The 133285-nt window shown below is 40.0% G+C and overlaps 3 protein-coding genes and 1 pseudogene across 13 annotated transcripts; 2 read left to right on the top strand and 2 right to left on the bottom strand.

Annotated features, from left to right (window-relative positions):
- Positions 1-1273: 1273 nt before the first annotated feature.
- Positions 1274-17518, bottom strand: LOC119902958 (sodium- and chloride-dependent GABA transporter 3-like). Its single transcript, XM_038719359.1, has 13 exons — positions 17362-17518; positions 17076-17210; positions 16756-16893; positions 16570-16669; positions 9127-9259; positions 8903-9037; positions 7969-8072; positions 7670-7794; positions 7466-7578; positions 7042-7144; positions 6686-6786; positions 2184-2354; positions 1274-1749 (listed from the first exon to the last, which is right to left on the bottom strand). Exons 1-13 carry the CDS (start codon positions 17516-17518, stop codon positions 1642-1644), a joined length of 1623 nt encoding a protein of 540 aa, XP_038575287.1. The 3' UTR covers positions 1274-1641.
- Positions 17519-26147: 8629 nt separating this feature from the next.
- Positions 26148-28008, bottom strand: LOC119902957 (annotated as a pseudogene).
- A 5138-nt stretch (positions 28009-33146) lies between these two features.
- Positions 33147-54865, top strand: LOC119901720 (kinesin-1 heavy chain). The gene is made up of 26 exons (XM_038717338.1): positions 33147-33509; positions 39766-39853; positions 39999-40072; positions 40178-40282; positions 40971-41019; positions 41546-41601; positions 41695-41782; positions 41904-42028; positions 42218-42322; positions 43904-44049; positions 44276-44424; positions 44783-44970; positions 45674-45742; positions 46629-46835; positions 47359-47502; positions 47761-47952; positions 48060-48177; positions 48695-48750; positions 49071-49180; positions 49286-49387; positions 49569-49629; positions 50059-50130; positions 50351-50455; positions 50714-50930; positions 51217-51352; positions 51956-54865. Exons 1-26 carry the CDS (start codon positions 33384-33386, stop codon positions 51957-51959), a joined length of 2892 nt encoding a protein of 963 aa, XP_038573266.1. The 5' UTR covers positions 33147-33383; the 3' UTR covers positions 51960-54865.
- A 1266-nt stretch (positions 54866-56131) lies between these two features.
- Positions 56132-119947, top strand: LOC119901719 (rho GTPase-activating protein 12-like). Of its 11 annotated transcripts, none has more exons than XM_038717329.1 (20): positions 56132-56333; positions 64948-65701; positions 103932-104201; positions 105363-105407; positions 107455-107595; positions 107959-108039; positions 108718-108846; positions 109131-109193; positions 109706-109780; positions 110520-110581; positions 111441-111522; positions 112985-113086; positions 113428-113526; positions 114437-114539; positions 114906-115025; positions 115583-115681; positions 115862-115939; positions 116100-116234; positions 117453-117558; positions 118441-119947. In XM_038717329.1, the coding sequence occupies exons 2-20, from the start codon at positions 65021-65023 to the stop codon at positions 118613-118615; spliced, it is 2646 nt and encodes an 881-aa protein (XP_038573257.1). In that variant the 5' UTR covers positions 56132-56333; positions 64948-65020; the 3' UTR covers positions 118616-119947. The 11 variants fall into 11 exon arrangements, with proteins under 11 accessions (XP_038573257.1, XP_038573254.1, XP_038573260.1 ...); XM_038717326.1 differs by having other exon boundaries at positions 107389-107595; XM_038717332.1 differs by lacking the exon at positions 105363-105407.
- The last annotated feature ends 13338 nt before the right edge of the window (positions 119948-133285 follow it).

The raw sequence follows: 133285 nt of genomic DNA, 5'->3' as shown, positions 1-133285 counted from the left end.
ATGATTTACTCTGAAAGAATAAATGAAAAACAAGTTGGTGAGTTGGCTGGTCCTCAGTTGTTTTACTTTTTTTCTTGTGTTAATGCCAAATGAACTTAGTTGGAACAATACGAAAGACAATAGAAACAATAACTATTGTAAAAAAAAATCAAAGTTTGATCTTAAAATCTCAATATATCAAAATACAGTAATAACCATTTCCATTTAAAATCATAAGATAACAGATAAACATAGCATAGGCTGTTATGTACAAAAGTAAACTAAGTGAGTTGGCTGGTCCTCAGTTGTTTTACTTTTTTCTTGTGTTAACTGCCAAATGAAGAACGCAGCACAAGCCCACAGCTTATATACCCACAGTGATCTCATTTCTTTTAACTAGTCTGTTAATACTATAAAACATAAAATAACACACTAGTAAGTGGGCAATTATCTATACATGTCATATGTGCCACACATTTACACTGAAAATATTTAGCAATTAGGTGGTTGGTTCCAGTAATTTGTAATAATAAATAATAAAAATAATTTGCCTATTCTGTTCAGGAATAAGTTGTGTGCAGTTTTCACTAGATCTAAGGCAAAAGAGTCCATATCCCCAACAGTGTTTGAAGAGCCAGGGTTAGTTCATTCTGTTATGTTACGTACTAGGTCTCTTTTATCAACCAGTCACCACCATTGCAGCATTATGCTATTCTATGATGAACAGGTATAATGTGTCAGTCTGAAGGCGGTAAACAGCTTGTTCTCCCTGAATTATCAAGGGCTGAGGTGATGAAGTATTCTAATGCTGTTAATAAAATAGGCGTCACATTTGCTACAGCCTATAAGATATTTGGGTTATATGACTGTCTGTCTGTTTACGCCGTGGGTCATTCAGGTATATTCAGAGTCTTAAATGGCTTCTTGTTTACTTAGCTACAGTATTACTCACTATGTTATTTTCAAGGGACCAAAACATTAACCAGTTGTAGTATTTTCTATATTAAATTGTTTGTGTTCATTTTCCATGTTCCTTATTATTTAGCATTGAAAATTAGATAAGCTTAACTGTTTGATGATGAGCTAAATACTTTGGTGTCGTCTGTAGTTGGTGTGGTGTCCTTTTTTTTAAGTTGTCATATATAACGAAAGACATGTAAGGACTTTGCAGTATTGTGTAGCCTTGGAGAGAACATGTTAGAAAAGCATTAAATGCATTTCCAGACAGCATGTTTCTCCTGTAGTTCTTGGGAACCTCAGGGACTTTAAAAGGCATTAAAATATTTAGTCAGAGTCGGAACAACCCAGAACAACTGTAAGAAGTTTATTTGCATTATACAGTATATAAAATAGAGTGACATGGGAAAGTAATGCAAGGATTGTTCTTTGATTGATCTCACCAATACGTTGTCTTATTTAGTCAAGACACTGATGATTAAAATCAAATGGTGGGAGAGCTAATGAGTCATAACTGATTGAACCAACTTAAACTATGATAGCAAATAGATACATACAAATTACACAGTAATACTTATACCTTTGATAGTTTAGGGATGCTACTGCTAGGAGGTTAGAATTATACCCAAGATAACCCGTGTTTTTACTAATTCTATAAATGACATAATTATAAGTGTCTAATTAATGTGACTTTGCAGGTCAGGTCTAAATTGTCACTGCAGATGTCGTCAGTTCAACAGAGGTTCCTTCCTCTCCCATTTCTCTCCTCCGCCAGGACGGATCTTCAGCAGGACGACAAAGGATGGACAAACGCTGGCACACAGAACAGGAACAAGATTAGTACATTTAAATCTTATTTTTACATTTTGGACATTTTGGCCCCCATACCTGAAAATGTAGGGCAGCCATCTTCCACAGACCACACTAGAGGATTTGGAGGAGGTATCATGCAGTCCACCAGGCCTAACTACCCACACCACTAAATATAACTGCTTTGCCTTCAATCCCATTTAACACAATGTAAAAGCAATCTGTACTTCACACAATTTGAAAACTAAACACCAAAACCAGACGAGTGTCCCCATTAGATCCATCAGGTGCAAATGCACAATGCTGAGTGATCTTTCAGAGCACTTAATTGTGGTTGGTCATAAATTATAAAATTAAATAATTAATTACAGTATATCTTTAGAAAGCGATATCGCCTTTTCTGGCATCCAGGATTGTAGACATCTTTGAACACTCACATGTCTGAAGGTTCCTGCTGTTAAAAACATCTTTCCAGCTGCCCACAGTGGCACCATGAGAATATAGGAAAGGGTCATGGTCCATCCTAGTGCGTACGCCCAGTCAGGGTAACTGTACCAGTCGTTAATCTTGAGGTGTGTATAATCAACCAGGTACAGGATCAAAGAAATCTGTAAAGGTTTGAGTTTTGGGGGGTTGGCAAGGAACAGAATAAAGAGTTTAGCTTAAAAAAAATAGTACAGAGACCTTTTCAAGTAGCCTTAGTTATTCTGCATAAATGTCCTGAATTATTGCTGAAAGAACAGCCAAACTGGAGAAAAGCAAGACTACTTGACCGTGAGGATTTAGGTTCTACAGAATGCATTTTATGTCAGTTGCTAGCAGCATCTCTAGAAATGCAAAGTCGGTCAGTCAGTCCACCACTGAAATATCTGAAAGATTTGGATGGATTAACATGAAAGTGTGTACAGTCACTTATGGTACCCAGAGGATGAACTATACTGGCTTTTCTCAAGTGCCATCATCAGCTGGACATCTTTATCATCCTCAGCTGCCATTAGCTAATGTTAGCATGATAACATGCTAAATTATAATGTGTTTAGCTCCCAGCACTGCTGTGCCCATGTACAGTCTAACAGAGCTGCTAGTACAGTTGTAGACCCTTGGGCTACGTTCAAACTGCACAACAAAGTACTTGTGTTTATTTTAGTTTAATAAATTATACTTGTTTTGACTAAGTACCTTGTGTGGACTCCTTCTTTGTCACATTCCCTGAGCCAGTTTGTGACAAATGGGGGCTTACCTGGGATCCAAACCCGTTTGATAAGGTTAAACCTAGCCTACTGTAGCAAATTAATTGTTGATTAGTATGTTGGTGACCAATTTGGTTGTGACTCTTGTGGTCTGTGAATACTAAAATGAGTTTAGGTGCTTTTAAGCAGTGTCGATAAAGTGCCTTTGGTATTTAGTATTTTGCATTGTAGATAAGATTTTGGGGAGTATCACACAAGGTTGTTTGTTCTGTTGTTCGGATTGGTTACTTTTTGTGGAGTTTGTTTTTGGTGGATGTTGAAGGGAGCTGCATTTGTCCCCAATTTGTATAGTTGCAAACCTGTTTTGACATGCAACATGTTTTGGGTGAGTATAGTCACATTGGTTTGTAGGAGCCACGCATACCTTTGTAGGCTGAAGTAGTTTGTAGTAGTAGGTTGTTCTCAATAGGAGATAGGAGATCAACCAGTTTGTTTTCACTAAAGTGTGGCAGAGAACATGGTTGAAGACTACGTCTTGGTAGCATTTCCCTGGTTGCCAGTTTCTGGTTGCTTTTCGGTACTGTAGTGGAATCAGTGCATGAGTACCCACCACCAGTATCCATCTGAAGATTTGGGTGGCACTAGTTAGATACCAAATGGAATAAGTAAGATTAGAGCTGGGGAGCTTTGGCTCTTTTGTGACTATGACTTTCCCATTGTACATGTTTGTGTATTAGGATTGTAGTCTTTGAGTTTCTAATCTTAGAAATACTATGGTTGAAACTGTAAAAACAATGCTTTGATCTGGAGGTGATGTACTTCTAAATTGCTTTCAAACCTGGTATTTCTTGAAATGTTTGGTTAATGTTTATGATAGAGTTTGGTCTGGTTGATGAGGAACTATAATATTGGCAGTGGGGAAGTGTTATCCATCTGGGTTAGCTTGGTGGGTTGGCCAGCTAGCTTTGGTACATACATTATGCGCTATAGCTCATGCTTTGTTTGGATAGTATGAGTTTTGTTGTAGCTTTGTTTTCTTTTGTTGTGCGTCTTGGGATGACTTGGTTGGCTAGTGAGCCTTTGTTTGGAGGAACTTTGGTGTGCTACTTATTTTAGCGCTTACATGGTAATTCCAGTTTTACGTGCATTTGGTTGGTGGAATTTTGGTATGTTATGTCTAGCAGAAGGCCAACTGGTTCATTTGAGATGAGCTTCGGATGTTCATTTTGATGTGAAAGAGTCAGGGCTTCGTCCTCAACTTCTCATTTGTCAGTATTCCTCACTTTTCTGTATTCATGCAAAACCATCTGCAATTTGAGGTGTGTACAATCTTTACACTCTTTATGCACTGATAAGCACCAGTTTTGTCATGCGACTATTTACTTGCCGATTCCCCAGTTTGTTATCCTTATATTGCTTTCCTGGATTCAAGGTTGCTGGGTGGGGGATTGGATATGGTAAGATAAAAGTGAAAAGGTTAGGTCACTTATGGCAGCATGTCTGTGTTTATAGCCATTCTAATGATGGGGACCTTATCAATGGCCACAGTTAAAATTTAAAGATGTGGCATTATGCTTTTTTATGCTTGAAAACAGCTCGCTTGTAGTCCAGTCATTCACTTCCGTGCACCAGACAGAGGCCAGCAACAGAAAGTTTTATATTTTGATGTGAGGAATCAGCTGTGTAGATTTCAAATACACAGTTTTACGAGAAGTGATGACGGAACAAAAATGTGCTTGAATATTTTCGGAGTTGAGGAGCTCCGCAAGTGGCTGTGGGGGAAGCCTGCGCCAACCCGCGGGAGCAGCGTGTGAGGCCGGCCAGCCGCCCGCTCACAGAGCCCTCTGCTCCCGCCGTCACACAGACCACTGCAGCAACAACGGCAGAGGAAAACACAGCTGGAAGGTTTTCATACCGCTTATCTGTCTTTACATTCTGAGGAATGTTGAAACGTTTTAACTTAAAAAAGAGAAAGCTGTGTGGATCGCTGGTGTGTGTGTCGCATTGAACATTACGTCGCGGCAGTTGTGTGTGGCGTCGCTATGACAAAACGGAGCAGGGCCGAGTAGAGTCGAGTCTATCGATTTGCGCTATGGTAGCATATTTTGGCAAGGCAGCATAGATCGTCAGAACACCGGTAACAGTTCAACGTTTAGTCCTAAAAGACGATGCAACTCCGACTCTGTTTGGGCCTGAAAATTTACAATCACAACCTGTAAGTATGCTTTATTGGTTGTGAATTATATTTAAAATAAACACGGCAATGTAACTTCACAGACTATTCAAGTGCGGAGCTGTTGTAAACGTTGGCTATCACAGCTAAAGTTATAACTATTATGCTAACGTTACAGCTGATGTGAAAGCTACTGAGCAAACGTTCAAATTGTTTGGCCAATTTTTATGTAAAATTGAGTTGAAATATGGTGATTTTTGTAGTGGTTTATGGTAAGATGTGGAACAATGATGTTGTGTGGTTGTGGACTTGTGAGTAACTTATACCATCTGCTAGGTTACGGTCGCAGTCTGAAGCGGCTTTGATTTGGATCACACTACCTTGTTTCTTACGACCCGCCCTTCTCTGCTTCTGATTGGCTAGTAGTCCTTACCTGGGAACTGCGCATGTGCAACTCCCAACGAAGACTTTGTACAAGTAAGATGCATCACTCTGTAGCTCAAGAGTGGAGCGTACAACACATGTGCAGTATGAGGAAAATATGGTGTTTTTTGAAAATTAAACTATGTAAACCTGTTCTGGTACAACCCCTAATTAAGATTTGCTACCTGAAAATGAGCATAATACCATCTCTTTAATGTAAATGTGTTTTGCCTTTGGTATCTTCTGAGTTCAGATGTACAGTTTGTACTTAAGATGGGGGGTGTGACGCCCCTCCTACTGTTTGGAGGTTGTCCTGCCAACCTCAGCAGACAATTGGCTGAATTGGGTGGGTCATCAGCTGATTGCTCTCACCTGGACCCAGGGGCTATAAAAGCTGGCCCATGTATTTAGTTCACTCTCTCCCTTCTAGCAGGTTCCATGCATTCTGTGGCATCTTTTTTTGAGTCTGGACACTCAGATCGGAACTGATGCAACTTTGATTAACGAAAAAGCTCCACAAAGGCCATCATCATACATGTGGCTCTCTTCCTCCTCTACTGTTACCTTGCTATCATCTGCTCACAAAGTCCCTTTCTTACACCTGAAATCCACCGGGTCATGAGCTCTCTTTTGAGTTACAAGTGCATGCTACTTATCTGAGCGGACGTAGTAGAGCGAGAGAGAGTTGTGGGGCAGATGCGTTGTACAGCGGCAGAAAAATTAATAAATGTCATGGAAAGGACAGAAAGTTGTGAACATTTGTCATAATTCGGGAGAGATGTGACTCCGGGACTAAACCGAGGGAGGGCAATGAAATACAGGAGTCTCCCATGAAATTCGGGAGGGTTAGCAAGTATGAGCTAACCGTGGCTAACCTCTGTGGCTTACTTACATCTGTGTCACAGCATGCTGCTGCGTGAGACGTTGTTTTATTCTTCTGCACATGCGGTTCACTTTCAGGCCGTTGAGAGTACACACTGGAGTCTGATATGGGCCACATTTAAACAATAATGTGAATTGTCAAACAAAAAAGATCGGATCTGGGGAAAGAATCGCTATTGAGCATTAAGACATGCAGTCTTAACATAGCCTTAGTCTTGTTATTAGAGCAATGGAACTACATTTTGTTGCTGTTCAAACCTTCCTGACTCACCAGTGACAGCAGAGGAATGATGTATTTCCAGCACAGTTTGAAGAAAACACAGGGTCTCTGTCCTGTCATGTCCTCAATGACGTTAATAACACGGTCAGCACCTGATGGAAATTTATAGTGTGGATTAGACCAGTTTTAAAGTATTTTTATTAGTATTGTGGAGTGTTATAGCTAAAATAAGACTGTGATCGAGGAGGAAGGATAAACAATCTCTTTAAAATATTTGGTTGTATTCAAGCATTCTGACTCGGGATAGTTTTAAATATAAAGCATAACCTCATAAGTGATTATTGAATAATAACACATGTATACGAATGGTTAGAAAGTGGATATAATATAAATGCTTTCATGCTTACCAAAACCCCAGGCCAGAGCTAGACACTCAGATAAAGCCATGAAATAATGAAAAGCTCTGGTAGTGCCATAATAATCAATAAGCTGAAATATGTAAATCCCTCCCTACAGCAGGAAGAGACAAGATGTTAATGTGACAAATAGCTTTAAAAACATTTTATGAAAATAGTAGTTGTGATGTATTTTCATGGAAATATTTTATTTGCCTCAGTGACCAACATCAGATGTATGAGGAAGAAGGAGGAACAGATGAAAAGGACGTGCATCTCATGTCTGCCAGGTTTACGAAACAGCTTTGGAAACAAGTCGCTTATTGAGGTGATATAACTTTCAACTGTCACAAACTGGGGAGAAAATAAAATGGTTTTCTCGTTTTTCAATTTTTTACTGCCTGCAATGTATCAGTTATTAATGAAAACATCTTACATGTGTGTCAACACTGAGAAAAATGAGCATAAGGAAGAAGCAGACAGTCCAGAACTGCGGCAAAGGCATCATAGCTGTTGCCTGAGGGTAAGCAATGAAGGCCAAACCTGGACCTGTGAATGGGAATTAAAAAAAATTATTTGGATCGGGACTTAATATAGAATTTCAACAGCACATCATATCAAATCTTAAAGTAGATCATACCTGACTCAACCACATTGTCCACTGTAACACCCTGTTTCTGAGCCATGAATCCAAGTACTGAGAAGACGACAAATCCAGCAACAAAACTGGTCCCACTGTTCAGCAGACAGAGCCAAAAGCAGTCTCTAGAGGTCACAGAAAGACAGTAGACCCTAGTCAAAAAGGGGACATTCCTAAAGATTTCTTTTTAATATATTGCATGTAATCTGTATCTGTAATTCATCAAAATCTTCTAAAGCCTCTAAAACGAACATAGTAGCCTACAATACCAAAGTTGTTGTGATCTGACTTACACCTACTTGTAACAGTTGTTGTTGTATTCATTATAGCTGCCCAGGACATTTAGAGTCCCAGCAGTCAGGCTGTAGGAGAAACAGACTTGAGATCCGGCTTCTATCCAGACCTGTAACGTAAGAAAACATACTGAAGTAGGAATTCTTATTTAATTTTCAGTGCGATTCCTAGCAGTAATTTTGAGATGCCTGATAAACAAGACCTTTAATCAGGAGGAGATTCAGAATGGATGACCGCTTAATGAAAGGATTATGTTGTAAAGATCCCACAACAGAAGACTGACGTGTTAGGGACACGCATCATGTTACCTAATTCAGCTGAAGCATTACACACACACCTTTAAGGTTCAGCGTGTACGTTTTAGTGGCATCTTGTGGCAAGGGTTGTGAATTGCAACCAACAGCTCTCTCACTGCTCACCTCTCCCTTTGCCAGAGCGCAGGAGAAGCTATGGTGGCCGACATGCTCTGTCAGTTCTTCACCTAAATAATACATGTATTCCACCAAATTTTATTTCTCTTCTTACTTCTAACAAACCAGATGACTACTACTACTTTCTCTTCTTCTTCTACTTCTTGTTCTTCTTTGTGCGTATTCAAAGTATTGACGAGACGTTCTCTCTACAGCAGTTTGTCCATTTGGGCTACTATAAAAACATGGCAGCTTAAATGGCAACATCCATGTAAGAGGACCCGCGGAGTATGTAGATAGAAATGGCTCATTTTAAGGTACTTAAAACATAAGAGTTCATTATGTAAGGTCTTCATACACCACTGAAAACAGTTATGTATATTATATTGCATTTTGTCAATAGATCCTTCTAAATAATACACACTAAACCTATAAGAAAAAAAATGAAAACATTTTACACATTATAAATTCTCTTCCTCTTTAGAGATGTCCATGTAATTGTAAAGTTGGGATCAAATAAACAAGCCACCTCAAGGTTAGCCAGGCGGTTCAGATCTGGATACAGGTAGTAGTAGATCCCTTCCCAAGCTCCAGGTAGAGTCAGGCCTCTGATGAGTAGGATCAGGAGCATTACGTAGGGGAACGTGGCTGTGAAATACGCTACCTAAAATGAAAAGGAAATTGTTAAAGAAAACATAATGACTGTAAGTTGATGATTATACGCACCAAAGATTTAAAATGTTCCCCCAGGACCTTTCCAGAAGATCTAACACCTTTCCAGGTACTGAAGTAGCAGAACACCCAGCAGGCCAGAAGACACAAAGCCAGATCCCACCTCACACTGCCCAGCTCCTCAATGCCTCCAGACATGGCCAGCACCCGCCGTCTGAGGAGGGGGGAAATTAAACAGGTATACATGATATGTGATATACATATATTATGAAAGTTTACTAAATTACTCCACTATTATTAAGCAGACTCCTGGCCAGTGAACATGGTGCACTCCAAAGCCTATGCAGGAAACTTGATCTAACATGAATTCATTTTGCCGGTGTATTATATAATATTATCAGCTGAAAAGTGGAAACCCAACTTGAATTGTGGTTCACAAGGAGTTTAAGCAATTGTATTGCTATAACATTCATTAAATGGGATTATGTTTAATTGTTCATTTATTGTGACCTTTGAAGAATGATTGTGATTGATTGTTAAATTCAGAATAAAAGCGTGGTGTGGACCTTGCCACACAACATTGTTCCAGCAAATCAGCAAGATTGATAGCGTTAGTGCTCATGCACAGGAGTGATGGGGGAGGTGGGGAGGGTGAGAGAGTCAAGACAAGTCACCTTCAGTGGAATGAAAAAGTGTTTGCCCCCTTCCTGATTGTTTTTTTTTTTTTGCATGTTTGTCACACTGAAATGTTTAAGATCATCAAACAAATTGAAACATTAGACAAAGATAACACAAGTAAACACAAAATGCAGTTTTTAAATGAAGGTTTTTATGATTAAGGGACAAACACAGGACCATGTAGGTCAACATAAATCAACTGTGGTTTATCACATCTTTGGAAACCTGAGGTCAATTTTTCTTGCCACACCCAGGCGTGATTACTGCCACACCTGTTCTCAATCAAGAAATCATCAAAAGTTTTTTTACAACCGCTAACATAATTTTGTCCAATCGGTAGTCACATTAGCCCCACATTGGCCTGTTCATACCTTATAATTAACACAATTCATGTTGTTTACACAGAATATGCAGTCATTAAACCCATTTTCTCTTTACGTAGACACTTACCCAATACCAAAACTATTGATGTTTTTTGTGTTATTTTCACTTGATTGCGCGCAACATGTCAGAAATGAAGATATAATTTTTAAAACTTTAAATAATGTATAAAGCCTCTATTTCTGCTACAATTGCAGCTCAAAATATACATTGAAATAGCTCATTTATTGTAATTTAGGTAAAATAGGTCAACCACAGTTAAATCCAATCTCAACCAGAGACAGGTGTTGAAGTTCTTTGAATTACATACACAATGTAGTAAAAAGAGGACTTTCATTTGAGGAACAACATAGAAGCATCAATGCAGTAAGAGATCTACAAGTGACAATAAATACTAGTAAGAGCTATTAGCACCTACAGTATCAATAGGGTAAATACATAGAGAAAGAAGTAAGAGTAAACAAACAATTGTGCAATCAATTGTCTTTACACCGCTCCGAAGCCGCTGGTGACGTTTGGACAATCTCACCGCTGATAGGCTTTCGCAGGAATTCGCGTCTTTGCATTGACTTTGGCCAAAACGCTGGATTCACATAGTCGAATCAGAAATGTCAAGTCCTGCCTATAGTCAACTGACTATTGTCGACACAGTCAACATGGTGGCTCCGCTTTAATCTTGAGAAGCTGCAGAGCTGCAGTCGCTATTCATTCAACTTACACTGCAAATTTTCAGCTAGACTGAGCCTTATTGTTGTTTATTTTCTCTCTCTCGCCTGCCATTCACCGGTCTTGTGCAAAGTTTTGCGTGCATGCCGTGCTGCCAACAACTGCATGCATGTTGCAGTTCCTCGCGGGTCTATTTCAAGTAGCCGGCTATTTAAAAACAATATAATATTCTTTGTGTGATTAATCAACAGCGATAAATTATCCGAATAAGTTAGAATAAGTTATTTTCGTCTAATCAAATTCTGAAAACCCCATCATAGAAACAGCTGGTTAATGCTGCGCTCAACATTCGCACCATGCCAGGATGACGCCAACTGTTTAGACATCTTTTGATAAGCAGGCTGCCATATCATAAGCTGGATAGATAGATAGATAGATAGATAGATAGATAGATAGATAGATAGATAGATAGATAGATAGATAGATAGATAGAGGGAAGAGCAAGGCAGAGTTGCAGAATTGACCATAGACTGTACAAAAAAAGTGGACGTAGTGATCATGACGTCACCCGTTGGTTTGTGGACTGGCGTTTTGAAGTCTCGCGTTTGGCTGATAGGGCGCCGCTATGTTGATTATTCGCAACCAGGAAGTGCAGTGGAGCTAACGGCCATGTGTGGAGCTTGCTAGCTTTTTTAACAGGGCTGACAATTTTGTCTAGCGAACAACAAGCTTAAAACTAAATATACTCACCAGAGAAAGTAAACAGCCAACTTCTAATAAGCTTTTTCAACAGCGCTGATAAAATTTATACAGTGCCGTGGGTAGGAGTCACTCTAGCCTGATTGACAGGTCACCACCATGGTAACGACTTGTCAATCACAGCTAATCCCGGCCTGAAGCATACTCTGCCCCTGCTGGCCGTTCAATCAAACACTGTTCCTGTTCCTGTTGCTACCCAGATAGGTTGAACGGAGACGTACAAATTATTCCCTTTCCAAAACCTAAAACAAATCCAGAAAAATGTAGGGTATCGATTGCTTCTAATGTGATATTAGTTAGCTAATGCTAGCTACTACTCAAGTTCAAGTTTAAGTTCAAGTTACTACTGAATGTAACATTATGAGGCCCTACTCTTTTTACTTTTCAATAATTATAATAGTTTATAGCGACCTGCCCAGTTTTATAGGAACACCGTTAATCCTTAATATCGTTGTCCTCTGTCGCAATCGTCAGGTGATGTGGTGGTTCACTATTACTCTGTGATCGGTAGGCTTGAGCTTCTGTCTTTATATTTTTGACGTCAGTTTGACAGCCTGAATATAACCTTCAATTGCAGAATGCAACTGCAAAACTGTCTGCTTCATTTTGAGAATATTTCTCCAGCGAGTGCATATAGACAGTGATAAAAGTGATAAAAGTCTGACAGGTCCAACAGTTTGCCGGACTTAGCAACAGTAACTTAGGGGGGAGTGGCTTAGCAAAGGGACAATTGGGTTGGTGGCTGCTGTGCAGTTAAATAATGAAATTGAACATCAGCAAGCAGTATAGCTACCGTGCCTGAGACAGGACAAACATGTCATCTATGAGATGAAAGAGATTGCCAGTCAAGAAATGAGTTTTTTTAGATATATATATTAAGGAATTATATAAATTATGTAACTGGCGACCTGTCCAGGGCCCCCTGCGACCCTTTACGAAGGATAAGCAGTTGACTATGGATGGTTAAATTATGTAAAACCATTATTGTTACTTTTTCATTAACAGCCACATGAAGAAACGAAGTGCTACATGATGTCTTATACTCCTGTAATACATTATTTTACATCTTGGGAGGGTTGGCTCATCTGGACTAACATAGAAGAAAATGAAGAAGAAGAAAATCTCAAGAACTATCACATCTAGTGCATCCAGTATGACCACTGACAGATGACAGGACAATGTAAGCCTCACTGTTTCTACACCACAGCCCATTATAAACCACATAATACATGACGTTTACAAATGCATTGGCTGGGGAGGATCAAGGCTCCTCTCACTTTGCTTAATTAGATAAGCATGCAAATATTACCAAAATGTCTTTTTGAATTTTTTGAAATACAGCAGACACACAAAGTAGTACTGACAGCCATAATTTTCCACCAGGTAGGTAAAATGTGAAGTTTATCTGCTGATCTGAGCTTCTCTGCTGTTACTGTTTCATTGTCAATAATATTCATCAGCCGTTTGTCTCAGGAAGGTAACGGCATGTAACAAAGCCATAACAGAGCGCTGGAGAAGAACTACATGAAGTTACAATCCAACAAGATATTTTTTCTACCAGCGCAGTAAAAGTTTAGCTGGCTGATCTGAGCTTCGATGCTGGAAGCTGTATTTTTTTATTGCCAATTAGCGATCAGCTGATTCTCACAAACATAACAAAACCAAAACAGAGTGCTGGAGAGAGAGTCACTACATGAAATTAATACAACTAACATAACACCACAAGCCAAAGCACAGCGCTGGAGAATAAACCAACTAACAATAAATGTTTTTCTACCAGTCGTTAAAAGTTTAGCTGGCTGATGCTTCCATGCTCTAAGCTAACGTTAAGGTTTTATTGCCAATTAACGTTACTGATCAGCTGATTGTCTCGCTAACGTAACCGTAACCATTAAAGCCAAACCACAGGCTGGAGAATAAGTAGGCGCCATGAAATTAATCCATATTTCACACCACTGACAGGGGAAACATGTCAAGTCTCTCGTGATTATGGTCAGCTAATAGCTAAAGCTATCAAACAACAGTTTGCATTTGCATCGCTTAAGTCTGACAAACAGTTAATAACCTGTCCATCAGAAAACAAACAACTTCAGCTCCGCTTTGAAAACATCTGTCCCACATTAACATTATAGCCTTCCATCTAGGAAAATCCACAAAATCCGTTATTTCTGGCTCAGCTGTCTGTCTCGACTCCGTCTGGCTGTCGGCTCTCGTGCTAAATGACACGTGTGCTCCTTCAGTTGTCCAAATGTCACTTCTCTTCTTACTTCTCATAATCCAGAAGACTACTCAGAGACTGTATTACTATTATTATTAGTCCCTCTTTTTCTTTGTACGTATTCAATGTAGAGACGGACATCTACACTACCGGAATTACACAAGCAGAAGATGAACGCCATGATGACGAAACACGCTCTGTAGCGCTGTTTGTTCATTGACGGCTACGGTAGAAACATGACGACAAAATACCATGACCTCCGCAGCAGGGGGTGCCCGCAGTTATGTAGATATAAATGGCTGCGGTCGAAAAGTAAAAAGAAATCTCATTTCCTAACCACCTTTCCTTGACCTCGATGGAAAACATCATGAGGTCGAGGAAAAATGTAAAGGAGAATCCATAAGGACTTAGGAAAAGAGGACCGTGGGGCGCAGAGAATCCGACTGCTCTTTTGTAAGGGATGTAACGTTAATTATGCACGGCGGATGTTACGGACATGTCTTGCCGTGACAAAACTACAATGTTCTGAAGATGGACTACAGAAAGCTTATCTTTGACACTACGCTCCCTGTTGTTGTTATGCAGGCCATCTAAAGGTGGACAACACAGTGGACTATATTAGGGGAGAGCGGGGTAAGTTGTCTCATGTGTAAGTTACAGAGTATATACGGTCTTATACCATAGGCATGTAGTATGTTAGTAGATACAAACACACACTACATGATCCAGTTATTAATTTAGTTTGGCGACAAGGGTAGCAGACAAATAAGCTTGTAATTAATTTCTAATTGCAAGGAGGAAAGTGTTTTTGAAGGAAGGAAGAAAATTTTCAACAGAAGACAGAGAATGACTAGGAAATGACACCGCCTGACATAATGTTAAAAGCAGTCAGGCAGGTGAAGTTGAAGAACAAATCAATCAGAAGTACAGCTAAGAATTTTGACATAAGCCGCCGACATCTCTTTTGGCCTCATGGATGTGGAGCCATTTTCATACAGTATTCGAAAGAAGTTAAGAAGTTATACATTTAAGCAAGTTATCTGCAGCATTACATTCAATAACCATAGATCTATTTGCACTCCAGAGAATGTGTGATTTCAAAGTTCAAAGAAAGACGTTGTCCCACTTAATGTGTGTGCTCTGCCAACATTTTTGTTTTGAATTAAATTATTTATTTTCCAAATTCTCTAGGCTTGATTGTTGATTGATTTTACTTTTGGTTCTGGTTACAATTTGAAATTGAAATCAATATTCACAATGAAGTGTTCTAACTGTTTGATAATCCAGTGTGACAACTTACCCTATGCAGTGTGACAACTTACCTGCCAATGGGGCAAATTGTCACAAGTGCACACTCTCTATTCAACAGTTCCATAATGAGATAAGATATGAAGATGTGATCAAGACAAAACTTCTGCCCAAGATTTCATTCTTTCATTTGGTATGACATTTGTACCATTGTGATGTACGGTGCTCAGTAAATATTAGATGGTGTGAAAAGTGTGACAACATACCCCGCTCTCCCCTACTTAATAACCAAGATAGCAAAAAGGCAGATAAGGTAGCCTACTAGTCACTAAATAATGGACAGGGTTGTCACATTGAGAATGCTTGCTCACACTCACCCTCCTGCCCACCCATAGGCCTATTTATCAACATGAATCCCAATTGTATGGAAATACAGTGTTTCCCACAGAATGACAGCCGAGAGAGAAAATGTAAATAAATGTGCCGAGAGAGAGAGAGAGGAGATGCTGAGAGAATATGTGCGCTGCGCAGAACTCTGTCATAAAATACTATTTTACCCATTTTGAATAGTAACAAAATCAATAAAAAATCAGCATTGACAATGTGGCAGGCCGCCACAGATAAATCAGTGTGTGGGAAACGCCTACTGTAGAGGTTATCCAGGTGGATCTTTGCCTTTATTAAGGCGAGGGTGTCAGCATCTGTGACTGAAGTATTAATTTGCTGAAGGCTGCAGTACATAACCTGAGGCTCCACGCTGCAATATTATCCTCACTTTGATCACGTTACAAGACTAGTAACAGCTCGCATGGGTCTCAGTTATTGTTGACAGTTTAAGATATATGCATATTAGCAAGTTATGGCATAAGAGAGAAAAGGGTTAATAGCCAATGGTAACTTACATGGTAATCAACCTCCTTTATCCATTATGGTTGGTTTATTTATTTTTTTATTGTATAAAACACTTTATGGCTTATTTCAACAACCCGAAACATAAAACGGTGTTGAAACAGTATTAGATTACAAAAAAGTCAAAAGAAAACAAACCAAAAGAAAGAAGGTAATTGTGTGTCTTATTAAAGAAAAATAATGTGCGTCTGTATTGCAAGGATCTTGCTAAATGTCGTTGATGGATGCATCTTGCATTTCTGTGTCAGAGAATATTATTAAATATATTGAGCCTCAGAAATATTACACACTGGACCTTTAAAAAGGTTCTTCAGAGAGTGGGTGCTGTCAGACGTAACTGGTATTTGAAAATGATAAAATAAATTGTACTGTAGAGGAAGCATGTATAGAAAAGTTCTATACACCGGCACAGATGTTCTGGACTCCAGGTACTGTAAAGAAAGAGATGGACAGCCAAAGAGAAAAATGTTTGAATATTATAAACATTGAAGAAAGTTTTATGAGCTGGCAAGGGCAAAGGCTTTTCAACACTGGAGTTTCAGAGATTTGAAATTTAGGGGGGGGTTATTTGTTTGAGTTCATATATCAACTGTCTTTCTGCAGAATCACTTATTTTCCATTTAATGAAAATATTGGTCATTAAAAGAAAATTTATTTAAACTTACTCCCAGAACTCAGTAGCAGCAGAGGTGGTTTTATTCAGCGTTGTTTGATTTGTCGAATTTGTTGAGGGAGAATCCGAAATCTGGAGTGCCACACAGTTAGCTGGTTTAAAAACAAACAAAGGATAATAGTGAATGTGAGGAGTTAATCTTACACACATAAAATAAAACTCCATAGTCTAATCTTACCTGTATTCCAGGTGTTCTCACAGCTAGCCCAGGGGAGCTGGGATCTGAATGAGAACACCAGGTAGAAGAGAGCCCAAACTTGGATTAAAATGTAGCTGAAGTCATACAGTTTCATTATAATATTTCCATATCCAATTCCTAAAAAACAAATAAAAAACATAGTTTACCTTTTTGCAGGATTAAATATTTTCAAATCTCTGGAGATGGTTTTAAAATTTTTCTGTGAACCACATTGTCAGAGCTAGTGGAGCTATCTTTGGACAAGAAATGATTTTATTTATTAAAGCTGAGGTTAAAGTATCGTGTACAAATCAACTCACCTTCTGCCAGTGGACACAACTTCCTCCAGCAGGTGATGAAACCTTCCTGGGTGTACTGACCAGCTGAGGTCTCCAGTAGGAACAGAGGTATCCCACATACTACAACTAACAGACCATATGGCACCAGAAAGGCACCTATACAGTAAATACAGAGACATGTATGCTAATAGAAATTCCAAATGAATGAAGTAATATCTTTTCCCACACCAATCATCAATATTAACATTATTTCATTTCACTACAGTCAGAATAATGCAGCTGTATTAAAACAGCTTGTTGGATTCACCTCCACCGTTCTTGTAGCAGAGGTAAGGAAATCTCCACACGTTGCCCAGGCCGACCACATTTCCTGCAACAACCAGAATATATTCTGTTTTACTGGCCCACTGTCCTCTCTCTCCAGCCCTCTTCTCATTTTCTGTTTTTCTTCTTTGTCTGTTCATCTCAACATCAAGAACTTGATCCGTTGTGTGTTTCAGTTAGATTTCAAAAGTACTGCAAACTGATGCTGTATTTATTTTTCTTAATTTGACTATTTTCTGCCCTCAATCCACAAAACAAAACTGTTTCCAGTGTGGCAAGCCCTACCTTGCTGTTTAACCAGAGCCAGGGGGAATTCTGAAAGAGACCAATCCACACTTAGTGTGAAAGCATGCATTTAAACGTGTGCAAACTGATCTCTGTTGGTTTTATTATATGATTTATTATGTAATAGCACTGTACTATATAACTATCTCTGTTCTGTATTTCAAGAACACTGCTGCTAATTTATTTACATTATTAAGTTATTTTTAAATGTATACTGTAGTTAACCAGCCAGTGATCATTTAATTATTTTATGCCAAAAAGGAAGAATCCAGAATATTTCTCTTTATCTCTCCCTGAGAGAAGGGGGGTAAGATATCTGACTCCAGGCCCTAAATACCTCAAAGGAAGGGTGTGAAAGGTTTGCTCCACACCAAGTTCTGTTTGGGAAGTTTCAACCATAAAACCCACCATCTCCGGTGAAGTTGAGATAACGGACTCATGACTGTTAAAACAACAATATTAACCTTGTTCAGAGACTAATCTCGTCCTCGTCTCGGCCTTTTTGCACAGAGGTTGTGAAACTCTAAACTGCCCCCACACACACACATGGGCTGTGTTCGAAACGGGCCAAACTGCTGTCTCAGAAGGTGTCTAACAGGACAGCGAGGCATCGAGTGCTGTTTGAACGAACTCTTCCTTTCTCCTGAGATGCTTTCAACAGCCAGTTTTGAAGGCAGCATCGATGCTTTCGAAAACTGATCAAGATGGCAAACAAATAATAAATAATAATAATGGGGAAGCACTTATCAACAGTCATACAGCCACTAGTCATAATGCAAAAAAGAGCCATGAGAATCATTCACAACGTCAGATTTCGGGATCATACAAATTCATTATTTCTACAGTCTAAATTGCTAAAATACCACGATCTAATTGAATATCAAACTGCAGTATTCATGTTCAATGCAAGAAATAACCTACTACCTGGGAATATACAAAAGATGTTCTCTGAGGTACGATTTAAGGGGAAGGGGAAATTTTAAGACTAATAGATTTAGAACAACAAGGAAAAGATTATGTTTATCAATTTGCGAAGTTAAATTGTGGAACAAACTAAATGAGAACCTAAAGCAATGCCCAAACATATTCCTTTTCAAAAAAATGTACAAAGAAATTATTTTCAGGAGGTATCGAGAAGCACTGTAGTAAAAGTAGAAGTGCTCCTTTGTTTATGTTTGCTGTTTAGTTTTGTTTTTTTGTTGTTGCTGTTTGAATAAGTACATAATCGAGGTTAGATAAATAAATACTTGTCAGTGGTCACTTTAATATTGTGTATATGAAAAAAAAGTATATATATGTGTGTGTGTGTGTGTGTGTGTGTGTGTGTGTGTGTGTGTGTACGTATTTATATAACAACATAATAATAACAATATTGTAAATTGAAGGAATGTTTCGTACATGTGATAGAAGTATGTTAACACAGGAAAGAAGGGTACTTTGTTTGCTGCTCATCTGTTGTTGTTTTTAAACATTGTTTTATTTTATTTTATTATTTAAAACTTTTTAGTATTTTTCTCGCTTCGATTTTTGAAAAGCTAGCGAGAACTAAACACTGAACTATCATATAAGCCCATGACTGTAACCAACCAAGTTCAGTATGATTTCTGACTGACTGTCTGTTAGCTGTTTGGCTTTCCAGTAGCTAGTTAGCTGATGCTAAGGCTAGCGTCTCTTCTGACAGCCAGAAGAGACGCAAGACAGTGTGCTGACGTCACACGTTGCCGTAAGTGCTGCCCTAGAAGGCTGTTCGAAACTAATGGGAACAGAGCTGCTTTCACTTGAAAGTGATGCCTTCTGAGGTCTATTAAGGTATCGAGGCAGCGAGGCAACTCTTAACATGCCCTCTCTCTTTTCACACCGATGTGCCAAACTGATAAAACTTCAGAGAAACAACAGACCCAAATTCCTTTGTGTGGAAAAAGAATGTCTTCTCATTATAAACCGACCTTATTACCCTGTTTGAGCTAAATAATCTTACAGTTTATTAGTAGTTCTCCTTGCTTCAATTTGAGTAGTTTTATTACCATGTTATTCTTGTTAGAAACTATGTTGAAAAGAAGGAACCATAAAGAAGTTCATTTGCAATGCTCACTTACATTCCTGCATGTATTTTATGTATTAACTAATGCTTTGTTCCAAGCACCACTATATATTTTCTTAGAAATTATATGGTACAGACGTATTATCATGTGTTAAATAATCAATTTTCCGTGCTCCTGAGCCAAGAATAGATTTGAAAGTTAAATAACCATTTCTTCAGTAGTCAGAGTGATTTCCAGGTCCTCTCTTGAAACCAGTAGTTTTCCTTTCTTTTTGCTTAAAATGCATAAAACTAAGAACTGTATAACTGTTTATGACATTTAAGAGTTGACACGCGCAAATAAGCTTTAAGACCATATTAAAAATTAAGACACAGAAACCTCATGGTGCTTTCAGACCAAACGCGAATTTAATCCTTGCGACCCTTTCCATGCGTGAGTACATTCGCTGGAAGTGTTCACACACAACGCAAGAAGGCAATTAGAACCCACGAAAATTGCTTTTGGTCTGAAAGCACAGTCAAAGGGACCAAGCCCTCCTCCTGGAGACACGCCCCAGGCAACAAAAACACAGCGACGTTAAACTAACCTAATAAATAATGTATTCATGGTAGTTTTAGAGTCTATTATGGTGAATTTCTAATTAATTGTTCCAGTTTTCATCTGACATATCTTTAGCTTTCAGCCACAGGTATCCAGAGCCACTTACATACAGTATATGTGCATGAGGAGGTGTCAGGTTGCAGGTCAGGTCTAAATTGTCCCTGCAGATGTCGTCAGTTCAACAGAGGTTCCTTCCTCTCCCATTTCTCTCCTCTGCCAGGACGGATCTTCAGCAGGATGAAAAAGAATGGACAAACGCTGGCACACAGAAAAGGAACAAGATTAGTACATTTAAATCTTACTTTTATAATTATGACACTGAGGACATTTTGGACCCCAAATCTGAAAGTGTAGGACAGCCATCTTCCTCAGACCACAGCAGAGGATTTGGAGGTATCATGCATCCACCAGGCCTAACTACCCACACCACTAAATATAACTGCATGATCTTAATTCCCATCAAACACAATGTAGAAGCAATCTGTGCGTAGAAACTTTTACACAATTTGAAAACTAAACACCAAAACCAGACAAGTACCCCCATTAGATTCATCAAGTGCGGATGCACAATGCTGAGTGATCTTTCAGAGCACTCACTGATGGGTGGTCATAAATTATAAAATGAAATTGTTAATTAGATTTTTCTTTAATCCAGAGTTGGAGATAAATCCTCTTTGAACATTCATCTGTCTGAAGGTTCCTGCTGTCAAAAACATATTTCCAGCTGCCCACAGTGGCACCATGAGAATATAGGAAAGGGTCATGGTCCATCCTAGTGCGTACGCCCAGTCAGGGTAACTGTACCAGTCGTTAATCTTGAGGTGTGTATAATCAGGCAGGTACAGGATAAATGTAAAGGGTTTAGTTTTGGGGGGTGGCAAGGAACAGAATAAAGAGTTTAGCTTAAAAAATTAGTGCAGAGACCTTTCAAATAGCCTTAGTTATTCTGCATAAATGTCCTGAATTATTTCTGAAAGTTGTACGGCAACAGCATGGCTCTAGGTATGCAATGTCAGTCCACCACTTTGTCTCAAACTGAAATATCTGAAAGATTTGGATAGATTAACGTGAAACTGCGTGCAGTCATTTATGGTACCCAGGGCCGTTAAATAAGAGAGTTACGACACTCCCATTGACTTCTGTTGGAACTGTGGAATGCAGAAGTAATGTGCGTCATGGGGCAGCCGTCCAAAATCAACTATATGTGTGTGTTGTTGTTTTGTTTGTTTTCAGCAGGACTAATTTTGAGCAGAGAGTGGAGCGATGACCAGGCTGATGGAGCTTGCAGAAATGTCTGTCCACCAACCAGGGCACTCTTTGGCACTTTTTCATGCCAGATTGGGACATCTGGCATGAAATATAGCCTCCTGTCTGGTCTTGCAGGATGTAAGAATTAAAAAAGTGTTTCTTTGAAGACATAACATTCAAGGAAAACTTACCTATCCTCACTGGATATAAAATATAATAAAATGTACTGTTGAATATAATTGGTTGCCTTGTATATTTTGCACTGTTTACCAAAACTTCTTTCTTGACTTAAACTAAACAGCTTCTGGCATTCATTTATATTTACTTGTTGTGTATGTGAATGTGTCTTAACATAACATGAGAATGTCAATAATTATGACAATAGAAGCATGAGAAATATATCCATACTGTAATGTATTATACCTTATGGGAGCAAAGCCTCCAATATTAAACAAAAAAATGTAATTAAATTTAAAGGGCTTTATTGGCATGAAGGTTTCAAGAACAGTGTTTTCAAAGCATCAAAATACAATTTGTCAATACACACAGTATACAGTAAGTTAAAAGTGGACATGGTATTGGTTATAAAACAAAATACAAACTGAATGGACAGAAGAAAATTAAAGTTTGGTGGAACTTGTGGATTTTGTAAGGCATATCATCAGGTGATAAAACAAACAAAACAGGTGCTAATGACCATATATTCAATATGTAGGTGGAAACAGGATGATTGAGTGAAACAGCCTAACTCAGTTAACAAGGTAAGAGAATCATACTGATACACCGTGGCAAGAGAAAGCACAGCAGCCAGACACAAGGTAGAGCTACTGCATCAGCAAGGTCTCTCCCAGGCAGCAGGCGTTGTGGACTGATCAGTCAAAGGAACCATCTCTAGTTACATTTCAACAGACCACACTGTGAATGCTGTCTGTCCATCACTCCCAGGATAGAATACACTAACTATAATATAATATAATAGTATGAAATATACACATTATGCATTAATATTTACCGAAAACTGCTGCAAATTAAGTTGCTGCTGTAAATGTGTAACGTTACATTATGGGAACAGCCCATTTTCCTTCCAAAAACGTTAGAATTAAACACAAAAACTGATGTAAATCTGTGTCTATGTATGTAATGTAAGTGTCAACTCAGAAATCAGTGTCATATTATGTTAATATTTATCGATAATTGTTGTAAAATATAGCTGCATCTGGTGTCCGTCCCGCCTAAACCCATTCAAACTGGTTGACAGCGCCGAGTCGTTTGGAACTATGGAGAGCTACATGAACCTCGTGACTGCATAGCGGCGAGATCAAAGAGTGTCGTAACTCTCTGATTTAACGGCCCTGATGGTACCCAGAGAATGAACTATACTGGCTTTTTGTCACGATCGTGGTGTGGAGGCAGGTTGGAGGACCCAAACGCAGGACACAGAGCGGAGCAGGTATAGTTCAACGAAAGGGTTTTAATATAACCAAAAGGGAGCACACTTACAGGTGAGTGGCTGAATAACAGAAATCCAAAAGTACAGGGAGACAAGACAAGCAAGGCTGGTTACAGGCAGGCAGACAGTACACGCACAACAGACTGGGGGGTAACATGAACAATGACCAGACAAAGACAAGACAGAAACACCAGGTTTATATACACACGGACTAACAAGCAGGGCGGGAGCAACACAGGTGAAAGACATGAGGCTAACGAGGCACAGGTAGGGAGAGAGAGAGAGAGAGAGAGAGCAGGGGAAAACAGAGACAGACATGCAGAGGGATCACTGGGGTAACAGACATAACAAGGGTTACCGAACACTAGACGACAGACAAGACAGACCCCGGAAAACCCAACAGACCAAAATAACACTAACTAAACACAAAAGTGCAACACCAAGGATGGCCAACCGGCAGAGCGTGACACTTTTCCTCTAGTGCCATCGTCAGTCTGTGTCTTTTGTTGCTAAAAACATCTGCTTTAATAGCTCTGGCTTTGTTTGAGGGTGAGAGGTGAACAAACACGCAAGAGACAGGGAAACGGTGTGGGTAGGCTACGTGAGACCCTCAGAAAGGGGAGACACCGCTGGTAGTACGACCAGCTGGTCCAGTAGCTTTGTCTTAATGATGGTTTGTTCAAGGCTTATTTGGAGACAGACATTGCAGTCTCCGGACAATTCAAGCAACTATAAACTTCAACAGAAGGCCCGTCTCGCCATTCATTTGATTGGACAATGGAAAAAAATGTGAATGACGTCAGGCGCTTTTCCGATGTAGCAGACAGTCCAGAACTGCGCCAAAGGCATCATAGCTGTTACCTGAGGGTAAGCAATGAAGGCCAAATCTGGACTTGTGAACGGTAAAGTTATTTGGATCGGGACTTAATATCAAATCTTAAAGTAGAGCATACCTGACTCAACCACATTGTCCACTGTAACACCCTGTTTCTGAGCCATGAATCCAAGTACTGAGAAGACGACAAATCCAGCAACAAAACTGGTCCCACTGTTCAGCAGACAGAGCCAAAAGCAGTCCCTATGAGTCACAGAAAGACAGTAGACCCTAGTCAAAAAGGGGACATTCCTAAAGATTTCTTTTTAGTATATTGCATGTAATCTGTATCTGTAATTCATCAAAATCTTCTAAAGCCTCTAAAACGAACATAGTAGCCTACAATACCAAAGTTGTTGTGATCTGACTTACACCTACTTGTAACAGTTGTTGTGTTCATTATAGCTGCCCAGGAAATTTATTGATTACTTCAAAAGCTCTTCATGGCCTCTCTCCTTGTTACAGTATGTCTCTGATCTCAAGGTACGTACACCAGCACCTCGAGCAGAGGTCTTTTGTCTGTTCCAGAGTCTCAACTGAAAACTAAAGAGGACACAGCCTTAACCCTTAGGGCCCCGAGGCTCATGGTTAAGGATGTGAGAACACACTATTTTTCTGAACTAATTTCTACACATCAACATAATCCTACATTTCTATTTAAGACTGTGGATCAGCTGTAAATCCAGCCCCTCCTCAGCTGAAAGCAATGGTGATTGTGAATTGTTTTTATCTTATTTTACTGATAAGGTGATGTCAATTACTATTGACATAAAGTCTCTATTACCCCCTTTGCCTCTTACTCAGAGGTCCCTTACCAGCAACAATTTAGTTTTACCCATAATGTCTGCTGATGATGGTATGTGCTCAATCCAAGTACTCCTGGACCTTAACGCTGCATTTGACCACTGACCACAACATCATGTCGGACAGACTGCGGCACTGGTTGGGGATCTCTGGTACAGCTTTGGAAAGGTTTTCATCCTACCTGTCCAATAGGAGGTTCCATGTCTATGAATAACTATGTCTATTTATTTTGGTTGTGTTATACTGCATATATATAATATGGCGTGTCTCAGGGGTCGGTCTTATGACCCATTTTACTTTCCTTGTATATGCTTCCTCTTGGACACATTATCCAGAAACATGGTGTCTCTTTTCATGTTTACGCTGATGACACGCAGATCTACTTGCCGGTCAGATCCACAGACCCTGGAACACTGATCACTTACTGACTGCCTCTGTGTCAGAAATTAAATGTCAAATAATTTCCTCCAGCTGAACTCAGACAAAACAGAGATCCTGGTCATTGGGTCCCAGCAGATGGCAATGCAAATATTGCCATCTGTTGGTTTCCTGGTGAATCATATCAGGCCTGTTGCAAAGAATCTTGGCATCTGGTTCCACAGTTATTTAAGTTTCAAGCAGCACACTACTAAGCTTTTGAAATCATTTTTTTACCAGCTTAGAAATATATCAAAAATACGATCAATGTTAATGTTTAAGGACACCGAGACCATCTTACACACCTTTATCTCATCATACCTGGATAACTGCAACAGCCTTTTCACTTGCTTAACCGAATCCAGATTGTCCAGAACTCAGCTGCCATGCTTTTGACCAGAACAAAGAAATATGACCACATCACCCCTATTTTAGCTTCATTACACTGGCTCCCAGTATATTTTCGAATAGACCATAAAAATTTATTGAGTACTTCAAAAGCTCTTCATGGCCTCTCTCCTTGTTTAAGTATGTCTCTGATCTTAAGGTACGTGCACCAGCACCTCGGGCAGAGGTCTTTTGTCTGCTCAACTGAAAACTAAAGAGGACAGAGCATTTGCAGTCAGGGCCCCGAGGCTCTGGAACAGACTGCTTGAGGAAATCGGGGCCGCTGAGTCAGTGAACTCTTTTAAGTCCCTTCTTAAACATTCTTATAACAAAGAGCCTTTCCTGATTTTAGTTGATTTTAATTCACTATTTTTAACTGTACTTTTAACTGTATTTTAATTTCTTTCTTCCGGCTGTTACCGTGTATCTTATTTTGTGTTTTATTTTCATTGCTCTCAGCTGAAGCATTACAAACACCTTTAAGGTTTTAGTGGCATCTAGTAGTAAGGTTTGTGAATTGCAACCAACAGCTCTCTCACTGCTCACCTCTCCCTTTACAAGAGCGTAGGAGAAGCTATGGTGGCCGACATGCTCTGTCAGTTCTTCAGCTAAATAATACATGTGGTTTGAGCGGTTGATGTGGCTTGATTTGAGCTACCCATTTATAATATATTGCATTTTGTCAGTAGATCCGTGTAAATATTACACACTAAAACTTTAAGAAGGTGAGCCAGGAGGTTCAATACTGGATACAGGTAGTAGTAGATCCCTTCCCAAGTTCCAGGTAGAGTCAGGCCTCTGATGAGTAGGATCAGGAGCATTACGTAGGGGAACGTGGCTGTGAAATACGCTACCTAAAATGAAAAGGAAATTGTTAAAGAAAACATAATGTGACATGCAAATTATTAGATTAAACTGTTTTAAGTACCTTTCCAGATACTGAAGCAGCAGAACACCCAGCAGGCCAGAAGACACAAAGCCAGATCCCATCTGACACTGCCCAGCTCCTCAATGCCTCCAGACATGGCCAGCACCTGCCGTCTGAGGAGGGGGGAAATTTAACAGGTATACATGATATGTGTAAAATTGTGTTGATATATAGTAACTGTTTCCAGGTCCTTGTGAGATAAAATTTAATTTGGCTATGGTTCTAATAATAAAAGATACCCACAACACTACTGACTTTGTTTCAGTAAATTTAAAGAAGTGTGCAAGAAAACGAAAGATTTTTAAATACATAATGAAATTTTATAGACAGGGGACCTAGTGCATTGACAGAGCTATGGACAGAGCTTGGAGGGCCAGATAAAATTACTTAGGTTTTGTTTTCATCAAGTTGGAGGATGTTCCTCACCATCCATGGACTGCAGGCACTGTGAGAAACAGCCAAAGAGGAAAATGTTTGAAGATTATAAACAGAGAAGAAAGTTTTATGACCAGGCAAGGGCAAAGGCTTTTCAACACAGGAGAGTTTCAGAGATTTGAAATTTAGGGGCGGAGCTTCTGAAGAATCACCGAAAGGAGGAGTTTATTTGTCTTTCTGCAGAACCACTTATTTTCCATTTAATGAAAATATTGGTCATTAAAAGAAAATTAATTTAAACTTACTCCCAGAACTCAGTAGCAGCAGAGGTGGTTTTACTCAGCGTTGTTTGATTTGTCAAATTTGTTGAGGGAGAATCCCAAATCTGGAGTGCCACACAGTTAGCTGGTTTAACAACAAACAAAGGATAATAGTGAATGTGAGGAGTTAATCTTACACACATAAAATAAAACTCCATAGTCTAATCTTACCTGTATTCCAGGTGTTCTCACAGCTAGCCCAGGGGAGCTGGGATCTGAATGAGAACACCAGGTAGAAGAGAGCCCAAACTTGGATTAAAATGTAGCTGAAGTCATACATTTTAAGTATATTTCCATATTATTCCCATAAAACAAATAAAAAAACATATTTTACCATTTACATTTTCAAAGGAGATGGTTTAAAACACATTGTCAGAGCTAGTGGAGCTATCTTTGGACAAGAAATGATTTTATTTATTAAAGCTGAGGTTAAAGTATCGTGTACAAATCAACTCACCTTCTGCCAGTGGACACAACTTCCTCCAGCAGGTGATGAAACCTTCCTGGGTGTACTGACCAGCTGAGGTCTCCAGTAGGAACAGAGGTATCCCACATACTACAACTAACAGACCATATGACACCAGAAAGGCACCTATACAGTAAATACAGAGACATGTATGCTAATAGAAATTCCAAATGAATGAAGTAATATCTTTTCACACACCAATCATCAATATTAACATTATTTCATTTCACTACAGTCAGAATAATGCATCTCTTCTAAAACAGGTTATAGGATTCACCTCCACCGTTCTTGTAGCAGAGGTAAGGAAATCTCCACACGTTGCCCAGGCCGACCACATTTCCTGCAACAACCAGAATATATTCTGTTTTACTGGCCCACTGTCCTCTCTCTCCAGCCCTCTTCTCATTTTCTTCTTTGTCCGTTGATCTCAACATTAAGATCTTCATATGTTTTGTCTTTCAGTTATATTTCAAAAATATCGCAAACTGATCTTTGCTGCTTTTACTGTCTTTTCTTTGACTATAAGCTTCCCTAAACCAATGAAATGAAACCAGTTCCAATGCATACCGTGTTGTTTTGCAAGAGCCAGGGGGCCTTACCTCTGTTAACCTCCAGTTTAAATTTATATTTTTAACTTTAATAATTATAAAATGTGCATACAGTTAAACTAATAAATAATGTATTCATTGTAGTTTTACGGTCTACTATGGTGAATTTGTAGTTAATTTTCATATGACATATCTTTAGCCACAGTTATCCAGGGCCATTTACATATGTGCATGAGGAGGTGATTTTAGCATCATGCCTGACAGGAAACATTGCCTGTGATGAGAGGACAATTTGTCTACCCATGAGGCCATGATGCAGCTGAATTTGTTGATTATGGTTCCATAAACTAAAATGTCATCATAAGTGCTCAAATGCTTTGAGTTACATGTTACACATCTCTGGGCAGTCTATATTACTCTTCTAATAGTAGAAATCTTATATTTAAATTTCTACTTCAGTCAAAGTACAAAAGCACCTGCTTTTAAAAATACTTAAAGGTTGTGTGTAGTATTTAGGACGAAAAATGCAATATAATAACTATGTTTTCTGTGATGTATAAAGATATTAGGCTACATAATGAATCCTTATGTTTTATTATCTTAAAATGAGCCATTTCTATCTACATACACCGCGGGTCCTCTTACATAGACGTCGCCATGTTGGGCCGCCGTGTTTCTACAGTAGCCCCAACAGACAAACAGCTCTACAGAAGGCGTTTCGTCACTACGTTAAGTATGTACAAAGAAGAAGATATAGAAGAACAAGTAACATTAGTAGTAGTACTAGTAGTACTAGTCGACTGGTTTATTAGAATTAAGAAAAGAAGAGAAATTTGGACAAATGAAGGCCCACACGTATTATTTAGCACGAGCCGACAGAGCATGTCGGCCACCGTAGCTTCTCCTGCGGCTTGGAAAAGGAGGGGGGAGAACTGACTGATGGTGCATTCATGTGGTGTCGGAATAATCAGAATCTTTTTTCCTCCTTTAATCTTTATTGCAAAAATAGAAATAAAGTGTACATGGGACATAAAGAAGCATATAGAACTTTGATTTGTGCAAAATCACGTATGGCATATAGATAATCTGTAATCTTGAATATCTTTATGACGGTTATTTTGCTGTCCATGTAGAGGGAACTAGATGTCTGCAAGTTGTTTGTGTGCTCCGATAATACTAATCAAACAATTCTTTGTTGTAGTGCCCATGTTGATTCCACATTTCAACTTAAGAATACATGATCACACAGTGAATTCGGAAGAACAAATTCAGAACTCGGGAAAGGGACCGTCTGAGTCCCTGGTTGCAATTCGCAACCCTCATCACTAGATGCCACTAAAACATAGACACTGAATATCAAACGTAAAATGTACTAATAGTATCATTCTGTTTGACAGGCGACGCATGAACCCAGGTTCAAAAAATAATGTTTTATCTTATATTGGCATGCAGGCCCTCAGTTCGGCCTCTGAAACAAGCTGTAGATGCTCATGTCCCTGTAAAGTAACTAGTAATTAAAGCTGTCAGATAAATTAAATTAAAATTAATTACATTAAATTAAAAAGTACAATATCTCCCTCTGAGATGAAGTAGAAAGTTGTATGAAAAGAAATTCAAATTTGTACTTAAGTACAGTACTTGAGTTAATGTTCTTAATTACTGTCCACCACTGGTGTTAAAGTGCCAAACCAGTGTTTTTACATGTTTTTACTATGAATCATGTATACTTTGCATCAACACAAATCAGTTTGCAAACTATGCTACTGTGCTACTGTTTTTGAAATTTGCATGTGCTTTTGTACTGTTCCAGGCCTCCACTCATTTCCATACAGTAGGAACATCAATTAGCATTAGATTTAGATCAGGTGGCATTAATATTTTACATTATTGTTGTTAGGTAAGGCAGTACAAACTTTTGAAATTAATCAGCTCCTAAACATCATTGCAGATTTTTATTTTATTTTATTTTATTTTTTCTCACATCTTAACCTCATATGTTGCCTTTTTTGATCCCTTCAGGGATAGTATGATCCTTTAAGATCACTCTTCATTGTGAGTACTAATGTTTCAGCTGTAATATTAGAAAGGCACCTGTCTTGCTGAAATAGCTGAAACACTGAATCTCTGCTCAATAAATAAAGCTTTATTCTTCAACTTTCCTGAGGACTTTTTGTATATTTTACATAATGAATGACTGAACATTTTTCTTCCTAAAATTAATGGACTGGAAATAAAATGATCATATCCTCATTTGTACACACTAATCAAGCATCCCAGACAATGCAGATTAATGCATATATCATTTTATTCCCAAACACATGTATGCCTGCAGTCTAACACATTACCAGTGAAAGTAAATCTACATGCTACAAGACTATAATAACCAAGACACAGCTGTCAACTAATAGGCTTAGTTGGACTGGTACACAGGGTGGTGTGGGGGGGTCTCAAATAAATATGTACGTTACTCAGCATTATAAATTAACACCTGAGCCTGCTGTCTCCCTCTAAAGCAAAGTATCAGAATGCGTAAAGAAAAAACACAAAAGCAGCTCATATTACTGAACAACCCTTCCATTCCCACAGAGGATGAACAGCACACAATGTGGTCTTTGGGGACTTGTGGCTCAGTGACAACTAGACTACCCTGTTAGCTAACGCAGAAGCACCACACCCTTTCACTCCCTCTGTGAACACACAAGTGGGCCAGTAGAACTGGTATTTGGATTAGCTAAGCACTCATGCAGCTGAAAAAGGATATCCTTACTGTTTCGGGGAGTGGCCAGAAAATGCGTTCAGCCACTAGTGGTTTGCCATGGCTTTTTGCTCCATTATGGCATCTGTTGAGTGAGGTCAGACATGATGCATTTTTATTTAGGAGGGGGTCTCACAGCTGCGGCTCTCACAGCATACAGTCTTTAAGACAGCTGAGTCACAGGCTACAGTAATATCCTCTTTGGGGTATAACACTAGCCCCAGTGTTCTTAATATTTTCCTTATTTTCCTTTTCCATAACACCATAGAGCTGTTTGTAGGTCCATTAATACTTAAGTGTTATATAAGGTCTATGGTTAAAACCCATAAATCTAATTTCTATTCAAGATCCCAGGATTACATGTGTTACATTGCATTATAGGGACATGTGTTTGAAATGAAACAAGAAATGAAAATTATTTTCCATTTGATGTGCAGCTATAAAAGTCTGCTTCTTAAATTTGAATGTTTTACTAAATATAACTGACATGACAAATGATTACAAGCATTTCCAACATTTTCCCCCTAAACTGAACCACTCTTTTATTCTATTCTTCTTTCTAGTCTACCGACCACTCAAAGCGCTTGTACACTACATTACATTCACCCATATTCATACACTGAGCCTAAGTGCTCAAACAGAAACTAACTCACACACATTAATACATGGAACAGCCATCAGGGACAATTTATGGAAGATTTTTCTTGGACTTTAATATTTGTAACCCACAGAAAACAATCCACAAATGTGAACTTTGATGCGCAAATATTTCACTATCTACAAATATGTATTTTTACATTTGTGATGTGTAAAATCATATCCACAAAAATACAGAGTGATTTCTACACACAAAACAGTTTTTGCGCATTTGCAGACATGACCTCATGACATCATTTGTAAAATTTGTAACTTCCTTTTTATTCATTTGTGGAATTTTGTCTAATGTGTACTGTGGAGATCTGTAAAAAAAAAAAAAAAAAAAACCAAACCATACATATACACACATATCTCACTACCCAAAACATGTATTTTTACATTTGTGTTGTGAAAAATCATAGCCACAAAAATACAGTACAATTTGCAAATATGTACAATTTCCTCTGTACACACATATTTTAATGTCACATACAAAGTGTGTGTCACTGTGGAACCTGATCCTGAAACACGAGCGTTGAGGCTATCATCCTTTACCTTGTTGTCTCTGTGGATTGTTTTTTGTGGGTTACAACTATTAAAGTCCAACAAAATCTTCCATAGCAATTTGGGGTTCAGTATCTTGCCCAAGGACGCTTCGACATATCGGGGATTGAACCACCGCTCTTCCAGTTAGCGGGAAATATGCTCTACCTCCAGAGCCATAACTACTACTACTACTACTACAGGTACTACAGGATTGTGATGTCTCTGCTGTACTGCAGTTCTTATAATGGGGTTCAGACTATGGAGAGTTGGGCTGCTGTATTTTGATCCAAGAGTAGGATAACTTTACCTGCCATATTATGTCCAGTAATGGAATGATACTATACATTTACTTAAGTATTGTACTGAAGAAAAATGTGTAGGTCCTTTTCTTAACTTCTTTCATTTTTTGCTACTTTATGCATCTACTCCCCTACATTTCAAAGGCCAACATTGTTTTGTTTTTCTCCACTACAGTAGAGCTAGTTACTAATTACTTTTCAGATTAAGATTTTCCAAACAAAACCTACATTGAGCTTATAAAATATGTAACATTTTAGGTAAAACTATTCAACAGTATGTGGTTACGATAACTCCAACATGACCAGCTAAAACATCAGAACGCTTCTACTACATTAATACAAAAATAATAATAATTCAATGTTATATTATATAATAATAACAGTGACGGGCTACTCATCTAGTATAAGGAATACTTTTACTTTTTATTTGATTGTAATTTTTCTGATGATATCTTTTAACTTTTACATAAGTAACATTTTCAAGGCAGGACTTTTTCTGGATTAGCCCATTGTGACATTGCTACTTTTATATTCACATGGATGAAGCATTCTGATCCCTTAATGAAACATAGCAGTTAAATCCACCACTGTCCTATTTAGAAAATAACTAGCAAATGTCTATGAGTAAATTACGAGTGTATACCATTGTGTCAAATTGTTGATATTTCCCGTTTCTTTCAGGTGCTGCTAGATGTTTTTGTTGCTGTCCACTGATTATTGAGTGTCTGTAACGCAGTGAGGAGGGGAGCGCCGAGGTGACGTCATGGTGAACCACATCCACAGCAGCAGGAGGGGTGAGGTGGCCAGCCGCTGATCCACCGGTATCATGGCTTCCTAACAGGAGGGGGAAGTGATTGAGAGCAAAACAAGGATCTTTGTTGAATGCCCGACATATAATCGCCCTTTCCCGAACCTGAGCTTGGGACAGAGGGGCTGGGCCTCCCTTTTCGCCCCCCACGGCCGCTCCTGGGATCCAGGACATACTTTAATTTTATTTGTGAATTTCCATTCGTAAACCGTGGAAGATGGCCGACCCGGCGGAGTGCACCATCAAAGTGATGTGCCGTTTTAGGCCCCTGAACAGCTCAGAGGTGACCAGAGGCGACAAATACATACCCAAGTTTCAAGGGGAAGAGACCGTTGTAATCGGGGTGAGTTTTTTGGGTTGCTACCTATTCGACAACCCTCTGTCAGCAGTACGCCATTTTTTGATTGTCTTGTAGCTACGGTACTTAGCACTTAAACGCTAGCGTGTTAGCTAGCGTTAGCAAGGGTTGACCTGTTCACCGTTGCGTTGTTCCACTGGCCCTTACTTGCAGCCAACTTCTGGCGCCACCTAAACATTCAGTTACATGTAACTCGTGAGTTATTCGCTCTCCGGTTCGTTGACAGTCCACAGCAGCATTCAGTTTTACATTAAAAAAAAAACAGTCTTATTGCTGTTCTCCTAAAATGCCTCTACTCGCAGTTGCCCTGTCACGGCTAGCGAGCTGTCATTCAACAAAGCCACAAACACATTGGCTGGCACTGGTTAAAATGTCGCCAGCGTTCGCCTGCCAATCCTGCACGCTATTCACCACATTATTACCACTCCATTAATTAATACGTAGCTGTGCATCTGTAACGATAAAGCTATTAATTATGAACAGTTTGCGTCAGCATAAAGCGTAAGCCAGCTTTGATTTAGAAGTGGCTAACAGACTGTGGGCTAGCAGGCTAGGCCAGCTGGTAGTTGACAGATTAGCCGGCCTTGGCTAGCTGGCTAGTTTTAATACCATTGCTTAATTAAAGCTAACATTAGCTAGCTGACCAGCTGCCTACACAACCAACCCTTTAGTAGAGAGGTTTGAAATTACTCAAAGGATTGAATATAGCATAGAATGAAAACATGCTTGTTGGGCATAGGAAACAGACAATGGTAACGTCAAAATAATGTCAGTGGATATGTCAAATTAAATGCGGGTCAGTGGTATTCTCTTGGCCCTCAGTGACTGAATACTTTACAGTTAATAACCCAACAGGTTCAAATGCATATTCAACGTTTAGCGAAAATACTTAATCTGTTTTCTTTTAATATGCATGGTCAGTTTGGGATCAAACCAAAGTTTGTTGTCTTTGGTGTAATTAACCTCTAGTGATACAGACCCCTCCTGCACTTGATAAGGATAATGACATGGACATAGTTTCCACTATGACAAACGAAGGAAATGCCTTTACTAATGCTCTGCCATGTTACGGTACTAAATCAACAAATAATTTGTCCTGACATCAGTTAGAAAATGCTGTGCACTTGATGCTCTGTCATCTCACGATTAGACGTGTCTTAAAAAGACACTTTTTGTAAAAACAGGGTTTGTGCCATTGCGTGCCTGTATATGCACTTAAAATCATGCACTAAAAGAAACAGCGTGGTCTTTTCATGTTCCTCCATGACTGTAGTAATTAGGAAGCATAACAACGGCATTTAAGCCTGGCTGACATCACAAGTTTGTACATGCTAACTGTGCAAAAGCCAATGGGCTATCATTTGAAAACAATCCTGGTTAAACATTAGGTTTCCTTGGCGACCAACTTCTATTTTCTTTGTGGACTTTGGTGTCTTTGCTCACCTGAGAGAGCTTACAAGGCAATAGAAACTGATCTTGAATTCCTTTTATGAAGTTTCAAGATTTGGCTGAGTGGATATGAATCACATCCTTAGGTGGTGAATTTAGAATACAACTAGACTATTCATTTCCTGTCATGCAAAACAGAGAAGACCGTTGAATCTGTGGTGACTTCTTGAATACTTTTGCTTACGCTGACTTCAGGCCTTTAACTAATCGCATTGTACGGTCTGTGCCCGTCAGGCATGGTGGGGCCCAGCCCAGTTCAGAGTGCCAGTCATAGTGCCAAAATACCAGTGCACATTGTGAAGGACGCAAGTGTTGCAGGCCAGTCACCTCTGCTGATGTATCTGCTTCGAGAAGTACAACACGTACAGTGCTCTTAAGCAGCAGCACGGGCCTCCTGGGTATAATCCCCTTGTGTTTTCTCTCCTGGTAACCAGCTGTTCGACCAATCAGAGCAGACAGTTGGTCGTGCGCTGGGCAATCTCTCCGGGTGGGGAGGGTAATTATTATGGTGATGTACTTTGTTTTGCAGATGCTCCATCCATGGTGACTGACTCACTTAGCTCATATTTTTATCCAATTTGAAACAATCTAGGGCGTGGACCCTGTATAAGGGTAGCCTCAACAGCTGTGCTTGGCCAGTGGTGAAGCTGACCACGCTGCATGTTGTAAATAAGTCTTCACCATGGCAGGCCTTGGTGAAGCTGCCTTAATACTCACATATATTCATTGAGGGTCGCATATTCCTGCAGTACGCTCTTACTCAGCTGTGGCTCACTTTAAAGTCCTGCCAGACTTCTGCAGAAAAGGGAGGGAGATGTAGTTTCCAGATGAGGTAGTATGGGTGTTGTAATTAGCTCGGTTTGCCAGTGCCAGCAGGTGAATTATTTATGCATCTGCTACTTCCCACACAGTTTAGCATATAAAAGTTCAGGTCATTACACCATGCTTTGCAGTCACATGTGCTATTTGCATACAGTAGAGACGCCCGGCAATAACACGACTGAGCTACTTTTAGACCGCTTGGCGGTGGAGGTGCGTGAGAGATAATAGGAAAGAAAAGGATTAGAGCGGTAAATAAGTGTTTCTATTTACCTGTTTTCCCTAGCAGCACAAATCCAATTACATTTCATGCATCATACAACATGTATCATGTGGAAGCTGCAGAATAACTTTGGACTGTGTGTTACCATTTCTCCTGAATAACTTAGCCTGGGTGAGTATTATAACAAAGTCATCAGAAAGCAGGAACATGACAGAGCACTTATTAATGCTCTAACAATGCTTTTTACTGTAATTACATTTTCAGCAAGCAATCCCATTAGTCTGAGGTGTAGCTAACGAGGCCAGGAGCAGCAGTAACGATGAGGACTTTAAACTCGGGCTGTGCTATTGTTTGCTGACATTGTCTGGCAGCTTTGATAGTGGCTCAGCGCTCATGATCTGGGCAGGGTTAATTGCCAGCGTGTAGCTTGCCGGAGTGAATCATCAATGTCTTGGGATGCTGCTGGTCTGCGTTGCACAGAGGTGTGCTTTAGATGTGACCGTCTCTCGGGGGGGGGGGGGATTATGAGCCAGAGTGAAAATTTAGGACATTTCATCTGTTAGTATTCTGAATAATTCTTGTACTGTAATGCCAGGCAGTAATATATTTATGGTTTCACCATGAGTTATGAATGTGTTTATGGTCCTAAATGAGAAAGCTGTTATCGATGTCCTCTCCAAGGTGACACCAGCTGCTTAACAACGTTCTCAGCCTTCTCCTGCTCTTACAGGTGTCAACACCTAAATCTGACAATAACTAATCTATTTGCATTAACTAAGGCATGTATAAGTTTTGCAAAATGTGGTTTTACTTAAACTCTTGAAACAACATGCCACCCTCCCATCAGCCTGCGAAGAGATGAGTCAACTGGGACTTCAAACCTCCAAAGACAGTGTGCCATCCCAGATGAACCTCAGAATTGCTTGTAGCATCAGTTTTATTACCCTGCGGTTGCTTCTTAAATCCAGCTATTGATTGCTGTCTCTCTGGAGTTGTGCTTTAAAATTTTGACTGGCCCATGGGATATCACAATCAGCTACACTCTGGCTTTTCAGCCAGTGGTAAAAGCTCAGCATGTAGTTTAGTTAATTATGTGCTGAGATTGTTGGAGGGGAGTTCAAATGTGATGAGATAAGCTGTTATCAGGAGAGCTAACTTTCATAGGTTAACTAGAATGCAGGGTGCACTCTGGGTGAGGTATATTTCTATTACTAGTAGGTTATTTCTTTCTCTACTTTATTTTCCACCTTATTTTAGTGCATACTCACCAATGTGCTGCGTGTGCATGTGTGTGTGCGTGGAAAAGAGAAATGGAACGTCAGTTCTCTTTTCCCCACACTGTGTCTGCTCTGCTGACTTTCTCCATCGGCAGTACATTTTATAATGTCACAGAAAAGACACAGAACTCTTCTTTTGGATTTTTCCAGCCGCGATTCTGTTTTCACAGCAGCAGGTGCACCACATGTTGAAGAGGCTCATTAATGACGCAGCCTATCGAAACAATCAAAACCAACGTGGTACTGAATGACATCTGCACCAGTGTGTGTTCACTGTTGCTTTACCTGGTCCGTGCTTGTAAATATCACTGTTGTCCGTGTCTTGTAACGTAATACCAGATAAATGCTAAAAACGGGTCGCCAAATATACTATGGCGACCGTTAATATACCTGGGCAGTAGGGCTGCACAATTTGGAGAAAAGGCCATATTGCGATTATTGTGGACAATATTGCGATTCGATATTGATGGAACAAATGGTACTACGAGTCTACTAGCTTGAAAATGCACAAAGTACTGAGATTTTGAAATGTGTATTTCTCCACTTGAACAAAGTTAAACTATATTTATAACAATAACTAGTAAAACAGAACTAGAGGATATTGGCACACTGGCATCGTGATCTGGCTAAATCTGCATCTGTCCACTGCAGAGACACTATCCACAACCTGGAGGAGGAACTAGTATACATGACTAAATTAGTATATAACATTATAATATTAAATAAAGAGTGTAATGTTCAGTTAAAAGTATACTCTTAGTAGCCTATTCCAATAATGTATTAATCACTATTTTTATTGTAATTTCATATAATAGATTACTATTTTACCACTAGTTGAATATGAAATCCAGATACAGTAATTTAATTTACGTGGGTTGTTTTTATTTATTTAATCCTTGTGCAAGAAAAAATATATTGGTCTCTAATTTGTTAATGCTACGTACTAACTTGTCAATAATCATATTGTATAACATTTGAAAGTTTGCTGTAGCACAATAAACCTTTTTTTAATGTCCCGCCCCATTCAGGCTGTGGTTGGTCAGCTTTATGAAAAGTTAAAAATGTTGAACAACAAAAGGCACCAATACAGCTAATGCGAGCTAAACCCAAAACCTTATCTTTTCTTCTGTCTTACGGCTTCATCTGCCGACGACACGTAGGACTAACTGTGTCTGTCACAGAGCGACTGGAGCTCCGGCATTTCTCTCGGTGCTCCGGTGGCGAGTCCGATTTATGTTTTGAACGATTAGTGGCGGGGCGGGGGAGGATGTTATGGTAGGTTGTTGTCTTAAAATATACTGGCATACTGCTTATGAATAATTTTTCTGATTGCACGTAGGCCTATCTGTTTTTAGAGGCACATGTGAGAGCCCGGTGTGGATAATGAACAAACTGCAGTGCACAGAGAAGAGAGTGTGACCCTCACTTTGTGTTTTATTAAATTGCACCCATTTTGCGGTTATGTAATCGCACATTAGGGCTGCACGATATTGGAAAAAACTCACATTGCAATATTTTTCTTTTCTGCGATATATATATATATTGCGATATGAAAAAATACAGGAATTTTCATCAGATTACTTCAGTTGCTGTATTTGAAAATAATTAAGCACAAATTTGGACTTAATATTTTATTAAGATGTTTATTTGTTGAGGAAAAAGGACTGAAAAAAGTTTTTTACTTATTTTTACGTGTGCATATTTGTTGACAAAGTTTTATCATAATTGTTTTCAATGTTCTACCTCAGATTTGTGAAGTGATTCACTGTTTGTGTTGACCATAAAGAAAAGTTTAAACCCCAATTACTCATCAGGTTTCTTCAGCTTTCACTAAGGGGCAAAAATCTGCCTTTAAACTCGAAAGAAATAACGATTTGATACGTATCGTGATAATTATCAATATTGAAAGATATGAAACCTTTTTATCGTGATAACATTTTTGGCCATATCATCCAGCCCTACTGTGCATGCAGAGCCTGCTCGTCTCTCACTAGTTACAAACTGTGTTGTCAGTTGTATTATTTTTCTCTGTTCTTCTGTTATTCTTATATAACTTGCATATTTATATATTTCTACATCTTGCGATGATGATGCTCTGGCGATATAGTTTGCAGCCCTATCGGACATGACGAAATCGCGACTGCCATTGCGATTAGATTAATCATGCAGCCCTACTGGCCAGCCCGCCCATGTGACCTCTATATGTGGGAAACACTTCCATTGGTCATGAAGAATGCATAACATCCTGTCTGCTAAAGAATTTTTCTAGGGGAACACTATCTATTCCATGCTTGGTGGTGAACTAATGTTGAATGGCTTTTGTGTTTGTCACTTGGTGAAAGAAAGTAGTACACACAGATCGGTTTACAAAACGTGTCACAGATTATTATCGTGAATGAGGTTACACAATAATGGGGTTTGTTTCTATAGCTGTTACTCACTCACTCACTGACTCTTCTTCTCTTAATTCTAGGGCAAACCGTACATGTTCGACAGAGTGTTTCAGTCAAATACAACACAGGAACAAGTATACAATGCCTGCGCCCAGAAGATTGTTAAAGGTGAGGATTCACTTACTGACAGACTTATTATTTAGTGGCTTGTACAAAATGAAACCAGCCCAACCTTTTTTTTTTAAATCTTGACTTAAATACAAAAATACCCTTTGAAACCTTGCTTCAACAAGTTCTGTGCGGTGTCTTGTAGATGTCCTGGATGGATACAATGGAACAATCTTTGCATACGGGCAGACATCATCTGGCAAAACGCACACCATGGAGGTGAGGACAACTTGTTTATTCATTTATCTTCGAATGAAGTGCATTTTGTTTTCGAATCGAAACCTTCACATCATTACATTGAATTTATTTGCTCTCTGTTTGCAGGGGAATCTCCATGACACAGATGCAATGGGTATCATCCCCAGGATAGTGCAAGATATCTTCAACTACATCTATTCCATGGATGAAAACCTGGAGTTTCATATTAAAGTAAGCAGTCAGAGGGTGCAAGCTGTGCCGCCACCACCAGCGGAGTAGCAGAATGCTGCAGCAGTTAGACAGCAATGTCTCTCTGCAAAAATAAAATAAAAAATTGAATCCAACACTTCAAACTCCACTTTCAGATGATAAAATCCGAAATTTATGGCTGACCAACACAATAAAAACAGAAGTTGTGGGTGCAAGCGACAAGCTTCGTATTTCCTGTGTAGCAGTCTGCCATTACTAAGCATTTTTCTCGTGATGGAGGAGGCTGAGGTGTAACATGATGTGCTGCATCATATTTCCTGACTGGCTCTCCAACATGTCTGTTGATCTCTACTCTTGCATTACAACACATGGCCAAAGTTTAACTCTGAATATCTGCAAGGCAAGAAATAAATTCAATTATTGAAGGAAAGTAAAATAAATAAATAAATTAGTAAACATGCTCAAAACACCTCCCCACATAGTTTTTTCCCCCTCTGCCTCTTGGGTTTTTCCTTATTTGTAATAATTAAAAATGAATGATATATTTGTCTTTTGTGTATTAAAAAAAGTAAAACAAAATGTCTTAATCTTACTGTGTTGCTGTTTTTTCCTATGCAGTGAAGAAGGCAACCTCTGATTTGTATTTTGATTCTATAATTTGATCTCTTAGCTAGATTGCTAAATAATGAGGTTCTTTCTCTGTTCACAGGTTTCATATTTTGAAATTTACTTAGACAAGATCCGGGACCTTTTGGATGGTAAGTGGCTACTGTGGTGCAGTGAACGCTGTACTCCTCGTCTCTCCTAGTTGTAACCGACACCGATAACAGACAGAACGAGCTGCTAAACGCCTGTGAAACATCAAGACAATTAAGAGCATCTGTGTGCTGAACATGATGGAGGGGCGTGTTAGCTATAAACGCACTGACTTACTGATTTTCTTAACTGTCTGTCTGATGGGTGTCAAATTGAGCTACAGAAAATGAAAACTTCTATAATAAATACTAACTTCTAAATATCTGTTATATTGTACCTTAAAGATCCCATTTTACCCAGTTCATATGATGTTGCTGTTTGCAGGTAAATTTAGTTCAATAAAAGGAAAGTTATTAAATTAATTTCAAGATTGTCCCCCACAAATACTTGTTGTACTTGTTATATAAACCTGCTAAGTGGAAGTCTTCCTGTCTATATACATTTTTAAATGTCAACTGTGTGAGGCAGTAAAAGATTTGTACAGTACCCCACGTGTTTCCCTGACACCTTCTTTCCTCTCATCTCCAGTGTCCAAGACCAATCTGTCAGTGCATGAAGACAAAAACAGAGTACCCTACGTCAAGGTGAGACCTAACCTCCTGTCACATGTCAAGTATCCGGTAAAACTTGTTTATGAAGGCCAATAATCTCACCTCACATTCTACTGTTCTGTAAAGGGCTGCACTGAGAGATTTGTCTGCAGCCCAGAGGAGGTCATGGATACAATTGATGAAGGCAAATCAAACAGACATGTAGCCGTTACAAGTAAGATACCACCCTGTTGTTTTACAGCAAAATGTCTAACAAATCTATTGACCATTAAATGTAGATTTTGCATTTTTGAGGCTGATACATTTAGACTACGTGGGTTTCATTTCTCTTTTAGACATGAACGAGCACAGCTCCAGGAGTCACAGTATTTTCCTGATAAACGTCAAACAGGAGAACACCCAGACAGAGCAGAAGCTCAGCGGCAAACTTTACCTGGTGGATCTGGCTGGCAGTGAAAAGGTACAGAGAATCAAAGGAAAGCTTAAACCATCAGATGTCTTTGATTTGGCATAGTCATTATTTTGTGATTTAAGTTTTTGGTAAACCCATTTCCCCTGTATTGTCTTACCTGGGTTGGGTTCAGAGTTTGTTCTTTGCCTTAAACACTGCGCAGCACCTTGTTGAGGTTATTGTCTGTGTCATTTTCAGGTCAGTAAAACAGGAGCAGAGGGAGCTGTGCTGGATGAAGCCAAAAACATCAACAAGTCTCTGTCGTCTCTGGGAAATGTCATCTCTGCTCTGGCTGAAGGAACGGTCAGTAACTCTGCTTCAACTCTCTTTCCTTGTAAAGGCTTTGGTATTGTTTCTTATTGTTTTCTCTGGGTTGTTTCCCCCCTTGGTGGGATTCGTTTGGGCAGGCGTGAAAAAAGTAATCACACTCCAGTGCAGACCAAAACATCCGCACCAAGACCCTTGAGAGGAGGAGGTCTCGGTCCGGTCCCAAATGAACTCTGGAGTGATGGGAACGTGATCCGACCCTACTAACATAAACTACCCGTCAACACATCACATTTAGCGAACACGTCTTCGGTTTAACATGTTGACAGTTAGCATGTCTCAATATTAGCTTCCTTGTTCTGCTCAGTTGGCTGAAGGCAGCTCGTCGTCTTTGGGGAAGTGTGAAGTAGTATTTTCAAGACGTTACATTGAAGTGCTTTTGGCATTCTGCTGGTATCGTCTTTCCTGGTATATTTGGTTTTGGTTATTTGTGTGCATAAAGAAACTGAACCAGCAATAGGTGTGAAAACACCATTAAATCTGTGCGGGGAGTTATGGCGATCCATTTGTTGAATATGTGTTCTGTGGGTTTTGGTCTATTCATTTTTACTGTGTGTACAAGTGAATAATCTGGTGAGATAATTGAGTCCTAATTGAGGTTACTGTGACAGCTAATCTGCCAGGCCAGTTAAGCTTTAATCTTTACATTAGAACATAATAATGTTGCTACAACCTTGTGATGTTTTTATCGCATTTTGAAATTACAGACATTACTGTTAATGTAGCAGACATAAGGGATGTCTACTGTTTAGCAGCTGCACAGCCCAGAGCTAGGTGTCCATCTGGAAAACCAGCAGCTTTGTCAGTTATTTTAATGTGAATGGGCCATTTTCAGCCATCTACAGGTCCTTTGTGCTGCAGAAATAACTTGAGCAGATAAAAAACTTTCCTCCAAGCAGTGTTTTGTTTTAGCCGCTTCATAGTGATTTCACACTTTTCACTTTAATCAACAATTGGTTAGTTCTAAGGTCCCTTCGCTCTGTAAACAACCTAGGGCGGACAGCTGCTGATATAATTGTGATGGTCTGAAACAAATGAGCTATTGTACTGAGTTGTCTCACTCCCGACTGTGCATAGTGGTGCCTAAAGATTTAAAGCAGACTGCTGCTGCTGCTTGGCTGTATTTATCAATACCCGCAATATATCAAGTTTTCGTTTAGCTGCTGTCTAGTTTTGCTAAACTCATGAGAACTGTAACTGAAGCCATAACATCCTGTTGGCTCAGTGCTGGTGAAAGCACAGGCCTCTCCTTAGGTTTCAGGGCAGCAGCAGCATGTTTAAGTGTTTGTTCCTAGCTTAGAGACTACCATACTTTTATTTTGTATAGTTTTCCTCTGGGGACTGCCACAAAGGGTATTATTGTAAAATAGTTCATATGAGTGTATTTATCCTTGTGATGCTATCAGAGGTGTGGGGAACCGTGATTTGCTTTGTAAGAGGTGTTTTATGTCTTTGGCCAATTGATGAGATTTTCTCCGACTCTGTAGGGTCCACTAGATTCAGCTCATTTGAGGTCTGCTCATTAAGTTTTCCGCTATGTATTTTTGTGTACCCTAGGCCTACATCCCTTACCGAGACAGCAAGATGACCCGTATCCTGCAGGACTCACTAGGTGGTAATTGTCGAACCACTATAGTGATCTGCTGCTCGCCTTCCTCCTACAATGAGGCTGAAACCAAATCCACCCTCATGTTCGGACAAAGGTTGGTAGGCGCAAACAAGCCACACTGCTCTATTCAATTACTTCAGTTTGACATAGAAATACTATTTAATTGTGATCCCCATTTTTTCATTAATAATTTTAAAAAAGAGTGTAGAAAGGGTTCGGAAAGCCATATGTGTAGTAATCATTGTCACAGTTGGTCAGTGATGGTTCAAGCTTTCATCCTTTCATGGAGTGGAATAAAATCTGTTCTTTTCTACATCCAGAGCAAAGACCATCAAGAACACTGTCGTTGTGAACATCGAGCTGACGGCAGAGCAATGGAAGCAGAAGTATGAGCGGGAGAAGGAGAAGAATAAGACCCTGAGGAACACCGTCACCTGGCTGGAGAACGAGCTCAACCGCTGGAGGAATGGTGAGGACATGGACTCCACCTTATTCCTTATTCCACCTTATTCGTTTTGATTCTGTCTGTTGCAGTTGTGGTTCCAGTGCATGCTGCAATGCCAGAAGCAGATTTTGCATTACTTTCCTACTTTAGGAAGCATCAGTACACTTGTTTGTATGGGTGTAATGCATTAACACCCAGATGTGATGTTACTTGTCTCTTTGTGGTCACAGACTGCGAACTACACATAATTTGAAAGGCCAGTTTTGGCAAAGAGTGTATTGGGGACAACTTAGTGGGGTTTTGTGTGTTTTGTTTGGGTAGTACAAATACATTTTTTTCACACCATCTGCTCATACTTAACGTGTGTGTGCTCCCGCCTCAGGTGAGAGCGTGCCAGTGGAGGAGCAGTTTGACAAGGAGAAGGCCAACGCCGAGGTGCAGGCCCTGGACAACATACTGAACGACAAGCCGGCCTCCACGCCAAACGTGCCGGGTGTTCGCCTCACCGACGTGGAGAAGGACAAGTGTGAGGCTGAGCTGGCCAAGCTTTACAAACAGCTGGATGATAAGGTGAGGGAGAGAGTTTGTCATAAAATATCAAAATGACACATGTAGGTTATTTGGAGGGAAATGGATCCAATCTGTAGAAAAAAGAACTAACATGAAGATTAGCTAAAGACTGATTGAGTCCTTCAGACGTCCCTCTTCTGCCTCAAGCTTCCCATTGAAATGAGATTAGGGAGAATCAAGGCAACTGTTCGATTCCTACGTCTTTCTGCTGTTCTTCGTGTCGTAGGCCGCCAGAGAGATTCTCATATGTAAATGTTAATCCATAATATGTCACGTACTGTTAGATGTTCCGTTGGCTGGTCTGACAAAATGCATGGATGCTACACCCTGAAGAACGAGACCACTTTGAGAATTTACATTTCGTAGTTGGTGGATGTCTTTGAGCCTGATTTGACTGCCAGTCTTACAGTCGAATCTTCGCAGAGAATTTCTTAGTTGGAGGACACCCCTTGTATATATTTACTTTACAGAGGTTCATCAAGTCAGATAATGCTGAACTCCTGCTGATTTTCAGATTCAAAGAATAGTGTTCCTTATTTTGTTTATTTATTTACCTAAGAGGGAAGAAATTCTCATTCACAGCACTGTACATCTGCAATGCTTTCTTTAACAGTTGTCTGTCACCTTGGATCTAGTGTCTCCAGTGATGCCTACACTTCCTGGTGTGAATACTAATGTTGCTTTGTGTCTCTGTACTTTACAGGATGAGGAAATCAATCAGCAGAGCCAGCTGGCTGAGAAGCTGAAGCAGCAGATGCTGGACCAGGATGAGGTGAGTGCTGGAGGTCCAACAGGTGGAGGGAAGGAGCAGGTGCAGAGTCAACTCTTGATCTTTGTAGTTTCAGAGGTGTGAGGTAATACATAAGTAGGGATGCACCGATGTTCGTGTTCGGCCTAATGAGTTAAAAGACCGAATAAATTTTACTGAACATTATTGTTATGTTGACATGTCGGCATTGTGGAAGCATTTTAAAGTGTCTGAGAAAGACACAAAAATGGCCGTTTGCAGACACTGTTCTGCTGAATTGTCTTGTAGCACATCTACTCCATCTGTGGCTGACTTCTGAGAGAAGGCAACAAACGGTCTGACCCGCTTTGAGTGTTTCTGTCACTCTTTTGTGAGAAGGCATCTGGTTTTCAAAATAAGGTGTCTAAACATTATGGAAATAAGATTTCATTATATTTACAGAAAGTGTAAAACATATTACATCTGTCCATTTAACGTAAATGGACAGATGGACCCAGCCACCATAGTCTCTCCAAATCCTGGGAAACACTGAGTAAAAAGCACGTTTTGATTATTTAATTTATGCAATGGTAAAAAAAAAAAGTCAAAGTACTTGTACAGTATTCAGCAAATATTTTCATTATATTCGGTTTTGGCTTCGGCCAAGAATTTTCATTTCGGTGCATCCCTATACATTAGGCTTTCAGAGCTTGCACACTTTATTCATCAAAACATTATGAGTTCCTGTTTACCTGAAGTGAACGGCTGCGTGCATCTATCATCTTTTAAATACGAAAAAAGTCAGGATGATGGGATGTGTGTATGATGTAAAGTTTTTATTTATCCATATTGTAACAAAAAGAATAATGTCTGTATCCCTTATGCATTTGAAAACAAATAACATTGTTGCGCCTCTCTCTCACATTTGCAGCTTCTAGCCTCTTCCCGCCGCGATCATGAGAACCTCCAGGCAGAGCTGAACCGCCTGCAGGCAGAGAACGAGGCCTCCAAGGACGAAGTGAAGGAGGTGCTACAGGCTCTGGAGGAGCTGGCCGTCAACTATGACCAAAAGAGCCAGGAGGTGGAGGATAAAACCAAGGAGTTTGAGGCCATTAGCGAGGAGCTTAGCCAGAAATCGGTGAGCTGGAGAGAGATATCAGCATGCGTGTGCCTTTTATCTGTCCTGTGTTTTATGCAACATGCAGCACTGTAATTCTACTATAGAGGGATAAAAAGAACTACAGACACGCTTGCAGACTTGAATGCACATACTTACTGCTGCTACAGCAGAGCTGAGTATATTTCAGTCTCAGGATGTGCCTTATGTACAATATGTTAGATTTGTACCGGACAAAATAGTGGCACTTAAAATAAGTATCTTGCCATTGGGGGATTATGTAAAGCTGCACCGTTGACTAATAAATCCTTGTTAATTAGTAGAAATTAGTCCTTGTTAGTTAGTAGAAATGACAAGAAAAAGAGGAGAAAATAGCGTTGTGGTGTTTTGAAAACGATAAACGAGTGACAAAAAGTAGAATCCACACACTTTTCCCACATTGTTTTTTTTATTTTCTGTTACTTTTTTCCTCCATTGAAAACGATAGAACACACTGAAATAAAGAATGAATGTTCTCTCTCTCTCTCTCCCTCTCCCCCTGCAGTCCATCCTGTCGTCTCTGGACTCTGAGCTGCAGAAGCTGAAGGAGATGTCCAACCATCAGAAGAAGAGGGTGACCGAGATGATGTCTTCTCTGCTCAAAGACCTGGCTGAGATTGGCATCGCTGTGGGCAGTAATGACATCAAGGTACTGGTCTTGTGCATGGTTACACTATGGCTACAGTAGCAGCACCAGCCTCTAGGCATCCAGAGAGAGAAGAAGGAATCCTTGAACAGAAATAAAAATATGTTGAAAAGAATGTTTAGGCCCAGTGACTAAACATCATTCATATCTAGTACAATGTCAGTTGAGATACTCTGTTGATCAAATGCACGAGGATCTCTTCACCTCACTTCTTCCTCCGTGTGGTCATGTCTCCTCGACCTTCCTCTTCTGTCGTTCCAGCAACATGAGGGTGGCAGTGGCATGATAGATGAGGAGTTCACAGTGGCCCGTCTCTACATCAGTAAGATGAAGTCAGAAGTGAAGACAATGGTGAAACGCTGCAAGCAGCTGGAGAGCAGCCAGTCAGAGAGCAACAAGAAAATGGACGAAAATGAGAATGAGTTGGCTGCCTGCCAGCTGCGCATCTCCCAGGTACGTAGGAACTAACCACAAGCAATGTTGTGAAGTGAAAATGTAGTTTCATTTGTGAATCCTCATAAAGTTTGTATGTATAAACATCTGTTTTATTTCCTCTCCAGCATGAGGCTAAAATCAAGTCCCTGACTGAGTACCTGCACAACGTGGAGCAGAAGAAGAGGCAGCTGGAGGAGAACGTGGACTCTCTCAATGAGGAACTTGTCAAGCTCAGCGCTCAGGGTATGTCACTATTCGAGGACCGACCAGTAGATATATACGCAGTGACACCAGCGCTCACTTTAATTCTATTTCTATTCTATTGAAGGCAAATAAATCCTAACAGGACCTGTGGATTAAAAGTTAAACAGCCTTTCAGGTTGTTATCCAACTTGAAAAACTTGCTAGTTAGGTTTCAAAAACTGATCCTCAGTTGGAACCGGCTCAAAAATTATAAAAACTGGGCACTGATTACGAAACACTGTTTTCAGTTCCAGTCATTGATTCCTGATACTGACGTATTGTCTGTACAGTAAGGCAGACCACAGCAAGTGCTAAAAGGTATGCACAAGACTGCAGCAGTATGGAATAAGGTACTAATAATATAGTACTAAGTCTATAAAGGTCTGAATCAGCAGGAAAAAAATCAATAAGTGAAATACTAACTCCTAACTAATTCTCATATTCTTAGGGTTCAGTGAAGACTAAAATCCCTCTACTCCCATCTCATGACAACAAACCCTGTGTTTATGTTTTACAGAGAAAGTCCATGCTATGGAGAAAGAGAATGAGATCCAGACTGCCAATGAAGTCAAGGTATGTTCCTCGGCCCTCTTAAACAGTGGTGTGCAGTACAGCTTTGCAGATTCTACAAGGAAGAGAAAATGTATTTAAAATTCAACAACAATTCAAAACTCTGAATTTGAATTTGCATCCTAAATAAAAAGGGTAGCTTACATCTTGTTCCAGATACATTGTGTAAAGAATCCCAACATGCTAAATGTTTTGTCAACTTTTGCATAAACTTCACAGTATGTTGGTCTCTTTCCTGTGTTTTTGTAAATTATTCTTTCAAATAAATGGTATTCAAATGTGTGTGTGTGTGTGTGTGTGTGTGTGTGTGTGTGTGTTTTCAGGAAGCAGTGGAGAAGCAGATTCACTCCCACCGTGAAGCTCATCAGAAGCAGATCAGCAGCCTGAGAGATGAGCTGGACAACAAGGAGAAACTCATCACTGAGCTGCAGGAGTAAGACTTACATTTCATGGTCCCGTTAGAGATGTAGTGTGTTCACACAGACACAGATTCTGCCAGGAGGTTCATATAAACATGATGCTATGTTGCCTTTTCCAGTCTGAACCAGAAGATCATGCTGGAGCAGGAGAGGCTCAGAGTGGAGCACGAGAAACTCAAATCCACCGACCAGGAGAAGAGCCGCAAGCTGCACGAGCTTACGTACGTCACACACACACACACACTGACCACTGGTCACTCTTTTCACTCCGTTGAGTCAATATGGTTCTGGTTAATGGCCAAATACAATAAATGTGCTGCTGCTGTACAGCACCTGTTTACTGTCTGTAATTTCATACAAACTGCACTGTGGTGGATTTGAATTGTTGTTGTTTATGTTCAGGGTGATGCAGGACAGAAGGGAGCAGGCCAGACAGGACCTGAAGGGTCTGGAGGAGACAGTGGTGAGTTCATTTAAATCAGCTGATGATGAAAAGCACTTCACTGTGGCTCTGTGTCGTATCAGCTAGTGGTCTTGAATCTCTCTCCAAGTAGAATTTCATGTATGGTTGAGTTCTTGTTTACTGGTTGTATTGACACATTGCTGCAAGTCGTAAATGCCAAATGCCAAAGGAAATATCAGAGAAACACAAGTCAGACCAGTAATTTCCACTACATGTCTTTCATCAAGTTTTTTTTGTCGATTCAGCAGTATTTACAGTAAATTCATTATAATTACAATGAGTGTGAGAATTTGGAATTCAACACTCTGTAGTGAGCTTTTAAAAACAGGAACATCTGTTCACATTTGCTGTTGCAGTGAGTTTCTTACATCTAAATTTAATATATGTTGTGTTTCATTCTTGCATCTAACACGTCTTTTTCCTCTCAAGGCCAAGGAGCTGCAGACCCTGCACAACTTGAGGAAGCTCTTTGTCCAGGACTTGGCTACCAGAGTGAAAAAGGTGAACTGCTTATGATGTTTATTGTGTGCTTACCAAGAAAATCTCTTACGATTGCAATGAGTTGAGTTTGTTTAGCAAAAAACCAAAAGCATCAAAATTACACAGTAGTTCTGCCATGAACAGCAAAGCTGGCAGAATGACTGAAGTGGCACAGGTTAAATGATTAGGTTCCCTTGTGGGTTACTGAAGTTTTAATGCTTGTGTTTTATTTGTTTCGCAGAGTGCTGAAATGGACTCAGATGACACAGGTGGCAGCGCAGCACAGAAACAGAAAATCTCCTTTCTTGAGAACAATCTTGAGCAGCTCACCAAAGTTCACAAACAGGTAGGATTTTAATGTGCACACCAAGAAACAATTCAAAGAGTCTTTCTGTTTTAGGATTTCACATTACGCTTGTCTGATTTTTCTCCCTTTGCATCAGTCCTGCTTTTTTTCCCCCTTCTTGCTCTCTCTGCCTTATTTCAGTTTGCTCTCCCTTCTTCTCCTCGCTCTTATCTATCTGCCCGTTTTCCCCCTGTGTAGACTGAAGTAGAAACTTAAATGAAGGAAATGAATTTAAAACGATGTAAAATTGTCTCACAGCTGGTACGTGATAATGCAGACCTGCGCTGTGAGCTTCCTAAACTGGAAAAGCGTCTTCGTGCTACGGCTGAGCGGGTCAAGGCCCTGGAGTCTGCTCTGAAGGAGGCCAAGGAGAACGCCGCCCGCGACCGCAAGCGCTACCAGCAGGAGGTGGACCGCATCAAGGAGGCCGTCAGAGCCAAGAACATGGCCAGGAGGGGACATTCGGCTCAGATCGGTTAGTAGGGCTGGATGCCTACAACATTTGGCATTTTCTGTTATATGTAAACTTGAAAAGACTTCCCAAATTCTCCACCACCTACCTGATTGTCAGTTGCTTTCTCTGACTTGCGGTTAGATTTTATGTGTTTTTCTCATTAGACTGACAGAGGAGATCTTGGAAAACAGTATAATTACTTTCTTTGCCTGAAATCAAATGCAAATCTCCCCGACATCACAAGCACTGATGACTTCATCTGAAAAGGCTAATCCTCACTCTCCTCTCTCTCCCCTCCCGTCTCCAGCCAAGCCTATCCGGCCCGGGCAGCAGCCAGTGGCGTCTCCCACCCACCCCAACATCAACCGCAGCGGGGGAGGCTTCTACCAGAACAGTCAGACCGTGGCCATCAGGGGAGGAGGCAGCGGCAAACCAGACAAGAAGTAAGCGGAACACTGCAGAAACCAAGAGACTGCGTCTAGAAGCTTTTAATATTCTAGGTTTCTGTATGATGTGTTCAAGGATTCGCTTTGTTACATGTCATCATCCCCTCCTTAATTGCTCTCTATGTTTCCACTGTAAACCATCCCGTTAAAGCCAAATGCCATAACAATCTTTAAAAAAAAGTAAAAAATAAAATCTCTGAAGATAAAAGAGCATATATAACTGCCCTCTGTTAAAGTTACATTTGTTGTTCTCTGCATCTGGTGACTGACAGAGTGATAGAACCAGCTGAATATACAATACTTCCATTTTTATAGCAGTTTTTAAAACATGAAGTGAACAAACTTCTTTTACAGAATAAGAAAACGTCAACAAAGGAAGAATAAAACGATAAAGTTAGCGTTTACGCAATAATGAGGACTCATCAATAGAAGAAATAAATACAGAAATAAAGTTTTAAAATGTTGAAAGAGTTATTAAATGCTCATATGTATTAATATTCAGGTTTTCCTTGTTTCGCTTAAAATGAAATGAGTTTGACGTGTGTGTGGAGAAAGTATGACATTCACTAACAACATCCTTTTCTTTCTGTTCATCTGCAGCTGAATATAAGCGGGCTAGAGACGACCCCACTGAAGAAGCCGATATCACCCCCCACCCACCCCCCGCCCACCCCGACAACCTGTCATTCCATTACAGTGAACAGGCTCCCCGTCGCTGCTTTGGAGCCACGAGGGAGTTTCTGAAATATAAATATATATATAAATATTCCTGGCCTGTACAGCTCCAACCCCCACACCTCCACCCACTCCCCCCAGTTCTCATCATGACTTATATCTTTTTCTCTTAACTGGATATAATTAAAAAAAAGACAACCAATTTGATTTACAAAAATCAAGATAATATTCTTACCCACCGAACCAAACACAGTCTTGAGCGCAGCCTCGACGAGCGAAACCGCGCGCACCTCAAATGTGTAGCTTCGGTTTATGTTTTGCACAGTCTGTCGTCATCAGTCGTTGTCGTGCGAGTAGTTCTGCACTGTGCCAAGCTGAATGTAAGGGGTAGCAAGATCTGAAAAAATAAAAACAAACAAATAAAAACACAACCTAAAAATAAAAAAAAAGGAGACCCTACCACAAGAAATAGCTTGATCCTGTAGGCTAACCTCTGTACATTTCATCATTACTATTATTGGTTGTTAACCACACTTTTCTCTGGATAGATTTTACATGCTTCTTTAAGGAAAAAAAACTACAAAAAAAACTGTACGGTTTTGAATTGACTAGATGGCGTTGAGCACTACTGTTCTGTCCGGTCTTGTACAGATGTAAAACTGGCACTACTGCACACGCTTCCCTGGACAGAGAGAGGGAGAGAGAGAGAGAGAGAGAGAGAGAGCTGTATGGAAATAGGGGAACGGCTAAAAAGAAGGATTAAAAAAATGCATAGCCAAGACGTGCAACGGTGTACTGTAAGATGTATTTAACTAAATACCTGTGGAGGCCAATTGTTTTTATCATTAAGTTAAAATAAAACCTATACTCGTTATTGGTGACTTCATGAGAAGGATGTGAAGAATGTAGAAAGGAAGGAAGAGAATGATCCGGTTAACACAACAAACTTCCACCTTTTAGCATAGCCCATGCTAAGTAGCTAAATGTACTGTTTTTACTTCTCTCAGTGGTTAATAATGCTGTGTTTATGGACGCTATTTATATCTCTCTGCACATTGGAGCACATAGACTGCCGGCGTATAGGCTGAGGCCGCACACACAGCGCTTGTCCTGTCCTAGCTGGGTCGCTGTCACTCACTCATCTCCAGGACCGTTTTTTTTGTTTTGTTCTGTTTGATCCCTGTCCGTATCATGATTTCTTTTCAAGGGTGCCTCGCTTCAATAATATATATATTTTTTATGTCTTCCCTCACGCCCTTTTAGTTGGTTCTCATAGATTTAGGACCTGTAACTGTATGTGCCCCCTTGGTTGTAAATTTGCAGGAAGCAATATGTTTTGCTGGGTTCTATGTACTATACCTCTTTCACTGCTCCGTAGATCACATAGATGCATATTTGAAGGGGAACGGCGGGCGGCGGTGTAAAGTTGATGGGTCAGACCCTTGCTGCTGATCAGCAAGTCAGGAGAGCAGGGTCTAAAGTTGCCCAACAACCTTCTGTCATCATCTGCAGGAAGTGTTCATTTAACTTAATCTAGCCAGGGGGTGTAGAATTTACTTTGTTTTGTTGTCTTTGTGGTATTTTTTTTGTGTCATTTCATGATTTTCTTTTCTTTTTTCACTGTAATTCCCACCACAGCTTGTTTTTTGTTTTGTTTTTAATTAGTTTTAACCCTGTGATGAAGCCCCAGTGCATTGGCAAAGAGCTTGGAGTGGCTGTAACCCCAGCATGAGAACACTAACATCTTTTGCAAGTGCAATATACTGTAGAATACACTGTCTGTCAGGTGCAATCAAGCGGTGCTTGCAGCAGTAATCATGCCACACAGAGTCAAAGTCTTGCCTCTCTTCATTGTCAGCTTGTGATCCGCTAACTTTTGGTTCTCACTGTATTTTGTCAATGAGGGCTTCTTTCGCTGTCCTTTCTGAAAAGCTGGAACATGATACAGGAGTTTTTCTGGACCATATTCTAAAAGAAAGAGTATCTGCTACTGTACTGGACAGTAAAATCGCTGTCGACGACGAGATGGGCGGGCTTTACTGTCCAGCGCAGTAGTAGATTTTCAACTCAGTTTCAGCTTTTTAGAAATACAGATCAAAGGAACTTTGCAAAGTACATTTTTGTCTGAGACTAGTGGAACAGATTGAGCTGGTAAAAGGGGTATAGGATTTTGTCTTTTTCTCGTCAGATGTCATACTAAAACCTGTTATCTTGTAACAGGATCATTGGGTTTAAAAGCACTTCTTCAAAATACCTTCACTCAGAAAAACACTCCATATGTGGCTGTTTGACTTGGGGGGGAGGGGGTCCAAAACTCTGTAAATTGAACTGAAAGCAAGTAGTATTAAGTACTTTCTACAGTCTGCAGGGAGGAGTAGCTCCCCGGTATTTATGACAGGACAGTGTTTGGTGTCTATCGAGATGGTTTATTCCCTCTGTGTAATCTTCTAGATTAGTTAAGACTTTGCAGCATGGACCTCAAAATGTTTATCCTTTGACCTTGCACCAAAACTGGATATGAAATGGGGGAAAAAAGTTAATAAAAAACAGCAAAGAATATTTGTGTTGTTGACCTAAATTGAATTTTGCATTCATTCTAAATTTAAAAAAAACAAAGTGTAGCCACTTTTTTTATTACTGTGTAATAGTTGGTCAATTTTTAAATGGACAGTTTTGAGGATCCATCAGTGGACAAGGTACTGGATCATTCCTGGAGAACTGGGGCACAAATAGCAGGGCTCTGATATGGACAGAGATGGGAAGTTCATGAGATCACAGTTTTGGATTGATTGCATGATGTAAATGTATGTGTGATTAAATACTTATGAGAAAACACTTGCATCTCTCTGTCCTTTTTGTGTTTGGTTGTTTTGCAAGAGTGAAGCGAGAACAGAACAATACTGGGGCATCATGCTTAACAATGGATTTTCTGAAATCACTCGGATGAAGTTAATCTTGAAAAGTTTATTTTCAGAAGTCATGCACACCATATGGCCAATATTTCTCTGTACTTTTGGTTTGGGATTGGCCACTTAGTTCCAATTAAATTAAATCTTAATGCTACATCTTATAATTTGTATTTAAGACAATACTGTGCTTCCAACTTGGCAATAATTTGGGGAATGTTCTTTCTGATTTCAACTTGCTAATGGCCCTGTATACAAAACCAGGTCCATAAAGAAATTGTTAGGTTAGGTTAGGTGTGGAATAACTTGACTGGATTGCACAGATCCTGAATTCAACCCCATCCAGTAAACTAGGACACTGAGCCAGGCCCAACATCACTGTGGAGCCAGGTTCCAAAATTTGGTGGAAAGCCTGCAAACTAGAGGAGTGGATTCTTCTTTAACAAAAAGATGTTCAGCATTTACACGCAGGTGTAAAGACATACTTTTGGCCATGTAGTATTGATCAGGTTTGTGGTAATCATTTTGTTCCCTCTTGCCTTGGATTTATAAATAATTAATTGTTTTACATTATGATGTCATGTTTACTTGTGTGGACCACAGGCAGAGTATTTGCTACCTTGGTGGTGGCTAATGGTACACAAATAAATAACTAAATCTTACTTAGCACAAGGCCTACCTAGCCTGGATTTGTGTGAAGGTAACAAAATCCACCTAGCTACCCGCACCTCTGAAGCGGTAATGTATTTGTAGTTCTACTTTATAACCGTCAGGTGTCGCTGATTTTCCGTTTGCTCCCCGTAACACCTGAGGGCTCGGACCATAGACTGCAAATTAGACAAGAGCTCTCACTCTGAATATGCTTCCACTCCGAACAGAACCCAACTAATAATTTGATGGAAAAGAAAACCCAGCCAATTGATATCCACCGTTTGTAGTTAGTATTACATATATGACGACAGGTTGTAGTAGTAACAGTCAAATAAAACTGGTCAGATATCGGGTCTGACACATAGGTCTAACATTGCCCTCTAACAGGTTGGTCACCATGGTAACGCCGAAGTTCACACATTGTCGCCCGGAGCGCAAGGCGGGTCAGGTTTCCTCCTGAAAGAGCTGCGGAGTGATATCTCTTCGTAATAGGCGATATTTGCTTGAAGGTAGTTGCCAAAGTTGTCAGGGCAGGCGTGAGTCCGCGGGTACGAGCACTGCTGCGGATTACACCGGCCAGGAACGGACAGGAGAGTCGGGAGCGCCGCTGTCCGCCAATCCTCCCAAGTAAAGAACTACTTTTACACGGTAGTCTCGACAGGAAAGTTTACGGGAATTTAACCTCACCCGGGCCAATTTAAGTGCGTGTTCTTTTCTCCAAGGACTGTCTCACGCCAGGAGAGAAGGTAACGTACGTCAGGGTGCGGAGCTTTTGATTGCGGCAGTGTTTGGGACGCTGAGGAATGTTTAGCGAGGCAGCTAATTAGCTAGCTAACGTTAGCGACAGATTAGCTCCTGTAAAGCGAGACAGACGCGCAGACACGAGCTGTGACTCCCTTGCACAGCGTGAATATAAGTTACATGTAGGGCTTTTACTCCCTTACTGAAAGTGTACACAAGTATTCCTATATCTAAGAAAGTTCAAAGGAATGCTGTACAAATATCAGCAAGTGTAGTTAATCCCTTCAGGAATACTAGCTAAGGTAGCATCCCGTAGAAAATCAACGCCTGACAGGTGTATTTATTCCCTCTGCGGACTTTGTTTCAACCATAAAGTAGCTGTTAAGCAGCTAGCTAACCCAGACAGAAATATTACCTTAACGTTACATGTGTTTGTGTGTTAACTATGTGTTAATGACGATCTGTGTGAGAGGTTTGAAGAGATAAGGCCAGTCTTTGTGGTTAGAAAAATGGACTAGAAATGACAATAGATAATAATAAATAAAGATAATAGATATTTTTTTCGTTAGTCGAGCAATCACCGAGCCTGTAACGTTAACAACAATGAGAAAATGTCATGCTAATAGTGTACACTGTAGCACAAGGTACCTGTCTTTACTATTATGAAGCTCTTATTTGCCTGCTAATAAAAGTGATTAGTCACTTGACAGCTATTTGATTTGACATCAGTGTTGATTCGTAATTTAATCAACCAAAAGGCCATACGTTTGCTTTTGAATTAGGAAGATTTCTAATATATTCTATGATATTGTAAATAGAATATCACTTTTAGTTGGAATAACTTAATGTTGTCACCCTGGGCTCTGAAAACTGATGTTTTTTTGTGTTTTACTATTTTTATACAATTAGTCTAGTCATCAAAAGCAAAGTCAATATACTAACTGATAGTTGCAACTTTAAATTGGAGAATCATCTAAGTGTTTGAACACTCAATAAATCAGCATGTGGTTGTGATGCAACTTCTAGCTGGTGCATTGGTGTATTTACCGCCTGTAAGTGTGAGCAGAAGGATTTTCTGTATTGTTGAGAGGTGATGTCATGTTGAATTGGATTTGAAGTGGTGACCCTCCTACTGCTTGCCCTCATTCTGAAAATGAGCGACCTACCTGCCTCTAAACATGTCCCCTCTTTGTGTTTTATTCATGTTTTGTGTGTTCATTTCTGTCTTCTTTCAGGATGCACACATTAAGTGAGCTGCAGCTGGATGTGGTCTGTTGAAGTTTGACAGATTGTGGTTATGACAGTTGCAGGGGACGTTGGGGAGTTGAGTTTCGAGGAAAGTTGTGGTGAAAGGTGCCTAACTGGGACAGCCTGTGCTGAATCCAAGCTGTTTAGGGGAACGTGGACCTATTTTTGGTGTGACTACGTGCAAAAGCCACAGTGCAGCACTTTACTGGCTCCGCTTGTCCCTGATGTTAAACATTGTGACTTCGGTTTCCCATTTTAAAGCTTCAGTTCAACCCAGAAAACCCCCCACATTCTCTCACTCACTTACCCATCGTGATTTGAGCCATTCTGATGGCTTTTATTTGGTGCATCTGTCTCTACAACATTTGCTACAACCGCAATATAGAAGAGGTGAGTGGTGTGTTTGCTGTTCAAAGCATTGAAAAAATTACATTTGCAAAACTTAAAGGCAACACACATCTTAACAGAAACATGTTGTGGTTTGACAGAACAGTTTTCTAAAGGATTATTTCTTTGTTAGAGAGTAGTTCCAATAAAAACAGTTGACAGTGATGTTTGTGAATGAACTTGAGTAACCAGGAAAAAAAGTTGGCAGGTGACAACATTACTTAGAATGAGCTTAGTGAGCCTGATAACCGCCTCTCCAACCTCATTTCCCATCTCTTTAAACAGCTCCATAATGGGAGCGAAATTTGCTCTGTCTGATGAAAATAACTCACTCATAGTAATCACTGGCAGGCCGGCCCTGAATAGAAGCCGTCTGAACTTTGCTAACAAGTGTCATGTGAGACCAGAACAGTGACTCTGCTGCCCCCCTCACTTGTCTGTCCTTCCGTGGAAACATTTCATGCGGTGAAACAATGTTGGAAAACTCCTTCCAAGGTACCGCTTAGTGTTTTGCTGAGGCCTGACAAAATGGGAGGTTGTGTTTCCTACGTGTGCTGACAACGGCAGACTTTCCACCACATATCGGTTCAAACCGTCCCACACACAGCTCTTCAAGCTTCCCATCGTTTTATACTCTGTGTTACTCTATTTGTGGTGGTGGTTAGGAGGTTCTTTAAATAAATTAATATTAGAAAATACCGTATATAAGGTGCTCCACTGCAAATATTTTAAGGCCAAGTACTTTGTGACAAATAAATAACTGAACAACACAGTATGTAGGCCACAGCTAAATTGCTTGACATTGTGTCAAACAAATAACAAAGTAAATACAGTGAAGAAAATAAATGAGGCCCCCTTTTTCCTGAGAGAGCCTTTTATTCTGACCTGCCTACATGGTTGCTGCTGTCCTCTTCTCCTACACCTTTCTCTTCATTAACTACAGCTATCCCTTCCTGGCCCTGTTTTGCTGCTTCAGCTGCCGCAGCCGCTATTCAGGGGCCGTTCACAGACAGGTCTGTCTGAGCAAGTCGATGTGCTGCGTGCCTCTCTACAAAGAAATAACATTTTGCCTATTTTAAATAGTAAAAAAAGAAATTCTATACATGGTGGCCAATAAATAAACCCCACACAATGCAACCACAAATAAACTATTGTATGGGATGCACTGCCATCATGTCTTTGTAGATCTGGATGGTTTTATTCTTCTGACACACCCATCAAAGTCCACTGTAAATCTTATTACAGTCACATCAAATTAAGGTGCTCCCTCTAATTTTGCTGATTGGCCTCTGAGCAGATTTGCGCTGTCTGCTAAATAGCGATGGTGATGCTGGAGCTTAATCTAGACAGGAATAAGTGAAAGAGACAACAGCCCCCCCGGGCACTTAACCTTCTGCTTTTCAATATAAAATGTCTTAATTAATATGTGTGTCGTCTAGGGTAATGGCATTTTCAGAGCACCATTCATTTTATTAAATTGATATTGAAGCTAGGACATTATTTGGAAAGCAGCATTATTGTTTTGAAGGTAGAGGGACAAGATTGTTAAGTGTGACGTTTCATTGGCTTAAAAACAGTTACAACTAGCAATTACACTAAACATAGTTATAAACGCAACTCTTTTGTTTTTGCCCCATTCTTCATGACCTGAAGTCAAAGATCTAAGACTTTCTCTATGTACACAAAAGGCCTATTGCACGCTCCCTCAAAACTTGCGACATCTGTGCCATTGTGCTGTGTGATAGAACTGCACATCTTCGCGTGGCCTTTTATTGTGGCCAGCCTAAGGCACACCTGTGCAATACCCATGCTGCCTGATCGGCGTCTTGATATGCCACACCTGTGAGGAGGATGGATTATCTCGGCGAAGGAGAAGTGCTCGCTAACACAGATTTTGACAGATTTGTGAACAATATTTGAGAGAAATAGGCCTTTTGTGTACATAGAGAAAGTCTTAGATCTTTGACTTCAGCTCATGATGAATGGGAGCAAAAACAAAAGTGCTGTGTTTATAATTTTGTAAAGTGTATTCTCATTATTGTTTAAATCTGCTGATTATTTTCTCAAGAAAAGTAGCACATTTTGTTACATTTATGTTTGCATATTACAAAGTTTGTTAACAGTAGAGCCCGACTAATATGGGATTTTTAAGTCCGATACCGATCTCAATATTTGAGGATTTTAAAAGCTGATAGCCGATATATTGCAGATATTCTTTCCCCCCTTATTTTAAGAAACTCATCACGTAAACAAAGATTATCCCTAACCTCTTGAGACCTCATTTCGATACCATGACATAATGCAGTTTAAAAATAAACTTGTCTTGTTAGAAATAGATTTATTATAAAGTACTACTACTAATGAACATTAGATAGTGTATGTATTGTGGGGGCCAGCGAAACAGAAAGTATGAGAAATACCAATATAGTACTACTACTAAAAATAATAATAATACCATATATCATCTCTCATGTCATTGCTTTCATAATAATCATAAACAAGGCTCTCCTACTTACAGTGATGCAGAGGAAACGGTGCCCTTGAATTAATCTAATGCTACATGACTATCTACAATGAGGGCCTGCAACTGTGTGTTAGATACTTGTTCAGCTCACGTTTAATCATTTCTGACACGCCGACTGTAACTAGACGCACTACAATTTACCGTAATCGCTTATTTATGTTCGTCTCCTCCACTGATAAACACGGCATTAGCTTTGTGGCAATGAAAATGGGAGGGTTAGCAAGTCTGGTCTCCGAAGAGGAGCAGTGATGAGGGCAGTTTTTCTTTAAGTCAAGTAATTTACATGACAAAAGGCCAACTCACAGGGAACACTGGGTGTGAGAGCTACCAGGAGCTACTCACCAGCGTTCGTTGGAGGAGTGCAGTGGCTTGTATTATAGAGTTTAGGTAGATGGGTGCAGACCCAGTAGTCACGCTGTATGCAAGCATTAGTGAGTTGCTAGCCTATATATGACGAGGAGCTAAAGAGTGGTAACTGTGCAGTGAAATTTTGATATGTTGTTGATTGTGCTGTTGAGCCGAGAGAGTCAGGGCCTCCTGCTTATTCTTAATTTATTATTCCCAGGAGTTGAGAAGTACAGTAAAATAAGACTGTAGCAGGATTGACCAAACTGGTTTTGGGCAAACCGCTTGTGCTATGTTCATCACCGTGACAGATGTGTAATAAAGCATTCAGTGTAGCACAGATACAATCTTCAGTGGATGATGTGACTGAAGGCTGATTGAAAGCCCTGAAATATGGCTGCTCAGTTTTGGTTAAAATGCTGATCCTGATCATTTTGATGATGTTCATATAGGTTATTCCACATGTCTATAAGACAACAATGAGATAAAGAGAAACTAAACGCTGTCATCTTCCTCTTTGATCAGCCAGCCGAATTAGGAGGTCGCAGGTTAATGAAGAAGACTGCCAGCTCCGATCACTAATGCTTCACTAGTTCACTGTGCTGCTGTGAGCTGTGAATTGGCATCAGAGGCAGCATTTGCTTTAATTTGGCTAATGGACGTTCTGTGTAGCAAATAGATTTGGTCAGATTTCCCTCCGTTCCAGTTAGCCTGAACCAGTGTACCATGTAATCCATGGTGATTTTATCCCCGTATCAGGAGTAATCCACGGGCTGTTGACCTAATCACACCTAATCAGATCTTTTATTTAGCTAATGCATAACTGTAAAGGTAAACAGAGATGTCGTAGTAGTAGTATTGCATAATATCTGCCTAACCCACATTTACTATTAAACTACCACTTTTATGGGAACAGCACTTTAAAAGGATGTGCCCGTCATAAAGCCGCTAGCAAAGGGCGATGTTAATTTCGCTTATGTGTGTAGGATGTGGATACTTGGCAGGCCACGGTATGCGCATTATGGAATCGTCAGACTTTTACACTGGGTAAGAATAGGATGGCAAAATAATTCTCTAGAAATATGCTCCCCCAAATAGACCCATCAGGATTTTGTCTGTCTGACAGCTGCCACCGCTGCATAGACTTGGCGATAAAAGCCATTTGTGGTATGGTTGGTTTGGTGCCCAGTCTGCAGCCCTGCTGCTGGGTCTGTGTCTGTGTGTGCATAGTCAATAAAAAAGCAGGATTGTCCATTAAAGACAGTCATATTTTTGGTTATTTAGGCAACAGTCTCACTGAATGTGACTCACTGATGTGTGGGATTGTAATTAGGACTTGTCATGGTAATATCCTGCTTTAACTGCTACTGACGCTGTAATATCCTGCCGCTCCATCTAGATCAGATGACATCCAGCCAGACTGGACCACTTTCTTTGAAACCACTGTCTGGGGGTGAAATTCCATTGAATCTCATTTAATTTTGTTTTGGACGGTGAGGGGCAGAATAATTTTAGGAACGTCAAAGTGCGCCAATGTGTTTAGTTTTATTACAACAAGGACTGCTGTGTTCTGTCATGTTTTACTCTACCTTTGAATGTGGACTTTGTTGACTACTGCTGTTCCAAGTGACCATTACAATGTTATCTAAAATATTTTGCAGATTACATTCATGGGAATTTACTTGTTGGATTTTGTCAGTTATTGACATTTCAAAGCTTACAACTACTAGACCTTCGGTCCTGTTTTCATTCATCTCAGATGGATGATGTATGTATGAATGTGCCCAACAAGTGTCTGCACTGACTGCTAAGTGGGCCTTGCATGTTTACTTGCTTCCATTAAGGCACGTGTCTCATGTTGTCTTAAAAATGTCTTTTAAAATGTGTTTTAAAATGTCTGCGCAGTTGCAAACATTTCATTTGCTAGCTGCAGCAAAAGAAGTGCTAAATCTACATGTTAAGAATAAAAATGTAGTAAGGCCATAGACCACACTAAACGGAGCTTAAACAAGCTTGAACTCTTCAACTTGTTAGAGCATTAAATATATTTTTTTGCTATTATTACAACCCCATGCTCCAACTTGCACTAGTAGCAACTTTTTCTAGCAATATAGCACATGCGCATAGATAGCCTGAGGCAGTATATGGTACAATCTCATAATGTCACACTCCTGCCCACGGGAAAAATGTGTGCTGTAGATGTAATGAAACATTTTCTTATCTTTGGCCTCAAATTTTGTCTTTATTTGCCCCATGGATTGTTATTATTATTACTGAACTCAAGTCTGTGTGTCTTTTTAAACCAAGGTCAGGCTGCATCACATGCTTCTTCTGATCACTCTCAGTTGAGTAATTAGCATTTTTTTAAATGCTGTGTAAAAAAAAAAAGGGGAAAAAAAGAGACACATTAAAGCTCAGGTTGCTCAAGGTGTACTGAAGCCTCGCCTAATGTTGTAAGCGTGTGTGTGTGACGTCAGCAGGGAACTATGTGTGTGATTTGACTGATCACTCCGCTCAACATGTCTCAGTTGCTGTTCAACTTGTCGTTAGCAGACAGAGGAACAGAGTTAGACGCAGGAAAACAGAGATGCAGTGGGGGAGGAAGACCATGTGAGTCACATTACTGTCTCCCCTCCTTCTGTCTAACCTTATGTGCTGCTCTGAAGCTGTTCAGCCTTTTGAAGAGGATTAAAGCTCTGCAGTTTGTATCTTATTCATTTGTTCTGATTGGTTTGGTGAGTAATAGGCTTTCAAAGACAAGGTTGTCTGTGTGTTTGTTGTAGTGTGTTGTGTAAGAAGACAGAATAGGAAGAGGCATCTTTTCTGATTTATGAATATATTACCAAGGCTTAAGATGATAAACTGTTTTTTATACAACTTTTCCATTGTTATAGAGTAGAGCTGCAAGTAATGACTATTTTAATAGTCGATTAATCGATTTTTGAAACGAAAAATTGACTATTCAAAATTACACAGTGCCTCTTATTTAGTTATCAGCTTTTAAATTTAGTTTGAGATTATTTAAGGCATGTGCTAATTAACAATAAAGACTAACAACACACCGGGACAAACTGTCACTATATTTTTACACAAAGAAAGGAATAACTTCATGTATTACGTTTTCCAAATTTACAAACAATAATGACAAACAATAACAATTTTGTAGTAGACAAGTTTATAAAGTTCCCCATAAAATCAACACCTCACCAAACTCTTTTTTTTTTTTTTTAAGGGAGTCTGGTCAACTTTTCAAATGTTGCAGTTCACAACCTTTTTGGCCGAGTGCACACTTTGGAAGTTTTAGGTTCTGAAGGTTTAAATATCATCCCTGATGTTGCAAACTTTACTGTTCACTCCAGTAAGCTGACAGTGTTGCTACGGCCCGATGTCATGAACTTACCGATAATTAAATTTGTTGGCAACTAATTTAACCATCGATTTTTGTCGACTATTTCAATTATTCGTTGGACTGCTATTATAGAGCCTTGTTCCTTTGAATTTTCAGTTGATGAAATTTTAGTTTCCTTAGGTGACCGTATTGTCCTTGACTGTTGATGATCAGTATTGCTGCTGATGGGTGCTACCCAATTCTTCGTTTTCCTATTTTAAACAAAATGCTGATGTTGCTGCCAGAGATGTAAAACACAGCTTTAATTGTGCCGAAGGATTTTCCCAGAGTAAACGTGTACTTCCTGTGGAATTTACCTACTTCAGAGTTAAAATATGTAAAAAAAAAAATGGAAAGAAGACTTAATGTACAGCCTGACATGCTTTTATTATTTAGTGTTTCAAAAACCATCAATATGAAATTGTTCACAGAACGTGATGCTATTATCTGTTAGCTGCCTTTTTAGAGGAAACAAACTCAGAAATCTGTTTTATATTATTCCTTTGGAAATTTTTGCCTAATTGATAGCATACAGAAAGGAGGAAGAGAAAGATAAAAAAAAAAAAAAATTATTATTATATTATTTCTGCCCAAGAAACACTTTTAAGGCCCAGGTGTTGACTAAATCTAGATTGTGGAAGATAAACTGACAATATAAAATGGCAAAATATTTATATAGAATTGTGCTGGATACTGACTTTAGGACCTTGTTGTTGTTTCCCTCCAGCTCTGCTCAGGAAGCCATGCTAATAAATATGTTCCTCTTGCGGTGAGTTGCTTCGTGGACAGTCAGAGGCACCATGGCAGAACTGCCTATTGCCCCGGGCCAGGTCTACATCGAGGTGGAGTACGACTATGAATACAAGTCCAAAGACCGCCTCATTGCCATCCGCCAGGGGGAATGCTACATGCTGGTCAAAAAAACCAACAACGACTGGTGGCAGGTGAAGAAGGAGGTGGATACTAAAGCTTTCTATGTACCTGCTCAGTATGTCAGAGAAGTCCGCAAAGCCCTCATGCCACCTCCTAAACCTCTCCCCCATCCTCCGGCTGCCTCTGGAAACACACATACGCAAAGTGGGGCACAGTGGGTAAAGCCAACCAGTCTGGAGCTGGGACTCCACGACCGGCCCGCTGAGAACCTTCACAGACATGAGTCCAACTATCAGCGCTCACCCTCGGCACAAACCGCTTCTTCTGGGCACTTCAGTCCCCCCAGTCAGCGCAGGAACAGTAACCACCATCAGGCCCCAACCACTCCCACCGAGCACGAGCGAGCTCTGCCTGAAATCCTTGTCTCCGGTGGAGGCCCTCAGCCAGCCTACAAAGGAGGGTCCAGCACTCTACCCCGAAACCGAGCTCGATCCCCAGAGTTGAACGTGGACAGCACCCAACACTGTGACTCTGCAGGTGAAGAGAGACGCACCAACGACTCTGAGTCGGGAGACGAACTGAGCAGCAGTTCCACAGAACATCTGCAGGTAAAGTCATAGTTGTTTTTTGGGCTGTTGAAGGTTTTTACACACATAACCCTTGGCATTAGTTTAGGCTCAGAGACCCACTTTAAGTCCTCCAATCCAGGATCCGTGTTAGTTTAAACAGTCAAAGGCTTTAAAAATAAAAATCACAAATAAACTTGCCAAAAGAACTCATTAATATACAGTATGTGCTGTACTTTCTGCCTGTTCTTTTTATAGGTACATCATATGTCTGTATTGTTGGACCTGTAGTTTTGGAAGTTAGTCCCTTTTTCATTTGCTCGACATGTTTAGGTGATCCGATCCCTTGACCTGATTCTGAAAGTTTTGTAGAACGGGGGTGTGATTTGTCACTTCAGGCTCTAAAGCTACTGAGGTGGAGACGTGCAGCGTCAGTGAGATGGGGCTGCTGATTTGTGACTTGCGAGCCTGGTCAGTGGGTGTGTCTGTTCCTGAAATCATTAGCTCAGCCCGCTCCTGAACAAAAGCCAGTGAAAAAATAGAAACCGAGTCTGTGTTGTGCTGCCCTGGGGTGTAGACCTCCTTTCTTTTTTGTGAATAGAAAGGAGGGGATTGCAGTAAGTTGTGTTGATCTATAGAGTATTACTCTACAGTAAAGTTAGAAGGTTTCTTTTTACCTGAATACCAATGTAATATGTCATAAATATCAATTCTGAAACCGTACAATGACGCACAAGAATAGTCATCAAGCACAACCATTGCTTGCAAGGTTACTTGTGTTACTTGATATTTGACTTGGACAGATTTATGGCAGCTTAATTAAATAATAATAAGACTAATAATATAAACAATAGAAGTAGGTGTTGAGCAATAACTTGGCAGTAAGTGGCTTTCAATTTGCACATTTTACTTATCTGTATTATTTAACTTACAGATTGCACATTGTTACACAGTTAAAGCATAAAATATACAAAATAATACACAAGAAAGCCACATAGTCTGGGGTCACCCCTGAAATGGACCTTAAGAATCCACAACACATGTGGTCAAAATTTTAAGTAATACAAACCACAGTGCTCTCAAACTACTCCTAAAATGTAGGTTTTCTTGCCGTTGATTGAACTGAAAACACTCAGACAAAACTGACTGTTAAGTTATTTGTTCAGGTCACATGAAACACTCTGTCAACTTTACTTTCTGAAGCACTGATATCAGAGCGTCACACAGTGGCGTAAGCGCTGACTCAGTGTGATGTGTTGGTTATCTTAAAAGTGAGCATTTACAATTTTAAAGTCCGTATTTTCTCTGAAAGCAGCACAGCATACAATGGACTTCCTTCCTTCCTCAGTCATCCTGTGTGCCATGTAAATGGCAGGAGAAAGGTCAAAGTAGCCAAGCTGCTTTTGGTAATGTAGACAACCAGTAAACACATGATTATTGTTTAAATTTTTTAAAAGTATGCAAAGTGTTCTTCACCTCCACCTTGTTCAGTATTTTCCTAAATCAGGACACGTAAATGACTGAATTGTTAACACCATGCTGTTCCTTCAGTGATTGATTGTTTGGTCAGGTGGATACATACCGTAGTCCTGCTAAGCTCTCCTGATGTTGTTAAACTGTCCCAGTTTCAGTGGGTTGCTTGTTTGTTTTTACTCTGTCCTGGCAGCCTGCTGCTGGTGACAAAAGCCCAGGTGTGAGTCAGGACTTCCTAAAATATGCCAACCCCACCCCTCCCCCATCTCTGTCCTCACATTTTCTCTTCACGTGTCTTTCCTTTCCTGCATCATCGTTTTTTTTTTTACAGGAAATAGGTACTGAAAGAGCAGGAGAAGTTTGCATGATAAGAAAATAGTAAAGATGTGTGTTAGTGTTTCCAGTTGCCAGGCCTCGTTCTTTATTGCCAGCTCATGCAGCTCCTTCTGATAAGCTACTTGCTTAGGCAGTAATGAGTGTTTCTTCAGAGCTGCACAGATCCTTGCCAGGCTCTTATCTGCTATCTGGACCTGACGATGGGGCCTACTTTGTCACTACTTTTGTGACAAGTCAACTTTCAGCAGCCGCTGCTCTGTCATCCTCCAGGCTTCAGTCCTTGGCACTTTATTTGGGGGGTGGGGGGTCTGAAGTTATTCTTTTTCCATGTATTCCAGAGCTTTTTCCCACTCTTCAATAAAACTATTGAATGAAATACTAGCACTAGCATGTTCTCAGCTCGCTTGCATGTTAGCTCACCGGCTTCAGTAGTTCACCAACCAGCCTTGTAAGTAGGCCCTACATCACTAAGCTTTTAGCATCGCCTATTTTTGGAAGATGTGTGGATGAACGACGCCGCTGTGCCACTTTCTGGTGTGACCAGGCCTTACATCTAAGTTGGGCCTTTTGTGTCTTCTTTTTTTTTTTTGCTTCAGTGCCTTGTACAAGGCATTACAGGGGCCACTGCTGTTAATGCAGGCTCAACCCTTTCCGTTGCTTCTTCACAGTAAAACCCTTCCAGTAATGAAAATTGATAATGGCATTTATTGTTAAGTAGCAACAGGGAGTGCTGAGTTGGAGTCTTTGCTGGTAATTCAGCCTAGGTCAGGTTTAGCTGAGGCTAGATGTTGTTTTTGCATCCTGGCATTACTGGCAGATGAGAATGCAAGGGTAGAGGTATGGTAAAACAGCATATTTGCACATAAAGAAGGTAAACTATACTTTTCCTGTACTGTTTTCTTCGCTACCCGCCCCATTGCAGAAGGTCATCCAAAGCAGAAGGGACATTATGGTCAGCATAACTACAATATAAAGTAATGGTCCAGGCATGTTTGTCACAACATTAGTATTAAGTTTCTTTTGCGCTCAACAGTCATTGATCTTTATTTGTAAAATTTTGAAGTCGATTGAGATATCACTTGATACGTGCATGCATACAGTACGTCTTAAAGCCCCAGGCCACGGTGGATTGGACATTGTATCCACTGAAGCAGATGTTTCCCCCTAGTCACGGAATATAATGGCTGTCAAGGTCTCAGTGTGTTTTAATTTGCTACTTCACTGCGCTGCCTCCTCCGTTTTGCTTTCCATCACCCCTTTTCCTTCAGGATTATAATATTCCATCAGCACTTGCTGTATACTGTATGCTCTATATGCAGGATATGCCTTACCTAATTTGTTTAGAAAAAAGTATAAAAAATCTGGACCTCTACAAATGCAGTCATGTCTTAACAATGATAATATGCAGAAGATGACAGCTGGAGGAATTGGCCTTCTGGTGGGGAATAACACACTAAACTACAGACTCCTAGACACCACCTAAAATTAGTTTACTCTATACCATAAGCTTAACAAACCAGACAATCTTATTGAAGCGTTTAGTCGTGGTAAGTAGGGCTGCACGATTTGGAGTCATATTGTGATTATTGTGGACAATATTGCAATTACGATTCGATTATAATGGGGAAAAAATGCTACTATGAGTCTACTTGATTATCAAGGAAAATGCACAAAAACAGACATTTTGAAATGTGTGTTTTTTTTCTCAACTTGAACAAAGTTAGACAATAAACAATATTGATAACAATAACTAGTAAAACAAGCATATTGCACCTACAGAGGAGGTGGCTAGAAGGAGCAAATATTGGCGCACCGGCTAAGGCTCTACATTAGTCCCGTGCAGAGGCGCTATCCTCAACCTGGAGGAGGAACGAGTATACATAAGTGTATTAGTATAATATTGAGCACCGGCATTTCTCTCGGTGCTCCATTGACGAGTCCGACTATGTTTTGAACGAATTGCGGCGGAGCAGGGAGGGGGGGGTTACGGTAGGTTATTGTTGTTGTTGTTTTAAAAGTTAGTGGCACACTGTTCATAAATAATTATTCTGATTGCATGTAGGCCTGTCTGTTTGTAGAGGCACATGCGAGAGTCCGGTGTGGGTGTGGATAATGAGCAGACTGTAGCGCACACAGAGAAGATCTATTTTATTAAATCGCACACTTGTGGTTATGTAATCGCACATGACTGATTGCGATTAGATTAAATGTGCAGCCCCAAAGGTAAGTGTGTGATTTTACATGCCTCACAAGCGTCATTCACTGCTACACTGGTGTGTTAAAGAATTGCATTGTCTGACTGATATTGACAGCACAGTCAGTATTTAATGTTCATGCGTGAACAAAACCTGACAATCTAATTTGGTTTCCACAGATTAAATGACAAATGAGGTGATAAACCAGAATAAATTGAGCTACTCAGGACAATAAATGAACAGGAATTGGAATCATTCCTGGAAACAGGTGCACAGATGACACATTACATAAAAAAATATTCATATCATTCAATATCAGTAACAATCAGAATCAAATCATTACTTCTTTCAAGTCTAAAGTTGAAGAACCCGGATGGTTAATTGGGATTTTAAACTATCCTTCACGGTCAGAACATGACAAACACTTGATGCCGAACAGTGGATAACTTCAAAAATCTCAAACAATTATGATAAAATCTTTTTTCAACAAATATGCATGAGTAAAATTAAGTAAAATCTTGAAGCATGTTGTAAACATGCAAAATACCAATCAAGGTTCAACAAGCTTCAAATGGTGTGTATACGAGGTCCATCCAAAAAAACACAACAAAGGTTGTTTAAAAATGTTTTCTTCTTTGTGTCCTTGCAGTACTAGTAGTTCAGACATAGGAGCAGACCGTTTTGACCTAAATTTGACCTTCAGCACGATGATTTGGTACCTTGACTGTCCATATTAGTGTTAAAGATTAGCCCTTGTTCACCCACAAGTCTCCTCGTGATTTGTTTTTTGTCCTCATTATTAACCTTTTAAATTTAAACCTTTATTATTATTATTATTATTTAAACTCGAAGAACCTTCGAGGTTTTGCCCTCATTTGCACTGTTGCACGCTGTAGCTGTAATCAACAAAAAACCTCTAATGACTCTCTGCAGGATGACTGATTGGAGGAAGCACTTCCTAATTTCTTTGATTACCTAGTGTGGCAGGAAGTTGAGTAGGCAAGTATACATCTTTACACAGTCGCACCTACATTTAAGTGGTGGAACACACCCATGCACATTAATGTATGTCCATAGAACATAACAAATAAGTAAGTAGTTTAATCTAGTCCTTCATTTATCCTACACACACGTGCATGCAGTAATAATATTACTTATTACTGGGTAATTAGTTACATTTCTATTACTTTCATGTAAAAAATCAAGCAAGCCACTCCCGACTTTTTAACAAATGTGTTTCTGCACATGCAAATAAGAGCAGTATTGGCATATATATGTTTCTACAATACATAAAACGTATTATTGGTAACGTAGCGTTACTTGGAGTAGTAACTGTAAAATGACTGTTTTAGAAATGGTAATAATATTGTATAATCTACTGTCCAACACTGCTGAGGACACCCATTTCTGTTCAGTTATGCAAAGATAACACATCCATACAAATTTGTTCATGAACACACACACACACAGTCACACAACAGGGATCTGTTAATGGGAGCCAGACCATCTGCACTACTGTTAATTCTTTTTTCTCTGCCTTATTAAAAAGGCTTATTATATCACATGTTGGCAGGGAGAGTCTGAGCTCACTGCAGGGCTATTTAGATGTTAAATCATCCTCTCTTTCAGGGGGTCCCAAATGTTTTCATGCTGAGGACACCCAGATGGAAACACAATACGCCATTGGCTCCAATTTGTAAAGAATTTTAATAAAGCATGAATTATTTGCCGCCTTGGGTCTTCCATTGATACAGTTTACAGATTAGCCTTTTCCATTTTCTTCCTCTGCTGTTCACTACTGAACAGCTCTGCAGCTATTAAATACCTTCCTCAAGTTAGCACTCTGGTGCTAACTGTTGAGAGAAGAGGAGTGACATTGAAATTAAATAAGCAATTTACAATTTTTCTAAGACTTACTGCTCTTACTGTCTTCCCAACATTTGCTGAAACTGTTCTTTATTATATTTTTTGTTACCTCACTTGTATGTTTATGGTCTTTCTTTTTCGTCTCGTCTTACTCTGTAATGTTTCCTTGCCGGATTGTATGTGGATTACAACTGGTGACCTTCTGTCACATCTTGGTCACTATTCAACAAACCAGGGTGGTGAGGTATATTTCTCTTTCTAGTAGTTTTTCTTATTTCACCATTTTAATTCTACTTCATTCTCCACCTTATTCTAGTGTTTACTCGCTACTTGAATCTGCTCAACTTGCTTTTCCCTTCAGTTCTGTTTCTCCCCACACACACACCTACACCTAGGGATGGGAATCGTTAATTTTTATTGATATTGATACCCTTATTGAGACTGCTTAACGATCTGATTCTGTATCGATACCACTATGATACTCACTATATACTATTATTTAGAGAAGGAGAGATCAGTGCTTATTACGTGATTCAACATTTCCCTCTCTCTCACACACGGCAACGCACAAACACACACACACACACAGCAGTCCACTACTTGCCCCAGATCTCTTTGATATTGCAACAGGGTGTAGGCCTACTCACACTAGGCAATCCGTTAAGCTTCAGTCGCCTGAAAAATGCCATCAAAGGCTATTGCTCAAGGAGAGACCGCAATTCCACCCCTTATGGTAATATTAGAGTGTTATTATTTTACGCACTGCTTGTCGCCGGCACACAGTAGCAAGCATATTATCATTTGTAGCGCTGTACTAATTGGAGGATGCACCAAAAAGCCAATAATACTAAGCAAATAAGCTGCATTCATACAGAGTAATAAAGTAATTTTATATTAATCTGTATTTTAGTCTTTTCAATGTTTTCATGCTCTTATCTTGTTTTTTTGTATTATTCTTTACACTTGTTAAAGCACTTTGTAACTTGTTTTTGAAAAGTGCTCTACAAATAAGGATTATTATTATTATATATTATTATAAAGTAGGCTACAATACAACCGAGTTTATTGTCGCGGGTCGCGGTCTCAACCTGTTCGGTCAAAGTCAAAACTTGTGCGCACGATAGTGGCTGATGGTGGAGAAGTGCAGCCATCTTGTCAGTGGTGCGATGCGCGGCGTAGTTCATTAAGAGAGTGTGTTCATTTAAGTGATCATGATACCAGATAACAGCTCTCTCCGTGTTTCTCTGCAAAATTCTAAAATGGTTCGCCGAACATACCTGGGTAAAGTCTATGTGGGAGTAAATATGGGAGCGGCTAATGATTTTATCTTCTTTCGTGAGCAGTGTTTTCTTCATAAATGCCAAAAGAACAATGAAACAATAGCCATCACAATTCCCCAGAGCTTCAGTCATCTAGTTTTGACTGATAAACAGCGCAAGTCATAAAGAATGTCAGTTTTCTTTCCTAGAAGAACAGAAGCATTTTTGCTTGAAAAATGATTTAAATGATGAATTGTTTCCCAATTAATTTTCTGTTGATTGATTAGCTCTCTTGTCTAATGTGCTTTGGTGCAGTTATTGTACTGTTTCTGATGTGTGTCTGGATTTGAGCCTCAAAATGGCTTCACAGCTTTGAGGAAAATCACCATCAGCAAACAGCAGTTTATTTGGGAATAAGCAGGAAAGTCTCAGTGGAGTACTGCAGTCTGGGTTAGTGTCCATTTCTGTGCCTTTCGCCAATGTTATGAAGCAGCCCTGAGGGGTTTATAGTGCTGTTCTGTACTGTTCTCAACCTGGGACACACACACACACACACACACACAGAGTTGCTTCAAGGGAATCTGGCAGCTCACCCACTCCTATGCAGTGTGTTCTTGTATAACAGAGCAGAGGTAAGGCCAGGTTTGACACCCTCACTTTGTATCTTGTTCTTATGTTCTCCTTCGCTCTCCTCTCCTTTTTGTTTGCTTTCATTTAAAATTCACCTGCTCCTCTTCCAGCCCTGGTCCAACTGTTCAACTTAACCTCTTTATGTTGGAGCACTGCAATCTTACCTCTCTTTAACACTGCAAAAATTCAGTTTTCAAAACGGGTGCTCCATGAAAGGCAAATACCGCCTTAAAAAATGATATTTTGAGCTATGGTTATAAATTATTCTATATGGGAATATCCATGTAATTGATTTTCTGAAACTCAGTTGAAAAATCTATTGTAGATAAGTTAGGACATGGAAATGTCCAGCAAAGTGAAATACCTTAATGATCACAGTGCTTACTTCCTCACATTGATGACTAGGGCTGTAGCTAACGATGATTTTAGTACTCAATGCTTCTACAGATTATTTCATCGATGCATTGTTTAAGAAGTACTTTTGCTTGGCGGTGGTGGCTGTAAATCCAATACTGCAGCAAAGCAGTCCTGCTGATTGATTCACAATACTGCCTGCAGGGTTTAAACACCCATCGATTTTAAAGGGAAGAGGTCAAATCTCTTGACATTTCTATCTTCTCATGTCATGTCTCACAGCGCCCAGTCCTCTGGTGTGCTGGATGTTTCCTCAAGTGGTTATCAGTATCCTTTAATTATTATTATTATTGTTTTTTAATACTTAATGAGTGATTTCTTGCTCCCTGGTCGAACAGCTGCCTTCACGTACTGCAAAGATGTGAAGATTCACAGCTTTCACACTAATACAGAAATATACGTTTTATTAGGGAGCTCCAGAACAGAAGGCTTTACTTATAAAAGATGATTTGTTTTTTCATACTGTAGATTGATGCCTTCCAGAGGTGCAGGAGTGATTGATCCACACTCTGAGTGGTGGAAGTTAGACCCTTGATGAAGTGTCAGCAGTATAATAAATATCCTGGAGAGTGATTAAAGGGGATAATCGAGTGTAAAGCGTAAGTCTGCCCTTTATGACTTCTTTGATTAGATGTATGTGTATGGATGGGTGGGGGGTTCACTGTGTTCCTCACTTTATGGAGCTTTTCTTAATCCCTCTGGAAGCTCCAATTGGATATCTGTGTGTGTGTGTGTGTGTGTGTGTACATGCGTGTTGGTTATAACTTCAGCTGGGGCGTCCTGCGTTGTGCAGAGTGGCATTATGGGAGGGCAGGTCAAGCACTGTGTGTTGTGGCAGTTCACGGATAGCGAGCATCACTGAGCTCTGTACGCACTCCCCCTCCCTCTCTCTTCCTCTCTCTCTCTATGTTTATGTAAGAACATGTGATTGAATAGTGACTGTGTGTGTGTGTGTGTGTGTGTGTGTGTGTGTGTGTGTGAGTGTCAGTGCAGGGCCCCAGAGAGACATTATCATCTGGTTTGCCACAGTGACATGTCAGTCAGGGAGAGTTTGTGAATAGGCAGAGGCTGCTGTGTTTCTCTGCATCACCAGTGTCTTCGTCAGCACAGCCGGCTACAAGAGTCATTGCTCTGCAGCAGCAGCTCCAGCAACAGGACAGTATGTACCCAGAAGAGAATGAGACGGTAAGCCAGCTTCTTTATCTGTGCATGCGTACCGGCAGCAGGGACACTCAGAAATACAGCACCAGTCAACTTCCGACGCCTCGATCTGTAAACACACATTTTTTTTGCCGAGTCAGCACATCTCTCCACGGATTGTGTTCTCTTGTATCAAAGTGATGTGCCGCACAGTGGCTAACGCTTTTATTAAATAATTCTAACACAGTGCCACGCCTTATAAAGTGTTTGGAGTTGGAAGATTCACAGATTCACACATGCCAGCTGGCATCTCCCGCATTTACTGTGTCTGTTGCACTATGAGAGAGTTATCTGTAAGTAAAGTGCTGTCTGTTTTTTAAATGTCATTAGGCATGCTACCCTGCATTGCACTCATATTTTGATCCCAGTCATGAAAGCAGGGAGGGTTGATCTCTGAAGTTATCTCTTTACTCAGACACGGAGATTTGGAATTATTCCTTCTCTGCTTTGTATTTCTATCTCTGCCCCATTCTCTGTCTTTGTCTCTCTCCCTCTCTCTCTCACACACACAGCAGCTGATCTTGCAGCTTTTTGTTCCCATGCTCAGGGCGGACTTGTGTTTAATATCACTCCGTTCAACGCCAGTGCCCACAGTGATCCATAACATTGATTGTTTGACTCCCAGCTACTTTCTAGCAAGGAGGAACAGACCAGGGAGGTTCAGCCGTACGCTGAACTGATGATGGCATGCGACTGGATAGCTAAGAGGATGCGCTAAGCACTTGCAACGCTTCATTACATAAGTGCTGGCTACGTAACATTTGTTTGGACAGCTGGCTGGTGAGACAAGCTCGGGGCAGCGGCGATGATAGGATGGAGGGACGAGGAGGAGGCGGGGTGGCAAACAGGACAGAAAAGTCTGAGATATTTATTTGGATTTCAGATATATTGTTAGTTTACACAGCTACAATGACTGATATTTTACACACTGAAGAGAATATATTTTACAGAAGAGCGCTTTGCATTTCAACAACATTAGAAACTGAATATAAACTTTACTCTTGGTCACGTTCAGTGTCTTAAAATATGAATTTCCAGGCAGCTTCAAGCCATAAACTGCTCAGTTTAAGTAAAGCTCCTTTTTATTACAGATTTTTGTTCAGTTACAATTATGTCATCTTGCATCACATTGTCTTTAATGGCATGAACAGCAAAATGCGGAAACCCCCTTTATTTTCTCCTTTTTCTCCTTTGTTACATGCCAAAATGTTTTTTACATTTAACACATTTTACAAATTAGCATCTAAAGAAACACTTTACAAAATAGGAGGAAAGTCTACAAGATATACCAACAGACTTTGCTGTAAACATGACCAAGTTCTTGATACTCCTTTTTTAATATTGTTTGTGTTTAAACGCTTCTCTTTGTCTGTGTTATGACATCAATCTCCTCCAAACCGCTCTGTATATCTGAGCAGCCACTTAATGACAGAGGGCTGTTTGCAGCATATAATCTCCTGGTCCAGTATAAATAAAGGTTTGGTTGGGGCCCTGCCCATGTGTACTCTGCACTATAATTTCTCACTTTCCAGTAGAAAGGACCGTCTTTGTGTGCACTTTGCCCCCAGTGAGGTTCAGAATCAGAGATTATTAACTTGGCAACATGGCAACAGGATTTTTCAGTCTTGCATTTAATTTAGTTTTGATGTGAATATAATGCATTATAAAAGACATGGAGAGAAGAATCACAACTGTTCAACCTGTAGCTTTCTCAGCCTCTGTCTTCTTAAGTTTGGAAAAGTCCTGGGAATGAATGTCTTCAATTTCAATGTGTAAGAAATGTGAAAACATTAAATTTAAACATTCCAAAACAATGGGAGCTTATTTATTGTGCAGACCTGACTGCGTACCTTTATAAGAGTCTTGCGTCCTCACAGCAGGGACTTTCTGCTCTTTCAAAGTTGAAAATGAAGTGTTGTCATGCTGTTGTTGCTCCTAGATTTTGCAGCTTCCCTTAAAGTCTGACAGAGATGAAATACATTTTTAAAAAGCATATTTTTTAAATACACTTGTTTTCACTGGCAGTTGATATTTTCTGATTTTGTCTTTCTCTTAAGTATTATTGACTACATAGACCTAGAGATAAGAGTTTAAACAATTAATCTTTGCATCGTTTATCTGTTTTAAATCACTGTAAAGGTAATGTCTTACATTTTTTTTATACTGTTTGGACACCTTGGGCTCCGATTTTTGATCATCTTGTTAACTAATAATGATTAATTAATCAACAAAATAGTAGTGAAATTTGGTGCGAATGGAATGAAGTAGTTGTTGCAGCTCAAACACAGATATGCACACCTGCAGCAGTTTGGCATTTCACTGAAGAATTATGATTTTTTTAGTCTTTACTTCCTTCATCTGTGACATGTAGATCGTTTTTCATAAGTTGTCGTCATTTTTGCCATGCTGTAGCTAACACAAGGATAACAATTAGAAGAGATGGGAACGTGTGTAGGAGCCGTTCACAGGTTGTGTGGGTTTCTGCAGATCAAGCGTAAAAGAGGAGCATGTTATGCATGTTAGGCAGTCAGGCTGGTTTAGCCTTCAATTACAAAGCCCTACTTTCTCCCCAAAGCTCACAGTGGGTCTCTTATGGACGTCAAAATTGAATGTTTGATGTCGGTGGGTCACTGCATCTTCAGCAAATTACCTTTTTTTCCCCCCTTTCAATGTACATGTAACTGAATACAAACAGGGCAGGGGTCATAGCATATGAACTGGTTTAGGGATCAATGACAGGATGATCCCAGCTTAAGCTTTGTTCTAGCTCTGCTGGCTTTCACACATAGGCTTGTAAAGGCTTCTCTTTCTGGTTCTCATTTTCCCCTGATAAATAAACCCGTAGTAACATATATACCTGAGAGATTATGTATAAATTATGACACCAGATTGATGTACACAGACAGCCCTGCTCACTGGGTTGAGCAAAGCTTTAACACTGTCAGGTTTAGTGATGTGAGCTACTGACATGCAGAGTATAAGTTGCAGAAGCAGGAAAAAATAGAAGCTAATATAATTAACACACACTGCTGTGTTGTTTGTTGACATGATATTGCATGTAGAAACATTATCTATCAACATTGACAATCAAATTTTTGACTACAGATTGTCCTTTCAAGGTCCTGAAGAAGATCCGTTTGTGGTTGAAACATTGTCAGTCAGGTCCAAGTACAATTGGGAACAACATAGCTCTGTGCAGTAACTTCTGTCTTTATTTGTGCAGATAATTACTACTCAACACTTGTGAAGAATTTATGGATGTGCATGTGCCTCTTGATGCCACATTTTTCAGTCCGTTGAAACATTCACCCAGGACCTGAACATCTGCTGTTTATCTGCTGTGTTGGTTTCAGAGTATTACTGGCTGACTAGACTAAAAATTGATCTACTCTCCATTCATATTGATTGGTTAGAGAAAAAAAAGGAGTCTCGAGAGGAATGAGCTCAAGATATGTTTAAGCATTTGGGGACAAGTCCAGGCTGTAAAGGCTGTTTGAATAACAGTATCCACTGAATCAGGTGTTCTCACTGACCGGTTCTCTCCAGACATGTTTTAAAACACATAAAAATAACATGCTTTATATAACTCTTCCTGCTGATGTGGGTTTTTTCACAATGTTCTCCCTCGTTCTGAAATCCAGAACCTTTAAAATGCAATGTGTTGGACACAAGATGTTTGATGTCCTGCTTCACTGGACAGATGATCAGTTCTTATAAGATAACATCTTTGTGGCCCGGCAGCCGTTGACAGTCACTGCACTAAATGATGCAACTAAAGTTAAGTGACACAGCTGTTTTTTGTAATCAGTTCATAAAGTCACTCTACCGGTCTGAACAAAGTGAATGGTTTCGTCTGAGCCTTTTCTAGGCTCAGTGTGTCTTCATAGGTCAAGGTCTCCTTATTTGGAGTTTAATCATGAATAAGCTAAGACATGTTCGGGCCAGTATTAGAAGTATTCACTCCCCAGCATAGTGATGGCTCACAGCGTGGCGTAATAGATGTAAGGTTCAGCCCTAAACCTCATAGCTACATGTTCAAACCTAGCTCTGCAGCTTTTGTGTGGGTTAGTCAAACCGTCATCAAGCAGCTGTGCAGCCATGAACGTCTGCCCGCTCCCCACGCGCCTGTCTGGGGGGAAAAAAACTTGCACATCACAAAGCGAAGGAAGGAGCTCCCAAATACACTGTGTGTAACGCTGTGATTTGAATTGTTCAGATGAAACAAAGGAGAACAAAGACGACGGCATGAATAGACGGACCTGCAGAGTCATGCTGGGAAATTGGCTGCACACTGACTGTCCGCTCTCCTAGGTTTAATGTTAGCTTCTCTCCTGCAGTATAAAAGCTCCTTAACTTCCTGTTTGGACAGTGACCCTGAGGTAATTCCATTTCAGATTAGATTAGTAGATCACTCAAGACAAATTTCCTGCCTATTCCTCTTCCTCCTCTTTTTCCTCATCCTCCTGCTCCTGCCTTCTGATCGTTTGCATATATGATGTTACAGATACAGTAATATACCATTCTGCATTATATGTGGAATTTTGTCCTGTTGCAGTTATGCGTAAAATGTGAAAATCCAGCGAGCCCCTTTCGTCTTGTTGAACTGGTTTGGCATGAGCAGGTTTTTGTACCTTGTTCAGGTTTGAGAGGCCAGAGAAATTGATCACACCATTGTTCATTTGCATGCAAGACCAGAAGTACAGGTTCAGGCTCCGTGAATGCCTGGTATTCTCAATAGGCAAAAAAATCAAGCGTTTTGTTTTTTCTTCTTCTTCCCCCAAGGACAGTTTGATTTAAGTACCCTTGAGTGAATACAAATTTTAATCACACAGAGCTTGTTGTTATCTGTCAGTTTCACAGAACAGTCTCTGTGCTGGGCCTTCTGCTTACTGTATTCTGGTGATTTGTAATTATTAAAGTCCAAGCTGAATCTGATGCTTCTCCTTGCTGCTCTGTTACACACTGTAATGGAGTAAATCTATCACTGACATGTCCAGACTGAGTCCCTAAATCTTACCAGTATGTTAACCTCTGCAGCTCTGGCTTTGTGTTTTATCAGCTTTTGGGGAGATAAAGTGTCTTCAGGCAGAGAAAGATGCCAGCATTTTATTTTTATTTTCCTCTCTAAAGGCCTCGGTTAACAATGATAACGTTAAATTTCCAATACCAACTGACGTCTACAGACTATCATGGAGTAGAGAGCATAGTCTAATTTATGTCATCATGGCCGATGTTTGCCAACATAAACAAAACTTTCTGGTCTATTACAGTGTCGTGCTTGTTTTCACAATTATGGCCACCATTCCTATTGGTCTCAAATAACATTGTACTCACAGAGTTAATTGCAGAGCTCTGGGGTTGCTATCGCTAAAAAGACCTCAGACAAGGCAAGAAACATGTCAAATTGTCACCCAAACTTATTTGTTGAAAACACCCATCATTGTTTACAGACTAACTTCCTAGTTCAAGTGTATCCAAGTTCCCAGAGCTTAGCAGACCATTCTGTGAGTACAGTGTTATTATAACTGATAGAAAGGATGGACAAAATAAACTATCCAGTATCTACCACTCACACCTCATGCTACTCAGTCAAACAGTAAAATTCAGCAGTCAGCCTTATCACCCTCCCCCTCCCCCCGCTAGATTTTTGGGTCAACATGGGTGCTTGTACAGACAAAATAATCAAAGTCAGGAGAACAGGAAGCAGAGACTCTGCTGTTTGATGTCATGTGGTCCCATTCAGCCTTGTGTCTTTCATGGGGGGGGGGGCAAGCACAGATTGTTCTTACAATTTGTCTCACTGCCTCTTTGTCGTGGAGAACACTGTATCTCGGCCAACTGGACAACTTTAATCCACATATTATGAGGCAGGAGTTCATCTTTTCAGGCCTACTGTTGCTACTCTATGCTATCTGCTTGATCTGCAGCACTTGATTCGTAGACTGTGGTGCTGTTGAGTTTCTTTAACGTGTACATATTTTACTAAACTCTGTACCACCTGAGTGCTTCATGGGCAAATTCTCACTTTTCTGTTCAGGTTGGAACATGTTTGAGGGAAATAGTACAGTGTTTTCTCGGAGCTCCCTGTTGAATTGTTGTCACTACTGCACAATTATAGCATAGTTTGCTTTTTTACCTCTCTGCCTCCCTGCGTGCCTATCAGAACGACCTTGCAGGATTTGCGTGGTCATTGAAGTAATCACAGCCGGCAGGTTCTATCTCTGCCTCCTCTCTCCACGTTGTCTCATCCCCATGAGTGGAAGCTAGTGGATGGAAAACTGCCAGGAATCATTTTTCATTTTGTACCACTTTTCCTGTATTCCTGTATTCCCCATGGTTACTTTTATTTATCCAGAGTAGGTGGGCTGAATACACAATTTTTCAGCAGCACCCTGCTTCACATGTAGTTAGCCACAATAGCTTCTCAGCACAGCTGGATGAACTTAGTCACAAGCCTCTAGTCTCTAAATGAATGCTGATTATTGACCGGGGTCTATGGAACATTTCGCATACTCAACTGGAATTAGGGATTTTCGTAATAATCCAGGTCCTTAACGGTGTCCAAGTTATGTTTACATCCGGTGTTACTCACCAAAATGCATTGTGCTTAATCCTGAGGTTTAACACGCTGGATGCATTTCCTTCCTCAGAAAATATTTGCAAAGCCAATTCTTTTTAGCAATTCTTCTTCTTCGCTGGATTTTGCTGGTGCATTGGCTCATTGCAGCCACATGTAGATCAGTGTAATAGTGTGAAACATCAGCTGTGTGCACATTTGCGTGCATTTGTGTCCTCATACACCTCCACGAGACAAACGGGTACCCACTCAAAAAAATGCTGCATAGGCGCTACTAGAGGTCACAAACTCCCATAGTGCACTTTGGCATATAAATATTTGCTATTGCAGAGTGAGACATTAGCTCATTATAATAACTAGATATGGTTGATGTATTGAAGTAATAACAGTGGGACACAAGGTAGCATGTGTATTGTTTAGTAGTCTTTTATGGTGGATGCCTCCCTTAAATAGCACTTTTCTTCCTTATCTGACATTTGACTAAACAGAATCTTTGGCTACAGCAGTGCTGCTTTGATTGTCCGCACAATTTTTTGCTCACAGGTTTCTCTCAACGTGAGCCCATAAAGTCTTTTAAAAGGAGAAGCTCTGACATGCCACAGGCTGAATGAGGGATCGTCCTTAGCCATGGGGATCTCTCTCTTCCTGCCTCAATCTTCCTCAAACCTGCCTTTACTCTCCTCCTCCTCCACAAAGAGGTGCACTGTCGAGGCATGCAGCAGGCAGGGAAACTGGGACACGTGGCCTCTTCTCTGTAGCTGGAGGAGGTGAATAGTATTTCAGTACATTTATTTCTTCTCCCTCTCTCCCTCCTCACCACATTCTTGAAGGTGTGCACAGACAGGTCGATGCATGATTCCCTGGCAGACAAAAAGAGTGAAATGAGCTATGAAAGAGAACATGAGAAAAGATGCCCAAAACAGAAGAGACGATGAGGAAAGAAGACATTTTGTAAGGGACAGTTAGGGTACAAACGTCTCAACAGCAGACATTTTGTGCTCATGTTCAAAATCTTAAACAACTCAGCCACTTCGTTTGTCAACATAAACACTTATGAAATTGCAGCGCTTATGGTAGCAGCTAACTTCATTTGCAAAATGATGTGTGGTTTGTGGTTCCCTCTTTAAGTGAAAATCTGCAGGCTGTATAAAACATGGACCTAGTGTCTGTGACGTCACCCGTAGGTTTGCCGCTTAGAGAAAATACAGTAGTGTTGGCCTGTTTTCTAGAAGCAGCTCTCTGCAGTGTCTCGTGGTTTAACTGGGATACACGATGATCAATGAGGCTCTGGCAGGAAACACAGGGGGGCTAACCCACTGACAGAGATGCACATTTCCTCAGGTCTACCTCAGCACCACAGACGACAACAGTGAAAGTAAGGCATGCAATGGAATAGGAGTTTTCATTATGTATACCTCCAAACGGTTAATTCATGTTGTTCTATTGTATCTATGCACTGACTGACTCTAGTATGTTTTTCCTCATTAACCACTGGCAATTACTTTGCACTGTTGTTGACCTTGTTAAATGACTTTGGAGGCAGTATTTGGGCACATTGTCAAGCTTAATTACACCCTTAGCTTTTCTAATTGCTGTGTCATTTTGTCGTTGCATGCTGTTGCTCGGCTTTCCTGCATTGCAATTATTGGTCTCTTCACTTGCCGTGTAACAGTTTGTTTTACTGGACCTGAAGGCATGCAGTGTTCACCTGGTGTTTTCTTATCTGTTAAATATCATCCTGGGTTCAATTTTGATTCTGTATTTTGAATTGGGGCAAAACTGAAAGTTATTTTTATTACTGGATGATTAATCTGATGATTATGTTCTTGAAAATATCAGACTACGGTGAAAAATGCAAGTTTACTTCTTCAAATGTCTTGTTTTGACCAACCAACTATCCAACACACAATGATTTTCAGTCTTTAATATTATTTTTAATAGATATTAAACAGAGATTTAATTTCCCAGATTCTTTGCTGATGCTCTTACTGACCCCATTGAAAAGACACCACTACTTCCTCTTCTACTTCTTAAATGTCATGTATTTCCTGTTAAAACAGAACGGTGAAGGATCAATCGGAAGTGTAAACCAGCGGTCTGTTTCTGTAGTTATAGACACAAAAGCAGTTTGATTTTATTTAGTCAGAAACATGGGATTGTGGACTTACTTGTGATAACCTTATTGGTTGGACTTATTACTTACTTACATGTACTGGTGCAGCATGATGTCACAACTGAAGAGTATTCCAGGAAGTGGCAGTTTACCAGGAATTTCAAATGCTCATTCTTTGGTATTTTAAAGTTTTCAAAGCTGGCAAACACTAGTGTAAAACTAACTCTAGCTCAATCAGCTAAAAGTCTGTTTTATATTAACAGTAGAGGAACAGTCTACTGCTTCTTGACAATGAAAGCAAATGAGATTAATTACTTTATCTCATCTCATATCGGACTGTTGGCTTTCTAAAAAGAAAAGCACAGTTAGCTTAAAATATAACTGGGTCTATCAGTAAGAATGTCCTATATAAATGTCATGCCAGTAACCCAGTTAACTCAAATTAGGCCAGCGCTCCACTGACCTCTTAAAATCATGCAGTTTGTTATCATATGTCCGCAACAGCATAAGAAATGGGGAAATTGACACCAGCCAAATAGAGACATTGTTGATTGTATCTATTGCCTCAGCTATTTTTAACCAGTGCTACTGATTCTTGTGCTGGATTTTGTGATTTGCCAGATAATGTGGCCCGGAGATGAGCAAATCCTTGTTTTATCCAATGTTTCAGTGGGAATTAGTTTTTGTACAAGCACATTCCAACTCAAACCAAGTCTGTGAGGAAGAAGGAAGAAACCTTTAACCCAGAATAGCATCAGGGTTCGTGTTATTGGAACTATAGCTTAAGTAACATATTCTTCACAGTTACAGTAATCCCTTAATTTCTGGGATCTGTCATGGATTTGTGCTTTCAGTAAAAAGGCCATTTGTGTCACGTCTCAGGCGTGACTCAATCTTTTCCAGAGCCCACTCATGTATGAGGTCCACTGTTGCGTCTATGCCTTGAATGCATGAAGTTTTTAGTGTTTCCATTATTTGTACATCCTTTTATAAAGCATTTTTTCAGATTCTGTTTAATGATGCCTCATATCTTTGGCCCTGAAATGTTTGCATCTGGTTAAGTATTTTCTTCATACCATGTTTGTCAGTTGTACTGCTTTATGGGAACTTTAGTAGTAACATTGAGTCATCATACAGACGGTGTGGAGACGGTGTTTGATGTACCTACAGCCCCCCCCAGACCGCCCTGCTGGCATTTGACTTATCACCCACACATTTGACCTCACAGCCACTATTAATGCATCGAGGAAAATAATGTGGCTTTTCATGAGTCCTGAAGTGGGAAGAAACCGTAGTTGGCACTGAATTAAAGCTATGAATCTAGTGTTGGGATTGTGAGTATTGGTGATGGTCTGTGACCCTGAAGGGGTCCTTGATATTGTTCCAGGAAGTGTCAAGGGGAATGATGAATAACTTATTTTCATCTTTTTCAGTAAGCAAGAATGACTATTCGGTGGTCAGATACTGTAGCTGCTGTGTGTTGAAGGCTCAGCAGTCCAGAGCTGCAACTACCAATAAATTCTTTATTTTCATTATCAGTTATTCTGCAGATTGCCTTCTCCATTTATTTATTAATCATTTTGTCTGTAAAATGTCAGAAAATAGTGAACTAATGGTAAAAACCCGACGATGTTCAGTATATTGTCATGCGAGACAAAAGGAAGTTAAAGTTTTAACGATTTTTGCTTGGAAAATGGAAATTAAATGTTTACTTGTTTGTCGAAGCAGTTGCAGATTCATTTTCTGTTGATCAGTGAATTGAAAATGGTTTCAGCTTTGCAGGCGTCACTTAACAATCTGCTTCGGTGTTCTTGACACGAAAAAGTATGGTGTCAAAGAACAGCAGAGATTAGTTATTTATTCTTTGGTTTCCTAGTAGCAAATCATAAAGCTTCCAACCATATATTTTTTATTTGACTAGCCTTATTTTCTTTTGCCTGCAACGTCATTCAGAATCAGTGACTTTGCTCCATGAACAGCTGTAGGGTAAAAGGCTAAAGGTATGAGGAAGTCAGGTGAGATTGTGGAAAAGTACTGCTGCTGGAGTATCACACTGTACTTGATATATGGGGACACCTCGTGACCGTGCAAACAAAAAAAAAAAGGTTTGTGATGTTTTGAAAAGCTTTTGAGGAAGGCCAGAAACCACATTGAGACAGGCAGACATATAGAGTGCCTTGTCGTAAAACATTAAAGTAACATTTAGTTTTGTGTGAAACTCTCGTCTCGCACAATAGACGTCAACAACATGTTAGCGTTGTAATGTTGGCTAACGTTCAGTGCTTGGTTGCTACCAGCTTGGTAACTGTGTTCCACACACACTCCCGCTCACCTACTGTGTTGAATCCAACGACTCTTTGTCCTTTCACCACATCATCTACAAATGTAAGTTCTTTGACGTTACGTTAGCTTCAGTCATTGAGAGAAACCGTTATGACGTCACATACGCAACTTATGGGTTTATGGTCTTTCTAATTAGTATTTTTTATACTCCAGCAGTTTTGTGACAAACTGTGACTTTCCTGAAATACAAAATTATCCTTAAAATTGACAAACATCATATGTGTAAATCAGAGCATGATTCAAACGGGATCAAAAAAATTTGTTGTCTCGACACAGACTACCCTACATATCTTTTCCAAAATAAGGTCCCTATAGTTGGACAACTACAACTCTTCCTAAGACATTATTTGACAGACTAGATCAGTTTGTGGCCTCGCTCAAGGAAAACATGTCGCTTTGAATGAATAAAGTCTACCCAGATTAGAGAAGGCTCCCCACTGAGCCTCCTTTTTTATTTTTGTCAATCACACTTTGCTGAGTGCATCATGGTTGTGTTGGGTTAATGTGCATGTAGCCTCATTCATGTCCTTGAATGGGTATCCAGCACATTTGGAAAGATTGCCTTAAAAGACCTGTGTCTATGTTTGAAGGAATAATACTCAGTTCTGTTCCTCCCCATTGGGTTTGGTCTTAACCCATTCAATGGGCCCAGCTGGGTAAGGCTGCTCAACAGTGGAGCTGTGTCTGTTGTAATGTGATCTGACAGGAGGAGCAGGGAAGGAAACTAATGTGTTCAACTCCTCAATACAGTGTTTGGTGGTTTCCAAAATTCACTGGGTAGTCTTTCAGTTGGCCATTTTCTGGACTTGTTGAATCAAAGTGACTGTTCTAAATAGATTTGACTCTTTTTGTTACGGTCATTAATCTGATTATTTCCAGCTGGTTGAATCATCAGATTTGGGTCAGTGTGCAGGTTGATGAACTCAGAAAGGATGCTATTAACGTAAATTTGTAGAAAGGGAGCCGTAAGCTTGCAAGACACAATGATCATTTGTCATCAGAAGTCAATCAGAAGGTGCTACATTTACTTGTACCTGTTACTTCTGTTAAGATATACAGTGTGTTATATGGGACGGATGGAACATTTTGTGGTTCTTGTTTTAGAGGTCTGTGTTTGATTGGAGAACAATGCTGCTGTTAGTCGACTCCAGTGGAAACCAGACTGTGTCCTGCTTGTGTTCTCTAATGTGCTGCTGTATGGGAAATGAACTGAATGGGCCCTGTCTGCCACAGAGCGATTACAACACGCTCGGACATACGCACTCACACACACACACCCACACACACACAAACCACATATGCAGCCATCTGCTTCACCACTTTCAAATCAAATAAGATTTCTGGTGGATCAGATTAGACACACAAGGGTCAAACTTCAATACTAGCCTCTTGGTAGCTCGGATGTGTACCTTCAGTCACACTTCATCAGCAGTGGTGCAATGATGGAGCATGTTAGGGTATTTAAATGCCTTCAGACTTGTTTTCTGTTCTGTTGAATATTAAACACACACAGACACGACTTAACATGTTATTAATATGTTATTATATATAATATATATTACCTTAGCTTCAGTGTAGGGCTACAGCTAACTATTTTCATTATCGATTCATCTGTGAAATAATTTTCACAATTAATCAATAGTCACCATATTTGGATGAGAGGGTGGTACTAGCTACCTTAGTAAGGTGCATCCGTAATTCATGTTAACTTTGAAATCAATTGGAAAAAAGGAACAGCCGAGTCCTTTGAGTGTACAACAAGATATTTTTAGGCGACCAGAATGTTACAATTAACTTTGATGTACTTGGCTAGTTAAATGTACTCCAGTGTTTCTTACTCTGTGTTAAAGGGATATATTTCCTAATTCTAGTAGCATATTTTACCATTTTAATCGTACTTCATTCTCAAACTTGTTAAAGAGTTTATTCTCTAATTTAATTGGCTCCCTTTCCCCTCCGTTCTCTTTTCCCCACACTGGCACACCTCTGCTGCAAACACAGCGGCATACTTCTCTTTCTGTCTCTCTTTCCCTGTCTGCTCTGTTGATTTTCTCCATCAGTTGTTCGTTTTGCAAAGTCGCCCAAAAGACAGAACTCGTCTTCTGGATTTTTCCACACGCAGTCTGTTGACAGCAGCAGGCTTGTTAACGATGTAGCCTCAATGCGTAGCCTATGAAAACAAAACCAACGTGGTAGCAAACTGATGACATTTACACTGGTGTGTTCACTGTTGCTTTACTTGGTTCATGCTTGTAAAATTTCCACCGTAAGCACGTCTTGTAACGTAATAGATAACAACTCTATCTGTGTCTCATAAGTATATAGTACCTGTGCATATGTAAAGTTTGTGTGTGGGAAGCACTGTGTAAACAGTGCAGTGAATACTGAATAATTTATTGCTATCCTGATTGACAGGTTGCCGTGGTAGCTACTTGTCAATGACACGGTAGCCACGCCATAAAGCATACCCTGTTTGAACATGTTTTTGCTCTAAATGGCACCATCATTTACTAAATGAACATCATGTTGTATTGAAGAAGACTTGCAACTAGCTGCTGGGACCATAAACTCATTAGGAAAGTGTTTACTGAGGTAATAAATCATGTAAGAAGTAGGGTAATTTTCTCATAGACTCCAATGCAAACTGAACTATTTTTGCAACCAGTGCAGCGGCCACTTGTTGCCGTTGAAAATGTAGGTTTAGGCACTTCCACATTTATTTTTTTTAATTTTTTTTCAGACCTGCAGGTTGACACTTGCCTCTAACTCACATTTTCCATTAAGTGGGAAATGCTTGGCATGCTGTATGGCAGTGGTCGGCAATAGGAAGCCTGCGGGCCTAAGCTGGCCCGCCAGCAATAATATCTGGCCCGTGGCCAGATTACTTTGGAAAAAAATAAAAATAATTATAGCGGCTGGTGCTGAAACAGATTTCAGTCATGACAGCAAAAGTTACTTATATAATTACTCCCTCTTAAGTGATTGTGCCTACAAAATAAAAGCGCAACAACATCTTTGTGTTGGTACTTTATGTCATGTTTAATTGAGAGCTTTTACTTTGAAAAGTGTCTCTGGCTGGAAAAAAACGTCAGAAAACGTGAGATCGGATTCCCCTGAATGAGAATAGCAGGAATTTCCTCTGGCTGGAGAAACTGGGGACACGAAAATAAGCGTCCATAGGTTTATGTGGACCGATCACCAGGATGTACACACTCCTACACATGCTTAATTGTGAAAAAAATACTAGCAGCAAGTGGAGGGGGCTCCAGTGGACGATGGCATCGTCTATCGCCCCAGCCCTAGTCCTGCGCACTACCAACTGAGCTACTGGCACACACCGTAATGTTAGAATGTAAATGGTCACATATTTTGGCCCGATGCCAGACCTGTTTGCCGACCCCTGCTGTATGGGCTGTTCTGTTGATACTGACTGACAATGAGGAGGAGTAAAAATTGTTATCTGTGTGAACTCCCTCATCACCTCCATTTACTTTGTCACTTTCACCATGTAAATGCAAAAAAAAAGCAGAACTACATTCAAAATTTGAACGAAAAAAATGCACGTAGGCAGTATGCAAGTAGGCCAGTAATTGCAGAGGTAAGGCATGTCACTAGTGAAAGTTATACATTTCGACACTTTTGTCCAGCTTGTGACCCTTTGTAACTTGACTAAGTTTGAGTAGGTATTGCTATCAGGTTGTATATGTTGATGCGCTTTGAGTAGCTCAACCAGAGTGTTAACAGACCTATGTTCCCTTGCCAGATTGTTTAATGTCTATATTTTTAAGAAGTCTTACGAAGTAAACCTATTCAGTAATTCACATGAAAAGTAAATAATTGAGAAAAGTTATTGGAGAAAAATACATATAAAATTTAGTTAGTAATAGTTTTTCTCCTTTCCTGTCTTGTTAAAGATCTCATAGCCCCAGATTTTTATTTTGTAAAATTCTATTTATAATTGCTCCCTTTTGCATTTCCTTTGTCAGATCAGGAGATACGTTTTTATTTTATCTTCTTTAGTTTACAGTTCTGCTTACATAGTTACAGCTCTTTTGGTTTTCTAGGTCAGTTTGCTGGCTCAACGTAGGCACTGGAGAGCAGCTCTACATTAGTGGGGTTTGTGACCAGAAGGTTCCTTGTTCAGATCCCTGGACCAGCTGGGATAAATCTGGGTGCACAGTAAATAAAAACATGGCACTGTGGGGGGGGGGAAGAGCTTGTGTGCTGAGCTGCACCGTCCCAAGATAAATAGATGGTTTAAACAGATTATATTGCTCAGGACTTTCATAAAGCACTTGTTGAGACTCAGCCTGGCATTAACCAAGTAGCAGGACAGATATGGCGAGTCTCCATATCTCTGCTTCGTATCTTAATCCTCCTCAGCTCTGTTGGTTCAACAGCTGATTTGTCGTAACAGGTGTCGAGATGTAAACATCCATCAGTGGTGATTTAGATACTGTCTGAAAGCCTCTTGTGATGTGGTCGGCCCTTTATTTCTAAAAGATTCAACCAAAGCGCAGCAGAAAGACAAATCTCAGCTGCGTCTTAGGCTTTTATATTATCAAAGTGAAAACCCAATCTTTCTCTTATTTTAACTTGTCCTGAAGGATTTACTTCTCTCATTTTGTTTTTTTTAGACATATTTTCTTAGCTCCTTTTAAAATTTTAAATCCAGCAACAGCTCAGTGTTTCTGCATTAGATAATAACATTAAATCCTCCAAAGGAGGAGAAAGCTACACACAGCATGCATCTTCCGCATCCCGTTGCACTGTGTCCTCTAAGCAGTGACCACACCTGTCCCCCCTGCTTCCCTCTTACATAATCACCTACACACACACTCATATGTAATTATATATATACATGCCAGCTGTCCTTAGTGGACCCCTCTAGCTTCCAGCCAACCACCACAGTGGAGAATTAGCGTCATCAGCTGCGATAGCTAGAATTAGAGGATTAATCACTCAGTCGAGGCTGTCCGGTGTCTGTGCTCCCTCAGGCTGGTTCTTCTCTACGGCCTTTTAAAACAACGTCACTACAGCTCTGATCATATATTTAAGGCTAAGTCGACTCTGACTGAGAATTTTATACATTTTTAAGCTTTATCAAAAATGCTCGTGTCCCTGTGGGGAAACGCTTCAAGCCCAGTCACGGAAGATATGTCACTGAGACACACTCAGCCCCCTCTTGCTCACTTGTTTTAAATCTCTATGGTTAAAAATGTCAGTAAGGTGTCTGAAAACTGAGTCTTGCTGCAAAATTAGACGATTTTTATTTTTTGCTCTTCCGAAAGGAGTGACTGTGGGTTTAGGCATCACATGCCAGCCTGCAGGGAATACCCTCGTCCCCTGTGGAGAGGGCAGAGCAGCATCCACACAGCTGCTGCTCCAGAAACACAACCATATGGACATACACTCTGCAATCTAACAAACACGCACACATCTGGGAAAGTTCCATTTCCTGCTACATTTGGGCAGTGCCAACACTAAATCGCTTTTCACTTTTGTCACTCTTGCTCGTGTACTTGTGTACATTTAGTCACGCAATCCCGTCAACTGCACGCAGAGAACGAAAAAATGTGATTTATTGCTTTGAAATCATGGAGGTGGACAAAGAAGTCTTAATTTGTTTTACAAGGTTTTTGTTCCATTATTTAGGGACATCAGACCAACGTTAGCCCTACATTAAAAAAATGCCGCCCTCTCAGTCATTTGAGTTCATCGGAGTTCCAACATAGAGGGCTCTGGCAAAAAATACAAGGGTATTTTCCAGGCAAAAAAGTTTAACCTGGTTCAGCTTTTGCCACAGTGCAAAAGTGTTGGTCAATCAAACATGTACAAGATTAGATTACAGAAATTGCTGTGACAACATTCCAGATCAGAAAAAGCCTTCGTCATAATATTATGAGCCACTGTGCAGTGTTTTGGTGTTTAGTAAACCTTCAAACTTCCTGGTTTGTACTCTATTGTCTCAATGGCACCTGAAACAACACGCCCCAGCCTCACAGCCTGTTATTGTTAAACCGTGCTGTTTCTGGGCTAAACACCCACTAAAACACACAGCGCTGCTGCACGGTTCATTGTTGTAACAGTGGCTTTATGGAGTACTGTGGGCTGCTCAGTCAAATGTATATTCTTAATAAAAAACATCTGATTATAAATCATTGAGAGATCCACAAGCAAAGTATAAACAGTATTCATACAAATTAGGGATGTAATGATTACCGGTTTAATTATAAACCATGCTAAAATTCCTGACTGTTATTATTACCATACACATTTTAATTACCCAACCAAAGTTAGCGACAGTCTCCCAGAAGCAGACGCGCGGGCGCAGTATGCAACGTGGGTTTGTTTGGGTCACTGACAACACGGCGGAAGACAGCGCTGCTTTTTCAGTTTTTATGAAAGAGTGGAGAGAAACTTGATTGAAGAAAATAATCTTAGAGTGAGTTAACTTTTAGCTTTGGTTTGTCTGACTTGCTAACAGCTTGTAAACTGAAGCTCTCAGTGTTGCTGCTCTTGTAACAACACTACACGTGTTCTGCTGCTGTGTCGGCAGAGTCTATTGGTCCACTGCACATGATAACACGTTACGCAGTAAATCTGCAACCAGTAAATCTTGTTCACTTTAAATCCAGTAGCTATGGAATTAGTTGTAAAAGTGTCAGAACAGGAGAAACGCTACAGACTGCTCTGTATTTCTGTCAGTTGTTGGTCTAAATGCAGTTACTGTCACTGATTTCTAAAGACTTATTTGTTTTCATGTAATTGTCCACGGGGTCATTGCATTACCTATATAATATAAAATCTTGATAATGCATAATGGTTTTCACATGTTTACAAAGGGTATTGGCTGTTATTTTAATGTTTATGCAAACAAAATGGCAATTTTTAAATTTGTTGAAATGGTTTCCGTGTGTGCATCAGTACATTTTAATCTTTTTCTGCACATTTTTACAATACCGTGATAATACTGATAACCGTGCTCATTTCGGTCACTATAATCATGATATGAAATTTTCATACCGTTTCATCCCTAATACAGAGTACCTACATAAATGACGACCCTCATAAAAGTTGTTGTTTTTCCATCATAATGATATGCAAGTTAATGAAGACCTAACTGCCATGTACGTACACTTAACCCATAACCCAAACTAACATTTTGCTGTGTGGAATTAAGAGGGTGTTTTGACAACATGTTAAAATTGGGACAAAAACCAGACGCTGTGTAGCACAGACAGTGATTTCCTCTGCGAACATCTTCCAGCAGCCCTTCTGCTGCCTCCCTGCATTGCTTTCTCCCGCCTGCTGCTTCTTACATTCGACCCATTTGCAACTCGTGTCGAGACACGAGTAGATCAGAGTTAGATCCAGAACAAGACCAGGATTCCTCTGTGGACCTGCTTCTCTGGCAGACTTCAGTGAAGCTACGCTCAGGCGGGGCTATGTAAAGGAGGGCACAGAACATCACATTCTTGCATCTCTATGTAGACCTTCGTGTCCCACAAAGGACAAGTACATTTTATTCCCCTTTTCCAAAATGGACTCCAAACAGATCTTATTGCATATATCACAGAATATCACAAAGAGGCAACAATTGATAAGGCTGTACCAAAGACGCAGTCGGTCTATTAGGGTAAGTACCTAAATGTATTAATTGACAGTCAAAGGCAAGTTGGTGGATCTGATAAAATGACTTTTCAGTTTTCAGTTAAATCACTATTAATTTGACTGTGGTTACCTTCTTAAGTCTTCTCGATGAAGACGATAATATTAGAGATGTATACCTGCCAGAAATAAGTCAGTTTGTTGAGTGGTGTGATAAAAATGATTTAATAATAAATATAAAGAAAACAGCGGAGATCATATTCAATCCAAAAGGTATTGGGGACCATCATCAAGTGGTCATACATGACCAAAACATCACCCAAACGCAGACTTACAAGTATTTGGGTGTTTATATAGACAGCTCACTTACTTGGAAAACTCACACGGAATGGGTTTGCACACGGCTGCACCAGAGACTAAATTTTTTACGTAGATTACGTTTTTATGGGGTGAATAAGAAAATTATGATGCTGTTCTACAAGGCTGTTTTAGAAAGTATTGTTAAGTATGGTGTTACAGTATGGTTTGGGAACCTATCTATACAGCTAAAATCCAAATTGTCACATCTGGTGTTGACAGCGCTTAAAACAGTTGGAAAGGAGGAATCTTTGAATCTCCAACAGTTATTTGAGAATAGCACTTTAAATCAGGTGCAGAAAATTGTGGGGGACCAAACTCACTTTCTGCACTCTCAGTATGAATTGCTCCCCTCCGGCAGAAGATATAGAGTTCCACTGTGCAAACTAAACCGGTATAAAAATTCTTTTGTTCCTGTGTCTACACGTATGTTGAATAACAGTCTATCTTATTAATTTTAAATTTGTAAATCAATGTTCTTTCCTCTTTTTATACTTTTTATACTTGTATATTGTATATTTCTATGTACATGCAGCAACCATGCAGTCCAAAACAAATTTCCTTTCGAGGACAATAAAGTATACTACTACTACTACTACTACCTGTTATGAATGTTTCACCTATAGCTGCATGTTGTGTGACTTGATGTTTTGTGGTAACTGCATTATTACAAAATGCACAAAACGGTTATTATTCAAAAACGTGGATGATAGCTTTTGATAGCTTCATTGGTATAAATCTGATGTTGGTCAGTGTTAAAGATCAAACTGAACTAAAATCAATCCACTTGAGACTTTGTGATCAAATTTGATTGAATGTGGAGATCTGAGCCAAGTGTACTTGAAGGTTAGTTAGTTTCCTTATTTAAATATGGATGTAGCTACTCCAGCTCTGAGCTTCATAAGGTCACTCCCAGCTCTAACTCACCTCAGGCTATTCACTGTGTTTTCCCTACGTTGCATTGTCTTCTCTTTTCCCCTGTTGAATGTAATTGCTCTGCAGTTGCGTAATTGCTTTGGGTGGTGCCGGCGTTTCAAGGCCTTTCTGTGTTGACTTGCAGTGTGTGTGTGTTCCTATGGTTTGCTTTTCTTTACTATTATTCATTTCAGCCAGTTTTATTGAGAGTACCTCAGACCAGACCGGAAGAGACACCAGGCTTTAATGGACATGCATTTTCTCAAAGCTTGGGGTTTTTGAGGATCTCTTGAGGATAGTTTTATGTTTTGTCTTTTTGTGCTCCTAGTTAATTCTTTGCATGGGGGGGATGGGGGAGAGTTAACGGCGGGCATGGGTGCGTCTGTCTGTGGGTGCATGTGTCAAACAGAGAGAGAGAGAGAGAGAGAGTGCGCCGTTTATTTATTCTCATAGCTAGGCTAAGTGATTATTACCAAATCTTTGTTTTTAACTTTGTTATGGCAAGGCTAGCAGACCCAAGTGCAGGACTAAGAAAGGGAGGACTTAGATAAAAGAGGAATATTTATTGCAGGGTAAAAAGATCGGATATGTAGCAGGTGAAGAGCAAGGCAGAGTGAAAATAGATGTGTGCCAAACCCAGAGCTGGGTTGGTGGCTGCTGTACAGAGCAGGGGGAACCGTAGCTCAGAGTGAGAGTCTGATCCGAGCAGGTCCAGAGCAGAATCCGGGAATAGTTTAGCTGCTGTCAGCGGCGGTCAGGCGCACGAAAAAAAAAGAAATATTCGGGTCTAGCCCTAGTGTATGTGTAATCAGTGCTTAGTATTGGGAGGGGGTGGACAACATAAAGACAGATATGTTAGGAAAAAAATTAAATGTCTGAAAACTGACCTAACATGAAAAGGCTTTTTGAATGTTTTATGGCATCTCTGATGTAATCTTATCCAGAAAGACAGCCTGACTCTTTTCCATGTGCACAACTCCTCGTTCATATCACCTCTTCCTGTTTCGGTCAGGCTGTGTCACACCTCCTGACACCTGGCTGGTTTCACTGGTCATTCGTCCCACATCTAGGAATTAATGTACCACCTAGCACTATTAAACCAGTAGCTACTCCCATCCCAAACTATATCTGATATAAAGAAAATAAATATTAAAGGAATATCTACACAAAGGAGTAAAAACAAAGCATCAAATCTGTTCCTGTAGCCACAATTCTCTCACCTAATTTCTTACTGTATGAGTATTGAAGCACTGCTGTGGCACTTTGCACCAATGAAACAAAACACTTATGGACACGGAAGTAGAAAAATGATTGGTGTTCTCTCTGTATTTGTTATTGTGGGTATGTTTGTACATGTGCGAACCTGCACATGTTTGTATATAGATCTAACTGAAATACCTATAAGTTGGCGTCAGACTACTCCAGGGTATGTTTACAAGTGTGTATGTTTTGTGTTTGCATGACCCAGCTCCCTGCGGTATGCAGCCGAGCAGGTTCATCTGTATCAAGCAGAAAAGGGGAGGAGAGAGGAGGTGAATGTGTGGAGCCCCTCCTCCTCTGTCACTGGCCCATCCCTTTTAAAACTTCACAAACTTTGTTGTCAGGCTGACACCTAAAGGACACTGATGTCTTCACCTCCTGTCAACTGTGACTTTCTCTCTGATGTGTCTAGAAAACAGAGGGTTTTTTTTAAAGCTGTAATCCACTTGTTGGTTTGGTTTGGAGTGATTTCATTTGTTAAGTATCAGCAGAAGAAGACTGGACATCTTAACCATGTTGGCTGTGGAATAAATACACTCTTGAGTTTAGTTAAGACAGCATGTTGTCATGTAGGTTTTGAAAGTTATGGTTGTCACCTCAAATGATAGTTTAGAAATCAAACGTCTCCTTTCAGTCATTTAATTTTTCATTGCAAAACCACAAGCATTTTTTTCCAAAGTAAAGAGATGTGCCGTGTTTTGAGTACTGGTCAGACAAAATACGTAATCTCAAGACAAGAAGTTGAACCAAATGACCAAAACAACACCGAAATAAGCACTGAAACCACAACTGAAAGAAACACTGAAAGGACCCAGCAGGCTTCTCCTGGCGTTTTTTTATTTATGGTGCGCACTAGGGGATTTTCATATCAGCTCAGTACGATAGCATCAGCAAAGTGTTGCTTTTTTCAACTTAGTTCCACTTCATATTTTTCCCCTGGCATCCACGCCCCCCCCCTCCCAGTTTGAGAACCACTGTGCGACAGGATCATTTGGGCCGATAATCTGTTCTGAACAGCCTTGGATCAGGAACGCCCCTGCGATTTTTGGGAGGAGTGAATCAGTCCCAAAATCAGCCCAATTATCCTCTAGTGTGCAGCCAGCACAAACGGCATCCCAGAGTGACCCCCGACTTTATGTGAATCAGGACAGCAACACAGTGTTCTGAATCTCACACCAGACTAGTCTAAATATAAAGTATGTGTTGCGCAAAAGCATCTGCAGCCATTTCTGTTATATAGCTCGGATGCAGTCAGTGCCTGAAGCAGAGTCTTCTGCCTTCCCCCATTTCTCTCCTTCTCTTTTTCTTTCTGCCTCTGATGTGGTTTATCTCCGGGTGAAGAACACTGGACCAGTTGATTATTATTCCACCGCAGAGCTGCAGGAAGTGCAGATAAGACTATGCAGGCCTCCTATCAAGAACTGGCAGCGTCACTCTCAGTCTCTTCCTACTCTCTGCCCGTTAACTCCTGCTCTGGCCTGAAATAGGAAATTAAGAGTATGCTGAGCTGCAGTCATACTGTTGATTGGCTGCCGCAGTGTGTGTGTGTGTGTGTGTGTGTGTGTGTGTGTGTGTGTGTGTGTGTGCCTTCAGGCTCAGTACTTCTTACTGTAGACTGTACAGTAGGTGCTGTGATTGCCTGCAGCTTTTATTTTCTGGTATTCACATCTAGATGTTTTAAACAAATTAGGACATATCACCGTTTATATTAGACCACAGCATTCTTAGGTGAGCAAAAGTAATGGAACAACTAATCTTAAAGTAAATATCATTTAATATTTGGTGGTGTAACCCTTCCTTGCAATAACTGCCTCACCAAACTGTTGCATTCTGCATTTGTGATGCTATTCCAGGCTTTTACCGCAGCTTCTTTCAGTTTGTTTCGGGGCGTTTATCCCTTCAGTCTCCTCTTAAGGAGGTGAAATGCATGCTCTATTGGGTTTAGGTCAGTTGATTGACTTGGCCAGTCTGAAACTTTCAGCTTTTCCCCCTGATAAAGTCCTTTGTTTTGTTGGCAGTGTTCTTTGGATCATTGTCCTGCTGCATGATAAACGACCTCCTGATTAGTTTCAATGCATTTCTCCGTAAATTGGCAGACAAAATGTTTCTGTCCACTTCTGAATTCATTCTGCTGCGACCATCATCAGTTACATCATCACTAAATATTAATGAGGCTGTTCCAGAAGCAGCCATGCACGCCCAAGCCATGACATTACCTCCATGCTTCACAGATGAGCACTTTCTTTCTCCACACTTTGGCCTTTCCAGCACTTTGCTAGAGATTAATCTTGGTCTCATCAGTCCAAAAGATTGTGATCCAGAACTTTTGTGGCTCATCTCTGTACTTTGCAAATTTCAATCTGGCCTTCCGATTCTTCCTGCCCATGAGTGGTTTGCATCTTGTGGTGTGGCCTCTATATTTCTGCTCTCTGAGTCTTCTTCCAACAGTGGATTGTGATACCTTCACCCTGCACTGTGGAGGTCGTTGGTGATGTCACTTCCTGATGTTTTGGGGGTTTTCTTCACAGCTCTCACCATATTTCTGTCATCAACTACTGTTGTTTTCCTTGGCCGACCTGTTGGATGTCTGTTGCTCAGTACACCAGTAGTTTTCTTTTTCATTCCAAATTGTTGTGCTTGCTATGCTCAATGTTTGTCCAATGGCTCTGGTCAATTTTCCTTCTTTTCTCAGCTTGACAATGGCTTGCTTTTCTCCCACAGACAGCTCTCTGTGTCTCATGTTGGTTTATCCTCTTTAACAGGAAATGCAGTCTTTATAGGTTTGAACCAAGGATGAAAACTTAGACTAGTCATGCAGAGCTATTATATGTTTGGACAATCAACCTAAAAGGCAACACCTGGGCAACAAGAAACATCTGGCAGTCACATGTTCCAATAGTTTTGCTCACTTGAAAAATGGGTGGGTTCAAACAAAGGGTGATATGTCCTGAGTTGTTTAACACATCTAGATGTGAATACCATGAAATAAAAGCTGAAATTCTGAACTCTTGTCTCATACTCATGTTTTGATCTTAAACCCAAATGTCTTCAGTGAACAACAGAAACAAAGGAATTTGCCTTATTGTTCCAATACTTTTGGAGAGGACTGTATATTTAATGAAATCCTTAAGTGGCGCTGCAACTAGTAATCTTTTTCTTATTGACTTCTATCGATTGATTGTGTTTTTGATTAATCAAATGGTCTACTAGAAAATAGTGAGAAACGCCTCTCACAAAGCCTAAAGTGCAAAACTCAAAGATATTTCATTTATAATGGTATGCCAAAGAGAAAATCCTCAGATTGAAGAAGCTGGAACTAGAGAATATTTAACCCTCTTCGCTTGATAAAAGTGAATTGATTATTTCAAATTGTGAGAAGTCGTGTCTTTTGTTCTTTCAGTTTGGAAACATCAGCAAACATTACTCTGAGGAAGAATCAGAGCTGTAGCAAATTCAAAATGCCTCGTCACTGCAATTAGAAACAAAATGCCACATAATGGTTGCTGAATTCATTTAACATTTATCCAGAATCTGAAAGTGAAATGATTTAAACTAGGGGTGTGCCAAACAATTGATATAGCAATATATCGTTGTACATTTTTCCATGATACTGTATGATATTCCGGCCCATCATATCAGGGTTTTTTTGTTTGTTTTATTTAAATAGCGCTTTGACGGTTAGCTCAAGGCTGACGTATGATAGGAATCTCCATTGACATACTAACGGATATTAGCATCACAATCGCGATAATATAATCTTAACATTAACTACACATTTAGCTTCACATGCTGAACATCCAGAGTGACACATTTTGCAAATACTTAAGGTAACGTTTCCTGTGCTCTGTGTGAAATAAAAAAGAGCTGCTAACTTCACTGGCTTGATCTGCTCCACAGTGACTAGCTACAGCAACCCCAAAGGGTCAAAACACAAACTTAAAATTCCCGGGGGACTAAAAATACAGCTATCACTAGATGGAGAAAGGGCAGCATAATCAGTCAACAGTATCACTATAATGTAATGTACATAAAAGACTTAGGTGGTACACAGCAATTTGTATTTTCTGTAAATTCAGTTAATTTGATTTTTTATGCTCCTTTTGTAAAGAAATGCTTGTTATGTTAATTTTTCATAGTTGCTCTGTAGTTCCATGTGCTGCAGGATTGTGCTGTTTTCTAACAGTTTGGATTTGCAGCGAATAAATAGACCTTTTCACAGACATTTTGTATTCATAGTTAGATATTGTGATGTATCATTTTAGGATTGTCTAGCAATATATTTATCGCAGAATTGCTGTATCGTGATATTATTGGTATCGGGAGCCGTGTATCGTATCGTGAGGTATCCTGTGATTAATTTGATTGGGTGTTTTGTTTTTGTTTTTTTTACAGATAAACTGACTTGTCTCGTCTCATACACAGGCTTGTACTTTTGACTTTTTATCAAAGTTTATTATCTAATTCAGGTGCTCATCTTTGAAAATGATAATTCAACCATGAAAGTTTCATGTCTATCCAGCTGCCTAACATTACCTGTGCAGAAAAAGATCAAGACTCTCACTTTGAAAATCCTGGATGCCCAAAGTAATTCCTGCCACTTCACAACCTATAGGAAATGAAAACACTTGTACACCTGGTAACCTCTACTAAATCACAGTGTACTTTGAAAGAGAGCAGTTCCCTCGATGTGAGAGGTCAACTCTTAATGTTCAGTGGCTTTAGGGGCTCAGTATTGATTAGGTGGTCAGTCTGTTCACACCAGCTGTCCACCACCAGCTGCTCAGGAATACCGCTGTTAGAATGGAGAGAAGAGACACCTCATGCATTTGTAATAAGCCAACGTGGCGGTACAGCCTTTAGTTACATAATACATGCTGTTATTTGACATAAACCATATTGCTGCAGTTTTGCTATTGTTGTTTTTTGCTTTGGCTTTACATGAACCTCCTGCTGAGAGGGTTTCACAACCTTGTTGCCTTTTAAAATCGGTTCAAAACCAGACTGACAATAAGGGTACTTCTTGAAATTGCTGTTAAGTTGCAATTTGAGGATATAAGACTTTTATTTTAATGTAAAAAAAAAAAAACATTTTCAGGACTGCGCTCCTTCTGTTCTTGTTTCATCCAGCTGTATCAATACTCTAAATTAAACCTCCTTTCAGTGTAATCTTCAACTTCACCTCCCTTGACTGAAATTGGCAAGACTAAATACTGAGAACGGATTTTGAGTCCTGCACAGGTGTGATATTAGTTGCTTAATGATCTTGAATTAGTTTAAATCCACACGATGTGATTGGGAATACCAAAAAATGGTCTCCGGTATAGCTGCTCCACTGTACACTGCTGGATAAAATTACACCTCTTAAACATTTTTGTGGGCAGTTTGTCGAGCTTACCACCAGGTTTGAGAGGAAAATGTGTTTTTTGCGGCCGACACTGGAGTGGGGATACTAACTCAGTGGCTTTTAATGGTTGATTGACTGCCAGCACTTCCCCTTTGACAGATCCATGCAACAAATCACATGTTCACTCAGCAGCATACAGGAAGACCACAGAACGGTGTCACCAGTGAACGCTGCATACAGTAAAAGAGACACTAACTCAACACTCTAAAATATTAAGCAGAGACAATGGCGCTGATCCGTTTGAGGAGAGGACTTTCTCGAGTAATGTCAATGCATGAAGAGGATGATGTGTTTACTAGGTGCTCACCGCCTGAGGTAATATGTTCTATATTTTCAACTCCTGACTTAACTTTTAAGCTGCACCTTGCTTCAGTCTACAATTTTGCACAATAGCAGAACAGAGCATTTCTGGTAAAAAAGCTGTCTTTTACTTGGGAAGTCTAGTGCTTTGCTTGACGGTAGAACTAGCAAAGAAAGTTTCTCTGCTTTCTTTATGCTTTCTGACCAGTGGCGTTCTGGCAACTGCTGGCTTCTCAAGACTTTTCAAAAACAGGCAGAACTACAGTGAATTATGTAACATAATAAAGGTGGAGTGCATATATTATAAATGTGTGTATATATATATATTATGTATAATATATGCACTCCACCTTTATTTTGTCGTGCTGTGATACTGTATTGAATAGCACGCTTCTTTGCCTTCTCGTACTCCACTGAATAATCGATTCTCGTGGGTACCTCCAGCTGTTTGCTCAGCTCCTGCTCGTTTCATCCCTATTGATCCCCGTGCAATAAAAGCATCACAGAGCCAGTATTAGGAGGCCTTGGGGCACCGGCATTATTTATGACTCTCTCTGCCCTGTCGCTCTGCAACCAAGCAGCTTCTTTGTAATGTCAGCATGAAATAATCATGACAAGCAGCCCATTGAGTGGATCAGTCGTGCGTCAGGGTTTTGAAGATGGATGCTCTGTCATTAGAGGCAGCATGCTGTCTACACTACAGCTTGGAAATGTTGTAGTTCAACTGTAGGCAGGAACTAACTCTATGTTCACTTGTCATAGTTGTTCATAGTGTTGTAATTCATACCCACATTCACCAGCTTATTTCACTCTTTGTCACATCACATTTGGTCACCTGCCAAAATTAGCTATTAGTTACTTGGTCTGGTTTCTGCTTAACAGGAACATTTCTGCAATGTATTAGTAACTTGTTAGAGGTTGTGCTCTGTCAACAGACCGGGTCTTCCACATTATTGTTAAAAGAAAAACAGGACCTGAAATGCAATTCATATTTTTCCTGAGCCAGTACCTCTCTGTACTTCTTCTGATTCAGTCCAGATTTCAAGGAACGACACAGCGTGTATCATTTAAACACTGACAGTAAGATGGTAGCTTGCTATCAGTCTACTGAAGGCATTCATTTAGAAAATATTTGGTTAATTAAAATACTTATGAAATAACAACTATTTTGATAACCACACTATTCTTTGATTCTTTTTCAAGCAAAGTGGCAATCATTTGATGGTTCCAGCATAAAATTTGATGAGCCTTGTTCTTCATGTATGAATTCTGTTTTGGGCTGTGTGGCCATTTTAGTCCTCAAATATTGATGATGATAATAATATAATCAGGCAGAACCCACAATAAATTGAAACATTTGTAATCATGCAATTTTGATTTTCAATTCGTGAACCTGTATGTAATGAAATACTTGTATATCTTTGAGTTATTTCTGCAGGAAAGACTTTTGTAGTTGTCTTTGTTTCACAGCTGTAAGGACGAGCCTGGACAAACTGTCCTCCCAATGTTTGGGATGCATTTTGATAGTTTTACTTCCTTATTTCTACCTGACGTGAGTCCCTGCCACTCTCAGTTATATAACAACAGCACTTCCTTCCCCTGTCATCCTCCTCTGAGTTCATTCGGTGCTCTGCTCCTCTAAGGCCAACAGTGGCTGTGTCAGCTTGAACTACACTTGACACTTCAGCCGTTCCCTTTTATTCTCAAATACCACTCAGTGTCCAGCAGAAACATTGCTAGGTGATTGACTCCATGTAGAGCTCAGTAGGAACGTGGCATTAACAGTGTGGGGGTGAGGTGTTTGATGTATGCTCTGAGGGCGTTTTGTGGTGTTTTTAAATGAAAGTGTCCATCAGTTGGCAGGTGCAGTTTTTGATTTAGACTCTGAAAGCTGTGCATTTCTCACATCATGGCCCATCACTCACTGTCGATGAACTTTTCCCTGATTATATAACAGACTTACATCCACTTACAGATGACTCACAGTTCCACCTCTCTCTGTTTCTTTCTTCCCATCAGACTGTATCTTCGTCAGGCCAGGGCCGCTCCGAGTCTCCTGTCTACACCAACCTCCAGGAACTGAAGATCACCCAGACCAACCTGCCCCCTTTCCCCTCCGGCTCCCCGATCCACGTGCTCGGCGACTGGGAGACCTACAAGGACCAGAATGGCAGGCACTTCTACTATAACCGCTCCACCCAGGAGAGGACCTGGAAGCCACCCCGAGCCAGAGACACCAGCATCGGGAGCTCCAGAGGAGAGAGCCACAGCGTGGGAGAGAGCTCCGAGGTATGGATCATGTACTGAGGGTTTGCCCAAACGCACGCATACACAGTTTATTTTCACATATATCTTTATAAGGAATTTCCTGAGACAACTCACACAGTTCTGATTTGCCTTCAGCAAATAAATCAGTTAAGGTAACTTTTTGTAACAGTGATAATCAAAGGAAAACAATGGGCCTTATGCAAGAACCACTCATATGCACAGATTTGTTCTTAAGTGGCTTGCATTCACCATTTTCATGAGAAACCCTGTGCAATTAGCGTGCCGTTCCCCAACCGAAGTTTTTCGTCAATGGATTGTATATGTACGAAAAAAAAGTTAGAGAAAGTTAAGACAAGAATACAAAAACGTTCTTGCATGAGGCCCAGTGTCTCTTTATTAAACAACTGGTTGATTGCCTTGATTGATAGCAAACATGTCATTACTTAAAACTGAACATTATTTACATGTTGCGGTACAGTGAGAGGAAGTAAAACATGAGTGAAACAGTATCTTTTCTTTTTTTAAATAGCTTATACTGTTTCTTATTCTAGCATAAAAACTGAGAGCAAGTTCAGAGAATGTGTCACCCGTTATGTCAAACCTTTCAAATGTGGATACCTGATGAGCTGACATCAAAGTGTGAGGGGGGGATTGTAATGCTACAGGTAGTCGTTGGTGCAAGAGATGATGAGAAATGCTACAGAAATTAAAAGATTGCATTTACAGGTAACACACAGGTAGCCACACTTCTTGTGTGTTTAAAACCAGCTGAGTCAATGTAAATTTCACAGTTTGATCACATGTTGATCCTGATTTAAGTTGCTTCACTGAAAGTAGGGCTGCCCTAGCCTGTCATCTTCTCAGTTCATTTTTGATTTCCAAGGAGTGTTGTCAACGACCGCAGACCAAAAGTGCTTCTGGAATCAATTGGATGGATGTACAACCAATCACAGCAACCAATTGTGTCATGTAGAGTAGTTGGTAAATTAAACTTCCTGTCACAAGTACAGCAAACACATCTTTCTTACCAACAAACTCTTTGAGTGCAGTTGTTTTCTAAAAGCAGAGGATGTAGGAATTTGAGGAACGTGTGGAAAATAGTTGCAAAGTGCTTTGGCCTCTGTTATTTCACACATGAACACCTGGTCAGTCAATGCGTAAAGTGTGTTACTGTCATTTCAGCTTGGTGACTCAGATCTCCCCTCCTGTCTGAATGTCAGAGACGAGGTTTACAACAAACATTGCTTTCTGTCTGAACGGAGTATATATCAGTTATTAACTCTTTTACCCTGTGATTTAATTAATCTTAATTTTAACAAAATAAATTACAGTGAAGATCCTAGGGTGAATGAAGCCGAAATTACCTGAATTTGCAAAATTGTTTTCTGTCTAAACTCCGACAAGCACAGTCACACACACACAGTTGGATACAGTTGTGTTCAGAATAATAGCAGTCCAACCTCACTAAACAGATCAGTCACTGTTTTTGGTAGAAATTCTATTTGAACATGGCAAATACTTTACCAGTAGGTGTAATAGAGGAATAGAAAACCAACAGACCCACAGTCATGGCATGCACGCTGCTGATTCTGTGTAATTGAATCATTCATTGAAAGGGATGTGTTCAAAATAATAGTGTGGAGTTAGTGAGGTCATTCATTCTGTGAAAAAAGTCAAACAGATGGCCCTTATTTCAGGACGAAGGCAGCAAATATTGTACATGCTGGTTATAGTGCATTTCAGTCGGACAACTGGAGTAAAATGGGTCATTCAAGACATTGTTCAGAAGAACAGCGTTCTTAGATTTAAAGTTTAATTTGAGAGAAGAAAACATAAAGAAGTGCAGATAATGATAGGCAGCTCAGCTAAAATGAACACTGAATTCAAGCCGCAGTACACCATGAAGAAAGTGAAGCACGGCCGCACAAGCATCATGATACGGCGATGTTTCTCATACTATGGTGTCGGTCATGTTTATCTCTTACCAGGGATCATTCTCGTGTACAATTTATATAATAAAAGATCGATACTTGACGTTCGTGTTACGATACGATATTGCCTTGCAAAATATCGCGATACTATGCTGTATCGATTTTTTTTCCCCCCACCCCTACAAACACACCAGTAAACGAGCAACATCTTGGTTCCAGACCAGCAAGAATAATGTTATGGAGGGGCCAGCCCAATTGCCGGACCTTAATCCAGTAGAAAACTTGTAGGGTGACATCAAAAATGCTGTTTCTGAAAACCAAGAAATGCAGGGGAACTGTGCAACGTAATCCAGTCGTCCTGGGATGGAATACCTAAATCCACAGACATGAAGCAGTTTTCAGAAACAGTGGTTATACAACTAAATGCTAGTTCAGGGAATTTTTTTCATGTTTTGATTTGGAATAGAATGGGCAGTGTTCCAAATGTATTTGTGTGTATGGAAATAAAAGCTATTATAAAGGATTTACTGTACTAAATTTTTTCAACACACTGCTATTGTTTTGAACCCGACTGTATACTGAGTCATCATGAGTCAGAATGATATTAAATAGATAACAAATATGGGATGCCAGTACTTTGTCACATATTGTGACTGCCTGGTGATTAACAGTGCTGTATATGCAGACAAAGCGATGCATCTGCAAAATTGTTCTTTCAGCACTGACAGATTGTTAGAGGAGATTTTCTCAGAGAAAATGAAAGTTGTTGGGTTTTTTTTTTTTTTTTTTTTCTGACATGAAACTCGATTATACTGTGTACACCCTCGCCAGAATAACTCTCCACATCCTATTGCATTGTGGATTTATTACAGTGTACTTTTTATGATCACCTCTCTCACACAAGCACACACACACTTTGTGACATACCAGATAAGCCTGAGTCATTTGGGAGCCATCTCTGATTTTGAGTTCGCCTCTGTTTTATTAAATGGCTGTACCACACTGCCACATACAGGCAGAAAGCAGTCACTGTCACTACATTTATTCTGTGTCACACTGCAGCAGCCACTTGTAGACATACTGTCCAAAATCAAGCATGAACACTAGTAATTTGTATCTCTCTGATTGGTCTTCTGCTTCTCTATACCGTATTAAAGTGGTGGTGGGCAGTTTCTGATGATTTATTGGTTCTGGGTGCCTGTCTCCTCTCCTCTGTAACTCCATGGTGAAAGATGCCTTCTCTTTTCTCTCTCACCCTCTCTGTGTGTTGATGGTAGAACACTCCTCTCTCGCTCTCGCCATCTTTCCTTCCTTTCCTCTCACTCTCCATCGGTCGACTCCAGCCTCTGTCGTCGGAGGACACCTGCTTCAGTACCTACTCTAGCCAGTCAGACAGTCAGTATGGCTCGCCGCCGCGCGGCTGGTCGGAGGAGATGGACGAGCAAGGCCACACGCTGTACATTAGTGACTATACTAATGAGAAGGTAACGGCTGCACTGGATTGGATTGATCTGCTCTGTCTTTGCTTTGGGGATTTCTGGGAATGCATGTGGGAGCGGATTTTGGGTTGATTTGTGGTAAATGTCCCCCTATAGCGCACCACTCAAATGTTTCATCCACACTGATTAGTGTTAGTTTTAACGCCACAGAGTGAACACATTTAAAACTTACCACAGCTTTATGATCCATTTGCAATATTACATATGATGAAGAACACAAAAAATGAAGTTTGTCTGTTGCTAAGTAGGTTTTAAGTTGCATATGATTGCACAAATGCTTTGGTGTAAAGTAATGTGTCAAGATTCACAGTAATGAGTCTTATGTCTTGTCTGTGTTTGCAACACCAGTGGTTAAAACATGTTGATGACCAGGGCAGACCCTATTACTACAGTGCAGATGGTTCAAGGTCAGAATGGGAACTGCCAAAGGTAAAACTCCGTAGCAATCCTTATATTGAGAAACGTAAGCATGTGTACGGCTCAAATTTACACAAATGGGTAACACTAACATTTCTTCTTCTATACCCCAAAATAATGTGATGTGAAAGTTCCCACAGCCCCTTCTTCAATTTCCTTTTTTTCCGACGGTCAGTCCAAAAACACAAAGAGACAATTGACATCGAAACAAAACGAGACGATTAAGAAAAGCCCTCACATTGTAAAAGCTGCAAACCAGTGAATGTTTGCGTTTTCACTTGGTAAATTACTGAAATTATCAGTTGACAGTTAAGAAAACCTATTTAGTTAGTTAAATTAGTATTAGTACTAAAATGCAATATTCTGAAGATGAAGCGCACAGTCCCTGCACTGTAGTGAGATACTGTTGTGTGATTATTCCCTTTTAGCACAGGTGTTTGAATAGCTGGCGTTGTTTCAGTAGATAAGTCGTATTCACAGATTTCTGTTAATGGGGATGCTGTGCTTATAACTTAATAAGATAAATGTTAAGCAATAAGATCATGTTTACTTTTGGCAGAATCAGCTACACATATTCAGTTATAACTGAGTGAAAGTACGTGTTATATTTAGGTGAAACGTGTATATATTTTCATTCGGTAAAATTAAAAGTATATTGACGCAGTAAAATTCAATGTTCACTCTCTCCAGTACAACCTCTCCCCCCCCAAACCGTCTGGAGACGCTCCAAAGAGTCGCAGTCTGGACAGGAAACACGTGGATCCCATCGTCCTGACCAAGTGGAGACACAGCGCCTACGTCCACGATCCCATTGACAAGGTCTGACACCTAAATCTGCAAACAGTAGACTTACAACCACGTCTGCTGTTAACTCTTTTTTACCGCTAGCAAAAGAAATCGCCGGTGAAAATTTCCACAGCGTGCACAAGAACGTTTTAATAGTTTTATAATCCATTTCTTTAACACCTACCAGTTGTGCTTCATGTTATCTGTGTATTGACTTCAAAGCCTACTGTACAGAATTAGTGTGCTGCAGATGGAGCTGTTATATGATGTGTTCACTGGTAAGTCAGAGTTTCAGATGTAGACTGGTTGCTTTGCAGTGGCTGTTAAAAACCAGGCGTTTCCGCACAGGCTCTGCCCGCCTACACCCGTACAAACACCAAGTCAGTAGTCTGTCGGACCGACCAATCAGAGCCTCCTCTCTAAATCCAAGCAGACAATCAGCTTGCATGATAATAATCTGATAAGAGGAGTAATAATTACATCCCCCATCTTCATGTCAACTTCACCTGTTTTCACCTGATTCCCTGAGTTGATTGAGCCTGTTCATTTAAATCAAGCTACCACAAATCTGAACATTCAATCTTGAACTTGATGAACTTCTTGTATTTGAGGGTTTGGCCACAACCATTCAGAAATTAATTCTCTTTATAATTCTGAAGATGAAGTAATTTGTGGTAGTAGCGTGGGCACTATGGTAAATACCTGCCTCCACATCGAATTAATAATCCATTGGTGCCTCCTGGACTCGACACACTTTACAGCATTATAATCTCACTGCTAATTGCCATCACACTCTTTTAGCTGTCTGTCTTCTTAACCTCTCATCATCTTCTCGTTAACCTGTTGTTAGCCGATGTGACAGTGTGTTTTTTCATTCATGTCTCCTCACTAGGACGCTCCTCCGGGCCCCAAGCCCCCCTCTCCTGACACTGACTCCTGCCCTCCGTCTCCTAAGCCCCCTTCCTCTGTTAGTAATTACCCCTCACTTCAATGCGTCTCCTCGCCACCCACTAGGGACTGTCCTGCAGGGGTTTAACTTGGCCCCTGGTTGCAGTGGCACATGCACTATTGCAGGGTTTCTACACGGGTATGAAAAATAAAGTGGTTGCGTTCCAGTATACAATTACCTCACATATTCTGATGTTTGTTGCAGTAAAGATAAAGAATAAAGAAAGTAAATTAGATCCCGAGCCTGTGTAGAATCCCTGTTAATAAGCAGTGCTGATGGGTAACGTTGCCTGAGAAATAGCTCGGACTCGTTAGAATCACAACAGAGCTATTTTTTTTTTTTTTTTTGCCAACAAACGTTTGGATTAATTGTTGGGTGTGTTGCTGGGTGCACTGATGGTCTGTGTTGCCCCAAAAATTCCCCTGTGTTTCAAAATCTGAAACAAAAGGCCATCGGCTAAATGCTGCACAAGTAGTTTTACCTTTTAGCTTCTCCAATTTATTTTAATCTGATGTCTGTGTGAATTTTACAGTGTTTAGTCACTTGTCTTCTAAGAGTGGGAATAATGAAAGCTGTGTTGTTCTGGTGGCGGGGTATTTGTGCTGGTGGTGGTGTTTTTATAATGGAGTGATGATGTTTTTAGTTTTTACAGCAGCTTTCTCTCCTGTCTTCCTGCTGTGGTTAGTTAAAGTGATTGATGATGTAATGTAATCTGCTTCTTCAGACTAAGTCCTGAAGTGTTTTTTTTTCTCTCCAGCCTTCTGAAAGATGTGGCATTCTGAATGTGACAAAGATCACAGAGTACGGCAAGAAAGTACGGTGAGTAGCACCAAAACTAGACCAATGCTGAGTGACATTACAGTATTGTGCATTTGTGTGATGGTTTTAAATGAACCTTGTGACCTCAAGTAACACTATGGAGCAATGCCTTTTTGAGTGGATCCCTGCATTGTTTGTATCTTATGCACATACAAGGACTAACATGAGCACACGAGCGACGCAGTACAGTCCTGCTGTTTCATGCTACTCTACAGATCAGTTGGTGGTGGTAACCTATCAATAAAGCCAAGGAAAAAGAAGCGTATAAGATAGTAAACATAGATGGAAACACTGCAAGTTTTAAATGATTCAAAACGTCACATTTGCAAATGTTTTATGAGGAAGGAAATACATTAAACATGTTTGGCCTCAAGGATAAACACAACATGGAATGTAAACACAACTTTTGTTTGTTTAGAGCAAAACTCCACAGGGCAAGTTCAAAATGTATTTGTTAGTGTCTGCATTTACACTCTAATTATAAGAGAAGGAGAAGAAGAAGAAGAAAAGGAAGAAGAACAAAGCATTAATGCCAAGCCAATATTGTTCCATGATGAGTCTGTCTCTTACTTTTACACTGCATAAATATCTCCTTTTACCAAATACAAAATATACAAAACAAGTACTAATTTATTATGCAGTAATTTTGCCTGTGCAAATTATTTAAACTAGGAAAGTAAACAAGAAACTTAAGAACCTGCCCAAGATTACTAAGTCTACTATTTTTACTTACAGGACTTAACGAGACTTAGACATGTCACAATTGTGTTTTTGCACTAATGCTGAGTAGTTATTCTGGAAGGTCTCTGTAGATTTACCTTCAGTACCTCAGAGTGTTTATGAACCTTATCTGTTGCAGGAAGAACTGGACTTCTTCCTGGACTGTGCTCCAAGGATCCACGTTGCTGTTTGCCAAAGGCCAAGGAGGCGGGACGAGTTGGGTTAGTGACAGAAACCTCTTCCTGAGGTTGTTTCATGTCAGCTCGGCAGATCCCATCTAGACTAAAGCACATAGCACTGTTTCTTTCTTCATCCTTTGATTAGAGGTTGAGGAACAGTCTGTCGTCCCTGTGCTGTGCTGCTCTTTTACATTGAAGAAATTCCTAGAACAGCGTGTTTAAGACTGATTAAGGAAATAAGCCTGATTGTTTTAACCAGTCAAGATGACGTTCTTGACAAGATGTACAGCTGTGCCTTTTTAATTCGGCAGGGTTTAATTTGTATGCCCACTTGCTATGCTTTGCCAATACAGTGCTTAGAACTGCCAGTGGATGGGCATTGGGGTTAAAGTTTCTCTCTTCTAGATGTTTCATTGTCCTTCTCTTTCCATGCCTCCATCTCTTTACCTTTGGCTTCATCTCCCCATTCTTCCTTGTCTACATCCCCTCCCATCCTTCCATGCAGCCATACTACCACAGTGGCTCCTTCCCTGAATTTCTCCTGTCACTGTTGAGTAACTGGAGACGGTCTGCTAAGAAACGTCCTGCTGTCTCCTATGGCTGCTCTGGGCTCGGCAGAGCCTCCTCTGTATGTGCCTCCTCCTTCCTTTTGTGGGCTTCTCTCTCCTCCTCTGCATGTCACCTCCCTCCTGTCTGCCATGCTCTGACCCCAACCCCTCTCTGTGTTTAGTCACTGGCATGGGGCAAAGATTGGACAATATTACAGTGTCATTACTTGCAAAAATCGTTTTACTCTGTGGCATTGTTATTTTACATTACAGGCAGTTAGGTAACGGTACTTTTTATGGAGATGATGATGAGGTCTGTAGAGGTGTCATTCTTTCTGATCGCTTAGACAGGCCATGACACTAATGCAGGATTACTCAGTTTGTAGTTGCATGTATGTTGGCTAATGCATCAAAACTCAACAGACTCCCTTGCTTATGTGAAACTCACGTTTCTGCAATGAAAGGGCTCTCAGGGTGGAATAGTTGCAGCGTTTGTTTGTGTCAATTTTGATAATTTAAATCCAGCATGTATACCATACTCTTTCAGAAAGAGGGATCCTCAATGGAACCTTTCACATTAATCCAGAATTATCCCTTTACATATGCATGTCTTTTACTTAGTTTTGATTTATCATCCTTTTGGCTCCTTTCCTTTTGCGTCTGTGGCAGACACATACAACAATAACAACAACACAATACACTACAGTTAAGGACAAATCTCAAACAGCTGAGTGCTTCACAACAACATCGCAAAACAATTAACAATCCAGTACAACAAAATGCAATTATCATGTCACAATGATTTGTTTACCAGAGCTATCCTGGAGGTTAGAGCAGTTGAGCAGAAAGATAAAATCTGTACGTGTCCTCCATTATCAAAATAGCATATTTTTGTCTCACCTACAAAAATTGTTAAATGGTGTGTTTGTGTTAATCTGCTTTCTCTGTCTGTCCAGTTTGGAGGCGGTCAGTCCAAACCAGAGTTTACTGTGGATCTGAGGGGCGGCTCGGTGGAATGGGCATCCAAGGACAAGTCCAGCAAGAAGCACGTTATAGAGGTGGGAGAGAGCTCAGAGTGAGGTTATGTCCTTTCTCAGACTAAAATAAAGCACTGAAAAGTCTCAAATACAAACAAAAAAATCCTTCAGGTGTAGTTTTAGACATATTTCCCCGTTGGTACACGTGTACTCCTTTCCTAGATTAGAGCAGTTAAATTCCCTTACACTAAATATTAATGTCTTCGTATAAAAACGACACTTTCCAGCATACTTCATATACATTTTATTAATTGATGAACCATCAGACTAACTTAGGACATATGAGAGAAAACAAACAATAAAGACAGTTTACATAGGCGGTGGTTGGAATTGATTACTTTGTGTCTCTCTCCTGGTTGCAGCTGAAGACTCGGCAGGGCACAGAGCTGCTGATCCAGTCAGACAACGAAGGCACAGCCACTGAGTGGTTCCGCGCGCTGCAGGACACCATCAGCACCCATGTGAGGACCAACACACTTCACCCAGTCCCAAAATGTCTGCCTCTGCCAGAGTAGCCAGATTGGACTGACAAAAAGTACCCCAGTCAGAGCCTAGAGCTGAAAACCCGCCCAGTCTTAGAAGTAGCCCGATGTTCTGAACTCAGTGCCCTGTCAATATCAATCATACTACCCGGAGGACAGCAGAGCTAGATTTATTGCAATACGGCTGGACATTTGGTTGGATGAAACCCCCTGAACTACAAGAAGTAGCCCAAATGATCACAACCCACCCAAAACAATTTTATCTGCCAAATTATCATAGAAAAAGTAGCCTGGCAACACTGGTCTGCTTCAACTGAGAACAGTAGTTCAGAATCATGAATACAGCCCACAGTGAGATAGGTTGGGTGCGGGGTATAAGATTGTGCCAGGTTGTTGAAAAGAGAAACAGAGTGGTCACTGCTCACTTTTGATGAAAATACATACTGTATTTGAAGTCAGATGTCCTTTAACTCTCCATCTAAACACTAGTTGCTCATTTTATCCTCTCTGTATCCTCAAACTGAGAAGATAAATAGTGATAAATACAATATGCTCTACAAATATTTGGTGTTTTCAGGATAATAAAGAGGGAATGTTGGACATTGAATCAATGGTTATGTTTTGTTTGTTTCTTAAATGCTAGACACCCTGTCACTGTGAATATGAAGACTAAATTGAAACAGAAAAACTCTGCAAAAATGAGAATAGTTTGAAAAATAACCCTGGAAGTTAAGATGTCATTTGTTTTAAGGTCAACTCACTCATATCCATGTGGCTTCACTTGTAATCAACATATCAAGTTTGTTGTTTTTCTGCTCTGAGAGTCCAAAGGTAGCAGCAGGTAGTCGTTTTAACAACCAGTATCTTTTTTTCTGTGTGTGTGTCTCAGGCCTGGGAGTCTGATGAGGCCATTGAAGAGGACATGCCGGAATCGCCTGGTGCAGAGAAACATGACAAAGAGAAGGAACACAGAGATTCAAAGAAAGGCAGAGGTCTGTGTGGTGTTCAGTGGTATCAAACTGATATATGAACACAAACCATGTTTGCGGAATTTAAAAAGTAAAGTAAAATGTTGGTTAAACTGATAATAAATCACCAAAAGTCAAAAGATTTAGGAGTTGAATGAAGTGGAGGAAAGCAAATGATAGCAGGGCAAATACATGGGCACAGACACGATACAAGACTAAAAATGAAAGTACGAAGTTTCTGTTTGGCTCTGAGCCGCATGTGTCAAACTTGCCCTATAAAACATTTGCTTATCAGTTTAATCCCCTCAAAGCATCGATCGGCCGTCATGGCGATCAGTGTGTTAAGACGAGTGGTGGACAACACTTTCCTGTCCCATCTCTCCACTGCAGCCTTGAAGACCTCCGTCAGCACGGACTGCTCCGACAACAAGAAGACCAAACACAAGCTGAAGAAGTTCCTGACCCGCCGTCCCACCCTGCAGGCCGTCAGAGACAAGGGATACATCAAAGGTACCAGAGAGCGGCGAGATCCACTTAGAAACACAAACTGCACGTTGTGAAAAGGCTCAGTGTTCCCACTTTTCTTAGGATTCCTGGGATAATATGGAATCCAAAACAGTATTACAGGACAGCAACAGTTAATCTAACAAACTGGCAACCATAATTTGATTCCTTTTCTGTCTGTCTGTGTTTTGGATATATCAATTGTGTCTTGACATTTATCATACACCAAACATACCAAAACTGTACAAATAAATTGGATTAACTTTTTATATACTATTAATAATATAATACAATTTTTTTATTTATTTAATGATTTAATTTAATGTTAATGTTTGCTCTCAGGAATCAGGAAAAGTTCGATTGACTTTGTCGTATAATTAAAGTCATTCATGATGAGCCCACAGAAAGAAAATATTTCTTTTATCTCTAATAGAAAGCAACGAGGCACAGGCAGGCTGGTTTCACCGGCCACTGTAAAGATCTGAGCGTCGATAAAACATACTGCAACAAAACAAGGACCTTGGACTGTGTTTGTGTGACTGTGGATTTGTCTCTGTCTTCAGATCAGGTGTTCGGCTGCAGTCTGTCCAGTTTGTGTAGCAAGGAGAACAGCACAGTGCCGGGCTTCGTCAAGATGTGTATCGACCACGTGGAGAACAATGGTGGGTTCAGATATGTGTCACTGAGTTCAAAGGAAACTAGTTTCTATTAATCTTCCTGTAGTAAAAGAAGGGTGGGGTTTTCTGCCTCATAGGTAGCAAGCAAATGAAAACAAACACTGGGATAAGCTTCTGATATCACATAACTGATGTCAGTGTTTTCCTCTGATGATCCCCCTGCAGGTTTGAGTGTAGACGGGCTGTACAGAGTAAGCGGGAACCTGGCTGTCATACAAAAACTACGCTTTGCTGTCAATCACGGTAAGGTACTGCTTTCTGGAACAGCTTCTCTTCGCAGTAATGTTAAAATACTGAAAGCTTATTAAGAAGTATTCTGACTTGAATTTCTGGTCTTTTTGGTCCCGTAAGATTTTATGTCTGTGGATAGCACTCTGACTAAAGGGTTTGTGTGTGTTCCCAGATGAGAAGGTGAACCTGGCAGACGGGAAGTGGGAGGACATCCACGTGACCTCCGGAGCTTTAAAGATGTACTTCAGAGAGCTGCCGGAGCCCCTCTTCACCTACACTTACTTCAACGACTTTGTCAACGCCATCAGTACGTTGTTCCAGAAGTATCTGCAATTCATTCATGCAGCAGCTCTCAGTCTGAAGTGAACGGATTTGTAACTGCAAAACCCCCAATCATAATTCTGTCAAGATTGACGGTCCTCAGCTCAGTATGTCCCTCCCCAAGGAGCTCCTCATGGAGAGAATTTGTTGAACTTACTTGCGGTATTCAAACACAATGCAGGAAGATGTTAATAGTGAAACATTTGATTTAAATTTTTATTCTATTTTATTGTCCAATTAAAATTTAATGACATTATTACCCATTGCATTAGTAAAACACTATAAGATGGTAGTTGGGCTGAAAGGATTTAAAGTCCCCCTCCAGTTTATTTTGACATTTCTATTATATTTCCTCACAGTGTTGATATCGTCAAATATTTTTTCACAAATAGCTTAATTTTGTGCTCAAAGTTTCTTAGTTGTTAAAACGGGGTTGTGACGTATGACTATAGTAATTCGATAAGTCGTACGTCATTCTCCAAGCTTGCGCAGGCGCCCTGTCATGCCTCGTAAAACAACTGTCGAGCCTCGTTAAGTCAGAGCATCAAACCGATAAACATTGTTGTGAGCTAGCTAACCAATCATTATCATGTCATTTCCTCCTCTTGGTTTAGGGTGCTGTTCATTTTCATTATGGCATCTGTGAGTGCGGTGTTGAAGGACAGATGACAGAAAACGTGTCACACTTTCACCTGCCGCCGTCTTATACACAGTCTGCAACATGCATTTTACTGACTGACGTTTTACCAGTGCATCGGCGGAGGGAATGGTATCAGACGTTTTCACATACAGTTCAACAGAGTAATAGACCCCCCACACCCCCGCGGTAAAGTAAGCGCACCATGAAACGTATTGGGAGTTATGGTGTGCAGTGCGTGACAGGACCATCGACTGTATGATTGATAACAGCTGATACTCGCATATTAGTTTCTGTCATGGGTAAGTAATAGCTACTCCTGCCAGACAGTAAGGTGTAGTGACGTTAACACAGCATATCGTTAGCGAAACTCTCCTGCCGGTCAGTTTTTCGTTGTCATGGTAATAGATTACGTCCGACTATTAACCACACCCCTATTCTCTGTTTGAAAAAGAACGTTAACCAAAAACGGCAGTTAAAACTGGCTGGAGGGGGGCTTTAAATATAAAGGCAACTAACTCTATGGTGGCTCAGATTGTTTACTGTTTGATTGTTTCTGTTCTGCAGAGAGTCCAGACTACAAGCAACGAGTTCAGTCCATCAAAGAGCTGGTCCGACAGCTGCCCAAGCCCAACCACGACACCATGCAGGCTCTCTTCAAACACCTCAGGAAGTAAGAGAAACACTGTTTTTTATTGATTTCTACTTCTCCCCAGAACAGAGGTTAAACCATAAGTATTTTATTACAGAATCACAACGACTAGGCGCCACTCCCTACACATGAAAACAGTGTGTTTCATATACAGAGATTCAAAACTGCATTAACCAACACAAATATTTTAGATTGATCTGTTAATTACCAGATTGTTTGGTCTACAATATGTCAGAAAATGGTGAGAAATGCCCATCAAATGTACCGGAGCTCATGGGGTCGTCTGTATACGCCTGGTTTTGTTCAGCCTACAGTCCAAAACTCAAAGATATTTAATTTACATTCATATAAATTGAGGAAAGCAACAACTTTTTATATCTGAATGTTTCGGCACTTTTAATTGATAAGTGACTTTTAAATGATTCATTGACTATCAGAATTGTTGTTTTTTGTTTACAGAGCGAATAATTTGACGAGAGATACAGAGATTGAAATGTATTTTTATTTACCTATAAATTATCCTTTTCTACATATTTAGTGATATTTAACCAGGGACTATAATTACAGCCTTGCAGGGGACAAGTACTGAGACTGACATAAATAGAGGGTCATCCACATGGTCCATTCCAGCAAGTGGTCTATTTAGTTTACACCATTTGTCTGTCAAAGTTTCTCTCTACTTATTACTCTGTGTGTAGTGTTTTTTAGATTCTGCTGCGCATTATACATTATAATGCATTACAGACCTGATTCTACACGTAAAACATTATTGACTATTTCTATGAGGGAAAAAAATCTATTGACTGATAAATAATGTTCTTGTCAGGGTTTATTTCCACTTCACCGGCCTGTAGAGTGTTAATATTTGACTCTACAATATTTAACTCTCTCTTGTTCCTCCAGGGTGATCGACCACGGCGAGGAAAACCGTATGACCACCCAGAGCGTGGCCATCGTGTTCGGCCCCACACTGCTGCGGCCTGAAACGGAGACCTTCAACATGGCCATCCACATGGTCTACCAGAACCAGATAGTGGAACTAATACTGCTGGAGTACGAGAACATTTTCGGCAGGTAGAACTAGACGCCGGAGGATGAGCCTCTGTTTCTTTTTCCCCCCCTCTCTCTCTTTCTGTCCCCCAACGCAGAGCTCTTCCTAACCCAGCATGGCCCTGCCAAAAACAGCCGTGCCTGGCTTGGCCCGGTCCAAATCCGGCCCTGGGCAGCTTCTCTTCTCATCTCAAAAATAACCTGCGGTCGCCAGCTTACAGCCTCCGGACCAAAGCCACACAAGCATGTTGTGAACCAAAACATAGCAAACTAGTGACCAAAAAGTTTAGACTCTTTGCACTTTTCAGTATCTTATTTTCTCCTGCAGCTGCATTTGTGCCACTTTACTGCAAAGGTGATGTCCTCCTGTCCCAACACTGGATTCCTAAAACTACTTACATGGGCCAAACAAGCCTCTAACTACTGCACAGACTGACTGAGACCAAAGGAGCCGCCTAGGAATGAGCCTCAGTAGCCTCTATTACAGAGGAGGAGTCAGTATTGGAGCTGGAGGTGCACCCTGTATGTACTGTACTGTATATCCTATGACGTGTATAGGCTCCTGTATAGACCACACTGGGGAACCAACAGAAGACACCAAACTGCTGTACTTGGCCTTAGATGTTTAGACACTAAGAAACAGAGTTAGAACAAGGAGAAGAAGGGATGATTTGGAGGTTTTTTTATTTAGGGACTATATGTTAAAGAACATTTTCTGCCCTTTCCTTTCATTTACATTTTCTTTATTTTATTATGTTTTTCCCCTTCTAACGCTTTCCATCACTCTGAATCTGTTTCTCCCTTACTTTTTTCCCCCATGCTGAAATACTGGACCGGGGTCGTCTGAACACATAAGAGGTTAACACTCTGTAATATATATCTGCACCTTCTCCATTTGGCTTTAAGAACAAATCCTCTTACAGTAGTCAGAACATCAACTTGAAAAAAAAAAACCATAACAAAAGGTACTTAAGCTGTGTCTTTCCTTGACTCGTGGATATTAAATGTTCAGGCGAACAGCCTTTGAACGTGACTCCATTGATACATCTGTACAGTGTTAATGTGTATGTATGTGGATGGAGGGGGTGGATGTATGAATGGATTTCATGACAATATATATTGTACAAAAAGTAAATACAAGTATGTATGCCTGGAGTGTTAAATACATGATATGAGGGAGAAATCACTATTTTGTGATCATTGTGTAACCAACAGATGTGAGGAGTAGAGTTCTGCAATGGTGATGTGGAGGTTTACCTGTGTGTTAGGTAACTGGAAGATTGTGAATGTAGCTTTGGAGAGTAACTGTTGGCTTTATCAAACTGGAATAAAGACCTCTAACAAGAGATATTCCAAAGGAGATATTCTTTATGTTGTTTTTCTTATACCTATGGTATTCATTCATTTAGTGTCCACTTGTGCTACATGTGTGGAGTGTGAAGATCAAGGCAGTGACACTGCCAGAATTAGAAGTTTGATGCTAAAATGTCCAGTATGAAAGTTTTAAAACCCATCCTCGCCAGGGTCATTTCAAAAAACAGAAAGGTTAGAACTAATATAAAGAAAAGTAGAATAATGAGCCACCAAGTCAAAATATACTGAATGAATAATGAAAACGTACTTTGAGACGCCAAAGCCAACATTTTTAGACGAAAAGTTTCAGAACTGACTAACAATTAACATACTCTGTTGCAATTGTACTTGCAAATCAAAATGTTGAGTAACATATTGACTTTATGTTTAATAAATTTGACCTAACATCTCTTATTTGAATTTCCATGCTGTAACTTTGTTTTTGACATTGTATATCATTATGCATGTTCTATGATTTATTTATTTAAAAATTCTCACCCTGACAGGTATATATATGTGCCACAGAAACATGGATATAATTAGCAGGAATGTGAAGAACGTGTAGTAATGTGTGAAGCAACAGCAGTAAATATAATATTTCAATGGGGTGTCGGTGCTCTGTGGCAGCTCTACAACACTATGGCTACAATTTACTTTGACATAGCTTGGGGGTAGAGCTTAACTTTTATGCCTATCTTGATGTTGTCCAAGGCTAAAACTGGCCAAATGAATAGACCTTTTTAACAGGAGATATTTTGACTTGCCATATCAGGAAAAGAGTAACTAATAACATAACGTTGGCTCTTCTCCATTTGGGTGTTGCACAGTGCGCAAGCGTGCACAGCGGGGTCCTGGATCTGGTACCTAACTGGAATGCGGCCTTAGTTAATGCTATTAAATATCACTGATATTTTCCCGCTAATGAGCTACACCTATGAAAGTGTCCTCTGAGCCACAGAATAAAGAGGCCTTGAGGAGAGAAGGGCAGAGAACGATGAACTGCTGTGCCTCACCACCTCATCCTTGAAGGGAGGAAGATGAGCACATTTGTCTTTTAATTTAAATGGTTTGATCAAGGAGCAGTGGATGTGTGTTGTCTGGTGGCTGAATTTTGCCTATAAAGATGCAGTGGTGGAAGAATTTTCACATCTTTTATTCAAGTAAAAGCAGATATAACAAAGTCTTAAGTAAAAGTATTAGCATCGAAATATATACAAAAGTAAAAGTAGTTTTTGCAAAATGATTCACTTCAGATAATTAGTGATACATTACTGTGTAACGGTACTTCATTTTAATGTTGCAGCTGGTAAAGGTGGGGCTATTTTAATTGCTTTATATACTGCTGGTGCTAAGTAACTAGTAACAAAATTTATAAAATAAATGTAGTTGAGTAAACGGTAAAGTGCCTCCAATATGACTCATATCATCACCACCAGTGTTTACAGTTTAGACTTAGGAAAGAAGCCAGTCCATATGTAAAAACAGCATTAAGTAGGAAAACCACAATAAATCGGAGATGTCTCCAGTAGGCCAAAAATATGGCTAATAATCATCTTACTGTTTGAGGGTAGCTCAGTTTGCTAAAGCCATTAGTTTGGGTGTGTTAAGTTAACCGGTTAACCACATTAACATTAGCTAACTAAACAAAGTTTGAGGACTAAAACCGGATCCAGATGAAACCATGGTATCCTATGACGTGACTTCTTTGTTCACCTGCATCCCCACCATAGAGGCAGTAGAAACCGTAAGGAAACGGCTAACACAAGACAACACCCTGGACAGCAGAACTAGCCTCAGCCCTGACCAGACCTGTAAATTACTCGACCACCAACGGTGGATTCTACAGACAGAAGCATGGCTGTGCAATGGGCTCACCAGTGTCACTCATTGTGGCAAACATCTAGGGCTTTGTTCTCTAGAAGTGGAGAACAAAGCCTTCAGCTGAGTTTCCCTGCCAGTCAGTCAGAACTGAAGAAGTCCTTTGGATGAGGGACGAAACGTCTTCCAGTATCTTCAACCAAGTCCAGTTGCCCTTGACTTTAACCTTTGTTGGATAACTACACATGACATTGGTAACTGTTATAAATTTTTCCCGCCATGGTCTGTGAATCCAAGCTAGGTAGCTTAACTGTTAGCTAGGTTACCTGCAACTCCCTTCCTTCAAGAAGCAAAGGACAAACCTTTCAGAGACACTTTCCAACGCTGCAGAGGGTGACTATTGGATTATAATTAAATGTTTAAAATTAACTGAACAACAAAGTTGATACAATTTTGATCCATACTAACAATTCAACCTTGTAGCGAAAAAGATGAAATGACTGATAAAAAATATTTTATTATTAAAATACCAAGTGAACATATTTAAGGTTTTTATCTCAATGAGCAATGAATTAACGTTAACATTATACATTCAGGTGCCAATTAATTAGGTACACCTAGCTGGCTAACCTTAATGGTAACAGTCCAGCAAGTCCTACATTCATGACAGCTTTACTGAAATGTTCAGTTTTATTTAAAGTTTAGGTTGTATTTTGGAGACTGTAGTTTGTGGTGTTATTTAATTGTATTGCATTTTAATAAGATATATGTTGTCCACTTGTCCATCTATGTTAAAGTGTTTTAAAATCTAAATGTTTTGACTTAAGTAATGTTTTTTACTTTGTAAAAATGATCAGGGGCTAGATGTGGAGTAAGCTTGGAGTAAGGCAAAATGAAAAATTTGGCATTTCTATCTTGCCAGCAAAAGCAAATGTAGTAGTGTCTGAAGTCCAGGGAATGTTCAATATAGTTATCAGTTAAAGCTAAATTCACATTATGATTAGAATCCAATTGTGTAATTTTGATTAGGTTGAACTAGTCTCCTTCGCAATGATGATAGAAAACGTCATGGCTACATTTCATCCTAATTAACGCAATGCAGATGAAAAACAGGAAAAGTAAAAAACAGGTGAGCAAAGAGTTAAACTTTTTACGGCTTTATATAAAGAGAAAGCTGCATTGTGGAACACATTTCAAAGGATGATTACAATCAGAAATGACATTAAGGCAAAGGACAAAGTCAAACTTTGCAATGCAGATGCTCAAAAAACTAGTAGGACTGTGGCACATCAATTTCAGGTGAGATCTTTGATGTCTGGTCTGGGTTAAACCTTGATAATGGATTCTTTTATCTGAGATTTCCAAGTGTAAGAAGGAAAACGCAAAGCATTCGGCTAAGGGGGCAAAGGTTTTCTTTCATTCTACTGTGGAAATATCTCCTATTTTGGAGAAATTGCCAACATTTTGACTTTCCTTCCTGCTGTTTTTTGGCCTCTGATTTTACATCTGATTGCTCCAGTGCTTCAGATCCACAGAAAAAGAAAAATGGGCCCTTCAAGAAATGCATATTTTCTATCTAAGCATTCACTATCCAACATGCTGATTAGTTTTACAGTCTAAAACCTCTAAACAACAATATCTGGGGGGGGGGGTATTACAGAGAAAAGCCAAAGCTGCAGACTTCCTCAACTGTACAACAGCAGTCACACCTCTCATCACAGCACTCAGGGATGCAGACATGTGTGAAATAACATGTAGAGATCAGACAGATCCACGCAGCTCAGAAACTCTGACGTTACTGATATGACATGATGTGGAGGCTACTACAGATGTATGATTCAGAAGCTTTTCATGTCAGGAACCCTGCTTCAGACTGATCAACCTTTGATAAGATATTTTGCCCAGACCCACCTACTGAGAAGATTTTTGTTAGATGCAACTAATCTATATGCAGCAGGGATTATCAACAGAGTAGTCTTAGTAGTCTGACAGCAAGCTACCCACTAAGGAAAAAAGGATTTATAATGATCATAACGGTGATTGATGTTGTCGCCCCCCTCTGTTCTCAGTAGCAGGTTGGAAGATGTATGTTCACACTGTAATCAATGTGAGTTTTTTGATGTTTGAAATTATCAGAAGCAGAAGTAGAGCATTTTTAGTTTCCTTAATAAGCTCCCACCAGGTCCTGGCCCATCAAAGAGGCCTAATAATAAATATCCATACAGACAGGGTGTTACATACAAGTTGTATTGGTGTTATACATATATATATATACATATATATATATATATATATATATCCAGATATAGAGCAGGTACTTTGCGAGCACACAAAAAGGTCACAAACATTTCACCTTTTCATCCCTTCAGAATTTGCATTTACACAGGCTGAAGTCTAATGGATCATCAGCCTGCAGTCTGAAGTGGCTTAAAAACATTGTGACCAAAGTGTCGCTGTCCGAGGTGCTGATTTCATATATGTGTGTGTGTATACACAGCAGAGGTGTAAAGTAACGAAGTACAAATACTCTGTTACTGTACTTACGTAGTTTCGGGATTTGTACTTTGATGGAGTATTTCAAGCTGTTGCAACTTTTACTTTCACTTCGCTACATTTCTAAGCCAAATAACGACTTGTCTTCCACAACAACAAACCAGAGACACTGGCATACGCAGAGGTATTAAACAAGTCACTGTGGCGCAGAGCTGGACTTCCATGCCTCACTCTCATGCAACCCTTTGATGAGAGGATAAAGAAGGACTATCCTTTTGTGTACAAGAAGAGAAAAACTTGTTGACAGCACAGCAGTCAGGTAAACTTGTGGTCTCTCCTCTCAAAGTCTGATGACGGGCAGACAGTGGGTGATGTGGATGCACATCTCTCAGTAAACAATAAGCATCACATATTCAGTGAAGTCATAGTAGTATTTTATTTTTGAAAATATATGTAAGGAAATCTGAGGGAGCCAGTTTGAACAGGCCTGATGGAGCTGATACCAGTACAGATTTCTTTAGCAAGTCCCACAGACCCCGGTGAAGTACAGGCAGCCTCAGCCAGTAAGAGCACAGCCAGAGGTGTACAGCCAGCATCAGATACAAACAGCTCAGACCCTGATGGAACAGTTGCTGCTCCAACGAGTGACCCAGCAGATTTTCCTCCAGTCTTAACAGGCTGAGTTAGTGTGCAGAGGTCTGTTCAAACCAGCACTGGACTTCGCAAAGTTTCCGTTCAGGCTTATTACAGAGACAGACTGTTTTAATGATGGCTGTAGTGAGAGCACTGCGGTGTCAGGTGTGACTTTTTAGCAATGACAAATTGTTTACATGGCTAGAAGTCCAAAACATTTCACCACTTAAGCAGAGCGATAACACAGGCTAATCCCCTGCAAAACAGAAGAGGACATTTCCACATGATGCTGTATTCAAACCTGTCTTCAGTGAATTTAAAAAGATAGGTTGCTCTTTGTAAGATCTATAGATTTGAATGTGTAGTACTTTTGATACTTAAGTACTTTTAAAACCAGGTACTTTTTTACTTTTACTTAAGTAACATTTTATTGTGGTATCTGTACTTTTACTTTTAGTATGATAATTGAGTACTTTATACAACACTGATGCACAACGTGCCTCTTTAGAAACTACACCTTATTTAATTATTGATATAAACACACACACACGCCTTTTGACACACAGAGTGGCAGAAAGGCGTGGAGGACGTCTAACCCGAAATCCTGGAGGGACTGAACTATGCGTTATTTAATTTGGATATAAATCATATTGGGTCTGAGCTGTTATTGTGGTGAACATTCTGGAGAATTTAGAAGCTAAAGAGACAAATATTTTTGCTAAGAAAGTTCAACATAATAGTTCCCACAATATTCTTCCAGACTTCGGGTTCTCTGTTGTATATAATTAAATATATATATATTGTATATTGTACACTGATTTAAAAAAAGGCAAACCAAAGTGAACTGCTGTTATCTCATGGCCTGCATGATCTCACAACATTGCACCTTAATTTATCTAGGAAATGGGTTTTTGCTGAGCTTGCATGCTCCTTTTTAGGACTGTCCTACTTTAAATTACTCCAGTTACAGACTTGCACTGGAGAGATGAGGTTAGTTCCTCTGGTAGCCACAGACTGATTACAAATTAGCCAATTAAACTGCAGTTTTTATTGACTTTAACCTGAAAAAATTTCACCGTCAAAGTGAGCTTTATGCAGATAACGTATGTGGAGTTGTAGTTGCAATACTGAAGAGCATTTTCTACACCTTAATCAAACCTGTTACCACACATGCATTAGCACACACATTCAGCATTTACACGTTATGAAACCAACTGAATCTGCTTTGAATGTGTTGCATGACTGTGCTGAATGATTGTAAAGCCATTTGAGGCACATTTATGATTTGTGACTGTAAATGCAATGGACTAAAAGCTGAACTTAAGTTTTTACTTTAACATGAACTCATGTTACCGTTCTCTTTTCAACATGAAAGAAAAAGTTTTGAGGCTGAAGGCGTTTAAATCTAGGGCTGAAATCTATTCTCATAATTTGTTACTTTATTGTATAATCAATTAAAATATCTTGTTTTGTCATCCCAGCTGTCCAAAATGCAAAGATACACAATTTACAATTATTTTAAACACAGAAAAGCAGCAAATCCTCCCAATCTGAGATATGAGCAAATGTTTAAATGAGCAAATGTTTGGTTATTAATGTTAACAGATACTTGCAGCTCATGTAAATATAGTCTTAAATAGAGAAAGTTGAGGATCCAGTCTTGAACGCCGATAAGGGAGTTTTATGTCAGATATTTGCCGCAAGTCTAAGGATTCGAATATTGTCCTTGCAGTCCCTCCTCTGAATTAACCAACTAAAATTTGAAAGTTAATATCAATACTCTGCAAACTCAGGCTGTACAGAACTAGGAGATTCTTCTGTTAACATTGAAATTACACGCTAGCTGTTGCTGCCGCTGTCGGCCCTCCACAGAGAGGCCGTGGTTGCAGCGCCCCAGGCCCAGTGTCAGGCTCCGTCAGCGGAGATGATCATTAGCTGCCTTCCAGAGGAGCTGTTCTCCTCTCCCCATCCACTCCACTTCACCCTCAGCCCTTTGTGGCTCCTGCTGATAAGGCCAGGCTGATATACCCTCTGCCGCTGGCTGCATGGGAAATGATTAACAGGCTGAGCTGCTGTCCACTCCATCAGGACAACAGAAACTGGAATCAAGCCCCAGAAATGCAATTAGATGAAATCTTTAACTCAATCTCTAAATCATTTTCTAGCTATGTTTAATTGTTTTGTGTGCGTTATCTGAGACTGTAATTAACAATGCTTAGTAAATATTTTTTCACGTGTTTGCACCAGTTATTTAGGTTTGAATATTGTACATGGTAACTTGAAATGGTTATAATCCACATGTGGCAGGCTCCAGGCTGATGTGTTCATATCCACCCTACAATCGGAATAATCACTTGAATGAAATATAAATTAGGGTTGCAATTAAGGATACTTTTGTATCATAGATTAATCTGTTGATTATTTTGTGGAAGCCTTGATTAATTGTTTAGTCTCTAAAATGTCTGTTACCATTTCCCAGAGCCCAAGGTCACATCTTTACTGCGGATTATGGACTGTTGGTCAGACAAAACAAGCAAAGATTTTAAGTTTATAACGACACAAATCAAATAAAAAGGCTGAAAATCTTCCCATTTGAAAAGCTGGAAGCAGTGAATGTTTTTTTTATTTTTTTGCTTCATAAATGATGATCAAAATGATGTTGATTAATGAACCGTTAAATAGACTAATTGTTTCAGCACTAATATGAATGCTAGAGAGTGGCATTTGAGGACACAAATGATTTCCTTGATAATGATAATTTAATATGTTGTTATTACGACAAAGTTCTTGCACACAGAAATACGTATTGATTTACATTTTTATGTGAAGAATGTCTGAGGATCGAGTGATTGATGGTGTGTGGCATTATTTTAATATTAAAGTCTGATTGCCGGACAGTTAACATGTAGTTTCTTCTTGGACAGCTGCTCTTGACTTCACTAAGAATGTCAAAAAAACACATTTAAGTTTAAGTTTGTCACACCTCCATGTCCAATTTTGTCTAATTTCATGCCTCTGTGTTTTCTTAATAAGATGTCTGTTACAATAATTAATAGACCTTTTCCACATTCATTTAGGTTTCATTAAAGAGCTGAGTGACAACCGGCCTCAGAGGATGGATGGAGAGACATGAGCGGCATCAACAATGGTGGACAGTGACAGGTCAACACACACACACACACACACACACATAGTCTTTTATCTCTCCACTTAGTGTTTGAGTGTGTGATCACCTCACAAGAACCCATCTACACACATGTAAATCCAGACAAAACCTCCTCTGTGTCTCTTGCTACCAGACCTGCATGGTAATTGCATTCTCCATAGTCATTTAAACACAAACACAAACTCACACACTCACATTTCAGAGTCTGACAGGGTTCCTCTCTGACTCCCGCCAGCAGCTCTGCATGATGATTACTTTCCCCACAGTCATTTATGTTTCCAGCGTCGGCACACCTCTCTGCTCTTAACCCAGACTTAATGCTAACAGCCAGGTGGGTTGAGTGTGTCGACATGCACTTCACTTTAGTCAGAGTTTTACCAAGCAAAGCCAGAGAGGTAGGGAGAGAGAGAGGCAGTAAAACCACTTCACGCTGTGTAGCTTTGGTATATTCAACTTTCTTTGAGTGTTTTTAGTTTTGTCAGTAAGCTCCCACGTGGATGCAAATGCTAAATAGAAACTGGCAAAAAATTAAAGGTTAACAAAAAAGGGAGAGCTAAAATGGATTGTTGTGTTGTTGATGGTTGAAAACTGTATAAAATGAACAGATTGACATATTTTAATTGTAATATCTCCTTGACATCTGAGAAAATAACTTTTCTCGGCTCTGGCAAAACCTTGGCTGAGAAATTACTTCTTTATAATCGAGGAGTCCTGTCTCTTTTAAAATGGCAGTCTATGGGGAAAAGGTTTTAGGGTGGAAGGGATTTGTTTGTTGAAGTTTTGCTCTGGGGCAAATTGGCACCACGGCTGACTTGTCACGCTGCATTCAGCTCCCTCAGTTACCTCCACACTTTGGTGTTCAGGGGTCATTTTTTGTCAACTTTTTCTAATCAACAACTTTTGTAAAGTAAAAGTATGATCAGTAAAAGTGTCATCACATGTCTGTAAAATATTTCAAAATCAAGTTTTAATTTAATTCATTTCAGTGGAAAAGCTGTCTTCAGTGTATTTCTTCACTGAGACAAAGTAAACATATGTTTTGGTAAAATTGAACAAACTTGGCGGATTTGTGCTGTTGACAAATTGCAACCTGGAGAGAGCTATCCAATTAGCTTTGCTGATTGAGAAGCGATACCAATCTTCTTTGTCTCATTTTCCATGACCAAATCCATTAGGAGCCACTTCATGATCAGCTAGAAAGTTGCTACATCACCAAGCTTCCAGATGTACCTTTTTCCCCAGATATACATTATATGGTGAAAACCCTGTAGGCTGTGACTTCAGGCATTTTCAGTGGCATAACAGGGACACTGGGCTGCTCGTCGTCACAGAAACAGATCATACGACTGTGATGTTTATTCCTGCTTCAGTAATATCTGCTGCCTTCACTTCGACACACAGCTCCGCTGCTTGCCGGAGCAGCTACTGACTCCCAAGTGTTGATCGGCTCTTACTCATGATGTGTATCAGATAGTGCTGTGGCACTGAGTGAGACTACAGAGTAGTGACTACAGACAGAGAGAGGCGGCTACATCAGAGGCTACTGTGAGTTTTGTGAGCCGTTGCACCACTATGTATCGCACAAATGAGTGTGGTGTGATCAGGCACGGAGGGGTGGTGGTTGATTGAGCGCATAAAGCGTGTGATTTTGATGTAGCAGACTATTTGTTGTTGCCTAAACTTAACCAGACCTTAACCATAGATGTTGCATGTGGCTGAATCTAAAACCACTGATGTGAATTGTTTTCAAGTTTGTTGTTTTGGAAGACAAACAACTCATTTTGTGATTAAGGTTTGAGGACGTGTTGTGTATCCAGTGACCTTCTGAGGGAGTAGCTGAAGCTGAACTGAAAGCTTGAAAAGCAGCAAAACAACCGCAGCTGCCTTTAGTGTTGCAGCTCTGAGCTTTTGTCTCCACATGGCTTTGAGCTTCAGTGGTTACTGCAGGCTGTGAGAGAGATCTCTATTAAGATTGACCTGAGTGACAAGGTAGCTAAAAATCTCTCTCTGTGTGTCTCTGGTTGGTTGTGTAAGGTAAGCCAGTCACTATATGGAGATAAACAAGCTAACCAGAAGGATTCAATCTGCTGGGAAGCTGCTCAGTCTTTCAGAACCCTGCTCTGAATTTCTACTTCTTTTTTTTTTAATCGCAGGCAGGACTGAAGAGTCGCTCCTTATCTGTCAGAATGAGCTGAAAACTCATCCTGTCAAAATATATATTTCACACCCCACTCATTCCTAACCAGATTTTCCTCCCTTTACTGATCTCCTCTGGTAGAAAGTCCCAAATTGTTGATGTGTGAGGTGATGTGCTCTCAGGTGCTGTCTGTTGCTACTTTCAAATGGAAATCTTGAGCTTGTTATGGGAATGTCATGGAGCAAGGAAAGAGTACAGTAGTTAAAAAGAAAGTTAACGCCACTTCCGTTACTGTTGTCTTTTAGAAGAATTTTGGAGGGTTGTGCATGCTGAAGAGCTCTGACAAGCGATGTTTCAGTTACTCTACTCTTTGAACACGTGGGCCGAGCCCAAACCAAACTCACACCGCTCTGTGGATGCTGGACCCTACTCTATTATCAGTCATTGTCTAATGTATTTGAAGCTAAGCATCACTGAGCAGATGGCCTGACTCATTCACCACTAACTAACTCCAAAATGAGAGCTCTACTCTTTAGGGTAAAGTGACACCTACTTCACAAAGTGATTGATAGTCTGAAGCCCCCAATTTCAAGCAGGATTTAGTTCTGTGGGGCAGGTTGAGAGAGTGCATATGCTGAACAGATATGTGTGTGATTATCCTCCTTTACCCTGGTATTAATAAAAGACCTACAGAGAAACCATATTTCTGGTCCCCTCTTTACAACACTAGAGCTAGAAGCCCGCTGTTGACAGGGTTTAAGGCTTCAGCAAAGCAAGAAACAACAAGTTTATACCTTGTTTGAATTGTCTCACCACTTTGAGCAAAGGTGCCAGTTTTCTCTTGACATTTTGGTTTGATGACTGACAGCAAAATGGCAATGTTACTGAGTTAATGAGATTTATCCAGAAAGGCCAATCTGCTGATCCACGGAGACGCTGTGACATTTCTCTCGCTGTAGATTGATCGATAAGTGGCCAGACCTTCCCCACAGGCTAAACATTAAAACAAAAACACACAACAAAGAATTGACTTGAAATTAAATTGCAGACTGGAACCAAACAAAACAAACTTTTTCCCATGCAGAACATTTGCAATATGCTCAAATATGGAGGATCCATTAACAAATGGCACTGTCATTAATCTAGGTAAGGAAAATGCGCTTTAAAAATATAAAATATCCCTTATTAAATATGTCCCTTATTGTGTAGCTAAAAACACCACACAAATGGAACTGAAAACATCTTAAAACATGCTTAAACATTTATTGAAATTAACTAAATGTGAGTGTGGGATTAGCACAGCCTTTTTATTAATTAGTTTATTTGTTTAGTGATTTAAGGACTATTTAGAGTAGGGCTGGGCAATAAAACAATAATTACAACAATTATCGCTAAGTGTTCAATAAATGTTTGTAAATGATTTTAATTCATTTAAATCATGAATGAATTAGCACTTAATTTTTCTATTAAGATTATTATTTTTAAGATTTTACATAATTTTTACTCATGCATATTTGCTGAAAAAGATTTTATCATAATTGTTTTGAATGTTCTACCTCAGATTTGTAAAGGGATCCACTGTTTGGCATCAAGTGTTTGTTCTGCCCAGAAAGGATAGTTTTAACCGTAATCAACTTTCACTCAGGAGCAAAAATCAGCCTTTAAAGGCTCAGTGTGTAAGTTTTAGAGGCATCTAGTGTTGAGGGTTGTGACTTGGCTATCCAAGCGAATTGTAAAGCTGCGGTGCCTGAGACAGGACAAAAGATGTCCTCTGTGAGATAGCAGAGAGTTGCCAGTCAAGAAATTAGGTTTCTTTACATTGATATATTAAAAAATTATATTTACGTGATTATTCAGTAAAACCATATGTTATTGTGAATATTATTACTTGTTCATTAAACAACAGCCACGTCAAGAAATGAAGTGTTACATGATGTCTCATACTACTGTTATACATTATTGTACTGTACTGTAATCATACTTTTGTTACATCCTGGGAGGGTTGGCTCATCTGGACGTCTGGACATCTGGAAGTAAATGAAGAACATCTCAAAAACTATCACATCTAGTGCATCAAGTATGACCACTGACAGATACCAGGACAGTGTAAGCCTCACTGTTTCTGCACCACACTCCATTATAAACCACATAATACAGGAGGTTTACAAAGGCATTGTCAGGTGAGGATCAAGGCTCCTCTCGTTTTGCTTAATTAATTAGATAAACAATCTGCAAATCAAAAATTGTTAAAAATACAACAGAAGCACAAAGTTGTATCATTTGCCATAATTTCAACTTGTGGTAAAACGGTGCAACGTTTTTAATGGGCATTTAGTAGGGGTGGGAGAAATAATTGATTCTTAGATGCATCGCGATGCGGACGTGGAAGATTATGAATCGATTAACAAAAAATCGATTTTTTAAAATGTTAATTGATAATTAATTGAAAAGGCGGAACTCGCTGAAGTGCAGCACCCGGACTGTCTGGGGAGCGGTGTTCCGGTGTATTCAGCACACCACCGCTGCGGAATGAATAACCACCCCACTAAAATGTCACACAATCATTAATATCAATGCGCAAGTAATGATTTTAACTTGCACACTGCGAGCATGGTAACACTCAACGCTCTGCAGCTCTGTATCTGTAGCCGAGTGAATGAGAGAGAGCGAGTAGCAGAACATGACGGTGAAAGTTAGCGGTGAATAAATATTTATTTATTTATGTAACATTTGCTAAATTAGAAACGAAGTAATATTAAATATCAGCTGTATGTCATTACTAACTTACCTACTAGTCAAGGGTTGAGGTAGGAGATGTTTCTTTTAGATTTTAATGCGCAAATTAAATGCTTAGTAATTATCCAGGGATCCTGTATAGAAAAAAATGATGCATCAAGATGCATTGATAATCGTTTTATAATCGAATCGAATGATTGTCTCGCTAACGTAACCGGAAAAGCCAAACCACTGCTGCTGTTATTTATATTTATAGGCTAGACATGCACAAACGCAGTTTTCATTTTCCTCTGCCAACAGCAAGGATGGGCTGAATAGAGTGAAAACTTTTAGGGAGGCATGATCATCAACTCACAGAGGGC

This window comes from Micropterus salmoides, unplaced genomic scaffold, assembly GCF_014851395.1.
Source record: "Micropterus salmoides isolate LMB-PRFRI ecotype aquatic unplaced genomic scaffold, ASM1485139v1 Ms_hic_scaffold_14, whole genome shotgun sequence".
NCBI classification, from domain to species: Eukaryota; Metazoa; Chordata; class Actinopteri; order Centrarchiformes; family Centrarchidae; genus Micropterus; species Micropterus salmoides.
The sequence above is the reverse complement of the archived record's forward strand: the minus strand, read 5'-3'. Positions and strand labels throughout refer to the sequence as shown.

What these genes read in the sequence shown, in the direction of transcription:
- LOC119901719 (XM_038717326.1), top strand. Translation starts at nt 65,021, where the DNA reads ATGGCAGAACTGCCTATTGCCCCGGGCCAGGTCTACATCGAGGTGGAG. An exon ending in GCGTGGGAGAGAGCTCCGAG is followed by an intron (nt 104,202 to 105,362) that starts GTATGGATCATG and finishes CTGTCATTTCAG; the next exon opens with CTTGGTGACTCAGATCTCCC. An exon ending in GTCTGAATGTCAGAGACGAG is followed by an intron (nt 105,408 to 107,388) that starts GTTTACAACAAA and finishes TGTTGATGGTAG; the next exon opens with AACACTCCTCTCTCGCTCTC.
- LOC119902958 (XM_038719359.1), bottom strand. Translation starts at nt 17,518, where the DNA reads ATGAACAGACAAAGAAGAAAAACAGAAAATGAGAAGAGGGCTGGAGAG. An exon ending in TGAGAACACCTGGAATACAG is followed by an intron (nt 16,670 to 16,755) that starts GTAAGATTAGAC and finishes TTTTTAAACCAG; the next exon opens with CTAACTGTGTGGCACTCCAG. An exon ending in TTCTCAGTGTTGACACACAT is followed by an intron (nt 7,145 to 7,465) that starts GTAAGATGTTTT and finishes TTCCTGCTGTAG; the next exon opens with GGAGGGATTTACATATTTCA.
- LOC119901720 (XM_038717338.1), top strand. Translation starts at nt 33,384, where the DNA reads ATGGCCGACCCGGCGGAGTGCACCATCAAAGTGATGTGCCGTTTTAGG. An exon ending in AAGAGACCGTTGTAATCGGG is followed by an intron (nt 33,510 to 39,765) that starts GTGAGTTTTTTG and finishes TCTTAATTCTAG; the next exon opens with GGCAAACCGTACATGTTCGA. An exon ending in CGCCCAGAAGATTGTTAAAG is followed by an intron (nt 39,854 to 39,998) that starts GTGAGGATTCAC and finishes GGTGTCTTGTAG; the next exon opens with ATGTCCTGGATGGATACAAT.